The sequence below is a fragment of the Pempheris klunzingeri genome, chromosome 7 (genome assembly GCF_042242105.1).
Source record: "Pempheris klunzingeri isolate RE-2024b chromosome 7, fPemKlu1.hap1, whole genome shotgun sequence".
Lineage (NCBI taxonomy): Eukaryota > Metazoa > Chordata > Actinopteri > Acropomatiformes > Pempheridae > Pempheris > Pempheris klunzingeri.
In genome coordinates, this window is record NC_092018.1 from 17,884,248 (window position 1) to 18,028,426 (window position 144,179).

Consider the following 144,179-nt stretch of genomic DNA (forward strand, 5'->3'; position numbering starts at 1 on the left):
GTGGATTATTGCTTGAAGTGAAATGGTCGCCACTCCTCTCCAACTCTGTAACTTTTACTAGAAATAAAAACACGGCGGCCGTTTTTAGTGGCTGAAATAAAAACAGCAGTAAATGAGTCAAATGTGAGAAGGTCACTGTGTTTTCCAGCCCGTTGCTCATCCTAAATGGGTCCCCGTGGCCTAAATGAGGATGGATGTGAGCTGAAGAGGATTCGCTGGTCTGAGCTCAGCCTCTCGACAAGCCGAGGGAAGAACAAGGGCAAAGGAGACGAGAAGAGTTGAGTTCGAAGACGGAGTGGCTGTGGCGAGATTTAGATATACTAGTGTGGAGGATTTACAGAATAGAGTTGTAGGAGCTGTATTGAGTGCGTTAGCTGGCAGCAGAGACTGGGAGGAGGTCAAGGGGCCTGTACTCAGTATACAGATTTACCAGCAAGCCTCTGTGCCAGTGACCAATCCTCTCTGATCATCCCTCTGTTATTTCAGTTCTCTCTCTCTCTCTCTCTCTCTCTCTCTGCCACAGATAAAACTGAAGCCTATTGAGCAGTTTCATGACTGTAAATGCTCACTAGCAAGTCAAATGAAAAAAAAAAAGGTATTATTTTCATCTACTTTGAAATGTGAATTTTTAATCCAACTCCAAACAAAAGGTAATACCAGCATCATTTTAATTGATGTCTGATACGCAGGATTAGCGTGAAATATCCTCTGTGGATTCATATGTTGCGACCAATGCTTGCAGCCAGTTGTTTTCTTCTCATTAATAATCCTCCTTAGTGATTGTACATTTTGAAGAGATCACATATTTGCATTAAGAATGGCCTGCTATGGAGCCTTTAAAGCCCTAAAACAATGGGAGGTGCTGTGGTCGTAGGAATAGAGGGTGGCGTCTCATTAAGATGATAGCAGACTTTACTGTGGGTGCGGTGGATGATTTATAGGTCTTGGCCATGTGCACACAGTTATAGGTCTCCAACTTAAGGCTGAAGACACTTGATATCTTTCATGATTCATGATGAGGTGCTCGGAAACACCTCAAGGTCAGACTGATAACTGTGGGATTGTTGGATGATGACATCAGCCTAACGTCTGGGCCTTCTTCAGTTGTGGAACATTCTCACCAAAATAGAAGTTGCATTTCAAGTGTGGCATTAAACAGGATGCACGACGTCCCTTTCGAGATGATGCATTCTCCCTAATGACCGACTCCCGACCCACTAAATGTCACCTGAGGAGAGCAAAATTGCACGTCCTTGCAAGAGGAGATCATTGTTGCTACCAACATCTTTACATTTTGAATGGGGAAAAAAAAAAGCACACGATTTGACTTGTAATTAAATAGACCCCAGCATGTATTAGTCTGTGTAAATTTGAAATCGCCAAAGTGCAATCGTCAGATTCATTTAACCCCACGTTTCATCAAAACCCAATCGCCGGTGGCTGAAATATCACACATGACACATGAACAATCAGTGTGGAGCCACCCTGGTATGAAATAATCTCATTTTGAAAATGCCACTGCTCAGTGAGTTACCTACAGCAGTTTACCTTCTAGTTTCATCAGTGCCTTGTCAGTGGTGTCCGAATGGATGGACGGCTGAAATCCCAAGCGGGTCATTTCATTCAACCATGTTTCATTTCAATTTTTCTACACTTAGAATCTTGACTCAACTGGAAAAGCACGGCCTAGGCCATGAAATTGTGCAAATTGGCGCTACTGTCATTCGTGAGTCTTATGCATGTTGCAGTATGAGCTCACACTTCGCTATCCGTGGGAATCAGAGTTACCTGCACGTTGTAACGCTACGACTCAGTGACCATCTCGTAGCACCGCTCTTACGCCTGTCTTTCCTCTGATCAACAGACAATATCATGATATAAAGATAAGGGACATTAAATGCTATATTGAGTGTCCACAGAGAACGTGAAGCTCACAGAGGAATACAACACAAAAATGAATGTTGTTCATGAGTAACTATCAACAAACACCTCCTAATTCAATATCTTGGGAGGGAATGCTGGTTCAAGATCTGCACTTAAAAACTCAACAAGGCTTTCCAGAGAAAAGATACTTGAAACAGCTACCAAACTTCCCCGGGCTTGAAAAGAAAGCCATGGGTCAAGGCTTAGCCGGGATGTGGAGTGATTGTGCCTTCAAAAGAAAAAAGTTTTCTTTTTGCAGAGCAAAAAATACGGGCAATCGATTATAGAGTGCGTACTGTATATTTTTATGAATGTCATTAAATCAAGCATAGATAGTAAAAAATAAGTACTATGGGGAGGCTATGGAGTGATGATTTGGACCTATGGAGTGATGCTTTGGACCCATGGAGTGCCTTTCAGCACTGTAAATAATTTTAGAAAAGTAGTATAGGGGAAGGGAGTAAAGTAACCGACCAGTAAAGCATCTTATATTAATCCTTTTGCATTACAAGAAATAGAATTCATTAACAGCCGGGCTTTATTTTGGAAGTCTAAACCGGAAGTACTGATTTTCCTCACCCAGGGCGGCTTAACGGAAGTTGTCGGGCAGCGTTGAGCGCACACGTCGCTCTCTCCAGCACATCGCACCACTGCGGTAGGAGCGGGGAAGGCAGCAGCCGAGGGGGACCCGGCGGGCACAAGTCACTTACTCCTGCACGAAAAACCAAGTCCAGGTGACGAGCGCGTCTCTCTGCCGACTTTATCACAGAGGAGGACTTTACCCGAGGGGACCTATAACAGCAGCTCCCAGGGCAAACCCCACAGCCCGGCGAGAGCGAAGGAGGGAGAACTTTTGGCTTTTTGGCTCCGTGATTTTTCTCCGTCACCTTGGAAGTCAGAAGTGTTTATTCTGACGAGAGGATGGGACCGCTACTCCTTTCCATCGCCCTGTGTTTGGGCGCCGCTGTCCCGCAGCATGTGAGAGGTGAGTGGAAAAGTGACTGGCTGTCAATGTGGTGGTCAAAACAATCGACCCAAGCCTTTGGCGTGGGAGCAAGCGCACACTGATCAACAGCGTGTGACTGTGTGAAATGGTGATTTTTATTTATTATTATATTTTTTTGAAGGGGATGGGGTAAGCGCTCGTGAATAGGTGAGGAAAATGTAATGTGCGTCTGTGGAGAGCCTGTATTGTTTGCGGAATACCAGCAGCCTGTCAGCGATGTTTGGCAACACAAAACTACCGCTTGCAATCTGTGCACGACTCGTTAGTTGATTGGTTTGCTTGTGTTTAAAAGACACTTGTTTGAGTCGATGAAACCGACGATTTATTATTATTGTTATTATTATTATTATTATTTGTATCCGTGCGTAATCTCTCTGTGATACGGGGCCAGATCAGCCCGTGCAGGCGCGCACATTTCAGGCAGAATTGTGCACTCCTCCGGTGTTTTGTGCGCCTTCACAATGATAATCTTCAGCTGTTTGCTTCGCTCCTCTGCGATGCTCTCACTGGGTTAAAAAAAAAAAAAAAATCCAGATATGGCTCCGGTCGATTGAGAAAGGGTCAGTGGACGTCACTTTTCCTTCTCTAACAAACTGAATTAAGGGGAAAAAAAAAAAAGATTAATGGAGAGATTTCGCGCATGTGGGCTTCAGACAGACCCAGATGTTATCACTTGGAGGAGATATGCTAGAGAGCCTCCTTTATTAGTGGCATCGCGGTACAATTATTGACTAGAATGACACCAGGAAAAGGGTTATTATTGTGCATTGCAAGTCTGATGTAGAGTCCTGGCTGAAACTGTCAGACTGCCTAACGTATAGATTCCACTTGACCCACTGGATCAGCATTCACATCATTTCACACACGCCTCCTCTGCCCTCCTAGTTTTCTGGTGATATTTAAGCTTTAGCCCGCTGTATATTCTCCACGAACAGAGCAGACCAATACCTGTGGGATCTGAGTAAAGAAAGCAGTTGGAGCCCTTATGGAAGTGGGTCATGCCATCCTCCCTGTCTCTTTTCATTTAGCAACATGCTCGCCTCAGGAGTCACACATGTCAGGCAGACCTCAGTCCCTTCACCAGGAGAGTGCCTTAAGCAGAGTTTCTAAGGCTACATAAGCCTTGCAGTGTCAACTCCGAGTCAGCCGTTACAAGACGTAATACTCCCCGGTAGGCTGGCATAATGAATGCAGAGGAGAAGCGGGGAGCTGTGGTGCCACGGGTTGACTTGTTTCAAGCCTCAGTGAGTTAAAAATACACCCTGAACTTGTCCCTCAATTAATCATATCCCAGTTAATTTTGTGGTTTATTGTAAAGGGATTTTTGTCCACCTGTTTCCAAAAGGAGTGCAGCTGTTGGAGCTGGAGTGAGGAGGAGATGGAGCATCCTTAAAGCCACAATGGACACAGTGGTATCTATGAAAGTGCTTTGGGATGTTTTATTTTATTTTTTTTTCAGAAATCAGTCTGAAAAGGGCTCCAAAGGTCCAGCAGCATTCAAAGTTCTTGTCGTAAAGACAGAGACGGAAAGAATACATTGTGTTGATTAGAAATCATTTTGTACGTACATTATGCTTAGATTTTCTCATTGCTTAAAGGTAGCAGGTGTCTACAGAGGCAGCCGCTAACAAACACTCTATTGAGAATGTCACAGTGTGCCTTTGTCCACTGCAACAAATTGATGGGGTAGAAACATTCGCCTTCAGGTAAAACAGACTGCATTGTTCCAAGTCAGTGTGCAATACATCACTTCCTCTGGTTGGTTACTGGTGCTGACTCTCACACATTGTTTGGGACTCTGCCTGTCCGCCTGGACAAAGCACATGACTGCACCAGTGGGCCCTCTGTATGGAAATGTAAGATGCTTTTGTGCTTGTTGAGAGAGTCAGTTTTAATGAATTTTATGCATCTTAATTTTAGTCTCAGTCTTGTTATAATGACTGCGCAATTAGAGCCTTTTAGGCAAATGGACAGCCATCTGGAGAGGCAATGTGATTGTCTGCTATTGGTGAATCATGATTAGTGTTCATATTGTTGGTCACTGCTGATGATCGCGTTTGTGAAGTTTGTCGAACACAACGCAGCGATGTAGAAACATGATTTTTTTTTTTTTTTCTTTTTGAGCGATTGTGGGTTTAGATTGGCTCGATCAATTCCACATCTGGCTACTTCCATGCAATAGTTCAGGGAGGAAATGAGAAGGAATGTTGGCTGGACGTAACTTCGTATGTGTTTGAAAGCTGATGGAGCAATGGAATGCGCAGGGCACGACACAGACTAATTCACTTACATTTTCCTTGGACATATCCTTTTACTACTGTATCTGCACGGTGGCCTAAAACTCTCAGGAGTTAGTTGATGCATTGATCACTGCAATATGTGACCTCAGATTTGTAAACAAGTTACTGCAGCAGCACAGTAGGTGCAGTGCAAAGCCATAGTCGATAAATATTTGCAGGTTAAATGTGATGATTTGCTGCTTTTCTTTGACATATCTGATTGTAAACTGATTATTTTGGGGGTTTTGGACTGTTGGTCAAATAAAACAAACATCTGAATATATTATCTTGTCCTTTTTTATAGATGGAAGGGGACCTTTCACTGTTTTCTGACATTTTATAGACAAAACAGCTCATAGAGAAAATAATCAGCAGGTTAATCAATAATGAAAGTAATCATTAGTTGCAGCCCTAGCATTGACCTTCCTTATAAAAGTCTTCAAAACCCCATTTTAATTTGCTTTCTTACCCTTGGGGAAAATATACATGACTAAGTTAATTGTTGAATTGTCCTTGGTTTACTTTAAATTGAGTCATCTGGTATGCAGAATAGAAAAGAATCTAGAGCTTGTGTGTGCCAACAGTTGGGGATGCTAATGGAAGACGTTCTCTTTAAAGGCATGCAGATGATGGCGACCTATCTTAAAGCTCATTACATTTACTGGCCAGTGAAGGTTATGGCTGACGTGCACATGGCTTTTAATAACAATGACATGCGACCTACCTCCACAGTGCCCTTCCCTCTGGTTTTAAATGGCACAGTCCTCAATCAGTTGAGAGGTCAGGCCTGTCAGATCGGCAGCCATGATAACCAGAGGAATCAAAGCAACTCATTGGGCGTCAACCCACACATAAGGAAATGCAACATGGGATATCAGAGCATTGGATCAGTCTTTTCACCGAGCCTTCTCCTCCCGCTGTAGTGACTCTGGCTACAGTGTTTATTTTTCTCGTGTTTGCCAAACTTGATTGGGCTATTCAGTGTCACTGCAGATGTTCCTTAATCCCATTAATAATTGAAGGAGAGTTCATTTGTCTCCAAAGCTGACAAGTTAATGGATACAGTGCTATTTGTCTTGGCTGTAGCCTGGCCTCTGTTGTCCTGCCTACATTTCATGCTTGACTTATTGGGCGGGCGCTGGAGGGACAGTTATAAAGGTTGCAAGGACACTCGTTGAGGAAGTGCTTAGCAAAGAAGTTGAGGCCCTGAGAGGAGGATGGGCAGCACAGTGGTGAAATAAGCTGTCAGAGCCAACACACACCATGTGATTGTGTCACTGTTGTTTTTATTACGTCTCTGTGTCCGATTTTCTCCCTTGTAATTGAGTTATTGCTTGTCCCGCTCATAAGCGTCTCGCTCAGCTAAAACATTGGTGCTTCAGGCCCAGCTCTAGATTTTCAAGGTGACTTCAGGCCTATCAACTCTGTACAACCAAAAGAGAAAAGAACCGGCGTTTAAACACATCACACAGACAAACACAAAAGACTGATCAGCTGAAAAAATAGCCTCTTTTTACACAAGACTTTGCCTGTTTTTCCTAATCCTTAAATCAGCGTCTGATGTTTCTATTCTATTCACACAACTCTGGAAACATTGATTCTGAATGTTCCCAGACATGTTGAAGTTTGCTAAAATTTTGCATGTAACATTATGACTGCTGGCTTAAGCAGCGATCCTCTTAGCATCCTATTAATTCCTGTGTGAAAATTCAGACCGTGTCAGTGCGAGAAAAAAAGAGGCACAACGACGCCTCTGAAACAGAAAAAAAAAAGATTATATGAATATTTTGTTTGTAGTGTCATTTCGTGTTTAGTGTACTTCACTTTTCTGGCTAAGAAGCCCTGCAGACCTACTCTTTCATAGTTTGAGCATTCAGAAGACCACATGCTGGTTTTAAGTAATCCCACTGGGTCACGATTAATGACTCAACTTTTGGAGGCACAAGCAAGCCCACACTGCAGGCCCACAGTGTGGGTGGGGGAGAAATACAGGAGATAATGTCTTGTTTGAAATAGATTTACTTGAACATATAATTTAGGATTGCTCATAAGTTTGTTGAGGCTCACTTCTTCCTTGAATTAGGTTTTATAAAAAAGAGTTGGCCTTAAAGTGTTAGTTAGACAAATCATTGTTAACATGCAGCAGGTAAATTTTATCTTTTATCTTTTTTATCTTTTGTCTTTATCGTCAATACAGTGGAGAAGATGAGCAGCAGACAGTATTTTTATTTACTCTCGCACATTTGCTTCTAGCTGCACCTGGGGAATGTGGCTTAAATTAGTCTCCAATGATTATAACTTTTCCTCCATATTGCTATATAATGTAATTATGTATATTTATCACTGTGTGTGGTGTGGCTTAATACAGAGGCCAGGGTAAATACTCATTAGACTCAATAAGTTCACACACAAACACAAATGGGTTTATGTTCAATTAAAGTGTTGACACTGCAATGCCTTCATAATGCTAATTGCATTAGGTTACACTGTACGTTATGTAGGTTTCTGAAGTGCTCCTGGTGTATTGTGCTAATTGCATTAGAAAACATCACTTTAGATTTCTCAGCCATCCACACAGTAGCGTGGCATCATTAAACATGTACGTTTTTTTAAATCACATATCAAATAATCTGAGAATTGCAGACTGAAGAATTTTAGATTGGCCTAATTTCTAAAGATGCACTCCTTATCCTCACTCTGCTTCTACAGCACTTCTAGTCTCATGCTTATTAATCCGGTATTGTAATGGTACTCTTATTTGGTATTTTTTAAGGGGAAAAAACAACACAATGCTCTATGTCGGCTCTAGGCTGCTATCATGCATAGCATACCTGAGGTGGATGGGACAAAGGGAGTTGAACTACGAGCTAGGCAGTTGAAAAAAACATGCATTTCTCCTTCTGTATGTGATACATCTTTGCGAGATGTTTCAAAAGATTGCTTGTGTTTCTGCCCTTGAAAACACTTGTGGCAACGAGCATAGACAGCATCACCTCTAGCGAAGTGGAGTCAGACTTTTTGAGCATTTAGTTCTCTCTTCCATTGTCACTAAGGGCAGAGTGTGTGTGCATGTAAGAGACAGGCAGAGGGAACTGGTCCACGCCCCTCGCATATGAGAGAGACCTCTCTTCTGTATTGGGAATAGCGAAAATGCATCGATGTCCTAATCTTATTGCTAATAAAAAACAGAGCTAGTGAGATAAAAGGTTCAAGATAATGTTCATGTTGCTGGTCTCTTTTTCCTCAATTTTTCCAATACTGAGAGCAGGACCAGTAATGTTGGAGCTCGTCAATACTACAGTCTTTGATAATTTAGCCACAGGGTCCGTTTAACACCAGGTTTCCATCCCTACTGACAACCATCAGGGTGGATTTTCATCGCATTCCCGAGGCAAGCCCAAGTACAATTTTTGAATTGTAGTAGGAGTGGAAAGTCAGTGCTATGGACCCACCCTCTTTTGTCAGGGAGGTGTCAGAACAGCATCTGCCATTCATTATCAGTGCTGGCCATGAGTGAAAGAGTCCACCGTTCCACAGCAGATCAATAAGCAGAATAAATTATTTTGGATTGAGTGCGGAACTGCAGCAGCCTGTAAATCTGAGAGTGTATGAGCAGTTTCAGCCCGTTAAAGCCTTATTGTGAGACCAAAGCTTTAAGACAGTGAGACTAAAATTAAAATGTCATTTTTCAGACTCTAAAGCTCGTGCACGGACGCAGTGATGCATAGCTGTTTGAACGTTTTAATGCTTTATCTTTACACAAAAAGCCAGCTCCTAACACATGTCTGCAATGTAATATCTGCTGTAAGTGAGGAGCGCTCTCTATCTGCTGCAAAGCTTTTTCTAAACACTATGATTCTCCCTCCATCTGTCTTACTGCATAACATCCTGGTCACAGGCAGGTGTGTGTGACTACACTCAAGCTTGTGGACCCACTCTACAAACAAATCCTGTAAATGCTAGATAAAAAAAGCCAAGGGATCGTCATCACTGTAGTATCCTAAAAAAAAATATAATTTACTCAATCTTGATCTTTTTATACTCTGATGTATGCCAGATGTTTGAAATGAGTCATAATTTCGCATCCCCTCCCTATAGAGGATGCCTAGCCCATCCCAGTGGTGGCATTGCCAGTAGGACTAGATCAGCCACCAGGGGGGACAGGGTACTGTAGTTCAGAAAGACGGCCTTCTGCATCGGCTTTCTCACTTCAAGTAGCGGGGAAGTGGAGTTCCACGCCCACAAACGCTAGAGCTTTTCTTTGAGGGGTTCTGTAGTGTTTAAAAGCAGCCTTAAGCTTTGGCTCAAGTCAGCACAGACGTGTCACTGCCAATGATTGCATTGTATTTATTACATTCATCATATTGACTCCATGTATCAACTCATACTGACTTTTATGTATTGTGCTGTTTCATGTAGCGCGTTTGCTGTTCTGTGGTTGTTTCTTGTCTGATGAAAATTAGCTGCGAGCTAACTACGGTGCACTGTCACTATGAAAATAAACAATAAGATAAAGTGAAATAAAAGTCTATTTCGCTGTATATTAAGTGTTTAAGCATGCTTTTTTAAATTTGTAGAGTTTTTCCATCTCTGAAAGACTCTTTCCTAATAATCTGGGAGCCATGTTTCCAGTTTTATAGCATTGTCAAGTTTGTGTTGCCCATCCAGTCTCTTAATAAGTTTTTAATAGGATTATGTGGGTAATTTTTTTGAAATAAACCCAAAGCTTGCAAAATGTATGCTTGTGTTTCCTGGACAAGCATGCTTTAGCTGATGCAGACTGAATCCAAGCCTGCTTTAGTCAAAATAAGATTGAGGAGTTAAAGCAATGAGCTTTACTTTGGTCTGATAAAGTCTCTCCGTTGGGTTCTGGAGCGCGACTGCGTTTTCAATAAACCCAATCTACTTATTTGAGATCAGATGGGTGCAGGTGGCTTAAGTTCTTACTTCCAACAAGCCCTAAGGAGATGCGAGCTACTTATTCCTATTCAAGAGGCATACTTAAGTCAAGAGCACCCATGTAACAGTCTGCACACCCGGGTTAAAAAGGTAACTTGAGTCATTAACCCTTTTCTTGTTTTGCATGTACAATCAATGATGCCACAGAAGAGAAAAAAACAGAGATACATGTGCATCTATATTGATTACAAAGTCTTTGTCATTGATCATTGTTTGACATTAATGCTCAATTATCAAACTTTATTGTGCTGGGTGGCATCCGTATTTTGGTATTCTCTTACCATTTATCTGTCGTTCAGATTATCTCTTTCTCCTTTCTCTCATACACTGATAATGAAGTAGTGCAGTAGATACATACCTCGTTTGAGAATTGGATTGCACATTTCATCTCATTTCCAGACTCATCAGCTCTGTGGTTAACAGCATTTTTACTTATATTTGATTGCGCTGATGATGCCGTCGTCTTTTCTGCGTGTGTGCGTGTCTGTGTGTGCGTGCGCAATTGTGTGGGTTTGTGCACAAACCTTGGAGAGGTAACCCAGAAATGTCATCACGCAAAGTCTAGGCAGCAATTCTGGCCCTTTTGCAGAGTATGGATGTGCATCCGCACTTCACTCGTGAGCCAAAAAACAAAAACAACATCCCTTTATTTCTCGTGTCAGCTTGCCTTTATTCTAAATTGTGCTGAGTGCCAACAAGGGGGTGTTTGGTGAGTGATTGAGAACATGAAGGAGTGTATCTGTTAAAAAGAAACGGTATGAAATGTTCTTTGATATTAACAATCTGTATATGCCCAAATGCAACTGAAGCCCTGTTCTTCAACTGAAATATGAACAAACTGCCCTGGACTGGTGCCAAATACTTTTCAGATGGGTTATTTGAGGTAATGGCATAAAGTGTGTACTATCTATTGAAAAGTGCAATTTTTTAAAGTGCAATATCTCCAGTCCAGATGTTTTAGATTACCCTCGGGGTGTGTAATATCAGACATGGGGAGAGATAGTGAGGCGGAGAACGAGAGAGTTGAGAGTCAGGATGAATACCGTCTTTAATGTGAAGTTCAATGAATAGCAACCACTCACCTTCAAACTTCAAAGTAAAGCCCATTAGAAAACTGAAAAAGATCATCCTCTCCGCTGTGTAATCGTAGTCCATTGTCACCTATGAAAAGGGCAAGGGTTGCCACAAGTTGCACCATTTTTGTACTTGTTAGGTACAGGTGTGAAACTGATGATTAGAATCCTTTTTTTCCCTGCAAATTCTACTATTTAAGGCCGTATGAGGCAATCATAGCCCCACCGAAGCCCTCATAAATTGAAACATGCAGTCAGGTTCCTCTGAATCAAAGGCAGTGACAACAAGTGACACGGTGTTTGTCACTAGTACAGATGAGAACTGAAAGACAGGGATTGACAAAGAGTAGCCTGATTGCTCGTCTCCCTGACTTGGTGAGAGGAAGAAGTTGAATTCAACTTAATGCCAAAGGGCAGTGAGTGATGAGGTTTCGCAATGGACAGTGTTCATCTTGTGTTTTTCTGCTACAGAGCGTCTTTTGATGTGTTCAATGATAAAACCGTTGACAAGCTGATTGTTGCTGCAGCAACTTGTAGCCAGTATGTTATTTCACTGTCTATTTACATGTTGTTGTTAAATGAATAGGATGGAGGGGATGGTTTTATTATGAAAAAGCAAATAAGATATTATACTATATTAAATGTATATACAACTCTCAGCAAGTTATTACTATTACAATAGATTTGGTTTGTGTACTTCCTGAAAGATTCCTCTCTGTGGACAGAAAATCCCTCAAGGAAATAAGACACTGCTGATAAGATACAGCTACTCCGGATGTGTGGCAGACACGCTAGAAGGTTTGGTGCAGGCGTCGTGGCATTATATACCCCCATAGACTCACCTAGTATTTGTTTGTGTCCCTAAAGCTGTCACTTGGGAGCCTGAAGCCCAACCCAGCATGCACTGGGAGTGACTCATGGCACACCCTGCAAATACCGTCTGTCACAAGGCTCAACATGGATAGACACAGTATCACCCTGTGGCAATTAGGTGTAAATATAAATTATCACATAATTCATCACTTACTTATGTGTGATTTTGCTTTTAATATAATGTGTGAAATTCTAATACAGGATGTATAAATGAAGGCAGTGTACAGTATGTGTCATTCACCATATTTTACTGGTTTTGTCACTCAGCAGTGACATGGAGGGAGGCAATTTTCAACTACTGCAATGTCTTACCTTCACCATTTAATGACATTTACTGTAAGGAAAAAAAAAAAAAAGGACCACCTACGTTTGCCTTCTAAACCAGGTAGTTCGGCAGTTTGGCCTCTGTATTATTCACCACTGTTTGACGTATGAAATATTTACCAGTGTGATCTTTCCAACCTGCCTCGGCTGGCTTTATGTAGGTGTGCTCCACTAAAGATGCAGGCAAAATCACATTGACGTACATGTAAATCTCATCCTGTATCCAGTGTTGAAGCTGAGCAGTCCTTACAGCCAGGGAAGTCTGACAAGTTAAATTAGCAGCTGAAGAGGTTCAAAAGTTTAAATCGCGGAGCGTATTTTTAACCAGGATCAGTACCTTTCTTTCTCTTTCTGTCTCCCTCTCTCACTCAGACACGAAACAGACACACACTCTAGAAGTTATAATTATAACACATCAAACCACGGCTCTCAGGTGGCTGCTGCAGCTGGGTGAGGATTTTGATTTGATGTTATGAATAAAACTATTGGGTAGGTTTTGCCTGCACTGTGTGTTTTATGCTGTCATTCTGTTTTACATCAATTATTCATTCAAAATATGCATGTAAAGTGATAGTATATCTGCATTCTCCTGCACAATTTTGCTTGCATAACTGAAATAAACTGTTCTTTCAAAGAGACACCAAATAAGCCCTGATAAACAGCCACAGTAATGATATTTTGATGTTCAGTAATCACACGTGACTCATGAAACTACAATACACTGAGCCTTGTCTTGCACAACAATGAGGCTCTTTGAGTAAATAGTGCCTGCTACATGAAATTTACTGACCAAGCAGGACGAAAAAATTCAATTTGTCAAAGCCTGCCCTTTTCAGTACACACAATGCACAGCTAAGGCCACTGGGTGTGAAGTATGAGTGGAAAAAGGATCAGAAGATATTTTCTAACTACTTCTTCACGTGCCTCTAACGTGCATTTGGTGTCATAGAGCAACGTCAAATGCAGCTTCTCTGTAATATGTGTCGCTGTTTAAAAGTAATGCATTAAAGACCTGCTCTTCAGTGAGACAGGGAGAAGTAGGGCAGTGCTGTGAGTCATATAGGTGACTATAAGATCCATATGGCTCTCCTTTAAAAACAGCGTGCCTTAAACTAACTGGAATGGTAGCGTTGCAAGGTGCGAGATAACATTCAGAAGTCTTTTAAAGAAAAAGTTTGACATTTCAGAGAATTTGTTTTACTTTAAGCATTAGAGACCCATGTGAGGAGCCAGCAAACCTCTCTCTTAGTCTGTTCATTTGTGCAATACATCTAGCGAGTATGAAAGCATTTTGCCATTTTACAGGGGATCATGTGCCAGACTATTTCATCATTTCTGTTATATCACCACGAATATGCCAGCAGAGATTCCAGAAAGTCTCAACTCCTAGCCAAGAAATGGTCTGTTTTTTTTTTTTTGTATGCTTACAGTGATAATTGAGCTGTAGACCTGCTTGTAGGCATATTATTGTTTCTTCTGACAGAGCCGGGCTACTTCTTTTCTCTTATTTCCAGTCTGTACGCTTAGCTAAGCTAAGTGGATATTGACCCCAGCCACATATTGACCAGACAGACACGAGTCTCTCGTCATGAGCTTATTATTTTCCTAAGTAACATATGCAATAATAATGAAATAATAGTATTCAATTAGATGCATTTCCTGGATTTCTCTAATTTACTGTATCATTGGTTCTCTGAAGCTATCTGTGTCTCCCTGTTTCTTACACACACATACAACAACACAGTAAAAAGACTAAACATTTTAATTTGCCATACTAGTGCATCCTTTGTGAATTTGGAATCAGAGGGTTGCTCAGTCAGTGTATTTGCATGGCATAATTTTCCTTTCATCCAAAATGCCACATGGAAAACATGACAACAAGAGAGCTAATGAAGTAAACATTTAATGAACAGGGTCACAGAAATGCCTTCATGTGCTGTTGAATATGCATTGATCTTGTGAATTAGTGACACAGTGTTCAAGTGAAATGCATTTTCCCCTTGCCCCTTTTCTTTTCTCGCCTCGCCTGTTAATCTGCACAGGCGCTTTCCATCACAGACACCTTCCTCTTCAGCGGTTACTGTGAAGATTCAGATGAGATGTGAGCTCCACTTCTTTATACATGTTTGATGAATCTTTTTATGCTACTTCTGTGATACAAGCATGAATGTGGGAGAAGTTATCTGGGAAAAAAAAGGTGCAAAAGATGGGAGGTTTCCAAGTTTGTAATGAGGCTAGCAAGGCTCTCCTGGCTCACGAGCAAACTAGGGCATCTGTAATGAGCGTGCAGAGAAACGAGGTGGTGGGGGCAGAGAGGAGGGACGGGGGCATGTTGCAAAACTGAAATGAGCCGCAAGCTGTAACATCAGCTGTCCGCTGGATGTTAGGAGGAAGGAGGGGTTAACACGAGATACTTAATGAATTTGATAATTACCACACCCCTCAGACAAAACAAATGTGTCTTCGCAGAAACTTGTTGCTTGATTTTTACAAGAGCATATAAGATGTCACAAGAATATTTAGATTTATTTTCCAAATTGAAAAAAAATCTTTTGTTCAACACAGTTCCGCTTTTTCATGAATGTATGGCATGTCAAGCCTCTGCTATACTGCTAAATGGGTATATAAAGAATAATGATACACAAGCTTGCATACATCACAGCCACGATCTGATAACTACTCTGATAAAGTGTTTCAAATTGACTGTCAGTACATTTCCAAGGTGACATTAGTCTCTCTATGTAATGGTGTTGTTGGAAATAACATTGTGAATACGGTGAAATGTTTGCTGAATATGAATATGAATGTAGCTGACTCTTAATTATCAAGGCCCTGAAAGGATAGATTTGAATTATTATGTTAATTACCACAATCGATCATAGGACCTTGATGTTTTGCTTCTCTGCCGGTCTTTGATTTAAAACGGAAAACAACAATTTGTGTCTGTGATTTTTTTTTTTTTAAGACTGACATGAGTGTCCAGTGATCATATGTTTACTAAAGGCCTTAAAGGTGATTTCAATGTCTAAGATGGCTATACTTTATTTTCTAAACTCTCTGCTCCTGCCAAACCTCGTAATGCATAAATAACCATTAGCAGTGCTGTATCATCTTTCAGTATCCCTAAAGGGATAGTAAACCTAAAAGAGAAACTGTCCCAGTGGACAACTTACATCTCAGCAGTTTTCATCAGTTACGTTCTAGGGCCACGGCATAAATTGCTTTATAATGTAAGACCAGCTGAGAGCGTCCCGAGCTAGCTAGCAAATGGTTCAACTTGGTGTTGCAGTCCAAGTATTTAGATTTCATTGAGCTTGCAGTATCATCAACCGACCCTTTAATAATGGGAGCCTGGCATAATTGTTTTTTTGGATCACCTTTTTGAGTTAACATAATCCTTGATGTATATTCGAATATCTAAAATATCATGTAGTGGTAGAAGCAATGCATATTTTTATTCCACAGTGACTTCATGGTTCATAATGTACATGGGAAGGAGTTTCACCTCAGGAAAGCTGGAGTCCTTAGTCCCAGGTGGCTGCAAAATCCTGTGAACCCTCCAGACCCTGGGCTGAGTGCATTATTGCTGCCCCTGGCCCATGATGAGGACAAGTATCGATCTTTATCCTGAGACAAAAGCCCTCTGTGCACCTCTGCAGGGCTTAGAGTTGGCTGAGGCAGGATACACTGTAATGAGAGAAATAGAGGGCAGAATGGGGTACCAGCTCATTCCTAACTAGGATGGAGACCTTTACACAAAGAAAAGAAAGGAGCTTGGTGGGCAGTTTTTTTTGTAGTTTTTGTTTTACTTAACCCCTCCCTTCAAGCCGCCCTTCTTTCATTCTCTGAGCACATTTTAGGTCTTAACCACACCATGCACTATAGCCTTGATGGTCTTATCAGGAATTTAGGACTGCTGTGGGAATATATCTCAGCACAGACTATCTGAAAAGTAAATTTGGTTTACTGCCAGTGTGAAGTCGGAGGAGCGGTGCAGGTGGTCTTAAACGATTAAAAGCAGTTTACCCAGACCTAAGAGGGAAGGATACCTCTGGCTGGGAAGAATGATCCCCAGTCCTCTGAGTGCTACGGTTGGAGGCTTTTGTGGTAACAGAAGTTGTTTTTATGACGAGGACTCCAAAGAGATGACTTTGTGTGTTCAAGTCTTTGAGGTGATGAGCACGTTGGGGGAAGCCTCTAACCTCACAGTGACCAAAGCTCAACCACACCATACTTATTACGGGTGCTGATTCGGGGCTATGGCTGCTGTAGGTTTTGCTTTGGCTTGCCCAGAGATTACATCATAGTGCATGGTGGTCGGAGGGGTAATTTCACTGAAACAAAAGTTTGTTTGATGGCCAACAACAGATGCATGAGATTAACTTTAAAAAAACGTGCATCCTGGCAAAATAAATGCCGCTGGAAGTTCTACAGAGAGCAGTGCAGTCATGGTTGCTAACTAGACATAAGTTGAGTTGATAGTTTGACATTTTGGTACATACGCCTCACTGTTATATTGCTGGGAGTTAACTGAGAAGATCAATACCTCTCCCATGTCTGTCCCAAGATACATATGAAGGTGCCGCCAGCAGCCTCTTAGCTTAGCTTAGCATAAAGACTGGAAACAGATGCCTGGACGGTTGACGGCACATTAGTCGACGGCTCAAATTCACATGTCAAAGTTGAACCCTCGACAAAAGCTCCACACAGATGGATTTTCCAGCCATGACCAAAATGGCAATTTCATTGCGGTGAAGCTTAAATTTCCCAGTTATAAATGGTCTTACTGAGCCCTTAGATTTTGACCAGTTTGAAAGGAGGAAATCAGCGGCCAGACCCCTCTAAAAACTGATACCCGTCCATTCTGCGCCAGTTCCACTCACTGTACGAATCAGCTGAACTCAATGAGGGGAAAGTTTAAAGGACTGCCCTCAGCAATAGTCTGACTTCACAGGAGCACCTGAGGTTTCTCTCATCTTTAAAATATCCCTGCAAAGAAGACCCAGATCGCTTTTACAGACTTAGTAGCTAGCATGCTTTCTGTTATCAAGTGTCTAGTGTCTTTCTCTTGTGTCTCTCTCCTCTCTGGCACCTTTTAATTCCAGTTCACATTTCTGCATGTTCCATTTTTTTTGTCCTTTGTACGCTCTCTTCATAGGCTTCAACCTTACTAGGACCATACTCTCTGTCTTTCTACTCTTCCTCGGATGTTAAGCATTTTCAGTCCTCTCTAAACATTTTCTCTCTCTTCTTGCTTTCCCCTCCCCTGAAGGCCAAAGTGAGCTTATTCCCTCTAGCTATTACATCCAATTAGGAGGAGTGAGAGTTTCACCCCTCCTCCCTTTCTACACTAACAATGTGGAATACAGTGGAATGAGTCAGGGTTTTCTCTTCTCCTCTTTGATGTGAACAAATTACACTTCAGATACACACTTGGCAAAGAAACAGAGACCAAGTTTACTCTTTCAAGTTTGGATTCTTTGTCATTTGGTGAAAGACAAGATACACAATGGAAGAAGAGATCACTTGGTCTGAATTGATGGCTCCTTTCATCTCAGCTGTTCTCTTTCAAATCGGAAAAAAAAAAGTTGCTTAAATTTGGATTTGAATCATAACAGTATATACATCTATATATAGATAGATAGATAGATATAGAATAGGCTCACTAATTATGATCATCACATTGCTAAACCCTATCCCTCAAGTACAAGCTTTTGCTGGCTTACAGTGATGTGGTCCGTGTGTGATCTGTTGCTTTTTCTTCTTTCCACAGAATGTGTGTCATGGTGCTCACTTGTGCCCCATAGAGTAGATTTCACACTGGCTAAGCAAATTCAGGTTTTACAGGCTATTATTTATTTCATCCCTCTGGCACAGTTGATCTGTACTCCTGGATGTGTTGCTAAGCTGTATAGCTTAGGCCTCTGTGGCTGAGTTATTGAAGCACACGAGGATATAACATGCTAACCTGTAATTTCTGGTCATTTCAATACTATTAGCATTTGCATTTTTAATGAAATAACCACTCCATTCATTAATTCATTTATTATTGTGACCTGTTCACCAGGGACCCAAACTCAAGACTTTCAAATGTTATGCGACCAAATGGATCAAAGTCTCATAGTGAAACAAGTCATTTTGCAGACGTTGTGATGCTCAAAATGTTAAAATGTTAAAATGTTTCCACTGTTTAACAGACATCTTTCACAATGTAAGCCTCTGGCAAAAAGTATTTTTTGCCCCATGACATTACGTGATGGACACCATCCTTCCTGGGAGCTTGCTTCCAATGTGGTTCATAGTAGAGAGAACTCAGACTCTACCATGTTGAGTCTTGTACAGAGGGAGGTTTTCATTGTTGTTGTGAATAATCATTTTAAAGTACCTTAAAATAATTATTTTATTGGTATTTCTGTGTTTGAACCATCGTTTTTATACTGAAATATTGATTACGTACCAAAATTCGAAGAGCTTCCTGTTTAAAAGCAAGGAGCGGTTCATTGATTAAGACTTAGACTTAGACTTAGACTTTATTGATTCCCCATAGGGGGAAATTCACATGTTACAGCAGCAAAAATAGAAAAGAAAGAGTGAAGAAAGCTGAGGTTGCTTGAGGTCAGGTGGCAGCTTGTTGCTAGTAGCAACCTTTTTTTTTATTTATGTATGTATTTTTGTCATGATCTCATTAAAACCAGACTGAATTGTGTTATGTACACTACAAATAAACCATATACTGGGTGGAGACTACTCAGGAGTCTATCTATCTTTAGATTATATTTTGAATATAAAGCAGGGCTGCGTATGGGAAGAATATTCTGATGACCTTTAAACACCTTTTTCCAAAATTCATATCCATGGCCTCTAAAATTTAATGAGCACTTAAGAGATAAAATACATAAAAGCTATGTGACCCATATCAACACTATGTCTTTACAGCCAGTATTTATAAAAAATGGAATGAAAACAGTTTTCCTAAATCTTTTTACCCCTACTACTGTGAATCATACTGTAGGTGTCAGGTGCTTAGTGAGACCTAAATCCTCTAAAACAGATGGCTGCTCTGGTAGGTGTTTGCGTTAAGTGCATCCAAAGCCCATGACAGTAGCTCTTCGTGCCACAAATGATAAAGCTGGAGCATGTCTGAAAAGCAGTTATAGTACCGATATGTTTACAGGTGATAAAATGTTCCTGTTTTACATTCTTAAAAGAACAGCCCTACAAAAACTGTAAAAAAATACAACCCTGTCCATATCAGTGAAAACTAAACATAAACATACTGTAGTTTTTTTTCAACGACAATACAAATGAACCTTTTCGGTTCCATCCTGGATAATTGAAGTAAACAGTGGTTTGTGATCCAAAAGGGGAAAATTACTGTAACAGTTTTTAAGGAAACAGCTTGTGCAACACAATGGGGTCAGCGTGCCGTACTCAGGGAGCTTATTTGCGTTTGTTTATTGGTCTACACGAATTTGACTTCCATACAAAAGGGTGAAGGCAATAACGGCAGTATTTAAATTTTGTCTTCAAGATGGAGGCTTTTCCTCCTTGGTTTGTGATGCTGGAGTCTGCTGGTTCCTTCCCTTTGTTATTCTCGACCTCCCTTCTCCAGTTTTCTTCTTCTTGGCACCGTTGCAGTTATAATCCCTACTCGTGTTACTCATTTGAATACACAGGTTTAATGAACATACATTCATCCTGGTGGTGGGGTGGATTCTCTTTATGTTCTATTTGATGTTTTAAAAACCACAAAATGTGAAAGCAGAGAAGCTGAGGGTTTGACCACATGTTTATATTTGTATATTTTAACAGCATTTGCAATAGCAGCGATAATGGTCTTCATACTGTAATCCATTTCTTTTTTCTTCCAAGAACAAGGGATAACACAATACATTTAAATGCATGTAGTTGTAGCGAGGTCTCAGCCCCCTCAAAATCTTTTGCTTGACAGCTTCAACCACGCCATCCATCAGAGTTAAGTGTTCGGTTTAACACATTTATATGACATCTACCATATATGGTCACAAGAGGATTTTCTCCGCACAGCGGGACACACAAGATGCAAAAACCTGCCTTGGGAACAATACCTCCGCTGAAAAGGAACACTTGATGCACTGCCATGCGCGTCAGCCTTCATGCCAAGGCATCTGGTTGTTGCTCATTAGATAATGCAACAACCGTTATTCAGTTTTGAATTATTTCTGGAAGAGTAGCGATAATTAATCTGTAAATGAATAGTTTGGTTATCGGAGTGGATGGAATGCAACATGTTTTTCTTTTTTTCTATGTGTTGCCTGGGGAATCTATTAAATCTCAGAGTTTACACAACTTCAATTACCAGCATCAGGAATTGTATTTATTGACAACTGTCCAAAAAACAGAAAAACAAAATAATAATTTTCTGTATTTTTGAGGAAGCTTCCTATTGGGTATAGACAATCAATACTGAATATAGCACTATTGAGAATATATATTATTTGCTGACATTTGGTTCTGCACACTGACACTTAAGAGGAGACTTTGAAAAACATATTGATTGTGTGTCAAAAACACAGTATGAATCAGACCGTGGATATGTCTGCACTCAGTATTGACCACATTACAAAAACACTTCTCTGTAGACAGTTTGAGCCAATGGGTTTTTTCTTTATGTTATGCTTGGCATAGCAATTTGATGCTCTCTTTGACTGAACATCCCAAGCAATCACGTACAGTATACAGTCTGTGATATTATAGATTTTAAACAGTTTGTGGTTTCTTTCATTTAAATCAGGCACACTTGTCAAAAGAAAAATGACTCTTAAGATCGCTGCTTGTTTTTTATCCACGGTCAATATGTTACATTTCCATTGATATCACGACTCAACAACATAATATGTACATCCTGAGGCTATATTATGGATTATTGTGAATGTGTTACCATTTATTTAAATGCCAGCAAAGTTTCAAATTGAATTCACTGATTGAGTCTCTAAATCTCAAAATCTATTCAACGTTATTTTAGATTTACCGGCCAGTAATACTCGCACATGTTATGAAACACAACTAAAAAAGACATGTTAATACCAGAGATAATCATTGTAGTGTCACATATTGCATTTCAAATGTTTCAATTGGTTTAATTAACGCATTTCACTGAAAAGAGAGGATGCATTTGTGATGTTTGTTTTATTTACTGCGTGGTATAAAATGGTATGGGATTTATTTTTTATCACTTCCTCCAGTACAGAGCGCACTTCATTAGGCTGACTCTACCTCAGCCAATTTTAAGATGTAATAAACTAATTGTAGGATTTTGAAACACATATCACTAGTCACTGCTTTACTGAACAAGAGTGCGTGTGTTGTTATTTGTCGGTCCTTTCACCGCTACATTAGGAAATACAGCTCTAAAGCAAAAATGCTGGACACTGTAAACTAGACTTAGACATTTTTTCACATTGTGCGGGATTTTTTTTCACAATGCTCCTACTTTCATGTATTATTACTTACTCAGAGGAGGTTGCAATGGCATGTAAAGCATCCTTAGAAGTCAGATGAGTTGGAGGAAAAAAGGATCCCTGATCTCATCCTGGAGTGTGGTGTTGTTTCTTCCTTTTTCTTTTTCCTTCCTAAACCACATGTCAAAGAGCCACTCGTTAATGGAGGACTTTATCCTGCACTCCTGCTCCGCTGACAAAAACAGTAAAATGAGGATGGATGGGTTATTTACTTACAGAGAGATAGTGTTTACCATTAGACTTGATATAAAGGGGGATGCTACTGCACTTCCTTGTCATTAGTTGGAAGAGCATCAACAATGCCTCCCTAATTATTGTTGGTATTGTGTCTGTGAGTCATTTCACAGTTAGCCACCCACACCATAGCAAGATGATTTAATGTTAATAAGCACCGCTATGATGGAACAAACACTTTTAAGGTTGATGCTATGTGGGAGATGGATGTGCAATGAGCATCTGCTGGGGGTTGGAGAGTGAGTGTGTGTGTGTGTGTGGGAAGGGGGTGCAAGGAAAGGTGATATCTGTAGTGCTAATGTAGCACACATACACAGATTGCCATATGTGCCACAGTGCAGCTAACTAAATCCTCATTTGCAACAAACCACTTTAGACAATGTGTTCTTTGTATTTTCTGTCAGAGAAAGCAAAAATGAGATGATATGAAGTCTGACAGTGTTTTTTGCCAGCTGGACTGATTTGTGTACCTTTTTTTCAAACAAACAAAAAAAACCAGTCCACTTTACTTTTCGTAATATTTTTGCCATGTAATATGAGCGGCATTAAATTTCGAGTGCAAATGCTGATTTGCTGATTGTCTCACTTACATTGATGATAAATCTTACCTAGCATCAACTCTATGATAACATATCTTTAACAACTTATGTCGTTCTTATTCTGCAGCTGTCTGGCAAGTTGATTGTGATAGTTAATACTGCTTGTTTATGGCTCAAAACACACGGAGCATTTTAAACTGTGACTTGAGTCATGCAGTAATTAAATGCAGTACCGTGGCAAATTAAACTGGTTCGTGTGATAATTTTACGGATTCCGTCTTTTACTGTATCGCGATTAAAACTGCTCATACTGTATCTCACACTCGCTGCCAAATGCTGGCAAGAAACACAAAAACTCCAACAAAAGTTTTACTGCTTGGGATTCATAACATAAGACACTTGACAGACGCAAACAGGATTTGTCAGCCCCAGCCAGTGGTGTCTGGGCTGCCAACATTAGCAGTGACAGCTGACTGTCACTCTTGATGCTACACTGCTAAATGGGAATATGATCCATTACCCGGATTGTTTTTGACTTCACTCTTAGGGCTGACTGGCCGTGATGGTAAGACTGATAAGCTTTACAGAGCCATCATGTCAGATGGAGCTCAATTTTACTGCTGTCTAGCCATCATTGTTGGGGTTTTACAGTTTTTTGCATCCCAGCTAATGTTTGGCAATATAATCACTTATGTTACCTGAAATAACCATTGTAGTCACCAAAAGCCTTAAGCGCAGTAACACCAGCAGTCACAGTGTAACCCGCTGTCTTTGACCAGCCTTTCTCTGCACAACTTTTCCACAGAACAAAACATCCACCTGGTTTAATGCAATCAAACATAACACTGAGGAACAGTTGGCATAATAGATTGCTATCATAATTATAATATTTGCAATCGTTGTGTCGACCTCACCCAGACAGATGTGGATACATCAAAACAATACTTTCGTCATTCATTTATTTGTTATGAAAGCCTTACAGGGTTAATGCTAATGCTACGGACACAACACTGAAAAAGTACAGAAAAATAATCAATGCAACGTCTTCCCATTAAAAACAAGCTGAATTACACTGAATGGACAATTATTTCTTGAAATTATAAACATCTTTATTTTTTGATAGAAATTGACAATCAGGCACAATTTCAATCCCACATCCACATATATATCTTATGAAACTAGCTTTGCTTTAATCAATGCTCACACTATGCATTGTATCTCATCACCCAGCCCACCACTCAATATTGGTATTTTAAGCAGGCAACTGAGTAACCTGTCGAAACCTTAGTACTCCAAACCTGTTGTCATCTCCACAAGTGATGCTGAGAGAAAAATAGTAATTTTGTTGTCTATTCACCGAATCACTTACACATCCATTATTTGCTAGGACGCTCACATCTGTCGAGCATTTAAGGAGAGCTTAGCATTCACTTGTTTAAATTTGAAGTGGCCACATTAAAGAGAAAAAAACTGAACACGACCACAGACCAGATTAAACGCTTTATTGAAAGAGTCTCACACAGTATTTCTCTTGTGTAAGATGAAAAAATAGTGGTCTTTTATATTCCCTATGTTGTGCATTACTTACTGATTATTTTTTCTACCAGAGTGACCCATGTGTCGCACATGGTACGGTACAGTCCATCATTTTATCAGTGTGAGTGGTTAGTTCGTAGGATGACAGTTGTGTTAGGGTGTTTGCTCTTTTCTCTTCTTCTCACCATCTCTGTTTCCATTTCAAAGTGTCTGTCAGCTTGTGATACTGTGATCACATGGTTTATCAGAGGTGATCCAAATGCATTTCACACTCTCATTCACTTCAGGTGAACCACTTTCCCCTTGGCATCTCATACGAAACACATCACATCGACCATTTACTCTATAAATCTTCAAATCATTTGCGATGCAGCACCAGAAATTTTGCCGTTCGCTTGGTCTTGAGGTGCCACATGAAAGCGTAAGGTGTGACATGTCATTGAGTTTATACCAAGGGCAGGACTCATTATTTTCTAGATGTTCTGAAGTTCTAGCTCAATTTTGTGCTAAATTGGTACCGGAAACTTGGCTGAGCAAATCTGTCCTTCATCACTGGCTGTGATTTGTCCCCTGCTGATCAGCTTTAACTCAGTGGAGGTGTTTGTGCTAAGCCAGATTTCACTGCTAACCCTGCACTCTTTAGTTCAGCATCTTGATCACCTTGCCTTTACTACAGGCTACTGGTAAAATTAACTATATATGAAAAGTATACATAACATGGTGGCTTGATTTTGAGGTCAATCCTCTGATATCTATGAATTGTTTGCTTCCTCAGCATACCTCCTGATCTTCACAGTGAAATGGTTGCTGTTGACATAAATTGGAACAAGATGACTCCTGTGTTTGATGCAGGCCTGTGCCACATTATGGCTCAGAAACACCTGACAACCACTGAAGACACAGTCTTATCAAAAGGAGAAACGGATGCCCTTTTGTCATCACTTCTGATATCCAACCGATTCTACCTAATTTGAGCTCTTTCAGTTGCAGCGTTCAGTGATTGACGAGCCACTTAATGCATTTTCACTTTATTGCACACCAGAACTGTGATCAGCAAACAGTGGAGCCTCTGTGGCCGCAACCTCAGTAACAAAGACCTACTCTGCTCTGTAAAAATGAGTAAATGGGTTCCATACATATTGTCATTAATCCGTTAATTTACCATTTATCGTTACCAGAATGGTGCTGCATGCCATCACATTTTCCATGTGGCTGATAAGAGCAGTCTACGCAGGGTTAAATCCCTCCGATTTTTACACATTTGTTTTGTGAAATTGGTTTTATGAATTACGCCCCAGATCAGTGTGAGGGAAGAAATGAACACTATTAAATGCTATTTGTTGTTAAATGTACTATTGATTCATATTGTGTTATGGATTTTATTTAATTTGTGCTGAGTGATGTGAGCGTGTGCATGTGGAACAGGTTGTTGATGATAAAGGACATGCCCAGTCGCCCCCGCTGTATAAACAAAATGACATTTCGTTACCTTTTATATTGACATCGGTTTTCCAAAGAAAGTGACCAGGTCAAAACTGCTGCTAATGGTAAATTAAAGGAACATTTACACATTTCCCTCAACCCAAAATAGTCATGCTACATCGATACATGTCAACAACTTAACATGTATTTTCTTATATGGCATATGTACCGTCCTCCTTATATATAGGCATGTGTGTGTGTGTGTGTGTGTTTTGTAGGGGTTTTGCACTTGTTCACCATGTGCACGGGGCTGTCTATCTCCTCTGAACACCTTGAGGTCATATCGGCCCTATGCTGGACAGGCTGGCTGGTTCCCATTTAGATTATGGATGGTTATTACTGCCTCCCGGCTGTCAGTCAGATTAAACCAATATGTCCCAGGATGGAGGCTCATCGTGCAACAGAGAGGACCTTCTCCTGGCAAGGAGGAGGGGTGATTTAAATAAGTCATCTCCAGAACCTTCCATGTTTTACAAATTTATTAGTGCAATCGAAAAAGATTTAACCATGTGTCAAGTATTTGCTGTACATAGTGGAACACTTTGTTAGGCAAAGTCCTTGTCTATCTGTGTCGCCCTGTCTCCTGTATCTGTCTATTCATCTTCATAACATCTCGACTACGACCACAGCTTTCACATTGTCATACTCTGGGCACGTGGGGTTAACTATTGTGAGAAAAACATATGAAAAACATGTAACATGTTCAGTTTATTATATAAACCAATTTGTTGGCTGTTAGTCAGCAGAATAGTTTTGTTCCTAAATAGTGGAGATAATTACGACTCAAATGTGTGAATGGGCTTTGGTTTTCAGTGTGAAGTGTGCACACTTGAGTGGTAAATCATGATTTTTTCAAGATTCATGATAGATCTGTTTATAGCGCCACTGCCAAGGGAAACACGCTGGTTTGGCTTTGATGACTTCTTTTGCAGGGAGAAAAACTGAAAGATGTTCCATTTGCAGAATTTTATAACAGAAACATTTCACTGCTCAAAAGAAAAGCACATGTTGTCGGTCATGTTGCCAGGGTATGCAAAAAAACTAACTTACTAACTTATATATTTATTTATTTATGGTGGGGTGGAAGCATTTCCACCAGAATATTTATAGCAGAGGCTTTAACAGAATTGCTCAGAAACCATTCCGTAAAGTAATTTATTGATTCACTGAATAGTATCATATTTGTGTCCTTTCTGAAAAGGCATGGTACAATATTTACATGACTATGTAGAATAATTAGAATGCTCACTTTTAAACTCAGCTTTGACTGCAACAACACTTCAAAATAAAGTCTCCCAAACAAACCAATGTAGCTGCTCCAAAAACAACACATGCCTCTTAAAGGTCTGGAAAAGAATTGGCTACTGGAACACACTTGTTAGAAAAACAACACCGTCATGGTTCAGAAAAACAAGTATTGACTGCAGAGTCACACATCTTGTTAACCCAACCACCACCTTAACTTCCTCCTGAGGAGGTATGTCTGCAGCATATAACCTAATCTTGCCTTTGCCACTTAAGGAGGACAGTAAATACACTCACAGCTATGAAAATTAGCTTGAAAATATTTGTAAGTGTCTCATTGAGGCATGCTAACATCCTTGTTTTGCCTTCTACACATCACATGCATGTGCATCAGATTAAGCCAGTTTTGTTTGCAACTGTGCACCAAAAAGGCATTTATCCTATTCGCATGGCCAACAACCCTCCTCTCACTATCTAATCTATTTAATAATACATAGGGAGTCCATATTCTCTAGTCAGACAGTAATAGCTAAATAGTGATTGCTTGATTATTGATTGTCATAGGAAATAAGCCATGTGATGCACCTCTCATGAGTTGTTTTGACTCATCTATAGGCAACGCCAACAACTGTAGGTCCCAGCCAAAAGCATTCTACAACTAACACTCAGTATTTTATGTACTGTTATGATTCACCACAAAACAATCTTCATTTTATGCATCTCTGTCTTTACCATCTTTCCAGTATGTGTATCTATGTGTAGGTGTGAAAAGTTGTCTGCACTCTGAGGCGTAGGTTGTTTTTTTATTTTTTTATTTTCTTTGTGGGTGTGTAATTGTGTGCATACTCTCTGTGCAGCACAATATGTGTCTCTGGGGTTGCTTGACCCCTATGGTAAGAGAGGAGAGGAAATGGCAGAAGGAAAACCACTCTATAGTAAGTGAAGCGTGGAATGTACTTGGTTTGGGGATTACATTGGCCCATGTGCATCGGAAAACACAAAGGGGAGCTTCTACTGCCAGAAACACTATGGGTTGGGAAAGTGCTTGGCTTTGCTTGTGACTTCAATTTCAGCTTTCTCTCACATTTAAAGCAGCCGTTCACTCTTTAAATCTGCCTGTTTACCACAATGGTGTCTAAGTGAATCATTTTCCCCTTGAGTTTGCAGCCGCTGAGAAAAGATTCATAGCTGCTGTCGGAGTTTAAATCATTAGTTCCATGGGTGTCCAGAGTTTGTCAAAACATTCAGCTCAGCTTGTCTTGCTTGACATTCAGTAGAAACGCTGAATATAGACCCCCCAGAAATAAAGTACCACATTAAATTAGATTGGCAATATAAAAGTTTTTAAAACCCTCTGAGAGCACTTTGCGATGTGATTTTGTTTTCACATCCAAAAACACCACAGGGAATGCACATTGACAGAGCAATGGAGTTTGGTTTATGAGGAGTAGAAAAATCTCCTCTTTGCATGTTCCTCTGCGCTGTGATTGGAAATGAAGCTTGATTAGTTTTCTAAAATGGATTTGGATGCATTCATAGCTGCATGAAATGCTGGCATCCATAATTGTCTACCTCATGCCTCATGATCTATGTAGCCCAAACCCTCACCGTATGCTAATACCTAATTAGTATTCAACACTGTGGACGAAAACATGTACATGATATTAAATCATATGTTAATTAAGCTAGCTCACTGGTAGGCAGTATCATTAGCTATTGAGAAGTAACAGACATGCATATTTAATGTGCTTTTACTAGCACTAAATCACAGAACATTCACATCCGTCCATCCATCCATCCATCCATCAAACCCTTTCACGGGAAGTGTTTCATCTTGTAACACATTTCTGATCATCCCCCCCAAAAAATTGCGCTTTTATTTGTCATCCCGTGCATCTTGTGCCCTTGTTCTTTTGCCTCTGTAGCTGTGTCCAGCTTTCAGGCACATTTTCAGAGTAATTTTATGAGTGATGATGGAGATAGAGGGCTGTGGTAATGATGGTAGACAGGCCAAATCCCAGCCATGAAACTGGACTGGGGCTTCGAAGACTAGGAGGCAGCAAATGACTATGTATGCCACAGGGGCTAATCCTACACTGGTCCAGAATGATGAACACATATTAGTCAAAGGCCACCGACCAGGACAAAGCATAGAGGCAGTGTGTAAAGGGGGGAGGATGGGCTGTGACACAGTGCCAGGTTACACTTCATGGCAGCATTTGTGTGTGGGGTATTTGAGCTGGCAGGATTTTGTACCCTACAGGTAGCAGGTGTGTCTGACTTAACATAATGCACGCTCCCTTGGATTACATGTCCAATGTTACTGCACATATGGCAGTGCACGGTGCAATTAATAATAAAGCTAAATCAGCAGCGTTGCATGTCGCTGCTGCACTGAATACTGTGACATAGTTGTGATGAAGCTAATATAATTTTTCTATCTTACCCTCCTCCCTCTTTTCCTCCTCTGTGTCTCAACAGCAGCAGATGGTGAGGAACCAACTTCAGCAGGTGGGAAATTTTTATGCTTGGTAACGTGATTTCCCTTCATTTGTGTATGTCTGTGTGCGCCTGCATGATTGTGTGTGTGTGTGTGTGTGTGTGAGACAGGGAGAGGGAGAGAGCTGTCTCGGTTTCTAAATCTCTGCCCAGCCCTTTCCCTCCTTCATTACTACAGGCTATAATTCCTGTATCGACTCACTGATCATGCCTGGTCAGCAGCACTCATGATTATATCATTTGGTAGTTCACTTCATAAAGCCGTCCTATGTGAACCACTTCTAATAGCATGATTCAAGAGAAATATCCTGTCTTTGTCTGGTGCAGAGTTTTGAGATTATTTTCAGAACCTTGCAGTCTAATTGAGTCCAGTGATTGCTTTAGCTTGATTGCTTTTCATTGCGAGTGGAATTTCCTGAATTCCTGAGTGTTGAGCATAATTTCTACGGCTGTTTTTTATAGTCAGTCAGTGTGCGTGTGAGCGTGAGCGTTGACTTTATAATCCATTAACTTAAGTGTAGCATAAATATACAGCAATTTTAATATCTCAAAACTGTACTGTCCTTTATCCAAAGTACAATGCATTGCATCCCTAAATGCATTCCATTAGCATCAGTCCCTAAGGAGTGCATCAAGCATGTTGAGCTGCTCTTAGTGTTTGCATGTAATAGGTAGTAAAGTAAAGATCTGTGAATTATCATACAGAAATTTCATTTTAAAATCATCTCCCTTTGAGACTATACTTGGTATTCAGAAGTACCTCTTCTTATTATTGAAAGAACTAATGTAACGAGAGTTTCATTACAAAAGCAAGACCACAGAGGACAACAGTAAACAAGAACTTGATTTATCTTCATCAGTGTTATAATTAAAATGTCACTTCACATCCTGGTGAGATACTGCAACTGCATACAAACCTCCTAGTTCTAAGTGCATCCTCAGCATCTAATTGTCTTTGTCTGTGTTCCTTTCATTAATATTAATCTCTGCTGGTTTATTTGAGATCACATGGGTTAAAACAAGAGTGATTTATTTAAATAAGACATAATGCCCCAGAAATCAAACAAGTTTGTTGCTGTAATGATAAGGTTAGTGTCATATTATTTTCGTATTTAGTCTCTTATTAGTTCGTCGACAAATAGAAACACAAGCACACACACACACGCACACAAAATCTGGATATGAATTTGCTGAAGAAGATTAAATGAACCTGTACAGTTAAACAAGATTTAAAAAGTTTAACTTCACCCGAACAAATTACTGAATAATTTAAATAATTTAAAATGCTTTTTCACCAAACTCCAAACACACAATTCAAATTGAGTCGCCTGGTGCCATAAATGTCACACAACAGACAGACTATATAACAAACAGACCATATAGACACATGGAAGTGGAGTTATAGACATACAATATGTTACTATTATCACATTTTTAGAATAATATGAATTCCAACAGTGAACATGCTACAAATGATTCATGGTTACTTATAATGTATAATAATTCTGTCTTAATCAATAAACTATCGTTTGCTGCTTGAAATAACTGCAATAAATCCTGCAGCCAAAGTACTGTACACATTTCAGATAACAGAGAGAATGCAGCAAACAGCGCAAGAAATAATTATCGGGTCTGAAAATGACCCGAATTAGGTGTGACTTGCGACCACTGACCTGGAACTTTGTGATGTGGAGGGCCAAATTGCTCATGACAGGTTTGAAGAATTCAGCGTATCAGCTGCTATTTCACAGTCTTCATATCTATAATCTACATATTCACACCCTTTGTCTGCACACATATGAAAGGGTCTATTCCTCAGCACGCTTGGCCTGTATTTCTTTTGGTGCTGTGTGTGTCTCTGTCTCGGTGTCCACGCTGGTTTGAATGTATTATAGTTTAGTCTATGAACATTGGCCCATCATCTAAATGGCATATGAAGCTACTATTAAAAGTTTTTATTAAAAGAGAGAAAATCTGCTTAGTGTGCTAAACCATATAATATTGGATTTCATTTTATCCTTTGCCCCAATGGAATGATAAAATGAGGAAATTGGCTACATTTTATCTGCAGAAGGTGGAATTCTTTACATCTAGGAAAGCCTGTTCACACTGTAAGAAATGTAAAAATACAAAGGACATGTCTTACTGTACTCTTCCTCGTTTGCTGCAAAGAAATCTTACAGAGAAATACCAATGGCTAAACTGATTACATTGAATAACAGTAAAAATAAATGTAGTGAGTAGGCCTCATCTCCTTTATTGTGTTTAGTGGTGCAGTGGGAGACCTTAATTTTAATGAGTTACATTATTACAACTTTGATTATTTTAATTAATTCCTTAATTTGATATTGAATGTTAATGTATTGAATGAGCATTTAAATCTTGTTTCTTTTTCTTGATTTTAATGGGCATTATTTTTTCACGAATGCTCACATATAAACAAACCTTTAAACCTCTTCACTGGCTTTTAGCACAAGTATATGAGCTCATCATGTACATAAGGCAGCGTCTTAAGTAGAAAATGCATTCCTCTGTGTTCTCTCTCAGCATAATGATTATAGACAAAGAGACATAGAGAAAGTGTGATAGGTGCTGTTCTCTCTTCTACTTGCTTATTCATCTGAGAGATGAGAGCTGTGTCTTCTTAAGTCCATCGTCCATTATAGAGATTCCTCAGTATATGCTTCATGTGTTTAGATGCATCGTTATAAAACATAATATTTCATGCTTCCTGCATCATATATTATCATATATTAGATTTGATGTGGGATAACTCAGCTGTCTAAATGTCTGCTTGACGCAGCATCAAATTCAGGGGAACTGAATTTACGTGTTTTGGTTTTTCTTTCCATGTGAAATCTGTTTCACAGGCTGGAAAAATGAACTTTTTATTAAAAGTCTGGCCTAACATCATTCCTTTTGAGCCACAGTGTTATTAATTGATCAGTATTGATAAAACAAAGTTCATGTAATGCTTAAAGTGGCCTCTGTGGTATGCAGGGTGCAGTTATTCACATCCATGAGTGGTAGGCCTTGGCTTCCATGCATCAAGCACAAATTGAGATTTTGCAAAGCCCATTTGCCAGGGCAGCTCAAATCACATATGTGCAGTGTAATGTCGCTGCAAAAGGTCATGGATGATGCAACCTGAAATTAAATTCACCATAATGCTGCAGATGCCACAACAAACGTTAGAAATGCTAAAGCCCCGTAGTTGCAGCCTGTGAGCCTCAAAATACCACAAATGCCACTGAGACCTCGAGAGGCGTAATTGAGCCCTAAGGTTAAGTGGATAAATAACCGTCTTTACGCAGAACACGGAACAATAGTCCTCCATTGAATAGGTTGGAGCCGTTATCTTAAATTTTATTGGTTTAAAGCTAATTCTTCTATTTTGGCATCGCTCAGAAACTTTAGAAGCAGGTAAATACCTTTGTTAGAGAAGACCTTTGGGAGGCAAGGACACTGCTCTGACATTTTCATGGCATTTAGTCTCTGACAAGACAACCTCCATTTTTGCCTTTCTCTGGATCCTTCAAGAATGATTCCGAATCTTCAGCGTGACCTCTCCATTTGGATATTTAGTAAACCATTTTTGTTTCTGCGTGATTCTTACTACTTTCAATTCTAAGTGCATTTGTCTGCCATTGTCAAATGCTGATGGAACAAAAAGGCAGAGTGGCAAGGGCACAGGAGAATAGGAGGCCAAAGACTCACTAAAAGCATGAACGTACAGAGGCTCACGCTGAGAGCACTGATGTAATATTGGTCGTACGGTGCCAACTTTCATCAGTCGAGGTGAAGGATGGGTGCAGTGACCATGAGCCTGTGAACCAGTGAAGCCATCATAGAAAAAGAGGCTGGGTTAAAATAGATTTGACACAATTAGGCCATGTCAGATTTCTCTGTGATGTGGCTGGTTGCACACTGAGAGCTGAGGGAAGTTTGGTGTAAATTCCACCCTCTAGAGGCAGGCAAGCTGCGTCTTTTTTTTCTTTTGATTTGAAGATTTTATAAAAGGTAAATCTTACAGTGTACAATGAAGAAAACTAAAATTCAAAGTCCACAGTTTCATTTTCAGGGACGGTTTGTATAGACAGTCACTTCAACTATGTCACTTTGTACTGAATTTCCTTGGAATAAAGGTTTTTCATTGAAGGTACTGAATGTAATTTGGGGTGTTGCTCAGTGCATGGTTGTATGTTAAGTGTTAGATTAAAGGCATTTACTCTCCTGCTGCTGTAAATCGTCATTTGGCCCCACAACAGGATCTGCTTCACCTTTCTGCTGCATTTAAATGCCAGTGAAATAACTGTGATACTGTATATTGCTCACATTTCATACAGAGGAATATTTTCTTTGTGTCTCTGTAATACAAAAAAAAAGAGTGAACTACAAGCTCAGACATTAATTATATCCCTCTTATGACAAGTTAGTCTTATTAAATCAAGCCTCTCAGCTTCAATGGTGCATTTTAAAAGCGATGATAACTATAAAATTTATAAAGAGTCTAAGTTATAAGGTGCAGCTGAAATGGGTTGTACATTTGGAACAAGGTGATGCGTGTGACAGCTGTCAGCTAAGATGTACAGCGAGAGCACATATGTTGCCTTAACCCTGAAAATGTCAGGCCTTTGTGATTGATCTGCAAGGAAACAAAGGATGCTTTCCTGTGTTTAACCATTGGTCAGGTTTTCACAGTTGATTGATTGGACTTTGTTTGCAGGCAGAAAAGAAATCACAACGCTCATACTGGACACAGCACAGGCTCACATCAATCACTGAGCGAGCGTTGGCTTGTACAGCAGAGCAGCAGCTGACATTCACACAAGAAAGCTGCCAATGTTTCCTCCAGACACGCATCACACAACTTACGAAGAGAGCATCGGCTGACAGCCTGATGAAATCTCCTCCGATGACACACAATGCCCATTTCCCTGCCTTTTCTGGAAAAGTTTCTGGAGACGTGCCGTGTACTTTCATCCCTGCTGCTTCATTCATGCATGCCTGCCATTCCTTTATGCACTCATGCTTTAGTAAAAATGTTCAGTTATTGCAGTAAATTAGTGAATTTATTTCTTCAAAGCATAAAAGAACACTTTATTTCCCAAAAATTTTGTCGCTGCTAGTTCAAAGCAGTGCATCTAGGAAGGTATCTTGATTTGTAAATGTAAAAGTCAGAAACAGACTTTAGAGTTCAGCAGGCACAGATTTATGTGTATGTGTATTATGTGTTTATTTTTCCAGAAGGTTTTATCACAAACATGATTGTGGCAATTGCAATTGGTGTCGATAGGATGTTCTCCTATTGACGACGTTAGTTTTTCTGTCAGCGTAATAATGTTGGATATGATATGCAAAGTGGTTGACTATTTGTCTATTTTTGTGTCTGATCCTGACTCACAACAGAGACTTTTCTGTGTGAAAAAATATCACATTTCGGACTCAAACCTAGCTGTCATAATGGCCGGACAAATGGCAAAAAAAAAACATGATCCCAATCATTTGTTTTCCATATTGATTAATAATGATACCTATCATGATATATAACTTAATAATACTGTTTGAAGAGTGTCTTAATAATGATTGAAGCCTGAAGAAAGCAGAGGATTCATTAATTAAACTAGTTTTATTAAGGTAAAACATGGCTTGATTTAAAATGTATACTGTGTGATAACATAAAATATTCAGTAACATCTAAATGTAAACATTTCACTTTGAGAACATTCACAACAATATGCATATTTTGCAGACCATTTTAATCAGCGCTTTGTCGTCTTCAAAATAACCAAACCACTGCCATGTGATTGATGTTTTATTACCTTTTTGTCAACCGTCTCCTCTGCTTTGGAGAATCAGGAGAGTACACTCTTATGGTCGCTTTCATATCCCTTAGTTCCACCAATTTTTTTCCTCTTTTCCAGGCGCACGTCCACTTTCACATCCACTTTCTTTATTAGTGGCTCAAACAAAGCTTTGCACAGTGAGGAATTGGCCGTATTCTTTTACATGCAACCCAAAAACTGCAGACTTGACTTGCTGCTGTTGCTGTTAGTTTGTTTCCATATCCAGTAAAAGAAATTCCCAAATTTATCGTAACATGAATTTTATCACGATCCAGTATCGAGATGGGCTTATTTCCCAGCTCTAGCTGCCAACAGAACACTCTCTCCCTGTATCTCTCTCAGACACTCACATTGACACTCCCTCCCTCTCTCTCTCCTCCTCTCTGCCTCCTTCCCTCCGTACTTTTTTCTGCTTTATGCGCTCTCCATTAGGGAGGCTGTCAGTACGCCTTGGTGCGACTATAGATCGTCACGTCAAAACAGCACTGAAATATGTCACCCCTTCTCCCTCAGAGAGCAGGGCCTCTGCGAAAGCTATTATACGTTCTTCTGTTCAACTGATTAGCCCCCAGTCTCATTATTACTGATACAGGTCTTGGCTTTGAAATGGCATGACTTCGATAGAATGAACTGGTTTGTAATTCATATCCAGAGGCCTACTAATTCCAGCCAGAGAACAATAATAAGCTTGCTTGTAGTATTTATTTATTTATTTCCTATACTGAGTTCATTTTCAGCCGGTACATTTTCTGGGCGGGGGCTACTCTTACGTGGGTGAGCACATGGTGCAGTATACAATCCAAGGCCATACCCGCTGACGACTTGACACCGTCGAATTTTGCTCATGGCTGTTCATTTGTCAAATTGACTTAAGAGGGCGGGATAGTCTCACCCTTGAGACTTCTTCTTGTTGCTTATCACTTAAAATGAAATAAGAGACCTGTCAAAGCACAGTTTACCTGTCAGCTCTAAGATATGACTGTAAAAAGACTAGAATAGAAATTGCATCAAGAGACAGGAGGGTTAAAAATGGCTCAAGGAAACAAATCTGTTTTGTGTCTTCTGTCCACGACTTTTACAGGCTGTGGAGTGACCATAAGTTATCACATAAACCATCAGACTTTCTTTTCACGTTGGTCACTTGATGTTCAACATGTGATGAACTTTAGCCAAGTTTGTTTTAATATCCAGTCAAAGACTTCTAAAGTTTTCCCCATCCACTCTTGATCCATAAAGTTTTGACAGCCCTGGTGCACTTGGAACTCAATGTTTAAAAGATGAGACAGCTATTGGCAGGCCCTTGAGTTATGAAACCAATACCTCTGCGTCAAAGCCTCATCATTTACATTTGCTGCAGGTTAGCCCCCGAAAGATTTTAGATGGAAGTAATATGGCACCATGTTGTAAATATTTTTTGTGTCATGTGCATTTAGTTGTAATAACTTTGATTCAAAGCTGCGGATATCAACATTGGCCTTAAAGAGATAAAAGAATAATAAAAAAAAAAAGACTTACAGAAGAAAAAGTGCTCCAACTGAGTTATTAATCATTACCAATGTTTTTGGTTGAAATTCTTTTCTTTGCTATATCACCAGTGCACAAATCTACTAGCAGCTGCAAAATTTCCCAATGTTCACCACACCCAAATAATAAAAAGACAACAATAGTAATGATGAATGGGGTGCTGCACACACAGCAAGAATTCGTGTGCTTAGCAGCTATGAGTATGAATTCCCTTGCAGATTAGTGTTTGGCGTATGAGGGCCTTCTCTTAGAGCCGTACTGACCCAGGTACAGGGTACAGCATAAGCACCCTTTGATTTTCAGCAGGAATGCTGATCTAATATAATCTTTATGGTGCAGAACTGCAACACTGAGAAAGGCCACAGAGCCCTTTGTTAAAGATATATGTCTTGCAAGGAGCAATGATCATGTATACCTCTTAATCTTACATTTACATAGAGTTCAGTCACATAAACACCAGTTGGCTGCCATAAAACGACACACAACTCAAAATATGTCCTGTACACAGTGGGACCTTGGGAGCTAGAATGAATGCCACTGTAACCAAGCTTATACAGATTTTTTTTTTTCTATATTTTTCATCTGAAACAAGCATTTTTTTTTTTTATATTTATTAGTTTAGAATGATGTAATGTTTGCCACTAAAAAACATTGGTGTGATGGCTCTCTGCAGTGCCCGGGACTGGCCACAATCCTGCACCTTCTGTTATTGAAAGAATAAATAGCAGCACCAATGGCAAAAGGTCACTTATTAATTATCCAGTGAGCCTGTGCATCATACCCAACGGAGCAGCAAACATCAGTGCAGTCACTCAAGCCAACTCTGTTTTGCACAATGGAATAAAAATACAGAACACTATTGATAACTGGCCATATAAACTGGTGGGCACAGGGATCACAAATGAGCTTTAGCCTGTTTGACTTTTCAATTGTGCATGTTTATGTCTACTTATCATGAAGTTACATGTATTTCAAAGCAAACATGTATCTCTATTATGACAAATAACCTAATTGCTTATTCTGTGTTTTGGCATTGTTGGTCATTTTTAACCCTTTAACCTTCTGCTCAACCATATGGTAGAGCACATTTTGACTCACTATATCTTATTGAAAACATGTTTTACTTACGACATCTCAACCGTTTGGTAGAGGCCAATATTTTAAAAAATGTGGGGTCTGTTCACAAAAAAACATAGATTTTTGTAATTAGTGCCCCAAGGAAATAAAATATATAAAGAATACATTTTTTCATTGCTTTTTTCTTGGTGAGGAGGTTAAAGGGTTAAAGTCTTAAATTCAAAGACTCAATATTCATCCAACCAAAATCTGGTCAAGCAATTCACTTGCACCCGCACTCTTAATGTGCGGTTGCTATGCATGCTTTTCTTTGCATACAGGTGATAGTTCTTGTCCTCGCAGCTAGTCTGTGCTCTCTAGTTAGCGCTGTGAGCATGAAGTGTTGCCTTCCTGGAGGGGACATATTCAGTGATTTTCAGACGATGCCTTGGGCTGCCCTCCAGACCACAGAGACCAGCCGCAGTCACCGAAAGCCAGCCTCTCCCCGCTCTACTGTCATCCTCAGTTTCCCCTGTCAAACTGCTCTACTCATACACTGTCTCACAAGGACCAACTCGGTGTTATTTATTAATTTAAACTTTTTCACTGCAAGTGTGCTCAAATGCACAGGCAGTGGGCACTTTTGATTTGTTTAGTTTTTCTTAAATCACTGGGTGGGTAAGGTTGTGTAAGAATGTTTTATGTCACTGTTAATTTTATCCACGCGCACAGTGTGCTACACACATTGTCTAAAACATATTTGCATACACAGTAAAGGAGAAAGTAAATTGATGTAGCTCATTATCAGTGTCACAGTGTCTTAACACACTGTTTAAAAGGTGGCACGAAACAGATTTCTTAACAGTGTTTTCCTCTTTTTCCTCACAGGGCCTTGCCATCCAAACCCCTGCCACAACAGAGGAACATGTGAGATCAGCGAGACCTACAGGGGCGACACCTTCATTGGTTACGTCTGCAAGTGTCCACTGGGCTTCAGTGGAGTTCACTGCCAGCACAGTAAGTTGGACCATTCTCTTCCTAGTTTGTCTGTGGAGCCTTGAAACACTTCAGTTAGCAGAAAATGAAATATTAAATCAAAGAGTTTTTTTTTTTTGTGAATATGATTTCTCTGTCTGATCTGAAAGAACACAAATAATGACCTTGAGCGGTGAATAAATGTTGAACAGCTGACAGAAAGTAAGTCGCTGTCGAAAGGACAAGTTCAGCAAAATGATAGTGGGCTTGCTAGAGAAAAGAAATGCTGAACTTGCATTCTTTTGTTGAGCGTGCTCTTAATAAAGGTTAGTGTCAGAAGGTTTTTGCTGCCTATGAGATAATGCCTCACGTTAGACCCGGAGCATTGGTCTCTACAGAGCAGTACTCTATCTTTAAACTGACTTTCTGAACTCTTCAGCCTCTAACGGCCCAAAACTGGGCACAAGGGTAATCACTAATGCGAAAACGTGAGGTACAAGGACACGTGGGTGTAACCGGCACCAGCAGTTGTAAAAACATGGATATGTACACAGCAAGAGTGTCATTGCAGCTGCACCGGTACACTGCTGGCTTTGCACCATGATGTAGTGAGAGGTTTTACTAGTGTATTCTGATGATAGCGCAGACATGTAACAAAGACCGAAAGCTAAGTAATCGGATATCAGCAACATTGCTTTTCTTAAAACAGCGAAACCTTCTATTGATTGCCGTTGCAAAGCTTTCTGCAGCCTGTCCGCCAAAATTCCACAACACACGACTGAGCTGTTTGATTTGATAAGTGTTCGTGGCAACACCAAGCGGCAGCCTCAGTGAGCTGTTTTGATATTTCAAGTTACTTTTTTTTTTTTTTTGTTCTGAAGCAGTCTGTTTCACTTTTAAGTATTCTCAGCAGTAGTCACTGTTCTCAGCAGATTCAAAGTCAATTTCACAACAAGTATTGGATGGTGTCATGGCTTGCTTCTGTCAATATCGTTTGCAGAAAAGTCTGCTTTTTACCGTGCAACCTAGTTAATGTGTCGTAAAATGAAAATATGCAATATGACAGGTGGAGCCAACATCAGCTAGCCAGCAGTAGAAATGCACAAACAGCATTAAATATATACATTGATACTTTGCCTTAAAAGCCTTCTGCATTTTAGATAAATCCCAGGATTTGTAAATGGCACGTAGTTTTGCTGTTAGTGCTAAATGTAGCAGAATCCTGCAGTATGATATATAGGCCAAGTCCTGTGGTTGCCCTGCCGGTGTGTGTGTGCTTGACTGAGCATTGCATTAGCCCGCACCACACAGTTGTCCTTCATCACAGGTGTGCTTGTAAGTAATAGATTTAATGTATCATGGTGCAAACTGTGTGGTGAGATGGATCGTTATCGGTTTTGAAGAGAAAAAGGGCTAGGCGGAGAGAGAGGGAGGGAGAGAGAGAGAGAGAGATGTCAACCACTAATAACAAACTATTTATTTGTCTCACAATTTTGATCTCAACAAGGCTAAAGAAGAAGAAATTCAGTGGCAAACTGTAAAAAGAAAGGTGCTTTTATTTTGGGGCACTTGGTGTCAGTCATTATTTAGTTGTTTCAATTCAATTCAATTCAATTTTATTTGTATAGCCCAATATCACAACAGAGTGTCTCACAGTGCTTTACAAAGTTCACTGAAATAAACTAGTGTAAGCGAACAAACAATCTAATAAAGAGTCCAGCAGTCGATGAGGCCAATGGATCAGTCCGGTGGATCAGTCCGAGGCATCACCTGCCCTTTATGACCCTCCTTCTTCGGGAAGGAAAAACTCAAAAAACCCAGTGGGAAAAGAGAAATCTCTGGGAGCACCACAGTGAAGGAGAGATCCAGCTCCCAAGGACGGACAGGCTGTAGCCTTGGACAGACGCACATCCATTGGCTGGTGGAGAACCACATCAGCGGGACCAGGATCCATAGGAACCAGGGAACCACATCAGCAGAACCAGGACCAGGATCCACAGGAACCAGGGAACCACATCAGCAGAACCAGGACCAGGATCCACAGGAACCAGAGAACCACATCAGCGGGACCGGGACCAGGATCCACAGGAACCAGAGAACCACATCAGCAGGGCCAGGACCAGGATCCACAGGATCCACAGGAACCTGAGAGATGAGAAAGTACAGAAAGGCTCCGGGGAAGATAGCAAGTTAGAGGCAGACATTTGACTGACATGAGACATAACGATGGAGAGGAAGAGGAGGAGAGAGAATAGAGGAGCTCAGTGCACCATAGGAGTCCCCCGGCAGTCTGAGCCTATAGCAGCATAACTAGGGGCTGGTCTAAGGCCTGAGCCAGCCCTTAAATATATGCTTTGTCAAAAAGGAAGGTTTTTAGTCTGTTTCCACATCTTTTTTTTTTTCCACAAACCATAAAAGGAAATGGAACCAGTCACTATATCAACAGTATGTCGTTGTCTTTGTCTCCAGCCAGAATTGTGAGAAATTGGCTAGCATTCATGTCATAATTCAGTTATTGTCTCCTATTAAGCCCTTAGGGTGGTGAGAAAGTGATTCGATATGGGCTGAATACACATTAATGTCTGCCAATTTTCCTCACGGTCATTACAGATGAATGGAAGAGAGTGGGTGACAGAGAGAGAGAGAGAGAGAGAGAGAGAGAGAGAGAGAGAGAGAGAGAGAGATGGAGAGAGGGAAAGTAAGGAACAATTTTGTAATTGAAGATATTTATAATCAAATCTAGTGTATGGATAATTCCTGCAATTAAATGATAAAAGCATATAAATAATTGTTCCTGTAGAATGACAGATTAGCTGGCTTTGTTATGGTATGGTGTTGGCTTTTGATAAGTGACAAGCTCATTGAAAAGGATAAAAATGAGGGGGAAAAAATGGCTGGGAACTCTGTGGGACGCAGGGAACAACACAAAACAGGGGACAAACTGAACAATCTGTCTTTGTGACTGAGTGATTTTAATGAATATCACCCAACAGGTTATGATGTACCGCTTTTCACTGCTGACGACATTCCAAACTTGTACATAGCTCTTTGATACTGCATCTGTCGATACTATAAACTCATCAATACATTCATTAATCTTCTGGTTAACAGTGTGTTCACAGCTGTGCAACAGAATGGACGTATGCTGCTGGGCGAAAAATACGAGTCACTGTAAAATATTAAACCAAATCCTTGAAGAAACGAACAGTTCACTTAGCACACAGTATTTATAGAAGGTTTGATTGAATCATGTTGTAGGATTGTCTTCGATCTTATATCTAATCCAGTGTTTTCAATTAGTATTGACTCAGATGGATGTTTGGCTTTGTACTGTAAATATACTGTGTACTATACGGATGTAACACAGTATATATGTACGCCAGCATAGCTTCTTACTGTTCAGCTCTGCTCTTACTGTCTCCTTGCTTCGTCAGAGCCAAATCCAATTTCACACCTTTGAACGTTGTCCTAAATACATGCACTACATATTCTGCTTGTTAGACCAGTTTTATGAAGTACTGCCAGGAATGATGTTGCCCATGGACAGCTAGAATAAGTACAAGCTATTTCAGACTTCTTTGATGGGCAGATACTGTATGTATGGGCTTAATGTTGTTGACTTTGTTTTTTTTTTTTTTTTTCTTTAGAATACAGTTTTAAGTCCAAGTTTCAGCACCACCAAGGAAAATCCGGGTTAACGTGGGGTTAGTGTCGCTGCTATTATTGTGATCAGAAAGTCATTCATCTTTCAAATAGTGTGGCGTCACGTCTCAGTGGTGACAAGAGAACAAGCGCCGTGTTATTGGGCAAGTAGCCAAACATTGTAATGAACTGTCACAGTGTGAAGATTGGGACTGATTGCCTCAGTTGTCATAAGGCTGTAGATCATTTTTAGGGCATGCGCTCTCAGCTCATCAAGGACAAATGAAGTATAAACTCTTGGGATTTTTATTGGAAGTTTTTTTCAGCACAGAAATCTGCCGCAAAGTCTCACCACAAACAGTCTCGTGTAACTTTTGAGGTTGAACAACATAATTTAATTTGATGCGATGTTACTAAATCATATCTTGAAAAGTTGGCAGATGAGACGAAGATCTGTCGCCCTCTTTTCTCTTTGAGTAGCTCCGTCTTCTTTACTCTTTTTCAAAGATGTTGGTTTGTTTTACTCCTTTAAGCTTTCTCTCAGTGATGCTTGTATGTGGAGCTCACTGCAAAGCATTGAGAAAGCTAAAAGCTAATGCAGACCAGTATGGGCCAGTGCATCCAGGCTGGTGGCTGTTTATGCAGAAACGTATACAGGCAATGTAAAAAAAAAAAAAAATCAGCTTCTTCACTTGGCTGAACTGCCTCTCAGCTGACTGGTGCTCAGTTCTAACTTGGCCTCTTACTATCCCTCTATGGCCTGCAAGTCCTTTAAGCAGATTCCATCTTGCTCTGTGATCAATACGTGTCTTTGCCATTCTCTCTGAAGCACACCAGCAGGGCGGGATTGATTGAGGTTAAATGTAGGATCTGTGAGATTTTTTTAAAGTGTAGCCCTGTATTTGATCATGTATTGACAGTTGCTATCATGCTGTATTAGTCCTGCTGCCTCCACAGCTTCTTGCCACAGGATAATCAGCTGGTGTTTATAGCTGTGGCCTGAAGTGAAGCCACAAGGAGCCATAACTTTTGGACAATTCACCTGGGACAGATCACAGACTGCCTTTCATCAGCACAAGAGAAAGAAAGACACTTCTCTGTGTTTACTCTTTGGTACCACATTTAGGACCACATTAGTGACCTGTTTTATGTGTTTTGCAGAAGGTAAGGAGGTGGCACTTATACTTCTTTTTTTATTTCTGTCTCCTCTCTAATGTTTCACCAGGCCCTCTGACTCCTTGCTTTCACATGTATTTTTATACAGTGTGAGGAAGAGAAATAGAGATCTGACTTATTCTCCGCCGTCATCTGTTTGTTGTGCTCGATTGCCTGCTTAAGAGCAAAACGATAGCACAGACAATAGCACTACAGCCTGAGGCAGCATGAATGAGTATCAAAAGCACATTGTTTATGTGCATCTTACCCCTTAAACATTTGCTTACAACAATAGACTATTTGTCAGGCGCAAGACAGAGGCAGAGGTCCGACAGTCTCCCAGCACCCCTTTCCGCCCCCGTGAACACCCACCACTTCACTTTGCACACCTCTGAGTGGTTACCTGCACCTTTTCAAGCAAAAAATGACTTACCCTTCTCAAACCTGCCACTGCCTCACAGGAGGTGACTTTGTAGCGGTGGTATGTTGTGATGGCAGGGGGAGGGAAGGAGAGAGGGAGGGAGGGAGGGAGGGAGCTCTTGTTAACCAGCATACAGTATATTCCACTCCTACCATGAAGGCCACCGAGAAAGGACAGTGGGTGGCGTGGAGAGAGATTGGCGGGCATGTGGTTTTCTGCTCCCTCTTACCGTGATTGAGGCAGTTGTTATCTCTGTCTAACTGTGAGGCTGCACTGTTAAAGTCACTCCTGCAAAGATCACAATGAAGCATGGAAATTTCCTTCTCCTTTTCTTAAATGTTAATGGCTCACCAGGCCTTACACATCCCACATCCTTTCCGTTAGTAATAGAAATTTCCCTTTCTAACAGTGAATATATTGTTTTTTTGAAATATCGGCATGCTTGTATGCTTTGAATATTGAATATTGATCTCAAATCAGGAAACATGCAAGTTATTAAATGGTTAGATTGATATCTATGGGCAAAAATCTGATTTTTTTGCCAGACCTATAAATATGCAGAGACTTTCCACCTCATTGATAATGCTCCATCACTCCTGGAGCTGCTCCTCTGGCAGTGCACAAAGTGCCAAACATGTGGACTGAACAAGTGTTTGTTTGCTCCTTCTGTCCAGAGTTATTTTGTGGAAATGATAACAGTTCTGATCCAGAAAACGAAGCCATATTTCCAACAAATGATCTCACAATTTGCCACTGTGTCCACAAAAATCGGCTCCCCATTCATCTCGATGGCGAAGCTCCACAAAGTGATGGTGCTATTTAGTTTATAGCTCTGGGGGAAAGTTGTTCATGTGCAGAAATCCACTAACTGTCTTAGATCATATAAGTGGTATAGCTGAATTTTGTTTCAGGGCGGATTTTCACTTCGAGTTTGAGAAAAATTACATTTTCGGGGCAGGCTTAGCTAACTGGATTAAGATTGATTTAAGTACAGCTAAAAATTAGTGGGAAAGTTTGTGGAAGACAAACTTTTCCATGGAAAACAGGCGGAAGGAATACTTTGTCCAAAGAAAGTTAACCTATTTTCAAAATAAACAGAGGCATCAGTTTAGTCATGGTGCCTGAGGTCTGTTCTTGTAGGTATCTGTTTTGTCTTAACAGCCTCTGGGTTACAAGAGTTGGGGAGTATTACTGAAATTATGCTAATCTGCTCACCAGTTTTATTTTTATATCCATAAATTAGCATGAATAACTTTTAACGCCAGCTTGTTTTTTCCGATTAACTTATACCTATGCCCTTCCTCTGCTCTTCTACTCTTCTTTGGGTCACAAACTTTCACAGATAACCGATGCCACTTCAGACTAACAGTCTGTAGTAGCAGCATAGCAGTACAGTATTGTTCACTATTTCTCCATTTACATTATTCACTCAATAGTCTGCAGTGTATTCAACTTCACAGTGTCATATTTCTTTAAAAGCCTCACGTTGTTTATGTTGTGAGTATGGATTCACTCCCACAACAGTTTCCCAAGGTCATCTCTGTATCATAGATCTAAAAAAATGTGCCCCCACTTCCTGAAGTAGCTTCAAAACTATTGTGAACAGTGTTAGCCTCAAGGCTCTCCTCACTGCTCCATTACTGTGATGTAGAGCTATGTGGAGGACACGACCATTTCCAGACACCCTCTCAACATTACATTCACAATCCCACAGCCCACCCACTGCTCTCACTCTGTGGTTAGAAAGCTGCATTTACAGGAAGAGATGAGTGTGGAGAATCCTGAGGGAAGGGTCCATAGTCCACCAAACATCCAAAGAAACGACCACAATCACACAGCCAAACCGTCAGACGCCAATGATCAACAGCCGTGGAGAGACTGAGTGTGTCTGCGCGCTCTTTCTGTCTCGCAGGAGTCTCTGCAGATCAAAATGGAAAGATAGATATGCCTGTGGGCCAGCAGTCCTGTTGTTTTAGCTCTCTGCACATTTAGTCTATCTTTGTTCAAAGCACCGCACATTTGTGTCAAAGGAAACCGCGGATCACCTTTTATGTGGCGGTTCAATCATATTCTGATCCGTAAATGTGGCCTCTAGATGACTTTTATGTTTTCACTTTTTTATTCGTGTGAAGAAATAGAGGTCAGCGTCACTACTACTCGTGTGTACTACGCACACATTGTTCATCAGTATACATAAGGCAGGAAAAGAATAAATAAAGGAATGAAGGAATAGTTGTTAACATTACATGATGAAAAGTTGCCAAAAAGTTCAATCTAGAAAGGATTTCACTTTTTTCTTAACTGTGGCATGGTTGCATTTTAGGCATTGGGATTTGGTGAGATATATTTTACTGCTACTTTGCTTGTCCTATTTACATTTTCACTTATTTCTGATGTCTTAATGTGGCTCCAGTCCAGGCTTGGTGTTTCCACCAGTAGAAATCACAGACAAGGGATGATCGCCCGCCTTTTCCAGTCAGTTGCATCTGTCGGGTCGTGCAGCCTCTCTACTTTGATTTAATCTTTGCATCTTGCATAGCTGGCACGATTGTGGTAGCATCTGGCACATTGGCTTAATGGTAGCAGCACTTATGTCTGGCAGTTCACACTATCCTATCCTAAGTATATAACCAATACATATATATGTGAGTAAAATATTTGGCATTTTCTTCTTCTTCTTCTTTCTTTTTTCTTCTTTTTCTGTCTTTTATTTTTAGTCTTAACATGAGGCAGCAATAGTTTAGGAAAATCCTATCGTTCAATGGACTCAGTCTGCCATGACCATTTGTCTTGTTTAAAACAGAATAAACAAAAAAGCAATTATCGGAACGTAGCTGTTGAAATAATAGACTTACTTAGAAAAAGGCCCACCATTCAGTGTGTATTTTATGAATCGTAATATTTGGCAGCTTTCATTGGTTTTTGTTTGCTTTCAGTATTTGTGGGCTTCTTTGTGCTTGTGCACGTATGTGTGTACATGCACCTACAAAGTGAAAGAGACCCGGTCAAAGATCAGTGTTGTGCTTCAAACCTCTATTTTCTTGGGTATCCTGCTGCCCTTGTCTCCATCCCAGGAGGAGCTGACCCTATCTCGCCTCTGTCAGAGGGCATTTTGGATAACAAGCTGGGGAAACAAGCTGGAATCAAGGTGTTTATGACTACTTTCTCCGTGCCACTGACATAGATATTTTATTTAGCCTTCCACAAGGAACCTTTTGCTAGACAGGTCACAATTCACCATTTTTTGTAAAGTTTTTTTTTTTTCGGGTTTTATAGTTTGTTGAATAAAAAAATGGCACCAGGCATTACAGACCAGGATTCATCTGTGCTTGACCCGGATCTTTTCAGTGTTGGCCTTATGCATGCTCTCACAGCCTCATCTGTAAGTGGTCTGACCCATCATTGGCACCATTAAAGTGACATGTCACCTTTTCTGTATTCCTTCAGTAAGCAGTTCTGCATATCCTACCAAGTGAAAAATGCTGTAGAAACATACTTTGAGTAAGTTGACCTTTCTGCTGTGGCAAGGTGATGTTTTTCTAGCAAAATTACAGACAAGAAGTTTTTTTTTTCTACAATGCTGCACTTTAGGAAGTTGCAACTAAATGAAAATGGTCAGCCCGGTGGCGCAAAGTGCAGTCTTGCAAGCAAAACATCGTCTTCTAGAGAAAGGCCAGCACTTTTGCAAGAATTTTTGAAGGGATTTATTCTTTTTTTTAATATCTTCAGCTAGGTCCTTGAGATTAAAACAGAAAATGGCCAAAAAAGCCTTTGGAACGTGCACTTTGGATGATGTGAAGAAAAATGTCAACCAAATAATGAGACGAGAATTGCCAAAAAGAAACCTGGACGTACTTGTTCAATTTAGTGTTTTTTCTCCTTCCTTGTTCCCAGTCCCTGAGCACCCATTCACCTGGTTTATCCTTCCTGTGGAGGACTTGTAGGGAACAAGCTGTTACCAGGGCCTAATTGTGTAAGGCCCCCTTGGACACTTGAGCTGCGCTGTCACCTCCTAGCCTCTGCAGTAAGGACGGACCTGTTGGCAGATGGCCAAAGCATGAATAGAGATGCATTTCCAAATCCCAGGTGGTGGAAAAGAGTTAGACTCAGTCCTGCCCAGGGCTTTTGGCTGGCATTGCAAGCCAAAACAGAACTCTGACAAATGTTCAGCTTGACTACACAGAGCTGCATGAAGACATGATGGTCAGTGGGGCCAAATTAGTACCAGTGTTGTTTTAATATAAACTGAGTTCACTCAATGTGACTGAAAAAGAAATAAAGGGGGTTGGTCATGAAAATATGCAGTTTGTGAACTTTAACATAGATTTTGGCTGGTTCCTAGCAAGGATGTAGTATTTTTCCACCTCTGATTTAATCATAAATATGACTCAGTGTGAACGAAATTGAATAGATGTGTGAATGGCTGATGTTGGGTATGATAGTACCTTTTTAAGTGTTCATAAAATCTCTGCTTGTGCTCATTAGACACAGAAAAGGGTAGTTCAGCAAAAGGGTCATTGAGGAAATGAATTAATAAAATCAATGTGAAATTACTATCTTGAAACCACTGAACTATCCTAATTTGGCAGCACTGTCAATATTAAACTCTGCATAAGTCACTCTGAATCCGACCCTTATCAAAACTCTTTTCTCTACATCTCTTTTGAAGGATGTGATTTACTAGATTTTGAATATTTGGTCATGGTGCAACCTTTTCTTCAGATATTTTAAACTAAACTTATTAAATTTGTTGTGTCTACTTGTCATGTTCTTGTTTTTAATATAATGCAGTTTATTTTTATCTGAATGTGAAGAACTTTGTTAGCAGCATGACTTTAGTGATGGCACTGCTGGTTGGTTGGTAGGTCAGTCAGTCTACCACCTTGGTTCAGACAAATCTTGACCAACTTTTGATGGATTGCGATTTTTTACAGACTTTATCATTGTCCACAGATGATGAACCCAACTGACTTTGAGCATCTGAGCTTTCCTCCAGCACCACCATGAGGTTGACATCTGTGTTTCACACTGAAATATCTTGTTAACTATCGGATGGATTGCCATGGAATTTGCTTAAGATGTTCAAGGTCCCTAAACTATAAATTCTAAACGGTCTGATGATCCTCTGACTTTTCCTTTGCTGGCATCAACAGGTCAAGCTGTTCACTTATTCAGTGAACATCTACTCCATGTATTGGCACAAAATTTGGTACCTGTCATGGTTCCCAGACAATGTACTCTAATGACTTTGGTCATGCTGTGACTTTTTTTCTAGGGCCACATGAGGTTGACATTTTTTATTCTTCTTGAAATACCTTGACAACTATTCGTTGCATTGTCGTGAAATTTGGTACAAACATTCACGGTCCCCAGACATTGAATTATAATAACTTTAATGATATGACTTTTTATCCAGCACCATCATCTGGTCAAATGATCTTTTTGTCCAATGTTCTATGGTTTAATTTCTGCAAAACTAATGGGATGCATATCACACTCAGCTGTACTTTACTTATTAGCTCATTTTAGCTTGCTAATATGCTGCACTATATTGATCAGCATAGATTCAATGCATGTCTAGGTGCCAGTGCTGCATTTATATCATACTTCAGTGTTTCTATAACTCTGTTGCCATTTGTCATTTAAATATAACGCAAGGTTGTAAGGTTGTCAGTAAAATACAATATTGTATATGCCCCACATCAAGCCTGTGCTTGCTCTTTGTCCACCATCACTTTCTATCTGCCTCTCATACTATGTCGAGTAGTGACTCTTAAACATTCTAGTAAATGCACCTTGGTGATGTTAGGTGAGCCTTTGGATCACACTGTTGTTTCAAGGTACATCAGTATTCCCCTCACACACCTGCTGTGGAGGCTCTATCCGTAAGCTTAAAATGACACTTAAGGCTTTCCTCATAGTGTCATTCTGTCTCCGAGCTGAGGGCTCTTCACGTTCTGTACATTCCAGCTTCGGAGCTGCCCCCCGGTCTTCATGTCTTCGAAATGATGAGTGTTTGCTTCTCAGAACCTCTCTGCAATGCATCCTAAGATAACTTTCCAAGGGCTTCTGGAGTACCGCTGTGAATAACTTCTCAGTGGGCTAATCCCACTTCAAAAAGCAAGTCCTTGGAATACAGTAGTCTTAATCCTGAATTCACAGCTTCATGCATCGTCATATCCCTTGAAACATACAGCATGTACCACTGTGCGAACCAACCTGCATATAAGAAGAGATTTTAGAAATGTGTGTAAGGGAGATCAATAAAATCCATACTCATGCTGAGCCTAGATGCGTATGACCAAGGCTGGGATATATTACTGTGAAAACACATTTCAAGGATACAGTGGGTAATTTGAAATGACTCCTTCCACTGGTTGTGTGACTTTATCAGGCCCTGGATAGGAATCCTGTCTTATGTGGTGATAGTCACTTCAGTGGCATGGGTAAGGAAAGGATAGATTGACAGGATAGATTGACAGTGGAGACAGGCACTTCCATGTTCCATCTTCTATCTCTGACTCAACTTGGAGAGACGGGGCTTGTCTTGGCCTTGTGTGGTGTGGACTAGACACATTTCACTGTGCTAGGACCCGTCAAACACAACATCTAAGGCTGATCGTCCATATAGGATGATGCAGCTCTGAGGCCATGTCAGCACTTCTTGAAGTACAGTAGCATTACAGAATAGATAATCTATTTAACGTAGATACTGTAAAGTATGTACAATATGTGCGTATGCATGTCTCTTGCATCTATAGTATATGCTGAAGCTTTAACGTGTGTTCAGTCATGAAAAAATGAATGAATCTCATGCACACAAAGCAGTTAATTCTATGTGCCCACAAACTGCAATCTTTTTTTTTCAGAATGAAATCCAACATCTGCAGCATCACCACAAATCACAAGGTATTGTCAGCAGCATGTCCCAGGGGAAAGCCTAACCACTATAAAAAAACATAGGATGATTACTTCCAAGGAAGTACGAGTGTTCAAGGTCAGGGGTTAATTATGTGGCAGGCATAAACAACCGGTTGTCCACTTCATTTCTGTCGATCACTGACTGTAGAGGTCAAACCTCTGCTTCTTCTCTAGATAGAGAGGTCAAGAGGATCGGCTTACCAAACATGTGGATCCACTGGCTCTGTGACATAAAAACAGATAAGATGAATCTTCCCCAGGCTAAACCAAGTCCAGATGCAGAGATGTAACACTATGAGACATATCCACATGAAAGGAAAATCTTAAACTAACCTCCAGTTGTGTGTCTTGGCAGATTAAAAACAAGGCTTCATTCAATTTTACCCAACATCTGACTATAATTTAATGAAGTAAGTGGGTGAGAGGTAGGGGTAATACTGCTGGGACATCACCTTCCATTCTGCTAATTAAGTCTGGGGGCTTTACAAGTGTGAGAGGATTACAAGCTATTAGCAGGCATTTATTTCAATCATTTGTGTGATTTATGTTGTTGTTTGGGTCAGTTTCAGACATTCTAACGCTACTGCATATAAATTGAAGCTGAACTTGACTGCTTATTTTAAAAGTATTATTTAAAAAAAGATGTACGTTTGCTGTTTCTTAGCAGTATTTAGTGTGAGTTCTTTAACCTTTTATTTGAAGTGTCTCCAAACACCAATTACTGTGAAATTACTCACACTCAGTCAAACACAAAAGGCTGAATACACCTGATGGACTGATGGACCCTGGAATTTTTTTTTGACTCCTCATTGTGGCACATTTACATCTTCAATAGCTCTTCTTTGTGCAAGATTTAACACAATACCTTTACTGTTGACTGAACTGGAAAGCAGGTTCATCAGGCTGTGTGGCCGTAACAGGTGCAGGCACTACAGACGTCAGTGCGGCCCAGTGGAGACGGCTCAGGTGACCCCTCCCAGTGCAGGCCTGTTCCTGCCCTCTGGACACACCATAGCCAATTTAGCACTCACAGCCAGTTGTTAGTTCCTGACACACAGCACTGCTCATTGCTCTCATTATTGGTCAACCGAGACACGTTTTAGAGAGCAGTAGAGGAGAAAAGCCATGGAGCGAGACGTTCTAGTGGACCAGTGAGATCATGGTGAGTCTGACCATGAGTTAAGAAATATAATTTGGGGTTCATAGCCTCAGTTTTAGGAGACTCTGTGTGTGTGCAAGGGTTAGGGTTGATGATGTTAATGATCACATAGCGTCTGTGGTATTAATTATTTCATTAATCTTAATTTTGAAATGCCTCTCAAAGACAACCAATGCATTTATAAAAAAAATCACAGTGAAGTTCAATATTTTCAGCAATGAAGAAAGAAGAAGTGACTGCATTTAGTCCACCACTGTACATGCAGTGGGTGAACAAAATAACACCTTCAAAGAATTATACTCCCATGTAATGCCACTAAATACAGTCTTAGTAGTCATCCTGACACAATTACAACTAAAATTGAACATTATAAGGCTCACTAAATTAGCATTATTGGAGAGCCAGTGTGTTGTATGGCATTAAATTGTACGCCTGGTAGTTTTATTGTTTCTATCCACCGTAGAAATCTTTACACAAACTGGCTTGTTAAATCGTTATAACCACCATTCTCATTAAACTGAGAGTATCACTTGCAAAATGTTGTTTTACCATGGTTAAGATTTTAATGACGTACACAATGCAGGATAGATAGACTTTGACTGTTATTAATAAGGTGAAACACCGTGGATGCATGCGTGTGACCGTGCTAAAGAAGTTGTGTAAACAATGTTCATCCAATGGGCTCGTGTCTTTCTTTCAATTTCTGTCTTTCCCATTCCCTCCATGCTTCTCTTCACCTCTCTTCTCTTGTGTTTATCGGGTGGATTAACTGCATTCCCTGAAGTAATCCCTTTTTCTCCCACCTGATTTACTGGCAATACACCACTTTTAAGTCTCACTTTCCTCGCGCTGATCTCCCAGGGGCTGATGGTCTCTCATAAAATGGAAGCAAATTGTAAGATGGGCTAGCTGTGTTTTCCTCTCTTTCTGGTCTGTTGTGCTCCAGGCTATTTGAGTGCCATTTGGCTTGCCTTTGTATTTGAACCAACAGTATTGGTGGCAACAAAGCAGGATATGACCTTAAGGGGTGAAAACGACATCATTCATTTAAGTGGAGTGATTACGGTGGTGAAATAGCAGTGGATTATGCTGTGTGCAGAATGAGACAATGATTTTTTTTTAAAGGTTTTTTTGTGCTACTGAACATTTCTGCCCTGGTGGCGACCTGTCCTGGGTGTATGCCACTTTTCACTGAATGTCAGCTGGGATTGCCTCCAGGATGGATGGACAGATATACTCTGAAAAATCAGTAGCAACGTTTGTGTCATTTATATAAACATAATTAGATGAAGGCTACTGTGTTTATTCACAGATGGATCTGCATTCAGTTAATGCATTGAATTCATTATATCTCAGTGGTCGCAAGTGGCTATAAAATCACATTTCCATTTGAGTGTTCCGCTAAGACAATTAGTAAAGACCAAATATTCCCTGTGCAAATTAAATTGAAATGCATGGATGATGTTTCATATGGCCAGGCTGTACCCTTGATTAATGATTGTATTAGTGTTTTTATTGTTGTTGTCAAGTTGCTAACAATTAGTGGTTCTTGAGTACCGCCATTTGATAAACCGAAAAGCTCAATTGGTTAATAATGATTGGCCATTTTTGTTCCCTACAAGGCAGGCTCTAGTTGGCATTTTTCAGGGTTACAGTTCTAAACAGGATCGTAGGGCTCCTCTAGCTGCAATTAATGAAAACACAGTCCCCCTTGATTGCAGTAACCTCCCGTAATCAAGATATTTCCGTTTGACAAGTGCTTGTTTGTTCATCTTTATGCTAATAATGTGTTGTCAGTAGGAGGCTAGTTTCTTCTATTAGTCATGCTGGCTGTTTCTGGATTTGTAATTATATCAGATTGTCCTGTACTTAGCTCATCAAAGCACAGTCACAGCCGAGGCTGTGGCAGAAGAAAGATCACAGGTAAACATGAGGAAACTGGCCTAAAGCATGATAGCACAATAACTGCTGATTACTGTATAGTTTGCATCTGATTATAACAAGTTGTTAGAATGTTGAACACATCCAAAAACACTCAAATCCAGACCATTAATGATGGAGCTTGAGTGATTGGCCCCTCCTACATGCACCATTTATGTAGTATTATTAACAACAATAATTTAGATCCTGACAAATACCAAATATTAAACTTTTTCAACCAAAATTCATGAAATTACATGAGTCAGACAAATGAGATCCATTTTTTTTTCTGTTCAAAGTTGCTTTCCCTCCACACATATTAAGGTTTTTATAATGATTACGCAAATGTCACGGGATTGTTACTGTTTGAGTAAGATCGTGAAATCATTTTTCTCTGTCTCTTAGCTTCAGGTTCAAGCCTCTGTCCATATTATGTACACAGTGCATCTCTCTAGTCGAGTCTCCATGATGCAAACCACGTAGAATCAACTACATGGTCTCCAGCGAACTGTAGACCGTGTACATTCAACCATGATGTAATTTTAGGGAGATGAAGACCGTGCACCAACTGCGCAGTGGGCCTTTAATGGCTTTATTAAATGGCTTTTAAAATGTCTTGGGAAAACTGGGAAGCTGCTGCACATAGACATGCACAAACAGACAATCACAAACCATCTGTGCAACAGCGAAATGTATGAATATGTCAGCACCCTTCATACTGAATGTCATATGTACGAATCTTCACAGCTTGACAGCAGAAGAATTGGGTGAATATGTTTTACTTCTATCTGTTGTCATTTATATGTTCATTCTTGGTGTAAGATGAGTGGAACCCTGAAGTCTTTGATCTACCTACTTTGTGTCCAGCATAGTTGTATGTTGATACAGTCTGTCTTCCAAGAGTAGTGTTTTTAGTGCCAACTGTGAAAAATAAATCTTTTGTTGTGCTCTGTAAGGCACAAGATGACATGCCGGCTAGTATGACTACTTTCTTCAGTCTTCTCAAGACTGATGGGCTCGAATATACAAGTTGAGTCGCAACATATTTGGAGGATCTGTGTTTTGCTGTTCACTTCATTTGCAGTACATTTGATTTATCACCTACTGTATCTCATTGCGGAATGGCTTTACAGCAGAGGACTGACAAACAGAGGTTTTTCTCTATCATCAACCACATCTGAAGCATGCGGCCTTGTCTGCGTGCTCACAAAGAAAAAAACTTAATGAAATAAAACACGTAGTGGTTGATGGTATTCAAGTTCATACGCAATCCTACACATCCAGACAGACCAAGCAAAATGTCCACTCACGTTTACCAGATGAATGAAAACAAAAATAGATGTATGTTTTAGGTTCGGCCTGCACAATGTTTCTTACCTTCTTCTGGGACATGTTTTACAGCTCAATTTCATAAAACATCTTTTCACCCAAAGCATAGATGTTTCACAGGTCCCCCATGGATTTTTTTCGGGCGAATCACAAAACATTTCTCACATCTTTCTCCCTCTGCCTCTATCCTTCTCATTTATTTCTCTTTATTTATTTATTTTGGAGTATTCAGCCCTGCTGTAGATTTAAGATTCCGCTGCTTCCAGTCACAGTGCCTCAGTAGCCATTATGTGTGAGGACCATGACTGCAGCATAGACATTTGCAGAAAAAAAGATACATTCTGAGATATTACAAATGTGCCCAAATGACTATTAAAGATTTTATAGATAAAAACTCAGAGAGATGAAGCACCGTGACAGACTTTCTTTAATCATGTTTCACTTTCTTAAGCTTTCCAAATCTCAAGCTTGGTTACATATTCATGAAGCCAAAATGTACCTATGAGTCATAGACAACTCACAGTATGTTTTAGAGGATTAAAAGTCTTGTAGCAGCCATAGGCAAGTTTGGAAATCATTAGAAATCTGTTCAAAATTGTTGAAAAGTTTACCCTTTTTCCCCTCCCTCTGCTCACAAGCTATTCCTCTAAGCCCTTTTCCTGGTACTAAACTTATAATAAAACAGTGTGTAAGTGGATGTCATGGGTGGGGTTTTAGGTCTGTCACCTTCTGTAATTAGTGAGATGAATCAATCATTAATTAATTAATTCATTCATTCATTATCTATACTGCTTATCCGTAGAGGGTCACAGGATGAATCACTCAGAGAAGAGCTGTTTCAGAGAACAATTCCAAGGCAAAGGTGGCCGTACAGTAGATGATAATTCTGTGGTACATTGATAAGGTGTCCTGCTCGTCTGTGTTTCTCTTTCCGTCATACTTAAATGAAGAGACTGAAGATAAAGACTGAGGCAAAATTACTGTAGGTGGTGCCAAACCTTGTGTCATTGCTATTCTGCAGATGTGAATGAGTCCAGCAGCAGTTCTTCCAATTTGCGCCACTAAAAAATAATTAAATTAAATAATTCTGATGCTGGCTTGTTATTTTTAGATTTGCTATGTGCAGAGTTCAAAAAACCATGAAGTGGCCTTTTGTTTAACAGTCAAATTGCATTGCATCGGCAAATGCAATTTGACCGAAAAGAGGGCTACAACTCCACTGCAGTTTTCATTCTCTCAAATTCTTGTCATTAAGTCATCATCTGGTCGATGTGACTATTGGCAGACTTGTAACAGACTGTTGTTATCATTATAATACTGATGTTTGGCTTTCAGCATGGTTTTCAGAACAAAACGGTGGTTTTTCAGCAATGCATAATGAAAAATATACCGAAGAGTATGATAATAATTAAACTATTAAACTACAAATAAAAGTACACTAGTTAATTGTTCTTAACATTTCAAAACTTGGGCCTGTGTTCTAGCATTAATGGCCTCCTGAGGAACTATTTGATTTATTAGTTTCACGAAACCAGTGTCTTTGTGAGAGCTTCTGTGGGACAGAATCAAGTAACACACAGAGAAAATTCAATATATGCTCTCTACCAATGCATTTTAATGAGGATGAGGTCTTTCTAATTGCCTACATGTCTGCTTCAAATAAATGAATCCACTTTTTTTTTTTTTTCGTGCGTGTGTCTCGACTCTTTCAGATATCAACGAATGCGAAAGGGACCCATGCAAGAATGGGGGCATTTGCACGGATCTGGTTGCCAACTATTCCTGCGAGTGCCCAGGGGAGTACATGGGGAGGAACTGTCAATACAGTAAGTGCTCATGTTTCTTTTTTTCTTGTTTGTCTTTTAACTATTTTACAACAATCCATTCTTTTTTAACAACACACCTGATGCTGCAGGTAATTGCACAATTGGCGTTAATATTATCCAACTAGCCAGGCAGTACAATAAATTAGCCAAGCAAACTGATCGATTTACAGTCAGACAGTTTGCTGGTAATTGCCAGAAAGAATATATAACCATGCTTGAGTGGATTGCGCTCTGACCTTCGATGAAAACTTGAACAAGTTTGTTAGTCTTGAGGACATTTCTTTGGATGTTGGCTTTGGTCAAGATTGAGCCCACAACTGGAATAAATACGTGGTGTGAGTGTGAGTAATACTGTGACAGAACATATTCCAGAGAAAGTAAACTGAATGTATATTTTGAAAATGGGTAGTAGATATCCAAGTTTTAAAGAAATAATTATCACACTCTCAGGTCTTCACATTCCACACAACGTTCATCTTCTAGGATATCCCAAAATCCATCCATTGAGATTCGTTATCAGCTCAAAAGACAGATTTCCTATTATTCTTTTCAACTGAAGTTCCAAACAATGTGAGTATGAGATCTGAGCAACATAATATATGTTAAAGTATGCACAGCCTATTTATTCAAACTTAATGAACATCCTAAAAAACAAATCCAAATATCTCCCTGCATCAGTTTGCACAAAACATGAATAACAAGAAAAAATGCTGAAATGCTGCATGTTCAAACACAATAACCCCTAAAGCATAACAATGAAAAAAAAAATCCAAACATTGCGATGCTGAGAAGTCATGACCACTTTGTGCTAGCGAGCCCTCATTCCATTTTTTTTGCCCAGTGGCTGTGTAGAAAGAGAGAAAGTGTCTTCTTATCAGAAGTAGCTTTCTTTTTGCGAGAGGCTCAAAGGGGTCTCATGTGTTTATTATGCTATTGTGGGGATTTTGTCTGCTCAGTCCAGGAACATGTTAGGATTAACGTATCAGTGGACTCGAGCCCTGGGCCACCCCTGTAGCGCTGTTCACAAATTAATTAATCAGATTTTGTGTGCAGTGCAGCACAGTTATTCAGCAGCAGACGAGACTTTTGCAACCAGAAGTTTTTAGGAAGTCTGCATTACAAATGGAGAATTTTTGCGGGTATCTGTCGTTCTTATAAACGGAATGACACAGAAAAAGAGCCACAGCCTAACTGATCTGGAGGGTGTAGTGAGTGAAAAACTCAAAGAGAAAGATTTAGTCTTGCTGATTAAACATATGCTAAGCTCCATTATTTGTTTAATGGTGCTCATTTCCATTTTCCCATATAAATTAAATATTTGCCCAGCATATTATACAACCATTTATTCGGCTTCAGTTATTTTCAAAGTTGCAATGCACTCTGTAAGTATTAGGATGGTGTGTTTTGGCTTTGTACACACGCGAGATTTGAAATTAAACAATGACCATACGGTGAAAGTGCAGACTCTCAGCTTTCATTTGATTGTGTTAACACCCACAGCAGATGAACCGTGTAGAAACAGTAGCTGTTTTTATACATATTCCCCAAGGATGAAAAGGCCAATAAGCCCCACACTGTTAACCCCATATAGATGTAAACAACCCCAAACATGCCTTAAGCTAAGAGTCAGCACTATAACCTTGTTTTTTTTTTTGTTTTTTTTTCCAGTGTACTGGAACTGGAGTACAGCGAAACATACCGTCCTAATACTTATAGACTGAACTGTAGTTTCTCTGACAAGGCTGCCTTGTGTCAAGAAAATCAGCCTGAATTAAGATTGGATTACAAGGAATATGAACGGGAAGGTCATCTGTTACATAATTTGTAAAGAAATCATTACAAGGACAAACATGTCTTTACAAAATAAATGTGTCCCTGGACTTTCCTCTCTTGTGTGTGAAAACACGTTATTTAGATTATGCTCACTTTATGATCATCATAATGGGATCTGGTGATCATGTGACCTCCCCCAGCCAGTCAGCACACTGACACTTCCCACCCGCTAAAAACCTTCTGAATCCAGCTTGCTGTCCGGCAATGTTTTTACCTCACCTCCCTCAGCTCCCACCCCATGACAAGGGCGCAAGCAAAGCACGCAGATTGTTTTATTCTTCTAAAACGGAGCCTGCAGATAGACGCGAAAAATGTGAAAAATGTGTTTTTGAACATTAAAACTTGTAAACCAGACCTGCCAATCCGAGTATGAACTTGAAAATGAGCAGAGTATGAGACCTTTAAGTGGTTTTTAAGTAATGTCGATAACTAGCAAGGTATTTTGACGTTTATGTGATAGTAAACCTAACTAATCCCTCACTGATCTCCGTGTCAATTTACAGAAAACATAGATCTTGAGGTTCAATGCTTAGAAATGCAGTCCCACAATGCTGGGAGACTTTTCAATGACAGCTGGTAAAAATTTAAGCATCTAAGGCTGAAATATCCTCATTTTTTAAGTCCCTCATGTGGTTAAAATTCCAAAAATATTTCCCATAATGGAAGTGGTTAGCGTCTTTCATTATGTCCTCCCTGCCCGGTGAATGCCCACATCTTGCAAATTTAATCTTCCTTCCTTAATCTTGATAACACAGACTTTCAGCTAAGAATGTGTAGACTTAAAACCCAAGGAGAGATAACCCTGATACCATCACCGTGACATCATTTGATTTATTTTCACAATTCTGACAAAGCTCGTCCAGAGGCCTAGAGGACAACTGATCTTAAAGTGCCCAAAATCAACATCCAGATTTTCTCACTGCTAATTAAAAGCATCATTTGTTGAGAATGTTACAGCCTTATCGTTAGGAGTGCAGTCGACGGGGACCTCAATGAATATAGCATAAACAGAAATGTGGAATGTGTGAAATGTACTTTTTTCTGTATGCAAGGACTCGCCATCTACTCTGGCTTATTCTTTCAACCCACGTTGTGTGTGTGGGCAACTGCTGCACACGCATGGGACATTGGCTGATTAAGCAGTTGTACATTTCTTGGCTCTACCAGAAATCAGCATGAGAATATTATGCGAAGGCACCAATGAGCTTTTGGCAATTGCGAAAATGTCAGTATTCGGTATTTTACTGAAATAATCGCAGTGGCTTCAATATTGATTCCCATGATGCAATGGAAAGAGAGAAGTCAGAAGAAGAATCATATCTATCACTTGCCAGAGTCTCAGTAAAATGTACAAGCAGGAATAAAATGCAGAGAGATAGCACTCGGTACAAGATGCCTCGTCCTCTCTGCTGAAACTAATTTGGGATTGTTAGTGCTGTAATTGTCCAGAGACATTCACACTAAGACACTAATATGGGTTAAATGGTCGGTTAAAGATCCAATACTGAGGGAAGGTGACTGTTTGCTTTTCCAGAAGCTTCTTAAAGCTAAAATGATTGTAGAACCATCTGCCTTGAACAGAAGCTAAATCAATTCAAGTACAGTATGTTTATCATAAACTTACTTCCACCCTGTAACATTGCATAAAACCTGGTGGCCCTGTATCAAATAACCAGCACTAACCTGCTGTGGCTGTTTACTGCAAATAAGCCTACGTTTCCATGGTGCTGATAATTCAGAGTAAATACTTTAATTGTCTAGTCTCTTTCATTTGTCTTTGTGTTTGACCATGTTGAGGGCTGAGTTGTGTGCGTTTCTTGAAGCTCTATACACAACGGCCAATGTCTCCATTACTTGTTCTGACATTTGGTTGAATATTTATCTATGACTACTCATGCCAGAAAGTGCATTGCATTACTATGACAACCAGCAACCATTGGTCACCAGCCTTAGCTGTAGCATGCATAACTCCATAACAAACAGATGATTTTGATGTGGGGATTTTGAAGAATGTTTTTTTTTTATCACATTAATAAATTTGAAATGTTACTTAAACATCTTGTTAAATTGCTGAATATGTTTTTATTTATGTTGTGGGCTGTGTACCCAACATTAATATCAACCACCAGAGTATGGCCTCAAAAACCCTCCATCTGAAAAGATGTGTGTGTTTTTTCCCTCTCTCTTTAGTTGTAGTATAGTTACACCCACATATAACACATGCAGCTGCATTTCATTCAGTCTCATTTGTCACCTGTGGAACATCTACTATATGGCTGATTTGTGTTTTGTGTGTTTATTATTCTTTTCCTCATCCCCTCTTCCCACAGCATGCTCATTAGTATTGGTGCGATGGCATTAATTTCAGTGGGACTCTAATTTGTTTAGGCTGTAGGTAGGGCTTGTGGGAGATGGATTCAGCTGTCACATCACGGTAGTGGTGGTGTTAGTGATGTTTGCTGTCGGAGGGCTGATGTATGCTAAGGGGCCAGCAGGCCAAGGCCCGGGGGCTGGCTTGCTCTGCTGCTCTGACGGACGAGTGGCAGGCAGCTCGTTAAGAGTGGCCCATCATAGCCGCAAGGTGAGACGGACCGCGACTTTGCAACAGTGTCTTGCCACAACATCCACATAGAATACCTTACAAGAGAGCTGCCCAAGAGGTGCAACATCAAGCCAAATATGATACTGTGTTGATGCAACATTGCACCTCGGCCACCTAACGTCTGGTCGTAATGAGGAAAAATAGATTCCATTTCAATTTCAGGGGTTCAGTCAGGGTGACATGCCATTCGGTGCTTGTGCCAGAATAGCATATGTAAATCCACGGGGGCCCTAACAAATTGAAAGTCAGGATTCATGAAGAATGTTGTATTGCACTTAGTGTTCATTTTCATCCTCTACATTCTTTATATTTAATCACCCTCAACTCAATTAAGACCCCTTAAACTGCAATTTTACGATAATTCTGTTATTCTGATTCTTCATATTCATCATTTTGCCATCTAAGGGTCAGTTTGAAACCTGTTTTCATCCATGCAAGCAGAATCACTTAAGTCCAGACTGAAGCATCGCTATGAAATGTTGGCACTGACAGCCACCAGAGGATGAATCCTAACGACTGTGATGACTTTTTATCCAGCGCCACCTGCAGGTCCAAGTTTTCACATATGTTGTGAAATAACTCAATGTCTATAAGATGGATTGGCACAAAACGTTATACAGATGTGATGGTTTCTTAGCGTACTTGTCTGGCTTAACATTAGATATTTTTGTGTTTAGGTGTGTGTGTTTGCACGATTAACACAAGTAAACACAAACGATCCCTGCAGTCAAACTTGTGCATATGATTCGATTTTGGTGTGAACACAGTTTTAGAGCTGTTGGCATGGCTGTAGGTAATTAGTCTTGTTGTTCCGTACGGTTAGAAAAAGAGAAGAAAGTTCAATGCACTGTGCCATTTCAGAAAGGAACTTGTTCAACTTACTGCAGCACCCGAAGACATGTTCCATTACTTCACATTTGAGTGGAATTGATTGCAAACATACCCTTAGGATTTGAAATATGTATTGCTTCTTTATTTTCATAGTTATGGCTAAAAATGATATAATGGGAGACATCAATTGTGTAGTCAATCGCTCCCCGCCCCAAAGAGTGTATGTCCGAAGTGGATAACCATCTGAAAATTGAATTTCAAAACTTGTAAACTATCGGGTGAAGTGCATCTGTCAGATACTGAAAAATCAGAAGCTTCTCTCAGCTTCAGCAGAAGGCTACCACCACTAGGCATCCACCTACACCACCCTCTCATCAGTCTGGAAGCTATGAGTCACACACAAGGAAGAACTAGTGAAGCAAGAGCAATTTACCATAGTCAAATATATAAACACATCTCTAGCAGCACACACACACACACACAGATGTACTCTTTGCTCTCTGCCAGCCTTCAGACGATCCCCCTGGACCGTCCTTAGACATTACTCACTGTCTCCCCAGCTCCCTGTTGCCTAGATCCCCACTGTTTTAGCAGCTGGATAAGTCGTGCAAGGGTTGTTTTCATTGTTCCATTCTTCTCTGACTCTTGGCTTTTCTTCTGTGGTAAAAGTCTTCTCACAACTCTTAGTGCTGCCATTTTTATTGTGTGCTGGTATGTGTGGGTGCCTTGTCTGTCTGTGTGTGTGTGTGTGTGTGTGTGTCAGTGCTGCTCAGGTGTTTGCTTAAACGATGAAGACGGCATCATAGCCTTCTGGTGACCATTGCTCCAGGCTTCCCCCGAAGGCTAGCTTACACGGACACTTGCATTACGGTTCAGTCCATATGAGCAAGCAGTGCCTCTGGCTGAACTCTGGTGCTTCTGATATGTCCTTATTCTTTTGGGACACTTCCAAGTTCCCTCAGCTTTCCCAGCACTTGTGGGTTTTAAGCTCTTAAACACAGCTATTTAATCAGCTGTGACCAGACATACGCTAACAGGAGAAATCAAATGAGTTGTGTAAATTTTAATCAGATCCACCACTGTTCACAGAGGAAGAACGGCGCGTTTTCTACGTCCTCTGTTTTATTACTCAAATCACTTTAATCCCTGTTGTCATTAGAAATAAACACCAGGAACAGAGTAGAAGGAATCTCTCCCACATCATTTCCATCGTAAACTGGATGCAATCTTGTATCCATATTACACTCAGCGTCGGTAATAATCTTTTCTCTTCTGTAATACTAAACCATTGTTCTACTCAGAAAATAAATTTGCACTCACTACTACATTTGCCATGTTTCTTTGTTTACTGCTGGTACGCAACAAGAAAGCCAGTGGGGAATACATTTAACAGAGCGTCTGTGTGCACCTGGGTGTGTATAACCAGACGGCAGCTATTCTGCTAATTATACTGAGCCAAGTAACGTAGTATAAAGAGCAACAAAGTCCGCATAGAGGCGAGGATGTGGTGGATGACCAAACATAGGACTTCCCCCATTCGCCCAGGGTCTGAGAAACCTCTTGTGAAACCAAATGTCAGCACTGCTTTTAGACTTAATTGACTTGCCTGAATAATGTAAAAAAAAACCCTCTAAATATTAAAAACCTTTTTTCTTTGAACTCTGATAGAGAATTAAATGTCTCAAGTAGCAATTTCAGTTATTTTCTCTGTAGCACACACTGCCTTGTCATTACACATGATGTCAAAAAGTAAACTTCAAGTCATGTTTTTTAGACTTAGTATACTATTCAGCCAATGTTAGCTGCTCCTCAGTAGGACATGTCTTTACCATATTTTGCAAGGATGTTTGTGCGTTTTTGGGTCAGACCATGAATTAATGAAATGCTGTCAAGCCACCTCTCCTTATACAGTGAAAAAGTTACTAGCTGAGAAGATGGTAGCTGCAGAATTATGCAACCTCGGTGTAATTGCAAATCATGTTCAATTAGGAGGTATTTTAAGACAAAAAATGCTCACCCATAAATCCTTGCATTAATGTCAACTATTTGCTTGACTTAAAGAGTAATTAAACTTGAGCATCCGTCACAACAAACGCAGCACATCTTCAGTACAGCTGTGATGGGACACTGTGGGCTAGAAGCAATGCAATGATGCAGGGGACTTTGTATCTGTACTGTTAAGCAGAATTCCAAATGAAAATAGCATTTCTAAGCTATTCTTAAGTGAATAAGTTGCATATTGCGGCTTACTAACAACTTTAGGCTGAAGCATTCTCTTTTGATGGCAAGACACCGCAGCTGTTTGGAGCAACAATATCCCCACTTGAACTGTTTGGGTTGTTTTCTTGGCAGTCCTTGATTAGGATGCCTTTTCCACAGACTCAATTATCTTGTAATTAAAGGCAAACTATACAATTTGCATGCATATCCCATGTAATTGAAATCATCCTGAGCTGGTAGAATCTCACAAAATCAGATGTGCTTTCAGAGAAAAGCAGATGTGTTTTGTGTAAAAGGGTTACATTCAAAGCTCCCTTCCCAATTCCCACCCTTCTGAGGTCAGTTTACATACACACATACATACATGCACACATATACATATAGCAAATACTAAGAGGTAGCAGCATTTTTAAACTTTCAATTTTATGCAATTAAATTGTATACTGTTGTATATTTATCTAACATGCCATATGGGTACATGCCCCCTTTCCATCTGTTTGTTCATTGTGTTTCATTCCTCATGTGTTTTCTATTGTTATTTGATTTCCCAATAGTCCTTTATAAAAAATGAAAAGACAAAGAAGTACTTGTTTTGCAGTACAATAAATTCTCTATTGGATAAACATTGCCAGAATCCCTTTCACCACAGGTATGTCTATTAAAATGCTCTGATGTGCCTGGACATACCAATTAGGATTAAGAGAGGAAACAAGCTGCTTAAAGAAGAAAGGACGGTGCTTTTGTCTGAAGATATTGCTGTCATGCCTCCCCCTTTTCATACTGCAGCCTGTAGCATGTTTAAAGCTGTTACAAAGCTTGTTGACTTTGGGGATGATGCTGTCCAGAAGTGGTTGCAGCTCCTTGGGTAGAAGCCTGAGGGCTCTGTTACTGATGGAAGAGATGAAGGAGCAACCTGTTAGTCCCTTCAGTGTGGACAGCATGAAGGCAGAGGAGTCTTCTCTGTGTGACTCAAAAGGATTTTACCGTAATGGAACTATGAGGAATCTTGATATGTCTGATACTGTACAATATGAGAGGTTTATGTCTCTAAGACTAAGACGAGCAAGGATATCGACTATGATGTGGGGAAATTAGGGAGAAAAATGAAAAAAGATATGGAGAAGAAAGTCATGTTTTTGACGTTTTTCACATAGATTTGAGTTTCACATATTTTTGAGTGCTGAATTTACATGAAACCTCATCTGTCTCTCTCTCCCTCTCTTCACTCAGAATGCTCTGGACCACTGGGCATGGAGGGTGGTATAATATCCAACCAACAGATAACAGCCTCGTCCACCCACCGCGCTCTCTTTGGCTTACAGAAGTGGTACCCGTACTTTGCACGCCTCAACAAGAAGGGCCTGGTCAATGCCTGGACTGCTGCCGAAAACGACAGATGGCCGTGGATCCAGGTAAATCGCAGTCACAGGACAGGGGACATGGAAAGCCAGGCCAAGGCCGTACACAAATGAGTCCAGACGCAGTCTTAAAGACAATTTATTCTCCTGTTTGTTGTGTCTTTAATTTGCTCTATTTCATTTATACTTATTAGTCTCCTTCCACATCACTTAGTAGCTGATGGTTAGTATAAATTGTTGAATGTGAAAGTGCAACTGTTTTAACTGTAGCCTTAATTACTGATACTGTAAAATTGATGGCTCACTTGCCGGTAATAAAGAACAATAAAACGGGTTAGCTGGGGGTAGAACAGATGCAGGTGTAATCAAGTGTGAGGAACAATGTGAAAGGGCATAAATGTTTTCAGCCTAGTGGCTGTTGTCGCACTTTGCTAACAGTTACTCAACTGTGCCGTGTCTTGTTTTGACATTACGTTGTAACGTACTCATAAACGGAACTGAATTGGCACTTGCTTTATTTTATCGTCATAAATTGAGTCTGGCAATAGAGGTTCCCTTGCAACAAATGTGCACTGCTCAGTATTGGAACTATTAAATGCACTGAGGCTTTGTCAAGTCTTATGTAAAGCTTAATAGCAATATTCATCGTAATTTTCCTGTTATCCAAAACAAAAGATTGAATTCAACTTAACAATTGAGTGCCTCTTTTCGTCCTTTTGTAATAGTTGCTACAACCACCCAGGGGCCTTCATCTCAAACAGCTCTGAATGAATTGTGAAATGAAAAGTAATTGGATGTTTACAGCAGCAAGGCATTGATACACGCAAGCCTCCTCTTACTTAGGCTTTGTTAAAGTCAACCTTCATGCTGTGTGATTAGTTTGGTGCTTATTGTCAAAGAGCTACATAGGCAGATCGATGTGATAGATTACCTGGTGGTCCTGAATTACTTCTGCACATCACATCTCGGACCAAACAAACAACTCCCAAGAACTCCTCACCAAGCCTGGCTTTTCTTTCAATTTTTTGGGCCTGTTTTAATGCAAAAAAGTCAATCCCAACATGCAGAATTATACATTTTAACCCTTTGAGCATATATGTTGTTGATGTCATTATGATTAAAGTGACAATGCTGTAGTTGCTGCAGCTCCCTCTGATCTGGCTCCAGATTTATGTTGACCAAATACTCATACATCACAAACTGGTGCTGAAACAGCTGTGGCACATAAAACAAGATGATGTATAACTATGATAAATAAATATCCCCCAACTCCAGTCTGAACGCTTGGTTCATCCCACAGGTTGCATCCTGATAGATAGTTAAGTAAAGTTATTATTTCTTTATTATTATTTTACCAGTTAATTAATAATATATGAATAATGGTTTTTTTTTCAGCTTTCTCTTCTTTTTTTTTTCTCACTCGAGTCACTTTCTTGATGACAGAAGTGCTGACAGTGGGCTGTTATCAGATACACAACACAATGTCAGTGAACCGTGAACAAAATATAATAGAAAAACATACCACAGCATGACAGCATGATGGAGAAAGTGAAGCTGTACCTCACAACAAGAGAAGAGTAAGACGGGGCAAAAATGGATTTGTAAAGGAGAGAGAGAGAGTCAAAGAAACAGCAGACGTGAGTGAGAAAAAAGGAGCCTGGCACATGGAGAGGCTGAGGAGAAGGGGACATAAAACATTCAGGCGGTTTGTTTGACTTTAATGATGCCACGTGGGATGTTGCGCAGGATGCTGTAGGCATTGTGTGTTTCTACAGAGGGCCTGGATAATTGGGACGTGAGTACAGAGGTGTACCGTCATGTCAGTGTTTTGGGATTATGCTAAGGAGTCTGCAGTGTGCTTTTGTAGTGGAGAGTGATGTGGTGTGACTGAGCTCTCTGGTCTGTCATGTGAAACAGGTTATACTGACAGATGACAACCCTATCAGGCTAGGGATCACATTCGTCTGGCTATTTGTAAGGTTTTCTCTGGTGCAGGCTGTATGTCAGGTTTTTTTCCCCTAAAGCCTCAGCAAATGAATCAAACATAGAGCAACATACTTTGAATAATACATCATACAAGTGCAGACAAATCATGCATTCACTGTATATGTTGTTTGTTTTTGTTTATGTCGGTTCGTGTGTTTGTCAATTGTGTGTGTGTGTGTGTGATTGTTCACACACACACACACACACACAATTCACAATATCAGTTTTCCACAGCCTTGCTACGACTAGCTCGCACATAAAATTGCATTTGAGCACTCATGGGAAATATGCTGCCGGTCTGACCAATATCAGCAAAATATAGCTCCAGTCGGCTGCGTTGGAGGAATGAAACAATCCAAATCACGTGTGAAAGCCAAGAGGGTCTACACATATTTTAATGGAAGCTAAACAGTCACCAACATAATGTGCAAAAGCACCAGCTCCATCAGTGTGTTCACACTTCCTGGCACGTGCTGACATGTATATATAAAACCTGCTTAGAATCTAATTCTGTGTCTGTCTGGTGAGCTTTTCCCTTCTTTTTATAAGTGCGTTGTTTTCCTCAGCTTTCTTACTTTTTTCTCACTCTTGAGTTACTTAAGTGATGACAGAAATGCTGACAGTGTTATCAAGTACACAACCACAGTCAGTAAACTGTGAACAAAATATAATAGAAAAATACACTACAGCTTGACGCTCAAAACTTAATGGGCAGATGCAGATCTCCATCATTATGTTCACATTTGCTGGCATGTGCTGATATGTATATATATATATATATATATATATAAACTGCTTAGACTCTAATCTTGTGTCTGTCTGGGGAGCTTTTCCCCTTTCATCCCAGAGCAACCTTAGTTAATAAAACATTCAACTCCATAGTCTATGTGGAGAGATGTGACCCTGACAAAAACTTTTCCATCACTATTAATTATATATTGACAGCAGCAACTGCAATCATTAGTAACTGAACACTTTGGAAACAGAAACCGTAGTCAGGGTCCTTTAACCTTGACTTCATGCAATACCTTCAGCACTGAGAGCTATTACTGCGAGGACACTGCCCTCCTGGAAGATTATTGGTTGAGTGGTCACTAGTTCAAAGAGTCACTTGTATCTTAAACTTTCTCTGACTTTTGGTCGGGTACAATATACAGACCATAAGGTTTAAGTAGCTTGCGTGTCTGATTATCATACACACCAAACATAAATCGTATAAATATTCTACAAATCAACCAAAAAGCAAAAATGTAATTTGGGCGTGTACCTAACATCTGCACACGTGACACAATGAGAGAGATAAAGCTGCTTAAAGGTGTGTATGCTCTTTGGTAGTTTCAAGGACACAGGGCAGTGTAATTGCTACAATACTGCTGCAATTCCCTCAACGGTTTTCATCTCAGTGTGTAATCAACAGAGGATATTTTTTTCACTTTATATGCTCCTGACCTTTGTATGTGTTTGAGTGTGTGTGTGTGTGTGTGTGGTCTTGCTTGTTAGTATGATTATAGTTGGTAATAGTTACTGGTCTTGGCAATAATAAGGACTGGAAGCTAGCCACTGTGTCAGTTCCATTTTTACCCGAAGGCTGTAGCTGTAAATAAATGTGTTTTTGCCTCTTTAAATAAGGCTTAATGAGCTCTGGAGAGCATTCAGTGGAAAGTATAAAAAAGTTATCATCGTGCTGTTCTTCATTGCTTTGCAGAGGGCTTTTAGGTTCTGATATAATATGCTATAAGTTAGAGAACCAGTCCCTTATAGCAGCACTACAAAACAATAGGCTTTTGAAGAATTAATGTTTTAGTCACGCTTTGGGCTGCAGTAAATGATTTATTTCTTGATTGATTATGCTATTGATCTTTCTCTGCATTAATCAATTAACTGTTCTCAAGCCAGCTTCTCCAGAGCCCAAGGTGACCTATTCAAATTTCTTGTTCTATCATATCAACAATCCCAAAACCCAAAAATATTCAGTTAACCATCACATTGTGTGTGATAAAGCAAAACAATGAATCTTCATATCTGGCACAACAGAATTTTTGGTATTTCAGCTTGAAATATTACTGAAATTAGTGATCAGTTAATAATTTGACCATTCCTTTTCTGATGGTCAATTGGTAATTTATTAATCCAATAGCGTCAGCTCCATGGATTTCTTATGGTACTTACTCTTATGGCTGTTGTAAAAAATGCAAAGAATAATGACAAAAGCAGAATTCTCTGCACATTGAAACACAGCCTGTTTTTTTGATCATTGTAACTGAAGACCTGCCTTGTTTTAAGCATAATAAATGTCACTTTTTGCTGTTTATAACACAAGCATACCTGTAATACCAAACGCCCACTAGCAAAAGTTTGTCAGTAGGACCTTAAGTAATTGATTATTTCTTAAAAATGATCAGGGATGCTTCAAAATTGTTTCCTGAAAGTAGCGTGAGAATTTCAGCTACAGGACATACCCAGTTGCCAGTGGTTACATTCTTAACATTTTCTCACAGTGGTGAATGTTTTTCAGAGAGAAAACCACACCGTGCAAACAAGTGGTATTTTCTTTGGGCTTTCAAAATAAAGTTGGAGAACAGAAATGATTTAATGTAGAAGTTCTCTCCCTCGGAGGCTCATGCATTTTACCCAGAGCACTTCATACACAAGATACTGTGTGTCTCAGGAAAAAAAAAGAGGGTGAAATGGTCAAAGAGTAAGAGTTCATTCTGAACATGGTCTTCTACAGTGTTCCTTCTAGCTCTCTTTTACAGTCTGAAAAGCAAACTTAAAGAGCTCATATATCTGTTAAGGACACATACTTTTTTTGATAAAGATGTGTATCAAATATACATAGTGGCAAACAATCATGCTGATTTTCAATCATGGTAATTTTCTGTCTTTGTATGATTAAGGTTTCTTGAATAATTCAGTATTATGACCACTCAAAGTGAAATGCCATCAAATTTTGGTTGGAGTTCATTTCATGTTTATGTCATCTATATTTGGGTTCAGTTGCACAACGCATTCAAGAGCTATGTCAGTTTTGTGCAATAGTTACTTACTTAATTAGTAGACTTACAGGAAAGTGGTACATCGAGAGCAATACTGCTTTTTGGGGTCATACTACTATTTTATGGACTGGCTTTGTTGTGCACTAGATTTGTCTGCCAAATTAAGCATTTTGGGTTAACTGTCTCTCACACAGAGATTTTCCTTCTAACTGGCATATATAAGTCTGTAAACATAGGTCTGCTCATCGAGCATGTTTCCAATAATGCCTCAGTAAAACAAATAAATGCATCACTATTAGCTCTGAGGTGACAGACGTATGTTTCTGAGTGGTCATTAAAAATCTGAAGGATCACCCCAATTACCTCAGCAGTGGCCTTTTAGTGACAGGGCTTCTAATTAGTGTGAGAAGTATCTATCTCTATAGAGAAAACTGAGAAGAGAAGAAATGAGGAAGAGTGGGTCACTACAGCTCTGAGGCTCTAAGAGGGGTTCTTATGTATAATTAACTTGATACATTGGTTTAAGTATGTAGAAACATATATGTAATTCAGTCTTGTCTCTACAAATGAAAATTATAATGTAAATCAACCCTGCAATAGAGTTATTGTACATTACTTCATTAGTTCTGACAGTTCAGACAAGATTAATGGACATAAACAGTTTGTAGTGTTGAGTCCATAAGAGCAAATACTCTAATCTGTAATGTCCTGAGGAGACACAGCTTAGAGTTTTTTCATTAACAGAAGAGTATAACTTACTGGGTTCAGACTTAATGTCTGAGCTGAAACTCTCAAATATTTTACTTGTAAATTGCCTTATTTCATAGTAATGCTAACAGTACTGCACCGGAAAATGAGCTCAAGCCCCCAGAATACCATCCTGAATGTGGTCACATTGTCAGTGAAGTTAGGTTTCCATTTCTCATGGATCAGCTTTAAAATGGTTCATGTTCTTCAATAGAAACTGACTTCAGCTTCACAAATATAAGCCGAAATTTGGTCCTGTTTGTTTGCAATATCACATTAAGTTATGGATTTTGTTGAGAGTGTTGAAACGAAATGATGAGAAATAAGTGCAACCTTCAACCATATTTGTCCAATTCATAGGAGTAATTCAAATTCTTTTTTAGCCTGCCTTTATTTTTTAGGTTTGGCCACTCCAGGTTAATGCTCCTTTGCTTAAAAGTCACTTAATACTGTATGACTACTGCTCTTCTGTTCTGCAGCTATGGAAAGCTACACAGCTGTGCTTTTATATTCTGTCAGAGAGTGAGCTAGATGAGCCAAGTGTCTTTTTTTCCTGAAAATGAAGCAGCTTGGTGTGAATGGAGTGCCAAAAGATTAATGAATAATTGCCATCACAGTTTATTTACTTTATCTTATTTGTCACAGGCTATCACAAGTGTGTTACAGTATTATGATACGGAAACAGCCTCGTGTTATCCTGCCCCACTTATTTTTTATCAATATTAATATTCACTATAAAAATTAGGCAGTGTGTATGTGCAAGTGTCTGCCTATGTGTACAGTGTGTGACTAACCCAACAAAGCATCACTTCTTAGTCAACACAGGCTTCTTCACACTGCTGCAGTGAAATTGAGCTGTTGTCAGCCGTTAAGAAAAATAACAAAATAACTTCACCAGAGTTCACCAGAATTACAGGGCGATTGAGGCACTTTTGTAGTCAACCAACAATGGCAGTTATAAGCGATGGGTGTTTGAAATCACAAACTACAGATTTAATCAGTGTGGACTGCATACTACTAAATGAATGACTAAGTATGCTATTAACAGAAGACTGTTCACACTGTTCACACACAACTATGCTCAAGTCTTCTTTGCATCACATGACTGTATCAATGATGACATCACTGGTCCGAGGAAAATGATAATTACCTGCAGAAACATCAAGTGCATCTCCTCATTAAGAGCGGTGATGTGCGCATTTACATGCGAGGCACATCAGCATAACTTAATTTATTTTCCAAATCTCCAGACACACCAATAGAATCTTCAGGTTTTAGTTTTGCTGTTTGAATGTCCCATTATCTTAACGGAAACGTTGACTGAAAATAGCCTCTCTAATTCTTTAAAATGTTAAAGAAAACACTCATCAATACAAAACTCAATAAAGAAATCACCTGGAAAGCTTGCGCTGTTTGACATAATTTTAAAGGCAATATAACCTACAGGGGCTGATTGATGTAGAAATGTTTCTAAATCAGAGAAAATAATTCATTCCAGTGGATGATTTATGCATGTATGGAGATTCAGATATTGTCAGAGCCAATCAGGGCACACTCAGAAATTCATGCTGACATAGTATACATCTGGGCATTTCTTGCATCCACAAAATCCACACACAACACAGCTAATAGAGAATACATACTCTGTCTGATGTCATACTGTGTATGAATAGTACGTTAGAATGTGAGTCTGAACACAGCCACAGACTGTAGAGAAAGATGGATGTGGCATGTGAAATATCACTCGTAGCTCAGAGATCACTCATACTGTAGGTGTCAGAGGCTTGCTGTAATTGTAGGCAGGCTATTTAAGGACATGGGAGCATGGGCAGAGATGAGAAGCACCAGCCAGTTTATAGAACGTCATGATGTAGAGGCCATTAGTGATAAGCGTCTTCATCCTTGGTTTCGGTTTCAATAGCACTTCATTTGAATGCATAAAGAAAGAAACAAAAGCAAAATGCTATATTAAATCTGTCTATGTGTCAAGTCAAGCCAAATGTACAAACTGCACAGCGTATGACACCCTCTATCCCTAGACCCTCAATTTGAATGAGGAAAAACTCCCTGGCCAAAAAAACTTTCAACAGGGAATAAAATGTGTGAACCTGTGCACCTTTTTAAAAATGCATCTGCATTATGATTGTAAACTATGTACTATGCTGGCATGTAAACACAAAAACATAATGGTGAAAACCCTGCCAAACATTCTGTTGCTTATTTGTGAGAGGAAATATTTTGAATAAATACAATGTTGCTGAAATGCACTCAATCAATGAGTGCACTGTAAATGCCAAATGACGCTAAATGCCAAAATAAACCTTAAACTGGTGTGTAGGACGTCCATCATGCTTAGATAATAATGTTCCTGCTTTGTGCGCATTGCACTGGATCTATGGAAACGTTCATCACTCCCTTCTTTCTTAGCTTTCTCTTTTCCCCTTGGCTCTCCAAGCAGCTTTACATTGGCACCATATTGACAGTCTGCAGAGGGTTGACAGACTGGATCTCGAGCGTGAGGATTGATTAAATGTTCCATTTGATCACAGACTTTCTGAATAAGATGGATGGCCCAGACAGAAGAGATACAAGAGAGCAAATTGACGATGGCTTTTCGCGGATACGCTGCTCATGCACATGCAGAGACACAAATGCACACATTCAAATGGTATGGAAATGAAACTATAATTTCTTGTTTTTGCCATTTTTTGATTCCACAGATAAACCTTCAGAGGAGAATGAGGGTCACAGGCCTAATTACCCAGGGTGCTAAGCGTATCGGAAGCCCAGAGTATGTCAAGTCTTACAAAGTAGCCTACAGTGATGACGGAAAGACCTGGAGAACATACAAAGTCAAGGGCAAAGATGAAGATATGGTGAGACACACAGACACGGGCATGCACACCCATCGTCATGTCCCCACTCTTTCCCTTCAGCTTCTCATTCTGTTATACACATCCAACGATACACACATGCCGACACTCACACATGTGCACACACAGCGACTAGAGACTGTGCACTCAGTCAAGGGCAGGGTGGAGGACATGATGAGATGGCTTTTTAATTAGCTAGCACACACCGGGCCCATCTTGCTGCCCCTTACCCCCCTCCACTTTTATGACTTCTAGATTGAATTTTTATACTATTTGGGGGTGAACAGCCACCAAATAGGCCACACAGCATTCTATCATTCCTGACAGCAAACCATGGCTGTCCTCCATTTGGCCACGATCCGAATGACCCCAACCTCCAAACTTCTTCCCAAATTTAATACACGGAACAATGAGCTTAGAGATGAATATTTGTGATTTCAGTTCCGTTTGTTGTCTGTTTGTTTTTCTTTATAAGAGTGTTAAGTGTGTCACTCAAATTGGGCATAGAAAGATGCACAGGATAAGGTATTACGTTGTATATGATATTTTTGTTGTAACCATATGAACAGTCTGGGATAAATACCTGTCCAACAGGACCTGTCACTGTGTTTGAAGCAGTTACACGCCCTGATCCTTGATCTAATATAAGTAGGGGATTTTTTTCACATTGACCTGTTGCCACCAGTGACAGCTCTTATTTCCTGTATCGCATGAAAACACACCATCCTATCTCTCTCTTGCTTTCTCTTTCACTGTCACGCTCTCTGCGCCTCACACATACAGTACATCAGTCAGTCAAATCAGAGAGCGTCTGTCAAACTATCTCAGGTCATTTCGATAAAACACTCCAGAAGGTATAGCCATATAATTGCCGCGCTAATTTAAAACACGCCACTGTTCTTATGAATTACTGGCTCAAATGGTGCGAGAAATTGTCTATTTTTCCCTGTAATTCTAGCTCATTGACCTTGAATGACAGCAATTTGTTGAGCGTGGAGTAGACACTAGAGACAGCACCAGATAGACTGCTACATTACAGCAAAACTGATCTACCTCACCGTCCTCCCCGCCCCCATCTGCTGTTATTTCATCCCCTGCAACAGATTTTCAGAGGAAATGTCGATAACAACGCTCCATCAGCCAACTCCTTCACCCCTCCCATTGAGGCCCAGTATGTGCGCATTTACCCCCAAGTCTGCAGGAGGCACTGTACCTTACGCATGGAGCTTCTTGGTTGTGAGCTAACAGGTAAGTGAGCTGAGCTTATTTCATTAACTTTACATACTAATTAATCATAAAATGATTAAAGTCCACCACACAATGCTGCCTGCACAGTTGTTTCATGCTGCATTTTCATGTGGATTATACAGTCATAGGTTAGAAAAAATGTTTGTTTTGTTCTTGCCAGGGTGCTCTGAACCACTGGGAATGAAATCAGGCCATATCCAGGACTACCAAGTCACGGCCTCCAGCATCTTCAGGACTCTCAACATGGACATGTTCACCTGGGAGCCTGGAAAGGCCCGTTTGGACAAGCAGGGCAAGGTCAATGCTTGGACAGCTGGACACAGTGACCAGTCGCAGTGGCTACAGGTAAGATGCTCTCTGAGATAAATCTGTTATCTGTTGTAGCTGCTGTAGATAACTGTTCAATATATTAGCCGGGAATGAACAACAGACAGCCAGGTTCTTGCAGATAGCTGGGTTTCACTTTGCTGAAGGATAGCTCTTACCTCCCCGGCATAGTAATTGATGGTGTGTACATGGCAATGCATGCCAATAGATTTAGTTATATTTCATAGGGAAAGACTTCATTGATGTGTACTCTGTCAGTTGTGAGGGAAATTATATCTTGAGAATCCTACCTCTATTAGCTAGCTCACAGCATTATTCTTAGAAACAGTCAGTAATGGGTAGTCATTTCTTCTTTTTCTCCATGCCAGTCTTTTTGAATCCAACACCCACACTGCCTCTATTGGACGAGTTCAGCCCTGTTATCTTTGGCTGCAGCCCAGGCTTTCTATCTCTGTGAAAACAGCCAATCCATTTGTTTTCATTACTGTAACTGATGGCTGAAAATGTCTCCTGAAAGGGACAAGGCACGTCTCTAAGTGAACGCTTACATCCCAGTCTTTCTGCTTAACAATATGTGAGATTGATGGAGACCCAGGCCTTAAGATACATATCAATCAGACGCAATCATGCCCAGTATGCCCTCACGTATGGCCTCATATATTGGATTTTCTTTCTTTTAAGATAAAAGCCAATAAATGCTCTTTGCTTTTAGAGTGAGAAACCACATTTTACTTCAAGCTGTAAAACTGATAGCACAGAAGAAATTGTGATGTGGATCATCTTCTCAGGGAATTGAAGATCAGAGTGATTTCTTTGATTTCTTGGCCCTTCTGCTGCACTCGCTCCGTGCATACCACCTCCCTGGCGGTGACACAGTTAGCGCTCTGTAGTCGCACTGACTTGTCTGACCGTTATTAGATTGCTTGGGTCTTGAGTCAGATGTGTTTTTTATTATGCTGAAAGCTTTTTGCCGAGGGTGAGGATATGCAGGGGCCACGTGTTGGAGGAGACAGGTACTTAGGCAGGTCCCATCCAGGACAGGGAGATCGGCTACGCAAAATTGATTGCAGTGGGTAGGGGAAAACTTGCGGTCTCATATTACATGCTGTGCCGGCAGGAAAGGGGAGATGCTATATAGACGCAATGAGAAAATCAATGACGTCCACTGCCAAGGACCATTTCTGCAGCATATACAATATCAGGCTTTTGAAAAGTAGACATTAAGATTTATATACTGTCAAGTGCTGTTTCACATTTATACTGATGCAGCTGTTGGACCTGACCTGTCCTTTTTTTCCCCTTTTTTTAAAATATATATATTTAGTGATCATCTTCTATGCATTTCTTAAACTCCCACAGTCAGTGTCGTCTTTATACTGGTTGTCATGGCAAATAAGTGATTCTCAGTGACATTACTGAATGACTTAAAATGTTACAGAGTAATGGAATTAATCAGCCTTAATGACAAATTAAGTATTCCTATTAATCAAGACAACTGCTCTGGTGTGCTGTGGAAACAGAGGGAAAGTCTTCACAGACACCAAATGCCAAACTGGAATTCTTGATGCATAGGACCAAGAGCTCACGTTGAACATTACATAAATGTGTGTTTCCAAGCGGAAACTAATCTGTTTTGTCTTGTTTTACCTTAATATGTATCAAACATGTATTGAATCGTTGGAATAACATAGTTCAGAATATAGTTTTCAGCACTCAAAATAATTTTGAGTGCAAATTTTGTGCCACAGAACACTGTAAAATCTAAACAAAAACACCAAGAACTGGACCTGTTTGGGGACTGTCCAAGCAAAAGTTCTCCCGGCCAGACAGAAGATAAAATTACACAGAGGGAGGCCGAACCAGAATCTTTCAAGATGTTTTCAAGAGAGGAGCTGAAGCTGTCAGACTGAGCTGCCAAGTGTTCCAGCTGGCATAAGCTGATTAGTTAATTATGCACATTAACATGTCCTCATAGCAAAGAGAAATTGCCAGAGAGACAGTAGCTACTTTTCAATTTCACAGTGTCCCTGTTAGAACAACACGTGCGTGCAAATCTTCTGGCAAGTACTGTTTCAAGACCATTTTTTATCGCCTGGTGGATTATGGTAAACATTCTGCAGACAAATAAAAAACACAAGGTTGGAAGAGAGTGATTGTGTCTCAGTATCTAACACCTCTTAATGTGATCGTAATGCAGTCATCAAACCACTTAGCAAAGATTCACTCTCCTGAATCATGTTTTCTGAATCACACCTAATGTCGTGTGGAGCTGAAGAGGTTGCTGGTGCTATCTCCACTGACAGGAGGTGAAGGATTATTTCCTAAATTGTGTAGAGCAAGCACTCTGTTCAGACATACCTGGAATCCAACCAACATCTTTTGTCTTTCTCATCCCTTTTTGCCATGCTTTGATGTACATAATAGCACCACTAATGGGTCAGGTTGTTACATTGATACATCATTTTATTTAAATGTCTGAAATATACTTGGTATTTCAAAGTGGAATACATTTAACAAGGGTCCACTTTGGAATGACAGGCTCACATGGAGAACATCACCTTATCAGCAGAAGCTCTGATTTAAAAAAAAAAAAATACAATAATAAACTATTTTAATAAATAACTATTTTAGAATACTTAAATTAATATTGTGATGTATACAGTTTGTCCTTCTACAAGTGCACACTTCTCACTTCAGTTTGTTATATATTGAAATAAAGAGAACGTTTCTTCAATAATCTAGGCTTGCATCTAATATTTGAGTTATACAATAGGTGGTGTTACAATCTCACTGATCCGCTCAACACTGAAAGACCTGCAATCCTTCGACATCTAACAATATTAGATTGGTAGTTGGCAATGAACTGGACTTTTATCTTTACTCAAAGTAGTTTGGAAAGATCACAGGTCTCAAATTGCATTCACTTGAGGAACCCTAAGCATGTTTTTTCACACCCTCATAAGCTCACAAGTCCCTGTGGCAAATCAGAAGAAATGAGAAATTGTCCTGGTGTTTGCTTCGGTCCGGTGCCATCTTTAAGCTTTGTACACAAGATTAAAGAAAATACTAACCCTTTAGTTTAGCTACAGTAGAGTGGCAGGATCCAGTAGCCCTAAGCTAGTGCTGTGCAGACACATCACCACAAAAAAGATTTAGCAGTAAAAACAATTCACATTACTTTGCTGTTATTCTCCTTTTCTTTCAACAAGAAAGTTAAGTGCTGCTTACGACCACCACCGCACTGTGTAGGTAAGTTACAGTGCAGGACATTTGTGTGTGTACATTCTTTATAAAGCAAACCATGCTCCTCTGTACAGTAAATAATGACAACATGTAATGTACAGATGTCGTGTGTAGACATTGATAGTGCAAAATGCATTGCTTCACTTGCACCTTGTTAAATTTATTTGTAGCCCACAAAGGTTACGAAACAAGCATTGAAAGTAATTCTGTTCTGTTGGTTCATTTGTTATCCCCTGTCTCCGAGGTTTTCACACCCAATTATCTCCTTAAAGTGATAAATATGTGTGGTGTTCGGCTGTGGCATCCTTATAATCACCTCTGCCTCTGATGATGCAGAGTGAGCTAAAACTTGTCTGCAAAAACTTTGTAGCCCCATTTGGAAATGACAAATTGGTGTCAATGTGAAATTCAGCATACAGTCACTGTCATGCATCAGCGTGCACCTTGACCAATGTGGTACTGTAGCTTGAGTTGTAACATGACATCCTTAGTTTTTATGTTGGATAACACTATTGATCCTGCAGTAATTAAATAAATACACATTTTATTGTTCCTCTAAACTGAACAAAGATGGATATTTACATTGTATTAGACAGAATTAACCAAAGATTGTTGCTACTGTTTGGTTCAAAGCACAGTCGGACCCAAAAGAAAACAATCAGCTGCAGACAGGGTTACAATTTGGTAATTTTATTTTTCCAAAGGCAGAGCCGTAAAATCACAGGATGTAGACTAACATATACATAGCAGAGACAATTAAGCAAATCACCACTGTGAGAGTGGAGGTTTGCATAGGCAGATTAAGTAAATAGTGGCAGCTTAGCAACTAAAGCACTGCATGCGCATGGGGAAAAATGCCTCTCTGCTGGAACGCACAGGACCAAGGAGAAACCACAGTGGGGGACTATAAACCCAGACAGGGGAGGCAAAGACAACTGGAGAGACATTAGTAAAGTGACTGATCACAGTCACAGCTGTATCGAGCCTGTTGAGTGCCCCTGCCAGTTTTATTGTCTTTGCAGCAGTTTGCCCCCATACATTTGCTAATTGCAGTTGGTTGGAGATTTATGTAAATAAATGGAGTTTGATTTTTGAGGGAATGGAGGTATGCTCTTACTGAATGACTACCATGGTGGTCATGGTGGCTCAATATACAATAGGTGCTATGATGAAACTTTGCATGAGCGCCACAGACACACTGCTTTTGCCCCCAGGAGTCCATGTGAATAATGTGAATAGAGTGTAAGAATGATAAATGACACTGCCAAAAAAGTGTATTCTTTGGTGTTAAAAGTTACTAGTTCTCGGAAAATATTGCAGCTGGATGACAGAACTGGGTTGCGGCTATTTGTTTCCTGTCTTTTATAAAATCCATCTGTGCAGTACATGGTTGCCAGAGATGATGAAGCCCAGCAAAGGGGTGGTCAAGACAATCAATTTGGACTTTTTGAATTTGACAAAAATCTGAACCCCCCCCTCCCACCGAGGGACCTTGGAAACATGTCGAGTTAAGTGAAATGATGAGTCATCCAGACACACAAACACGAAGCATTTGAACATGTCATGAAAAACACTGTCCTTTGAACAGGTGGGGGGGGGGGGGGGGGGGGGGGGGGGGGGGGGGTTATAGTGATGGTTGATGGTTATAGTTTTAACTCTATTATGAGTATGTGAAAGAGTCACCTGTACTGTGGAGAAGAATCCAGAGCCATGAGGCAGAGTGGAGGAATGGATGCACTTTCAGTGTATTTCTCTGTGGATATCAGCTTTGGCTTGGTAAGAGACATTGTTTCCCCTTTATGCGTTTAACAGTGCAACTCCTATATAAAAATGTCTCCCAATGCAATAAACTAGCTATCTCTACTTTAAGCAGCCAGAGTTGGGGATGAGAGAGGATTAGCCATATTGCCAGTGGTTAACAGTCTATTATTGGTTATTGGTCATTCAAAAGCACAGTTAGCTGCAATGAAGACACCACTGCCAGTCTTACTACCTACCTATTATTACAAACACAGACTAATGAAAAAGCTTTTACATGCTGTGCAGCTCATACGGTGCAGCACTGTAGATAAACAGAGTTCAAAATTGTTCAGTGTTTAAATTCAACTACTTGGGGTCATTTCATTCTTTTTTTATTTTCTTTTGTTTATCCTAATGTAATATTTAGGTTGGTCAGTGTTAGAGGAGGAAGACAAATTCACTGTGTTGAAAGTCTCTCCATATACAACCCTCAACATTTCAGGGCAATACAATTCTTTGCATCTTAAATTGAACTTTTTCAATTTAAGGTGCAAGATGCATTTTATTTGAGGTGAGGTCATCTGCAACTGTGTACAAATAGTGACTGTCACAATGGAATAGTGTGTCATGTGGTCATTTGGACATTTTACACACTAGTACAGGCTTTTAACCAAGAAAAGTCAAGTTAACAAAGTAAAAGTAACGTAATAAAAAAAAAAAAAAAGGGCAAACTCAAGTAGATATGCTTAATTCATGGTCCAAAGCTCAAAGCACCAAATGACATTGCCAGCCGGGCACAATACCAGCAGCACTTCAGATGGATGCAACCCAACACTTGATCTGGGATGATCAATCTTGTGCTGCCCAGCTGCATGGGTTCACCTTCTCCTTCTCACCTTCTCCTTGTCTTGTGAGTGACAGAGTCTTCTCTGTATCATTAATCTCCTTAATAGTAAATCACAGCAACCTGTAATTGGCCAACTTTGCTTAACTGGGTGAAGCAGATATGTGTCCTCTGGATTAGTGGCTGGCAAGATGTATACGAAACATGTTAATGTGTTAAATAAGTTTTGCAAACAAAAAAAACAGTTGCAAACAGTCACAGACTAAAATAAGTAAGAGGTGAGGCACTGAATGCATGTAAGGATACAATACTTTCACACCTGCCTTGTTTTGGTCCGGACTTTCAGGCTTTTCCTTTTGATCCAAACCAAAATTACAGGTGTGAAAACTCCCCCTGACTTCGGTCCTGACAAAACAGCCAAACCTTGGTCCAATGACAAGAGTTGGGCTAAGATCAAAGTGAACCATGGTTCAGTTCATTTCTAGTGTGACAATCATTTAGATGGTTTAGACTTTTGAACCAATTACAGGAAGTTCTGGCAGGCTATCACCAGAACTGGAAAAACAATGCAGCAGAACACAATGTGCGCTGCAGTAGCACATGGAAAGGAGGGAGAAGACATTTGGTCTAATGAATTTATAAAGAGTCTGGGAAAAAACTAAAATTAGTAAATTTTTCAATTATCTTATTATATTTAGAGAGATGCAGCTCACGTAGGTGATGATGACAGCATGTAGGTGTGTCGTGTGTAGTACTTTAGAGCACTTGCATGATTGCAATGTGAAACCCAAACTAACCAGATCAAATGTTTATAGTGTAACACTACCTAAACCTTGGTTTGGACATGTAGGTGAGGCGTTGTGATTCCCTCTGTTGGTCAAATGGGGGCACACAGGGCCGAAAAGAAGAGAGACTTAGACAGGTGGAGATGAAAATGTAGATGGGGACACACTCAGAAGTGCGTGCAAAAAGCAGAATTTAATCGATTTTTAATCGATGCTTACAGTTTAACACAAGCTTGATCAAATGAATGTCACATTTCTCTAGTAAATTACTCCTTCTCTTTGACAGTGGTTCCTAAAGCATTGATGCATGTTGACGCTTCTCATAGAGCATTGTTTAATGTAGAGGAGGAGTAGAGGCTAGAAGGAACAAAAAGTAGACGTAATGCAAGATTGATTCCTGCTCAGCGCCTGTGAGCGTGCATTTGTTGTAATCAAACCGGGTATTATCATTGCACCAATTTTGCTGAGCACAGCTTCCTAATCACATCGCTACCTCAAATACAGCGCCGCTGACACCAAACTCTGCTTCTTTTAATCAATAGAATTGGCTGGGTGTGTATTTCATCCATCCACACAGGAGAGTGGCTTTAATTTGTCCCATTGAAACTCGTCTCTTCTTGAATGTTTATGCAGCAAAGATGAAGCGTGTCCTTTCGGAAAACAGAGAGGCTGTCTCGGAGAGTGTAAAGGCATTGCAGCATGGGAGGATTTAAAAGGGATTTTGATCATCTGGAATGGCAATGATCATGTCTTTATTTCAAGAACAAGAGAGAAGTGCTTTGCTGACATTACTAGCGAGGGAAAATGGACAGTCAGAATTTATTGCAAACTTTCAAGGATGAGTCGTCTTCTGCGTCCTTCAAGCTTGATCCCCCCCAGTGGAAAACACAGCAATGAGTGTATAAAGGGTATCCTGTTAAATCCAGCATTTTTATTATTGTCTTACTGCGTTGATCTGGCTGAAACTAGATAAAGGCACTTGTCCCTGTAGAACTGACTATTCAAAGTTCTAATCACATTAGATATATCCTTTATTCTACCAGCTGCTTAGCTTTTTATCATTATTTGTCTTACTATTCTACACAGAAAACTGAATCAATAGGAACAGCACCGGCAGCCAAGTTTTCTTGCCGAAACAGAATGTTAGCGGGGCAACGTCTCCAGGTGGTTTCTGTTGCAATCAGTGAGAAGCACACAACCATTTAGCCACAGCTGCGATGGTGAAAAGAGTATGAAATGTATGAACACCGGCTTGAAGAGACCTTCTAATCTGTCAGGCCGCACCTACACTTCTGTTCATGTAAATTTCACCTTGATTCAACTTTCACAGGAGCTAACATGACAGTATTCATTATCTAACACAACTTTGGTAGGATTTACATAATTCCAACTGACCCAACAATTTTTAGTGAATAACAATTGTTTTCATTCATACATCTATTATTAGATATATAGTCATGTCTGATATAATAACTGCATCGCATATTTATTTAGATTTGTTTTGTTTTTTTCCATAATTTGTTGACAAGATCTTAGCTGTGTCACCAGCCACTGATACTAAGATATTGGATGCCAGGACAACAGATGTAACCATGACTGAAGTTGGTCGGCCAGCGCTCGCCTTGGCAGATGTGCCAATTTTACAAAGGCAAGATTGAGTTTGCACCATGTAACCATATACAGTGTGTGGGTGCTTACAAGACTTGGCAAGTTTTTTTTGAATATGGAAGATCATATTAAGTGGGGATTGTTGTGGGCAGACTCTTATGGAGAAGCATGTCAGATTGGGCTCGTCTCATACTGGATATCTAACTGCTGGCTGCCGTGTCAGAGACTCCTTGTTATTATAAGATTTAATCTCATTTTAGTAGACATGAATACAGTGTGTTGGTTCAAAAATGTTGCCTTCTGCTATTGATAATTCGTATTAAGAACATTATCCAAGAATTCAAGAAGATTCTTAGAAGGAATCCACACTAATTTGAAAAAATGTCTGATGTAAATTTCATTAAGGCATTATCGTCAGAGTCTCATTTTAATCCTGTCCAATATGGCTCTTTCTTTGGTCTTTTTATTCACTTTCCCTGCAGCTAGTATGCTGATTCAATTAGCTTCCAAATGAAGTTACGGAAGGGATGGTAAATCCATCTGCTTCCCTGATTCAATTGGGTGGGTTTTAGTGTCCCCACCTTCCAACTATTCCCTTAAATTTACAGGTCTGCTTGGAACCTGTATAATGTTACTCTTTTGTTTTCATTATCCGAGGAAGCCATGTTATCCTTCAACACTACAGCCTGATCCTCATCTATGGACAGAATCGTGTGTCACAAGGAACTGAATTTGAATCATTTATAACCATACTGTCAGTGATTAATCATGTTTAAAACATTAAACTGGAACACCATGGGCCCGATGGCTGCAGCCTACAGCACACCTTGAGTTTCCACCATGTGATTGATTGACATTGTGTATGCAACAAATCAGCCGTATGAAACCAAGCTACTATCCCATAGACTTATGGTTAATATGGCTTATAGGCTACTCACATAACAGTATTTTGACACCTACTCACTGTCAAAATAATTCTGCTACAGACTCCATGCTTGGATATTTGCAGAGCAACATGGCAGTTATACAATATACCTTCAAGCCAAATTTGCATCTACAGACATAGTGACATAATCATTAAGGTAGCCGGGTATAGCCAGGGAACAGCTGCAAGCTAATGTTGTATTTGTTTTGACAGATACATCTGACCACCCTCCCGTCCAGATAGATTTTCAGCCGACTTGGCCTGGACTTGGCTGGGGCCAATCACAACTCTTTATTTTTATGGGGCAGTTCTTCTACAATGACTCACAGAGGAGCACTTTTGAGGCCTTTTTTATAAGCAACTAAAATGGCCATCGCTACTGTGGAACATTATTTTGCATCATAGAAAATAGACAGAGAAATTGACATTAGTTTAAATGTATGCTATATTTAGATAATTTTTACCGCTTTACTTTGATATCATAAAGTCAAAGGTGGTAGACTGTAATGACAACATTAATTTACCAGGAAAACTGGAGTTGCTGGTCTACTGGTGCCTTGATCAATAAACTACTACCCCTGAAATAACCATTTAAAACACCAAAGTCACACAATAACACAAACAAACCAAACCAATCAAGACACCAGTAGACCATCGACTCCCGTTTTCTGCAAGGTAAAATAAATGTTTTTGTCAATGTAGTCAGGTGGCGTTGAATGACGGTACAAGAGTGTCAGTTTCCTTTCAGACAGGGCTGCCTGATGGCAATGTGAAAAAGTGGTGAAAATATTCAAAGTAATAGGTAGCCATTATTTTTAGGTGGTTAAAATACATTTTACTACTGCATAGCATTGCCGAGACTCTTGTCTGCTTCTCCAAACTGGGAACCTACCAACCACCATCGACAGTAGGTAATAAGCAGCCTCCGGATAAATACTTCATACATCACCACTTCAGAAAATCAAAACTATTCCTGTTTTTGTTGATACAAAAAATATATTTGCTGCATATTTGACAGAAATTGGTAAGTTTCGTTTTAGTTACCCTTTTGTTGGTGAAAGGCCTATCCAGTTGCAGAGGCATTTTGCTCTGCACCTGCAAATGCCACTTGAAAATCAAACATGAAGGTAAAGGCTCCAGACAAATTTACATTTGTGAATCGGTATTGAAGTGCCAGTACTAAACCTTGTAAGCTATGTTAACAAATTCTTGCATTGTGGATCAGACTGGCCTTGACCCACAATGATGACAGGGAGGGTTCGCAACTTTATTCAATTTATCATTCAGTTTTCTCACTTTCTAAAGAAAAGTGTTGCAATATGAAAGTCTAACCCAATGAGAGGCTCTGACTCTCACACACCACAGACAATACAGTTCTCACTTTTATAGAATTGCGCCAGAGTTGCCAAAGTTAGTGCTATGTGTTAATATATGCAAAACATATGTATGGAAATGAGATTGACTGGATTATATTCACAGCCAGCATAAGATGTGTCATGTATTGTTACAATATTATTTGATATTCGATTGCAGGAAAATAGATTTCCAACAGTGACTACTAAACTGAATGTGTGTTAAGAATAACTATAACTCAAAATCTAGCTTTTTACAATATCGATTTAGAAGTCTTGCATTGTCATGTTGAAATGACTTAGGATGTAAAAACCCATTGCTCCATAAGTTCTGACAGTGACTAATATATTCGAGTACAGAATAACCTACATACTAATCCAAAACCAAGCATTCTTTATCAAGTTAAGTAAAGTGTCACATTTTTACATTGAATTTGTAAATTCTCAAAATTGGCCAAAAATGAGTTTTGTGAATCTGCTCTCGGTTGTTCTTTCTAAACAACCGGATGTGTGTCTCAGTTAAATGAATTTTAATTGTGAGAGTGGAAGTGTATAGAAAGCTGAATCTGTAGAGCAACTGAATTCAAATGCATTAAATTACATCCAGTTTCAAGATGTATGGAATTCAGATCCAAAATAATAAATCATGCTATTAAGATTCAGTTTTTATTCGAGTGAAACTATACAAATTCAAATTATGTGATTAAAATTCAATTATTAATAGAATTTTGTTAAGTATAGCAATTCAAATTCACACATAAATTATTTAAATTGAGTATCTATTGACATGTTTCTGCCCATACTCGTGTCTCTCCCTCTCTCTCTCTCTCCCCTCTGTACCTCTCTCTCTCACTCCCTCTCAGATAACGTAGGATGCATTTATCTGTTTTATCTCATGTTGAGTGATTCATGAGTCTGCAGCAGCGCCTGCTATAATCGTGGGATCTGCCGGAAATGTCAGAAGCTTAAATCAGTGCAGCAGAGATTGGGTCCAGTGTGTTCTGCATGTGTATCCTATGGTGTCTATAAGGCATCTCTTGACAAGCAGGCTATCCCCCACTCACTTCCCCATGTTTATATCTTCAAGTTATGCACCCAGGAGAGTGTGGACTGCACTTTAGGAGTGCTGTTAAATTCTGTATGCTACAGTATTGATTGATTCAGAATAATCCAAAATTAAGCTAGGACTCTGTAGAACTGACATGACATCTCATGATTTCTTTTTCTTTTTTATTGCGTTTGAAGCATACCATGTTTTATGTGCAAAGAGTGTTTGTATGTGTGTGTGTGTGCACACATGTAAGAATACAGTATGAATTTTTTATATGCCATGTGAGAAGCAGAAGAGGGGAGAGAGGAGCAAGGTATGATGAGCTGTAAGTGCAGCGGTCAGAGTCATAAACAATTTTATTTTTAACTCTCATTTTGTAGAACCTTTAAAAACCAGTATCATCATTGTTAGAATGGGAACACCATGCAAAAGATCATTAAATTATTTCACAATTTACACTTGCTTGATATTCCAACAGAAAGCAGTTTTTCCCCTCCAGCTTGAATTACAGATTTGATTCCAGACAAGATCACACAGGGAGACAGACTACATTAGATTGTATCAGTGTCTATCACATGTCTAGTAAGAGTGAGCATTAAACAGAGTGTGAAATCCTCCAAGTCCCTTACTGAAGCAGAATCAAGGCCATTTTTACGCATATGGATCTGATTCCATCACTTCACTCCTGCTGACACGGTTTGCAACTCGCTGGTTCTACAGATGCTGTTCTCCTTGCTGTAATAGCTCTAAATGATCCAGACCATCATGGCTGATTTCCTTCCTGTTCCTTTTGCCACGGCCAATTCCCTTCATCAGTTCATGCAACCATTTAGACTTCACTTGACATGCTAACTGAGGTTGCATCTGTTTCATGGCTGTGTGCTCTGAGTGGCCTATTAGAAGTTCAGGTAGTAAAGTCTGTGCTCTAATGCACTGACTTTGATGAAAGGCTGCCTATGTTTTGGAAGAATGAAGAGGAATTCCTATTCTTTCCTCCAGAACATACATACATAACACAGCCTCACCAAAACTTGTGGGTTAGAGAAACTTCCTGCATGTTGATGTTTAGAAGGCATCATGTTTACCATGTTCGCTGTCCTAATGCTAGCATGTTAGCATGCTAACATTTTGCTAATTAATGCTAAACACAAAGTAAAGCTGAAGTTGATGGTAATGACATCAGTATTGGACAATCAAACGTTTTTAATTGAAATGATTACAATTAATTCTGAGGGGAAAATGATTGTAGCAAATTTCACTAGATTTTAATGCAATAGTCAACCTCATAGTGGCACAAAAGGAATAGTCAGGAGATCACCAATATCATTACATCCTCTGGAGACCATGAATGTCACTACAAAATTTTGTGCCAATCCATTTGGTAGATGTCACTGGATAAATGAAAATTAGTGGTTGTGCTTGATAAGAAATCAGGGGTTTTCCAAAACCAGTAGGATTGATCCTCTGGGCCCCATTAATATCTTGGCCAAAGTACCGGACCAACCGCTAGAGTCCTAATCCCACCACGGCTAGAAATGTTTGACTGCACAGTTAGCACCCTGTTTTTCATAATGAGGTAAATTTTGCTCTTTTCAGAACGCTCAGGGTTATATATAAACAGGTGTCATTTATTATGTGTTCAAGTAAATTAGGCATACTGTGAGGATACATGTGTACTGGCATGAAAACGAGAGTGAAGACGAGGAAGTGGGGGAGGGATTTTCAATGCATAGCAATGTCAATGCCATGTAAAACCGTTTGGCTTATAGATTTGTGCGCTTGCCACCATTTTGCAATTCACGGTGAGTCACTGCATAGTGCTTTTCCTGTATTTATATCCCCGGCATTCTGGCTGTGAGATGTGCTTTGACCAGCCAACCAGCGGACTCCGTTAATGTACAGCCAAAAGAAGTCATCTCGCTGTGCAACAAAGACATCTATCCTCATATATGGACAGCTCATTCCACATGGAGATCTTGTTTTCAGCACTTTCCATGTGATTCACGTTCCACATTTAGCACTTTCAAAAACACTGTGTACAAGTCAAATTTCAAAAAAGAGAAAATGTGTCATGCTGGAATGTGGTCCATGCCACACTGACCAACCAGAGACAATATGATGGGGAAGAGAAGGGGACTGCTACACAGTAACTGACTCATACCTCATACTGTTGGCACACCTTCTCTTTTCTGTGTGAGCGCTCAGCAGGCATTTATACCTTCTGACATCCCATCACCATGTGTGGAAACACTGGTCATAAAAGGTGTCAGAGAGGAGATTCACTGTGTGTTTGTGAGTGCATGTGTATATGTATGTGTGTGTAGTGCATGTGTAGCATATAAGGGACAGAGTGTAATTTAAAAGAGGACTTAACATCAATTTCAATCAGATCTTTGAGTGTGTGTTACTGCATGGAGCGCGTAGACCTTGATTTAGCGTCCTACACAACATGACAAACCACTGAGTGAGACAAAAAATGATAAATCACACAATACTGTAGAAGACAAAAGAAGAGAATGAAAAAATGAAGCTGATAGAGAGTTTGTTTGTGTGTGTGTGTGCGTGTGTGTGTGTGAACATAAACACAAGAGTAACATTGACCATGTTCCACATTCTGTGGCTGTGCATTTTAAAATACTGCATATGTCCTGCTGTTTAGTCAGGTGTACGTTGTGTTTAGTTAAAATTTATGATAAAGTAATACAAATCAAGGTGACAACTACAATATGTGACAGTGATATTTAGACAAACTGTCAGGCGACCCTGAAAGTAAGTTATACATTTCCAAGCACAGCATCTACTCATTTCATATAATTACCTTGTAACCTGAGGCACACAAACATTTTATGTGGTGATAAGTTATACTGTTGTGTTTTTAATTTGCTGTTTGCTTTTTCCTCATTTTGAAGAAATAGATTTTGTCAGGTGGGACATGTGGGTTAATTTGTGGTATTTCTTCTGAAAACAGTTTCTGACTGTATGTGGGCGCTACCAAACATGCTCAGTACTGCCTTATGCTACGAGCTGCCTGGAGCTGTAAAGGTGTACCTTCTCAAAATATTCAAATTTGGCCACCAGCAAGCTGTGAGCTCTTATGAAACATTTTTTTTTCATTTTGACCTGCAGCTATTTATAATCAGCACTCTGGATTTTACATTTTAATAAGTCATTAGGGCTTCTTTGTCCAACAGGCTAAGTCTGTGAAGGGCTAGAAGCTGTTTATTTTTACAAAACAAAACAAACAGCATTAATGAAAATGACTTTCAGTGTAATTCGTTCGGGCTGATGTTATTGCTGAGTAAGCTATGCTACACCCTATTTCATATCTCTTCATTTTCCCTTTCATGGTACAGGGACAATGTGCTTTCACACAGAAGCCATACATGTCACATAGCAACCCCTCAAGCTCAGTTGGGCTCATAGAATTGGCTTAGCCAGCTCACCTTCATTTGGAGTGGAGCATTTTCTAAAGGTGTCGTGACACAAACAAGCTTTTCTTTGCACTCAGTGGAGAAGAGCTCTACTCAGTCAGCCACCTGTCAGGAAATTGTCTGCCTTCAGCCTCATCCCTCGTCTTTTAGTCATTTTAGGTTTGCTTTTTCAGGTGAAGGGGCTTCTCTGGAAATAGTAAGGTTGCAGCAGCATAGAATCGTCTTCTATAGCATGTGGCATTTAGTACCACGTTCAAATATCAACTAGATCTGACATAGCATATGCTACCCGCCAGGTCACTTCCCCTGTGGTCCAAACACAGCGAGGGGCTGTTGTGGCTCTCACCTTTCCCTCCATGTCACCCAACGACAGGGATAGCATGTGAGCAGTCACTGGGGTGTTGGTGTCTGGTTTATTTGTATGCTATTCCATCTGTATGCTATGAATGACACCCATAAAAACACACTGTGACTGGAGATGACGCTTTTTTGAATCCTATCATTTTCTGAGGATCAGGATATAAAAAAAAACAAAAAACAACTTTGAAATGTCTTACATACGTACATCTACAAATGTGCAAGTGTCTTTAACCTTATATATAACATGTGAAATATTTTGGTCATTCTTCTTTAATAGAATTAGGTTGATTTAATAATGTAACTTTTAATTTCCTCTGGATGAACATTGCATGAAATGAAAGGGGTACTGCAACGAAAAATCGAAGCAGCAGAGGCCAAAATATCTAGACTTTCTAGTATGAGACAAGCATCAGAAATGCTGGATCCTACATTTCTCATAAGGTAACTCATTGGCATCAAGACCCCCTCCCCCCACCTCCTAACCTTTCTCAGAAATTTCTGAACATGGTCTTTTGTTAGGAGCCTTATCCTAACCATTATCATGCTAGCGTGTGGTTAGGTTACGACCCCTATTTTTAGCATATTGTGGTGTTGCAAGAAAATGACCTACCATTGGTTTTTCAAGCCTTCCTTTAGCGAGAGGAGCAGTGAAACCGGGTGTTTTTCAAGCTGTCATCACTGCTTTAAGCTTTAATGATAGCTGCTCTGTTGGGGGTTGATGGGCCATAGCACTGCCCTCCTCACGGCTCTGAGTGGCGTGCACGCAATTCTAAATTGTGCACTGTGACATGGAATAATATACAGAAAGTATGCATTACACACACATGCACATACACACACACACACACACACACACACACAAATTTCCCGCTGGCTTTGAAGATTAAATGAGTCTTCAACACATACAGTTAAATTAGCACAGCTGGAAAGAGAATGTCAGCAGGGTGGTATGTTTGCATGTACTGTATTCATAAAAAAGTTCGTCTCCTTATGAAGCTGCTTCTCACTGCATTAATCTCTTTATCCTGCATTGGCAAAGCCACTTCAAATAGGGACACGAGATTTACACACCAACTCTCGTCTTAATGAGCAGCAGAGATGAGTGTTTGTCTGGCAGAAGTGCACACACACACACACACACATACGTTGGCCTTTTGCATGTTGCCATCAAAAAGAAGTACAAATAAGTTGGTGACCCTGTCTCACTTTTCGATGTGCAGCTGCATTGTTGGAAAATTGGAGGTTTCGAGTACAGCTACAGGAATCATATTTTTTTTTTAATCTCAGGTAGAGCAAACAAGAACCTAAAATCGATTCTCATGTTTTATTTCTTTGGAACATCTATGCTAAGAGCATCCAGAGATTGCCACAAAGACTTCACACGCACCCACTTTGTCTGGGTTAACAGCTCATTGAGGAAGGAATGGGGTTGAGAGTGTGATAGAGGAAAAGAACAGAAGGTGGAAGCTGGAGGAGAGGCCTTGCTTTAACAAGCTTATCTCGCTCCTTAATTCAGTTTGGGCCATCAAAGTGTTCAGAGCCGCCGTCGCTAGGGGCGGTTGTATTTTTTGACCGCTACCTGTGACAGCAATTACAGGTTCCCCTTCAAGCCTGCCTTTGTTTTGGTGGCAGACCTGACTGCTTGGGTAGAACGAGATTACGTTCAACATTCTGCAACTGGAACCATAATCAAAGCGTCACAATGTAAGGTGTCATGCCCCTCTAAATCAACCAAGCAGCCCCTGCTATTGTTTCTTTCTGGCACCCTTTATCCAATGGGTTGTTGTGACATTTTTGCCATAATAGCAGAGCTGTTATGTAAAGATATTAATATACGTTACAGGAATAGATTTCACACGTCTGCCACTTTCACACTTCGGCCACATTCAGAAAAAAGTTACCACTCCTGTGCTTAACACAAAAATTAAGGCAGAGGCTGCTTCCTTTTAAAGGAGAAACTTCATGAATAGTGTATTCACAACAAATGAAGCATGCGCAGCATCTGCATAATTGCATACCTGTAGCCACAGTATTGTTGATAGCTAAATTATGTCTGCATGCGAACCTCAATGCCTTTTGTCCTACATTCATTAGCTTAACATCTCTGGAAGATTATTCACTTCGATGCCTTTTAGGAAGACAAGAGTTTGCTTTGTAGTCACTGAGGCATGGCTTCATCTACATGTGTCAGGATCCAGGTCTATGCCCGTTTATATACACAGCAGTGGGGGATTGCATTTTGGAAGGTCCCTCCAATACCCAGGGAACAGTCCTCAATCTTAAAGTAGCTGGGAGGAAAGAGAAGCTGTTGAAACCTTGTGAGAGATGAAAACTCACTGCTCAAAAAAATGCAATGTGATATGCTGAGATGCAAACGCGGGTGTTCTGAAATGTGTCAAGCCCAGGAGTTGGAATGAAACTGAGCCACAACTCATACATTACTTGAGTTTGTTTGCTTATTTGCTTAATGTACACAGGGCCCTATTTTCTTTTGTCAGAACGGTGTGACACAGTATATGTTGGCCTATGACCAGGCCAATTAGCGTGATGTATGGCTGTTCAAATGTGTATCGTCAGCAGAAGAAATAAATCTGCATGCTTGTGTTTCTTTCTCTTGCCCTCCTTATGGTTCTAAATTTTGCCACTGTCTTCCCACGTGACAGCAAAATGCCAAGGCTTACTCTGCATTTCATCCTGTATTGACTGCGACGTAGATGTATGCCATAAGTGAGACAGTTTTACAGTGACATTTAGGCTGTTTGCGTTTTAAGACTTGAAAATGCACAAGGAAGTGCTTCCAGTTATTGACATCTTTTGACATTAATAAACAAGCAACATACTCTTTTAAAGAAAGTGAATCGAGATATTTCAAACCCTTAATTTGTCTTGTTTTTGATGTTTAGAAGTGTTAAAGGTTTTTTGTTGTACACAAAACAACAATAAATGTTTGGCTGAATGAGCTACAGAGTTCTGAAAGGTTTTTCCGCACATTTTCCATTACGTAGAATGAACTCTAACATTACACAACCCCCGCTGCTCTATGCTTATGAAAGATCTGTGGGAGTGACTTATTTTATAATACCACCCTTGATGTTCTATTTGGACTGAGCTGTATTGTTTTAGTCTGCTTAACTAGTTTAGATTGAACATGCATTATTCATCTGACATAATCAACATAATGGATTAAATCTTACTATTAAAACATATTCTAAAAAAACTTGACCTGTTCTAATTGCATGATATTTTCTCTGAAGCAAGTGTAGCAGTTGAAAGTGATGGAGCTGTAGCACATATATTTGTTGCCCCACATTTTGGGTTTCAGCTTGAATCTCAACCCAACAATGTTGTGTACTTCTCTAAATAATGAAGCATAATTGAACCCTAAAATGTCAATAACAGTAACAGTTAGTGTATGCTGCCAAGCACCCTTACACTGTAAATTGTTTGCAACAAATGAGAACCTATTAAAAATTAACCCAAATGGAGCAGTCTGGGTCTCAGAAGCTGCTGCGGCGTGCGATTTCTGTTTTGCTGAGGCGAGGTTGTGGACTTAGCCTTGTTGTTCAATATTCTGTGAATAATTGAAACTGACTTTTTGCACCCACTGTTTTTATACAGTAAATCCTCTGATGCCATCAGTAAGAAAAAAAGATGCTGACTAGATTGTAAAAAAAATTAGCATCTCTGACACTTTTTCAAAGGCTAAGTTTCTTGAGGAATAAAATAAACAATCTTTCTCTCCCTTTCTCTGTGTTTTTTTTTTTTCTCTTTTAGGCCGACTTGCTTGTGCCCACCAAGATCACAGGTATCATCACCCAGGGAGCCAAAGACTTTGGCCATGTCCAGTTTGTTGGCTCATACAAACTGGCGTACAGTAATGATGGAGAGCGGTGGAGTGTATATCAAGATGAGAAACAGGGGAAGGACAAGGTAAGGAGCATTCACAGTCCATAATAACCATGATCAAACACAAGTTACACAGGTTTAATCCAAGACTACTAATATATTAACTGACAAAACTGTTCATCAAACCAAACAAATAAAACACATCTTGTCTCTCATGTAAACAAACCAAACATACTGAAAAAAAACAAAACACAGTGAAATCATAAATGCATGTCTGTGGGCAGTGTGAGCTCTGGAGTTTTGAATTATATATCACACCATGAAGGAATCAAGCATTCTGGGCAGAAAGAAACAGAGTTAACAGAAAAATGCACAGAAAAGACAGAAATCTGAAGCAGACAACACACAAAGCAGCAATTGTCACAAAGTTTTATGTATCAAATGTGAGAATGTCCTTTTTGGGAGCTGTCTCTCTCTCCACTTCCCCTTACCATCATATTATCTGTCGTTCAAACTGAGCTTGCCTGGTCTGTCCTGCTGCCTCCCTCTGGTTTGGAATCAGATAAGGCCATGCTGTCAACCTGGCCTGGCCAGTGCTATGCTGAAAATCTTGTTTACGGCCCTTCAACAGCGTACACGTCCATTCCAATCGCCCACGACAACAGAGACAGCACAGGGCTGCAGCAGCCTCTCTACTGATATCAGGAGAGCTGCAGGCACAGGGTTACTGCTAAGGCTGAAACTCCTTGTCTTTCAAATACTTGTGGCAAGAGAGGGAGTGTTTACTTTTCTGTCGGGCTGTGTTATTGAAAGATAAGCTCTACTTCATCTGCTTATTCATGTACTGGTGATGTGTTGACTTTGGGAAACAAGAAACTGAGATCCAGTAGAATCCAAACACACATACTGATCATGTAAAGAATGTAGTGGAGTCACTGTTTTGCATTGTCATAAATACGTAACAGTGAATATGTACAAAAACTTTAATTAAGCACAATTGAATGTGTAAAAGTCGTTCCATTTAATTGAAAGATTTGTCGCTGTGCAGTGGGGATGTTGCACAGATAATTCACATCTGAGGGCCTCTAAGATATTCACGGATCGAGGATACGCTTGTGTACAGCCTCATTATGTGGCTGAGCAGATGAGATTCAAACAGTCACAAAACTAATATATAGTAAAAGTTTTGTTCATAATTGAAGATAGTTTAAGACTTTGCTTGATTAAATATTTAATGCATATTAGCACACATTAATTTATTAATGCAAATTTATCACACCCATTTAAACACATTAGCCTAATAAGAACGCATCTATGTATACTTTTCTAATGGCTTAGAATCATTCAGTCTTAAGTAACTATCATACTTGATTTCATGGTTCAATTGCAGCTCTTGCCCTGCAGTCAGTGTACATAAAAGTATCAACTATGATGTCTGGCCTTCTCATAAAAACTGATTCTGAGCAGATTCTGGAGGTCATGTGTTAACTTCAACTGCCATTTCAAAATTAGATTTTCTTAAGGGTTTTTATTTTGTTTGGCTCTGTGTGGTACGCCTAATGGTGAAATATGACAGCACCTTGGGAAGGCAAATAACATCACTCAGTGGCCAGATATCAATTTATGCTCTTATCCTTGTTGCGGGGCCAGTGCAGCAGCAAATGATAGGAAAAAATGTTTCCAATCGTCCAGCCCGGATTCCTTGCTTGGGGAGTTTATAATTTCAACACCCGTGATGATCTTTGGATACGGGCCACTGCATGCTGAGCGTGGTTTCCACTCAAGCAATCTCAGTACTGAGCATTGGATGACTTCCGAAAGGTCTGGCAAGCATCATCTGAGATAGCAAAGAGAAGGAGAGAAAAGCACTAGTGACATCTCAGGAACCAATTTTTTGTATTTTATTTTTAAACATCATTTTCAGAAATAACTCAGTGGAGAGCAGCGCTTTCATCAAGCTACACATGGATCCAGAAATCTCTTTAAACCAGATACGAGACACTTCAGTTATCATCTGTGTCGTCCCCTGTGTTGTTATTGCTGTAAAATTCAGAGCAAAACCATGGATAGGCAGTCAGCCTGAGTGCGTGTGCTTTTGTATTAGAGGGCAGGCGTGTTTAGCAAGGCTTCTGAGAATGTCAATCAGTATGTCCCTAGACGAGCCAAGGGGCTGTTCAGATGTATGATTCTTCAAGGTGTTTTCCCCCTTCAGTCAGCTGAAGCAGCCATTAATGCTAGAGGACACATTTGGCTGTTGGACTCCCGAGGCTCCTCCTGCCACACCACGATGCTCGACTTGGCAGGGTTATACTGTGAATGTGTATGTGTGTGTGTGTGTGTGTGTATGTGTGTGTCTGGTTCGGGCGCAGTGGTAGAGGCTTGTAAGTATTCTTCTCAGCTCCCCCCTCCAGCTCCTGTGTGGCAGAGGCTGCAGGCAGTTAGATCTAGATTGAGAGAGGAGGCTCCGTCAGAATACAGATGTTGTCAAAGCGGGGCACAGTGGCATACACACAACAGTATCCCACTACAAAATCCATAGAGGGCCTTGTTTGCCTTTTCTTTACTCTCAAATCCCAAATACCAGTGTGCTGCACTTGTAAGTGAGACAAGTAAGAACACAGTCCATTGTTTAAACATAATGAAACTGGATACATTCCATAATTATACAGGCTCGGCTGCATTCCCACACGCACAAACCCTCCACACCTGAGTCACTGCTCTGCCTAGTGCTGCTTAGTCCACTCCTGCCTTTTTCCTGGATATCAATATTTACACAGTCAGTCAGTTGATGGGTGCAATCAAGCACAAAAGTAATTGATTTATGTTTAATAGTGTTTCACTCAGGTGACACTAGGTTAATTAGCCATTAGAGCCTTCAATTCCCTCCAGGTTAGAGGGTAACTGAATGTTGGATAACTGTGAATACAATCATGTTAAGATGAACAACTAATTGTCATATTTTCTTTTTCGACACTCTTGGAGAATATCAATCATGAGGTTTAAAGGATTAGAAAGAACACATAACTAGCTATTCCTCTTAGAGGTAGTTGAGCATAAGTTTAATTGAGTGCAAATGCCTCTTCTAGGCTGGCAGGTCGCTGTTGACCTTTCATGGCCGAGTTCTCCCGGTATCACCATAGCCACCTAAGGCACTACGAGGACATAGAACAAAGAGATCTGAGCCATCTGCTCCCTTTGCCTGTGTGGCTGTTTTAAATAACGGAGAATGGGCAGTGTTGTATCTCTAGAGTCACACAAGGCCTCCATTGGTAATGTGTACCCAAAACTCTACCAGCCTGGAAAAACAATTGTTGGGAGCAGAGTTGGACTTGGGACTCCTGGGTCAGTGTGAAGACACACACAGAGAAATGTGCCATATACGCCAGGGTCTCAATTGTTGGATAAAATAATTGTACTTGGGGGCGATGAAGTGAGACGTGCTATTTCATTTGCCAGTAGTTAGCAAAGTTATCACAGACACCACCAGCCGGCTCCACCCGTCAGCAGCTGGTAGCTCTTCCTCCATTTTCTTGACTTGCTTTTCTTTGCATGCAAATACATCATTTTGACGTAATCTAAGCTACACCAAAAAATGGAAACAATCAAACTTGGATCCACAGAAAGAGTTCTGACTCTGTTTTGGCTTGTATATGTGTTTGTAAATGGATGGTCACAATGTAATCCAAAATTCATGTAACCCTTGTGACATCCACTAACCTGGTCATGGTAGGAAATAGAAGAAGATGGCAAAGCTTCCCACAAGTGTTATAAACTTTCATCGATCCTTGACAGAAGAGTGCCTCTGGTTGAGATATGTGTAAATGCCTATATTAAACAAATCGAAATTTCAGTAAGTATTTCGTACCCACTCTCTTTCTGCTCCTGTATTATGTTATACATTTAACATTGGTTGACACAACGTTGTAGCTGAGGATTTCCTCACCTTGGTCTCCTCCTTTTTCTTTTTTTTGTTCCTAACATTACAGGATTTGTCCTTTTATTTGGATTCTTCACATGTCCTGTTCCAGACTGTTTATTTTGGAGACATTGCCTCTGACGCTGTACAGTTCCCCAGACAGTCTATGACTGGATTCTTGTCACATTTCAGTCAGATGCTACTTCCATGGCCTATCTGTCCTGCCCTTTATATTGTGCTATCATGTGCCCGAGTTGTCATATTACAGTTGTGGCAACACTGTTGGAAGTGACACATTCCTCACTTCCCAATGTGAAATGTCGCAGTTCTAAAATACAATAAAAAGTGAAAAGAAGAGGCCAACAGAAACAATGGTTTGAAACTTGTAGAATTCTGTGCCCTGTGCTGGGTCTGAAAACTGACGACCAGTGCTTGAAGTGGAAAAAAACAAGTGCCAGTACTCCCCTTTTGTTGGCTTGTTAATTGGCTGGTATCAGTAATCATTAAGTATTGTCTTCTGAATTTCTACGATAGAAATAAATACCACAAGATATTGCTAATGTTCACAACCTGCATTTATTTAACCAAAGGGACAACATTTCAAGTATGAGAGTAAAAAATAACGCTATAATATCTAATATCATATTATTCTATAATAGTAAATAATATATAGCGTTAACATTAGTTTCCCCCCGCCTGTGTTTCTTACTGGTTGGGTAGGATTTGACTTTTGAAGTGTAGCTGTGTCATCATCTGACTAAACATTAACATTACTGTAAGGTTAATGTAATGTTACTTAGACAAGCCACCTACAGTGAAAATCAGGGAGTCAAGGATAGGAAGAGGTGAGCATCACGTAAATGCCGCCTTCTTAATGCTATTTATTTAAGGCCAGAGAAGCTGATATGCAGAGGGCAGACAGAGCACTGACAGCTTGTATTGTCATGCAATAAACACTCACAGTACACTAAAGAGTAAAAATGTAGAAGTGCTGGTACTGTGTACGGAGAGCAGCGGCCCACCTCAAGCACTCGTCACTTCAGCTATTATTCACCTACTATATTATTAATATATGTAAGCAGTATGTATTTGGGGCACTATAAGCATGTACTGAAACAGATGTGGGCCAGCACACAATCCTGCTGCTCTATCAACAGTCAGTGCCACTTTACCGCAGTGAAAAAGTCATACTGCTCTAATAAATACAGATTCGGTTTTTAGACATGATTTGTAATTTAGAGATGGGTTAAGGTTTGTTAACTCTGAGTAAAGATGAGCATGTTTTGAGCAGTCTGGTACTCAGCTGGAGAAACCTGAGACTAGATCATACCATAAATCTAACATTGACTTTGATAATACAATAAATGTGAGAGTAAATATGTTTCGAGGCTTTGAGAGAGGCAGGTTTATATATGAATACATACACAAAATGGAAAGCATAATCGCATGAGTCAAATGAAATAGAAAATAAGACAACAAAAGTAAAAAAGAACAAGTAAAATACAGCAGATTTTATCATTTAAGAGATGCAATAGAAGATTTGGCTTCCTAAATGACTTCGGGCAGTTGTAAACAGAATAGTTTTAAGAACACAAGGTTGGAGGACACGTTAACTGTTCATGAAGTTTATTCCAGATCTGTAGCACATAGAAACTGAAAGCTACTTCTGCATGGTTGGTTCTGACCCTGTGGATAGTTAGCAAACCCTCACAGATGATCTACGGAAGTTTAGAGAAAGTTTGACAGATACAAAATCACCTTGGTTGTTACACAGTCAGTAATAATTCATTGTCTGCCATTCAAGGTTTCCTGTCCACAGTTTCATAAAGGTTTCTTTTATAATGGCCCAAGAGGACAATGCTTTCTGAGCCTTAGGACATTTATTTCTTGTAATACTGTGGTTGGCCACTGGGTTAAGACTGGTAGCATTGCAGATGCTGCAGCTGAGTATACAGCTCTATTAAAACGTCCATGCAGCAGCCAGGGTTGGGGATGAACACACAGTCAAACATTCTTGTCAATAGATGCTGTTTTATGTTTATTTTCTTCCTATGAAACAGTCTTGTAGAAAACATTCATTTTGTATTGAGGTTATTAATTATTTCTGGGGCCTGTTGCAAGAGGAAATTAGATAATTTCCTGCAGTTAATATGAATGTACATGAATGGGAGAGCCCAAAAGATCTCACAAAAGCATCTACTGTCCATAGCAAACACCATGTTAGATCATAACATAGTTTATAAGTGTAACTGCTACAGGAAGACCTTGTGCCACAGGTTAGTAGAAAAACACAAGTAGTCCCGGTGGAAACAAAGAACTCAGGAAAAGTCAACATAAACTACAGTTATTTTCACAGTAATCAGTGATAGTCATCTGAAAGCCATTCTATACCCACTGCAGATTTTTCTGGTCTCCACTAACAAGTTGCAATTGGAGGTTTTCTGAAATAGCATTTTCTTACTTTTCTAACAGCACATGTTAAAATGTCCTCTTCACGTTGCAAAAAAAGTGTTAATATTCATATTGCTAAGTGAAAAACAGTGTTCGAGTACATATATGTTCAAATATAGAATAATCGAAAAAGGAAACCTGGAATATTAAGCTTCATATGTCCTGTCAGTTTCTTAAGCACGACAATGTGGGATTGAAGTTTATAGAAAGAAGCAGACGACATATAGAGAGAGAGGGAGAAATGACAGAGAGGGCAAAGTGCCATGTGATGTAGTGTTGTTTGCTTGGGTGCAGATGCAAAACTTGTCAGACTTCAGCCTTAACTCTGTGCTACAGAACAGATGAGAAGGACAGGAGAGAGAACGGGTTTCAGTGCAGGAGGAAAATGATGAAAAAGAATGTAGGATGAAAAGGTGGCCCGCACTCGTTTGTGTCAGACATGTGAAATAAGGAAAGTAATGCAAGTGTACAGCTGTCACATGATTTCAGCTTTAGTCTGCATTAAGAATAACTCACAAAAACAGAGACAACAGCAGAATAAGGAATTAAACAAAAGCATTCATATTAATAGAAACACACACACGGTAGGAACAGGAAGCAGAGGTTTGATATCTTGCCACACCATCACGTAAGATCTACTTCTTAGACGTTCACCTGCATAGCCAAGTGGTCCATGAGTGTCTATTACATCTGTAAACCTTATGTTTCATATTACAGCTTCTATTGAATCGGAGCAATACTGTATCCCTATTGAGACCCATACAAGAATGTGCTTTACTGAGATGGATTTTATAGAAGTTTTAGAATGATGAAAGTACCATTAAGCTCAAAGTGAAATGGAAATTCGAGTCAAAATGTTTTAGGTTTTCACAAACGCCAACAAGAGTTAAGAAGTTTAAAAGGTACTCCATGTTAACACATTTCAGTTATGTTGATTTTCCGACACTTCTTGGCAGATATGGATTCAAAGTGGCAGGTTCTTTCTTGGATATCGTTAATCTGAAGTGTGGGGGAGTGTCTGCATTGAAAATGAAGCTTATAGAGGGGCAGTACGATGGTGTGGTGTTTAGGACTGTTGCCTCTTAGCAAGAAGTTTCTAGGTTCTGGGGCCTTCCTGTGTGGAGTTTGCATGTCCTCCCTGTGCTTGTGTGAGTTCACTCTAGGTACTCCATCTTCCTCCCACAGTCCAAAGACATGCAGGTTAATTGGTGACTCTAAATTGCCCGTAGGTGTGAGTGTGAGTGTGAATGCTTGTCTCTATGTGTTGGCTCTGTGATTGACTGGTGACCAATCCGGGGTGTACCCTGCCTCTCAACCAACGTCAGCTGGGGTTGGCTTCAGCCCCTCAGGCGACCCTTAAGCATAAGAAGTATAGATAATTAATGGATGGATGGATTAAACTGATGGATGAAACTTCCAAACTCTGCTCGATTGGGCAGTTACTTTCTCATGGTGCCAATGTACTGTCTGCAAAGTACTTCATTTTCCATGTGATGTGTTTATCTTATATTTTTCTTATTTGAAGTCACATGATTGAGTGGAGTACAAATTATTCTGTGAGCACAGAAATTAGGATGTCAACACATTGCACCTTTTGACTCATGAGTCATGAGTGGGTGATGTGAGCATGTTTTTTTTCGAGGTCAAAGTCCATGCAGTATATGTTAATGGACCATTAAGTCCAATTCTGGCCATTATCCTATTTGTAGTTACCTCGGTGGTTTATGTGAATTGTTTCTTCCAGTTGGCTGTGCGCTTAACACTGACACTTCAACTGAAATCCCTTTTTTAGTATCAAATGTGGCTGAAAGTGTTTCTCTCCTTTACCAAACACAGAGCCTGTGATCCTTGAAAACGTACATCTTCAAGTGTCCTCCTTGACTTTGTTGTGTGTAAAACCACACAAAGTATAATCTATTTTACCGCAAAACTCCTCATGTGATTTTTTTGTGCATAATAATAGTAATGATTATTTGAAAGAGAATTAGTTGAAGCTTTACTCGACTCTAAAAAGGTCAACCCTCGTCTCCTCTACCTGCTTGGATTTTGCCCACTGACTTTCCATTCCACACAAGAGTGAATCCCATCACATCCCAATTACACAGGCATAATCATGTCTATTTAATTGAAATGATCGTGATTCTTCAATGAAGCAGTCCCTGTAGATACATTTCCTCTTAATATACTTCATTCTACTGTCTATTAAGCGCACATCAACTCAAAGCTTCTCGTAATCAACAATGGAGCACACATCATTGAATGACAATTGGCTTGTTTGCTTTTGATAGTTAGTTATCCCTTGAACTTTTGTCAATGCTTATCTAAAGGCTCTTACATGTCATTGGTGTTGAAGTGGTGTGCATACACTGAGGTCTCTCTGAAATGTTTTGTGAGCACTGAAAATACAGCTGGATTTTCATTACTAAGAGTGAAGGATATGCCAGTGGCTACGAAATGAGTGTAGGTGTGTTGATCCAGAATGCATATTAGTCTGTTGCACAATATGTTATGAGTTTTACAGAGCCAGTACTGGAGAAACAGGCCTTTTCTTTCATTGCAACATTTCTAGCAGCCGCCAAAGCCCAAGCCCCTGAAGGAAAACAAGACCAACAAGCATAAGGTGCATGTTAATAGCACCACTCAGTAAGTAGGAGAAATAACAGTAGATGTGTGTGACTATTTGTAAAGGTGGGACTTCCAGCTGTGCTGCTCTAATAATGTACAATTTTCCTCAGGGGGAAACTGTTGATGTGCTCGCATGTGTGGTGCATCAAAGAGAAGAACAAAGAATAGGGCCAAGTTGTGTGTGCCGGAACTGAAGCTCTGAGTGGCTGCACTTAAATCAGTAACTGGTCAGGCATGAGGCCTTCAAACTCTTGTATAAAGTCCACACTGGACTATGTTAAATTGAGATCCTGTCCTTAAAAATGAAAATGTAATCTAACAATAGCATTATAGTTTTCCACATACATTATGTCTTATTTGAGTAAAAATCGAACTGAAAATGTAAGAATCAAATTGGAATTTTCATTTTCACATACATAGGGGTATTTTATGACCATATTGAAATTAAAATGGACATGGAAACATTTGACACCTCAAAGTCATACTCGAAGTCATACAACACTGTACAGTGGACAATATTCAAATGCTAATTAAAACCCGAAAATTCAAATGCAATAAAAACTTCCACTTATGCAAGCAATATTCAAGTCACAATTAAAATATAAAAGCAATTTTCTAACAATTTGGAAGAGAAAATAAAAAAACCATATAATTCACCCAATTATCCCCCCGTGATAAAATGTCAAAATTTGCCCAACCACTATATTTATTAGGAATAGTATCACTGCTCTTTGTAATAGTGCTTTTTAAGTCATTTGATAGAAAAGAGCAAAGGAGAGAATGATTGGCATCCTAACTGAAGAGTGACAGATTGCATTTTCATATTCATTTTGACACCACAGGAGTGTCGTGCACTGTTTTGCTCATGGGAATTAAATATTGTTCACTGTTGACCAGATTTAGTCTTGGAAAATAAAATGTCAAATGCAGTAAAAAGAAAATTGCATTCTCATTTTAATTTTAAAATCAAATTAGTTTAGTTATACTGCATTTTAATTTTCCAATTAGTATCGGAATAGTTGAATAATGTCCACTTTTACAATGGAGTACATTTAGAGTCAAACAACATGTCCTTTTTAATTTTAATACACCCATACAAGTTTGTAAAAATGAAAATGCAAATTGGATTATTACATTTTCATTTTGGCTCAAAGAACACAAACACGTGTCAAAAATTAGAATGCCACTGCAGAATTACATTTTCAAGTTTATATCATCATTTTGATATGGTCCCCTATGAGCTTCCACTGTCTAAAGAAATTTGGCTAAAAATGCAACAGGCATCTTCTGAACCTACCTCCTAGTAAAAAGCCAAGCCAATTTGGTTTCTGTGGTTTCCTGCAAAGCCGTAAAGGCTCTCAAATATGGATTCATCATTAAAACATGAGTTTTCAGATCAATGTGTTTTGTTGGACTGGAAAATCATAATAAGTTGCCAACATAATAATTCCTCCTTGCTGTTGTTTTTACAGGTATTCCAAGGGAACTTTGACAACGACACACACAGAAAGAACGTGATAGATCCACCCATCTACGCTCGGCTCATCCGGATCCTGCCCTGGTCATGGTACGGCAGGATCACTTTGCGTGTAGAGATACTCGGATGCACAGAGGAAGAGTGAAGTCCTTTCCTCCACCTTTCTTGCCATTATCCCCTGTCCCTTGGCGTACTGGAGTGTTTCACCCAGTATTTCAAAAATAAACTGTGCAACGTGTAAAAAGAAATCAATTTCCAATGGATTTTTCAAGAATATGTGTTTGGTTGTGGTGGGTTACTGTTTGTTCTTTTGTACAATGATTTAAAACTTGCCCCTGATCCACCTTTGTCTTTTTGTTTTCTCCTTAAAGCGTGATCTTTGTCTTTTTATTCTTCTCAAGATTTACCATCCTGTTTGGAATGAACTTCTGTAATATATAAGGGGTGGGGTTTGGGGTGGAGTCGGACAGGGGGTCTCGCTGTGGTTTTAACTTGTTGCCATGGGAGCTATTGTACAGTGTCACTTTTTAACGAAGATGTGAAATCTGTCTGCCATACTTCATCGAACATGATTAACCGACTTAACATAACATAACTAAACTTTCTAAAATTCCATGTAGAGATCACACGTTACCACAATTTCAAATATGTTTTTACTTTGATTACTACACTTCCTCCAGCCATGCCTTTACCTTAACGGACACTGGCATTACTACATCAATCAAAACACTATTAATGCTCTTGTATTATATGTAAAAGACTTAAGAAATTGCATGGTGCGTGAATTATGTAAATGTATATTATGACAAATCATTTAAAACCTCCAGCCCTGAGAGCAATGGCTTTGATTTAGGGACCTATTTTTATGTGCATTTTTAAATAGTTCTGAAACATTACAACACACTGCAAAAGCTTACTGAAGATGACTGATATGTGAGACAATAATCAAGCACTGCAGTTAGGCGCAGTTCTGCACCACTGACACTGAGGCTTATAGTGCTTATAACGCTCTCATAAGGAGTTTCCATTTTTTATTTGTATCTTTTTGATTATCGCTACACTTTTTCTAAGACATTTGGAATTTTTGTTTGTGCTTGTTCTTTTTTGTATTTATTTAGATTTGTTTGTCTCAGCTGTCAGATGCATAAAATATGTGTTTAATGTCTTCGTGTTGTCTTGGAAATCTAAGTTGAATCAATTAAAAAGCTCAGGATAGTTGTCATTCATTATAACCCACAAATGTATCATTTTTGGCCACCTATTTAAATCCTTCTGTGTATTATTATTTAAAAGAAATGACATATAAGAGTAGATATTTAAACCACGTCCATATATGCATAATTCAAATATTGAAAGTACTCTTCTATTTTCTTTAATCCCTTTGATATGATAAATCATAATTGTTAATTAACTTTTTCTTTTAAAAAGAGAGCAAATGTCCAATATTATAATATATTAATATATGTCATTATATCAAACTTACAAGGATGATGAACCATGGTAACAGTACAGAGCTCTAAATTAAACATGGGCGCTGTCTTTATTTCATGGGATCTGATCTTTATTATCAAACTGGATGGAAGATGATATTATAATGAAATGTTAAACAACTCATGGGTATTTCCACATGAAAGGACAGCAGCTCTCTGCATGTTCAAATGGATGCAGGGTGCTAAAAATGTTTAGACGCATTAAGGTTGTAGGGGATAAAGATGCTGTGATGTCAGTCATGTTAAAACATTTTGTTTATGTGATTTTCACTGCATGGGTTCTGCTGTTGGTTGCATCCTGCAGTAAATGAACAGCAATGCTTGGCTGGTTAAATAAACGAAGGAATACAAGTACCCAAGGTATTGCAGCAGCGTCAAACCTTACAACCCATTCTACATGGCTTAAAAATAGACCTGGATTATTCCAATGGTTTCCACTTGTGAATAGTTTTCCCAAAGCTCTCAAGCGCCAGCTGAGGGGAGCCATGTCGACTTTAATGCTTCATATTTCACTTATGACCTGTCAGCTTTCAGTCACTTAACTAACCAATCATTTCATCCTGTAGGAATGCAATGTATTTGTTCTAAGACTGCAGCCCAGCCTAAAGTAGAAAGGAAGACACTTACAGGAAAACCTTATTAATTTTATGAATCTTTCCAAAAACCTTTCCAACTAATTGGAAATATAAAGTACCACTATTATTTTCATCACTTCACATGTATATGGAATAAAAATGTGTTGGAACATTTTTTGACTTAATTCAACATCCAAAATGATGTGAGAAGCACAGCAAGAAAAAAAACAAAAAAACAACAAGAAATGTGTCTCTGTCCAAATATTTTGGAGCTTACTTTACATTGTTGTGTGCCACGGCATTTTCATCTGTCATGCCATCAACATGGATGTCGTAGTAGTTGACAAGTATCCGTACGAAGTCTGAAAATAAAACAAAAACATTTCCGATTGATAATTGGAACTGACTGCAGCCAATTGTATTGGCAAATTACTATATGATATACAGTACATGATATGGTATACTATAATGGCCCTGATGTGTTTAAAGATAGGAATATCTTTTATTCGTGTTTTGTTGCCAAACTCAATCTGTACTTCAATGTAAGTTACACTGAAAGACTTTGCTGTAGATTACCAATATGTGAACATTGTTATTGATGTGAATCAGTGACTGTCATTCCTTAAATTCATGGACACAAGATTAGCATAAACAGATTATTTGTCTTGAGCATTTTCCATTTTGACTCTTCAATTGTTTGTTGCCAAATAACTAGGCCTATATCTTGGCCAGCATCTGCTCTGATTAGCAGATGCTGGCCATCATTGGAGTCAGCGTCCTGTCAGCAGGCCTGCTTCAAAGCTTTGAGGAAGTTTGCATGATGTACGAGTTTGAAAAGTACACTATAACAAAGATGTCCACAGGCACATTGTGTTATTGCATATCATTAAGATCTAATAGCCTTTACTTTGTACTCACCATCAATTGTCTTGTGCATTTGTAGAAATTCATCTCACAGATTCAAAAGGGGAGCAAAGTGGGAAGTCATCCTGTCTTTCCGGTCTTTCTGTGTCCACTGTTCACATATTATTTCTTACCTCCTCAGTCTGAGTGTCAATCACTATCTAGAAATCGTACCTATTATGATGCTGGTTAGGTTCAAGCAGAGGAGAGTGAGATACTGTGTACAGTCAAAAAAAGATGTTGCTTCAAACAAAAGCTCTTTCAGTTTGACAAATAAAAACATATCTGTGAAAATGATGGAGTTGCTTTCTTTGAATGTCTTATTTATGACTTATCAATTATTCTGTTTATTCCGTCAGTGTAGAACATGATATCTTTATTCTGTTTAACTTATTCCTCAATGAGCCAAAAGGTCCCCATACAGTGGCCTGAGGCTCAAGTGTCAGGGATTCATACAGCTCAGTATGACATTTTGGCTGCACATTTATTACTAGAAGAAATAACTAAATGGCAAAGGGTACAAAAACTGGTCTGGAAATTTCTCCCCAACTGAGTATGTCTTGTAGTGATGTGTCGGTCGCGAACGATCCGGTTCTTAGAGCCGGCTCTTTGAAGTGAACGACGGGAGCCGGCTCTTGATTGGGAGCCGATATGTTTTTTTTCATCTTTTTTCTGTTAAAGCCACACGTGATTGGTCAAGATGTGTGGTGGTGTCTGTGTGTCCACACTGAGCGGGGGGGGCGCCTACAGACACAGTGCAGTGAGCACACGAACTGGAGTGAGGGAGAGATAAGAGAGCGAGAGAGAGCACTGCTATAAGTCAGACTGCAGGCAGGACAGGTGAGAAACAGAAAATGTAGTAAAATTTGGACAAATTTTAATACAATTGATAGTTCGAGGGCAGAGTGCAGACTTTGCAAAATTAAAATTTCATATCGGGCAGGCTCCACAAACAACCTGCACAGGCATGTGTGTACTGTTCACCCATCAATTCAGTTAGAGGAGGAAAGACAAGCAAGGGAACATGCTGTTAATGAAGGTACCAGTGTGTCTACTGCTCTTACAATGTCTACAGCATCATCCAGGACAACACCACAGCCACCAAGACCTACAGCCCAGAGCTCTATGACCCCAGTAAAACTAAATAATTTAAAATTAATAAAGCAATATAAACAATAACTGTTCTATATAATGTGTTTTTTACATTAGTAATTCATTTTAGACATAATTTGGTAATACATTTATTGAAGCAACAAAAAATCTGAGGAGCCACTTGGGAGCCGAAAGAGCCGGCTCTTTTTAGGGAGCCGAGCCAAAAGAGTCGGCTCCCTAAAAAGAGCAGGAATTCCCATCACTAATGTCTTGGTTTGTCCAAACAACGTGACTCAAGTCGATGTTTTTTCAGTTTCTCTTAGAGAAAACTGAGCTCACTACATGCATTCAGGCTTTACGAGGTCACAATAACTTTTTTCTGTCGGCTGGACACTATTAAAAATTAATTACTCATCAAAGTAATAGTTTGACATTTTGGGAAAAGCGCCTATTTCTTTCCCGCTGGCCCCCACCCTCCGGCCCGCCCCAGATGTCAAAAACACAATGCAATCCGGCCCGTGAAATATTTTTTAATTCAATTATTTTTTTGGTGATGCTTAAACCATTGTACACTACTCGTTCATATCGAATTTAAGAAAATAAACCATTCTACAAAAGTCAAAAGTCAAAAGTCAAAGGGCAAAGGTGGCGAGCAGGTCCTCACAGGTTCGCCATGACGGAGAGCAGGTGGCGCCGATGAGTCATTGTTTAGCTGACAGCGGTAAAAGTGTCACTTTCCTAGGCAAAAAGAAAAGTGGCTGAAGAACACAGACAGTTTCAGGAAAGACGGACATTTCAGTGTTTATTTGTGGAGTTCAATGGACACGCAGTCTGCCTGATATGCAAAGAAAAAGTCGCAGTTTTAAAGGAATATAAGCTCAAGGTGCATCACTGGACTAGGAGGGAGAGGAGAGGACACAGCGGGCCACAGCTGCAGAGAGGACTCCTGTCTCTGCAGAGCCGAAGAGGATGCGGACGCTGCCTTGGAAGTTCAGTGACATGGTGAGTGAGTGAATTGCCAAAATGCAGGGAAACCCTCCACCGAAGGACGGTTTCTGAAGGATTGCATGTCTGCAAGTTGCCGATATCTTGTGTCCAGTGTTTTCCTCTTTCAGCAAACACTGGCCGTGGCTGTGTTCACTTTGTTGCTGGAGAGTGAAGCTTTGTTAGATTATTTTAATTAAGTTATTTTAGTTTAAAAAAAAAAAAAAAAAAAAAAAAGCAAGAACAAAAGACCTGTACTAGAAGTTGAAAACAACTGTTTGGAAAATGTTTCTAAACTGCAGTTTACATGACAAATTATATATTGAACTTGAATTTTGTAGTGGCCCTCTTGTAAGATAACCGTGCTGTCAGTGGCCCCGAGCCAGTTTGAGACCCCTGAAGCTGGTGATAGCAGCAGGTAAGCTTGCAGTGGCTTCGCATAAAGAGTGGAAGCAGGGGAAACAGCAGGCCTGGCTTTGTCCAGAGGTAACAGATTCTACTTACAAACACCTCTAATGCTCATTAATCAACACATTATCTCAACCTAGTGTAAAAGTGACAAATTGCAGTCTTTGTCTTTCCTTCCGGAAGTTATTGGTCCCCAAGCTGATCTAACTGGTTGCTTCTGGTAGTTGATATTTACTGTAGAGACTTTTCAAAATGTCCAAACAAGTGGCACGTTTGTGTGTAGCGCAGAGGTGGAAGTAAAGATGGGAAATGGCAAAATATAACTGGGTCTTTTTTTTAAGTATCAATGATACTGTATGTGTCAATGCAAGAATAATCAATTCACAAGTAGATGCATGAAATTTGAGTTCTGATTATATTTTAAGTTTCCAAGTATAATTATATATTAATATAATCGCATTATGACCGTGACCACAGTATTTATTTTGCATCGTGCCCAAACAGCTCTATGGTTATTACAGTACTGTATCTAACAGGTTGCAAATGACTGACTTTACATGTTCCAGCCATTACCACAACCTTGCTATAAATTTGTTAACATGATTGGAAAGTGACAGTTTAACTGTTCTGCAAACAAATTAGTAAGAACATTGTTTACCTTTGTAAATAAAGGTTTAATTACTCAGGTAAGAATCTTGTAAAAGAGTCCTCTAATTGGCCCTCTACTCCATCAAGCTTGGCTCAATGTCAATATGGTTTTACCACATTAAGCTGCTTTCATTGATTTTCTTTGACCCGCCGTTGCCAGTTTCTCTGTCTCTCAAGTGACTTTGTACTATTGTGGCAGGGGATCAAAGTGTGAGTCGCCATGGCCGACACAGCAGTGAAAGCTGAAATGTCCAGTAGTGATTCTGTTATCAAAGTGTCAGTGCAGGCGGAGGTAATTGCCTCATAACTCAGGTGAGTGGATCAACTTAGCAATTAAATGCTCATTAGAAAACAATCAGTTTAGTCTCATTGTCCTTTTACATTAAAGCTTGATCAGTAAAGATTCTGCAGTCAAAGTGAGTGACTACTTTTTGGTGGTCTTTGAGGAGGATTGTTCCCTCTTTAAATGGATGTTTCCCGTAATAGGTATTTTATCTGTATCAAATCAATAGGCCAACAGAATACAAGGCGCTTCCACATAGATTTTCTGTCTAGAACTCAGCACTGTGAATGCAAGCGATATCCGCCTTTAGTCTGATTAAATAATCAGTCTTTGTCTGATTGAATAATCAGACAAAATGTCCTCTATACATTTTGGAATCTATTATCTATGTTTGCTGAAATTTCTGTGTTGTGTTTCATCCCTTTCTAACAGTCATATCCTGACTGTTTCTTCTTGTTTTCTGTCGTACTCAGAACATCCGACGACTGTATCTACCTACCTCAGTATCTACAACAACTCCAGGTTTCTTTATCTTGTTTCAATTAGCTGCTGTTAATCTATACAATAAGCTTTCAGTGTAATAGAGTAGCCACGCATTGTTTCCCATCTTAATTTCAACATTTGTGTAGCAGTTTTCTGTGTTTCTTGACCTTTTTAATTTCCTCTCCAATTTTACTTATTTTGTCTTTTCTCACACATAAAGCATAATGCTTTTACTTCGATCGCTGTAAACTGATTAAATTAGTCAGCATCATCAACATTAAACATCACTGTGTAAACCTGAGGTGGTCAGGACACAATATTTTACAGAAGGCCTTCTGGTGGTGGTTTGATACTGCTACTTTTTCTTTTGAGTGTAATATAATTACTACATTGCTGCTGACACAGATGAAATGTGTTGAACTGTCAGACACACAAACACTGGCTAATTAAGTTACATAATTAGCCAATGTAGTACTGAAAAAAAAAATAGAAAGCCTTGATGCGATAATGACACTACATACTCAGAGAGGAGATCACTGGCATCAGCTATAATCTGTGTTAATAGTGTAATGGTACTTCACCACAAACTCCAGAGAGGAAATTGTAATATCACAAACAGTATGTACAGCGTCTTGCAAGAATCCATTTCAAACACTTTTTTCCTCTCTGAATTTTTCAAAAATTTCAGGCATGATGTTGCGTGAGAGATATTAAGAGGAGCATATAATGATTCAGAGGGGTTATTTTTAAAAGGCCAAATTGAAAGGGCAAATAAACCTTTCACAGAGATACCAATGTAATCTGAAGTCTCCCTGACTGTCTGTCTAGAGTATGTGCAAAAAGCTATTTAGAGAAATGTGTAGAAATCACAGGTCTTGTTCCCATCAGGAGCATGTCCACCCCAGCACTGTAAAATGTTACATTATCAAGTGAGCAGAAATGACAGGGCTTGGATTACATTAAATGCTCTCCTGCTGTTCCCATGTGTAACTGACTGACAGGGATGTAACACGATTGGCAGAGTCTGAAGAAAAGAGAAATGTAACAGGAGCTGCCTCCTACAGTCCAGAAAAAGCTCAGATGTACTAGTTCACAGTCATGAAACAATGTCTACATATCTGTCTTTTATTAATTCGGTTCAGTGTATCACACAATCCTCATCCTCAGTGTGATGTAACTTTGCATTCTTCATGACAAAATAATAGAAATAATAACAATAGACGGGTGGAAAGTTTCAACAAGTGAGGAAACTCCATCAGGGTTAAACTTTGTGATACGGTTTAAGGCTCTAGCTCTCATTTGCATCGTATTAACCCAGAATTACTGTACGGGGCATGATTTGCAAAGAAAATGGCCAGACTAGATCTACAAAATCCTGTATTTGTTGTGTTATCCATTTTATCCAGTCAATGCCACAAAGACAAAATCCAGCAAATCCAGAGCACTAAATGTATTGTCAAGGATGAATAACCCAATTCTGATGATAATGACATTATGCTGATCATATAATAGGTTGCACTCATTTGTAAATGCAGCATTGGATGTTTCTAAGCTTGAGTTCATTGGTCCTCTCGTGTCTGGGGATGTACAGGAATATACAGCAGGGAGGAATGGGGTCATTTTATTATCTCACTGACTCAGTGAGAGGAGTGTAAGGAGGGGAACTACAACACTGTAACTTAATGAATTAAAATGTAACCAATATCTCATTTTGCTCAATTAATCGCACGTCTGATTCGTGGTAACACTTTTTGAATCCAATATCCATTTATGAAAGGCTCGGCAGTTTGCAGTATAGTTGTCAGGTTGTCAGGATTCTGGTCCAGATTCCCTGCAGCTTTTTCCAGAAGGTAACTCAAGTGGTGCTTGGGAGGGGGGGCTTCCTGATTAATGGAAAAGGTGGCTGAAAACCCAAAACAAGTGTCAGACTGGAGGAGAATGTAAAACAGCCAGAGGGATTTTTCACAACCTGAATGTTGCTCTTATGTATGGCTTATGATTCTTTCGCTAGTCATTAGTAAATAATTCACCAACCGTTAATAAAGCCAGCCATCACGGTGATTTATGAGTGTGGTAACATCCTGATAACAACTTATGATATGAACAATGTGACCAACTGAATCAATACAATAAAGGCAATCCCTACTGTCACTGAGTATTATTTGTTTATTGTGGGATTATTAAACCATTATCCACCAGCTATTATAGAATAAATATACAACACATATTCACTGATTTCATGTAACATTTTCACAGCCATAAACTAACAACATTAACCCTTTAGGCGCCGGAGTTTTTTCAAGAAAATATACAATTTTGATATCAAGATTTCAAAAGGCTATAACTTGAAAGTAGTTTGAGATAAAGGTACACTGTCAATGAGAAAATTGTTCAGTATGACTCAAAGTCTGTGATGGGAGTGAAATTATTCATCTAATTTGCATATTATGACGTCACAATGTGGCGGCCATATTGGAAAATGTTCAATTTTGATATCAAGGTTTCAAAAGGCTATAACTTTAAAGTGGTTTGAGATAAAGGCATACTGTAAATGTGAAATATCTTTAGTATGAAACAAAATTTGGGATAGAAATAAATTCACTGATCCAATTTGTATAATCTTTTAGCACTGGTCGGCGGCCATATGAAATTGTATTATTTTCAAAGACCTTCAATGATCAAGATGGCACTGCTTGTAGTTTTTCAGTGTGTGGTATCTTTCATTGCAAGGCACAGCACAAAGACCTACTCCACACTGACGGCACCTGAACTGTGTCTGTCGACGGCCTTTCGGGCGGGTACGATCTGAACAGACAACACAATCTGGACGTTCGTTTGTGTTGCAGAGCCAGTGTCGTTCAGTGAGCCTCTGTGGCATTTCTCCCCGCTGCATTGAAGGCCGTCCTCCTTTTTTGCTTTCCTTTTTGGAGAAGCCCTCAAGCCAAGATGTTATAATGTCCTGAATAAAGGCCTTCAGTGGTTTGTGTGGACCAGGACTACAACGTGTGTAAATGATGTGCGCATTGACCACACTGATGCTCAGAACCGCATCAAAAATGCGGTTGTACCATTTCCTGGATCTGTGTGGAAACAGGTATGTTTTCATCCGTTGATCAGATGTATCAACTCCTCCCATAAAGGAGTTGTAACTGTCCACACACACTGGTTTCATAATTTGACGGAACCCAGTCACATTTTCCTTTGTCCGGATCCGTTTTTGGGTGACTGTGTTGCCATGAATGGTGGACAGCAGAGTGAGACGCTTTGTGTCATGCCAAGCACAAGCCAGCAGTTTATCATGCCGCATGAACACTGGGTCATCTCCCCTTCTCAGAGGCAACTGGGCTGGTTTCAGCCCCTTTGGCATCCCTCTCCTGTTGCAGTTCACTGTCCCGCACATTCCGGTGTCTTTAGCAGCTAACTCACTAGCTAAGGCTGGTGATGTGTAGTAGCTGTCCATGTACACCTCATGCCCTTTCCCAGTGTGCTGGGCAAGCAGCTGACGGACAATATGGTGTGTTGCCCCTAAATTGTCCTCATCGCTTGTATTTTTTCCATTGTAGATGCACCACTCTAATACATAACCTGAGCTGGCCTCACTCAAGACAAATGCTTTATAGCTATATTTTTCAGGTTTTTTGGGGTTGTACAGTTTCAATGTTGACCTTCCCTTGAATGCAATGGTCATTTCATCCAAGGAAAGTTCCTTGAGTGGACCACACACAGCAGCAAAACGAGGAATGATCAAATCAATTATGGGACGCACTTTGAAGAGTCTATCATGACCTGGCTGGCCCCTCTCAATGCGGTCATCATTATTTACAAAGTGAAGGAAAGAAAGAATGTTTTCAAATCTGTTTCTCGCCATCACTTTGCCAAAGCCAGGTGTGTAAGTTGGCCAAAAACCTGCCCAGTAGTCCTCAATTTCAGACTTTTCCACAAGCCCCATGCACAAGTGAAGTGACATGAAAGCTTTCATTTCAGGGACAGTCACATCATACCAGTCATGAAATCTGGAGTTTGGTTTCAAAATTTCCCTTTCAAAGAACTGGTGGGCATATCTATTTGTTTCATTGGTGATGAGGCTCCAGAATTCATCATTCAGGAAAAGAGAGATGAAATCAATGGGCTCAGAATTTGTCAGATCATCTCCACAATAACCAACAGGCTCTGATCCACTTTTGATACTCTTCCTCTTCCCTCAAGAACTGCCAGCCATCATCATCATTATCATCGCCGCCGTGATTTACGGTGCAGCGATGAACGCCACCACCATTAGCGGTGTGTTTTTTCCCGCGGCTTCTCCCGTGTCTGCCATGACAACCGCGGTTGTTTTCATCCCCGCTACATTCACCTATATTTGCGGTGTTATGAGCCCCCCTGCCACCTCGACCACGTCCCCTGCTTGACGATCGCAGAATGCTTCTACCCCGGCCACGCTGAGGTGAAGCATCCGCTATATCATGTGCTGATTGTGGACTATGGCGCGCGGACTCGCCGTCATTACTAATGTCAGTTTCTGCTTCACTGGACAATCGGAGTCAGCCAGTACCTGACGAAGTACTTCGTTGATGGTAAACCGACCTCTCGGCATCATGAGTAAATGAAAACACACTCTTTCGCTCTCGCTACGCTCTACACTACTACCACTGCTTCGCCGCCGCGACTCTGCGCCGGAGGGTGTTTTACAAACTCTTTTTACTCTAAAACTTTGTATAGAACCACGGCCACAAATGTTGCTCAGATTACAGGCACACATGTCCGCTATGTCCTGGTGAAAAGTAGTAACAAGATTCGGCACCACATTTATAGATACAGCCTGTTTTATTCAGCAATGTTGCTTGTCGCAATTTTGCGACTTTGGCGCTTAAAGGGTTAACATATGTTTCACAAAATAAAGAACCTCAATCTGCTACTAAACTAAGTTGCGTACCCCGTCTTTAAGCAATCACAGGTCCATGTTGTCGTCACTAAACGTGATGTCTAATTACAGCACAATTTGGAGGCTAGAAAGGATGAATACATGTGGGTTGTTTCAGGACATTTGAAAAAAAAAAAAAAAAAAGACCATTGCCATTTTCCCAGTAAGGTCAGACTCCTGTGTAAAGTTATGAAAATTCAGTTTGTTTAATCTGGATTCCCTTTTCTGACATTTACAATGAGCACTCTTGTTGCAGCTGGTAAAGCGATGCATTCTACTCCATTGGACAAAAATACCCACAAAATCCATTAAATGATCCTACATGGTTTTGACTTTTTATCCCATTTGTAAAAATTTCATCACGCATCAGCCAGACAGTTTTATATCTGGAACATCGCAGCACCACCCAATGCTTGAGCTATATATAGTGACACTTATCATATGGACTAAATTTATCTGCATGATGCTGTGTTTGTCACAATGAGTATTGAGGGCAAATGAGTTTCATGTGCCCTGTGATATCTCTCTTGTTATCTTGTTTGTGTAGTCTTTGGGGAGTTTTTGGCAGAACTGGGCCAGTCTTGTGTGCACTGTTCACATCTCTAATGAAACTGATGCAAATGTTATTTTGGGTTGAGTTATTGTACCTGTAGAATATTTCAAGTGGGACAGAAATTACCACCAAAAAGCTTCTAACAGCATCAAACTAACTCTGGTCATTTATTGTTAAGGTCAGCTTGGATACCATTGTGCACCAGAAGCCTTTTGGGGCAAGTCTCAGTGAGGTGATAAAACAACTCCGGTTTCTGTGAGGGGAGAACACTTGAACAAAAGCCTGGTTCAGTCAAAACAGATATCACAAGGATATCTTAGAGGCATCATGGGTAGAATCTGTGCTCTCAGAGAGTTTACACATTATTTTATATAACCTCTGCATGGAGGAGCATGTCTGCAAGCCAATTTAGATGTCATACTTTCCTTGATGTACCCTAGATAAGTCATTATCTTATAGTGTGACAATAAAGTATGTGCATCTGAAACATAAAAAAGAATGGGCTAGGACTCACTAGCCAAGCTTGTGAACATTGCTTATCATTATTTTTTAACAACTCAGGTGTAATGATTTTATATTTGAAAAAACAGAACATGCCTGGGTGTAAAACAGATGCTTTGCAAACTAAAAACATTATTTTTATATGTTAATGCACATCGAAGTAGATTGGTTTTTAAATCATCTGTCTGATCAATATTAAAGCTACTTTAATCTTCATTTCTATATTAACAATTGAGAAGTGACTATGTGAATTGTGAAAGGGGTTGTTGTAGTGATGAAGCAACAGAAAACAAGCTGTTTTCTGGCCATTATTAAATACCAACTCAGGAACAGAAGGAGAGAATGTGACTGTATTTCACATTTGGTCAGATACCGAATCTTGGGTAATCACCTTGAAACTGTGGTGCTTGTATAGATCTTCTGTGCTGCTGGGTTAAGGATGTGTGTGATGAATATGAATCTGGACAAGCATGGATGTAAACTGCAACTTGACTGGTTGGTGGAGGCATACAATTCTACTTTTTAGTAGTAGTAGTAGTAGTAGTTTAAATAAGGTCCGTAGTTGAACATTTTAAATGAATAGATAACATGAATAGATAAGACAAATAAATGGACACATCATGACATTTTAGCGTTTCAGCAGGCAAAGTGGGGCAGTGAATGAAAGTCACATCGATTAAAGAGTATAACAGAACTGTCCCCACATTGACACATACAGACTTTTGGTTTGTGTTTCTGTAACAAACATACTGTAGCACTATACTTATTTTGACTTGATTATCTTTATCATTGATATCTGTGTCATGATCTAAATATAATGTCATTCCCCTATGTGTGTGGCAAAGGGCGGATCATTATGACTGACTTCATAAGCTTTTCTCCATAATGAAAAACTTTTACTCTGGGTAATGTTTTTCAACTCTTAAGCTACTTTTCACATTTGAACTTGAGTCGGAATACAACCCCCAAGTCTGGTTCGCTAAATGCATTATAGAAATTATAATATAATGCAAATGTAACAATATAATAAGGGAGAGAAGATAGATAGATGAGACATCTGGAGAAGAGGTCCTTGTCCCTCAGTGGTGTGACTTTTTGATGAAGGTGACAAGAAACTTTGCAGCAGAGTCTATGAAAGATACATGAGCAGGGCGCCAACGGGCCTCCAGTCCATGTCAAAAAGGAACGTCAGAGTTTAGGGCCTGTGAGAGCCACTTTTTTAACAACCTGCACAAAGCCTGAGCATAAATATGGTCTAAACTACTCAGGACTGCAGCTGATACTTAGGCTTTGAGAACACAGTGAAAGCTTCAGTGTCAGGGCCAATAGTCCTTGGAGACCTGAGCAAGGTGCACTTCTTTAGGTCAGCATTTCACACTGCACTGTCAACTAACATTTCGCCTCTTTTGCAGTCAGAGCTTTTTATTTTGCTCCTTCTCCAGACAAAAATGTTATAATAGCGATGTAGGAGCTGTCAAAATACATTTAGCCGAGTTGAAAATGCGTTTAAATATTACCTTTTGCTGCATGAGCTACCTTCGCGTTGGCTTCTTCAAGGTCAGAGTTTACATTTTCTGAATATATTTTGGAACAGTGAATGGGAAATTACTGAACATTTTATCAAGGAAAGTCAGTGCCAAAGAAGTCTGTGTTTGTTGGATAAAGTTAACCCGATTAAACAACAAATGATGACTTTTTGCTCATGTCTGCGAGGTCTGCTTTTGAAAAAGTTAATTTCATCTGAGCGAATATTGAGGCCATGATATTGGAACAAGATGTCTCAAAAATGTGATTATTTTCCTGCACCTCGCTATATTTCTGTCACCATGAGGAGAAAAGTGCTTTCAAGGCCACACGCTCTGATCCATTGCTTTGCCATCACTAACTTTTGAATGGAGCTTTGGACTTTTGAATAAATGTAACTCGTTTTAGAATAAATTACAGCAGCTCTTATGTTTTGTTGATCCTGTAGGCTTATGAAACTCAGCCAACATGTTTAAATTACTTCTTTGTCTGGTAGTTCAACTATGCATGCTTTGTAGACCCTCTGTGGACCCAATTAGAATCAAATAATACAAACAAAATCCCTCAAGGTACTAATAGTGTGGTTTGGATATTTGTATCTGCAGTGATATCATGTACTTTGTAGCCTAAAGTATTTTCACTACATATATTCTGCAAAAATATTTTGGCCTTGCATCATTTATATTTTGGATTGTCCTATATTGTGTTTTAAATCATGTTTTGGGTTCTGAAACACAATCAACAACATTAGATTTGGAAAAATGTAACCGCTATCTAACAATCCAGCTTTTATTGGACAAATACCTCTTTGCTATTTGCCTGTTGGAGGTTAGATTGACTTGCTAATACCCCTCTTGCCTTCCATCAAACTTCCATAACACTGGAGGTTAAAAAGTCATGTAAAATCGAATCATAATTTCATAGAAATTAAAATTAATTGATTAAATGATGAACATCTGAGTATACACATTCCACAAAATATATTGTATGCACCAAATTAACTATTACTTACAATTACTATTGTTTTTAACCCTCATAGTTACCACTATAATATAATAATATAATATATATAATATAATATAATCTGGCTCTTTCATTTTCATATTGTTTAACGCACCGTAGCACTCACACACTTCTGTCCACTAGCTTGAATATTCTCATCATCATTTCACCCCATGTATTGCTCCACTTTGCCAATGGACTGAGCCCAGCCAGATGTAATTAAACTGTTTTAATGGGACGATTCCCTCACAAAACATTTTGCAGTGCCCACTGATCCTTGTATCAGACCATCAGTAGGATCCAAAGTGTGCAGATGCGTATTCGTATGTGTATGCGAACATGCGCTTTTATGCATGTGTGTGTCCACGTTTGCGTGCTGCTGCCAGTTGCAACGCTTAGCACCAGTTTGTTACAATCGCTGAGCGGCTTTGTAAACTGCCTGAGCTGCATGAGGTGAGCACACAGTCACATCTAACTGAGGAAGCTCTTTGTTGTAAATGCGCCACATTGAGCCTGTCCTCTAACATCTGAGATGAATGCATGCCCTTTGGTCGGATGTTTAAAGGGTGATGTTGTTATCTAGAGGGTAAACATTCTATCTCATTCATGATCAGAACCTCAAGGACGTTTTAACGAGACAGAGACTGAATCTCTGGGTCACTGTGATGGATGCTGTGGCTCCTTTACTGATAACACTCAGTTGTACAACGGCAGTGCATTTACACAATGTAATTCAATGTGGCATTTTGGTGACAGGTAATTTTCTGGTTTGGATTAATATTTATGCTTTTGAAATGCTGAGTATATCCAAAGAAAGGACAGATAACTGATAAGCAAAAATTCTCATGTTTTGATTTTAAAGACAGATCTCCAGAAATAATACAATACACAGTAAAGTCATAATGGAGTCGATAATCTGATTTACCGGTGAAAACAACATTGTCTGACATCTGTCCTCTAAGTCAGACTGTTCTGTTCCATTAATATTTTCATATGTATGTATACTGTTGTGGTGGCCTACATTTTATTATTCACTCACAATCAAGACTGCATTATGTTTTAAAAAGAATAGAACATTTTTATGGATTAGCATATCTGTTTCTGTTTTCGTTTTTTTGTTTGTTTTTTTTACACACACATTATGTCCCAAAACATAATCGAAACCTGTCATCAAATGCTGAAATAAGCCTGCATATTCACGCAGTATGTTTTCCTAACAGCTTCATATAAAAAACACACATATCCTCCCTGGGAGTCATATGAGTAAACAAACATTTAAATCCTTGCAGAAATATAAAATCCTTGCCATTTGCATAAGCTTTTTTATTTACATTTTGAGATGGCAGAGATCACACCAAATTGGCATGAAAGCCCAATGAGCCATTTGGGTGCTGCGTTACACTTCAGAGAGCCTTTCAAACCAACCGCCCTCTCATCTCTGCCAATGAATGCTGCATGTCATTAAAACTTAATGCCAAAACACAGGAAGCGACTCAGTAGTTTTATCAAGAGTGAAAAATTGTGACTCTAAATCCACATCAGGAGGATGTAAGAAGACACGAAGAGGAAATGAAAAGGAATAACCACTGAGCTCATCACCGCAGTTATACATGTTTCATTGCATGGGATATATTCAGTGCTGAAATTGAGTTCAGAGAGACCAAATGGAGCTACAATATGAATTATCCTCATCTTGTGAAAGAAAGGTAAAGCTGATTGCTGGTTAATGGTTGTAAACAGAAGGTAGATTGTAATATTCACAAGGTTTTCATTTTTAACATTGTCGTGGGGCCAAAAGCCAAAAAGAAACTACTATCTTTTAATCTTCAGTAAAATGTTATTTTGTGAGTAGTCTGGGGGATATAATACAAATATAATCCTCTAATAATCCTCTAATAATAATAATGATAATCTTATCAGTCTAGTGTGTACTGTGCTGTATGTCTGTGTTAACTTTTCTTGCAATCATAAATTGGTTTGAAGAAGAGTCTGGCTTTTTGGCTGTTTCAGGGTTTAATTCGGTATTTAACTATTGTTCAAAGTTCCCAAAAAAATGAGAAGAAACTTCTGAGCTTGACGAGGAAAAAGCATACCTGAATAAAGAGCACTCAGGTCTGACCCTAACCAAATCCTATGAAACCTCTAAAGCTTGAGAGACCAGAGAGGATAAAGGGGGGAATGTGGGGCAGGATGTGACTGGGAAGAGGAAATAGCTTTGATGCCTGCAATCTCAGTCTGGTCAATCAGCAATCAGAGTGCACTGAAACACTAATGAGGGGTTTCAACACAGGATCCATGCAGATGTGATATGACAGTTAAATCAACTACAGGAGGAACATTGGCTCAGCCTGTATAGTGCTCTGCTGGAGTGAGCTGCCGAATCACTCAGATTTGAAGGGTTATTTGAGAATAAGAAAATATTGTATTCCTACAGGTATGATACCAGAATCAGAGGAAAGCAGCAGTCAAACAGCCCAGGAGAAATGATAATAATATACATCACTGATGTTTCACTCATTCTGATGTGAAAGACCCAGTTTTATAACATCCTCACTCTGCCTAACAGTGATACTGCAGTATATGTAGCTCATTAAACAGTACAGACCTTTTATTTCATTGTATTCATTCAGCCGTTATATATTGTAACGTACGACCGACTCATTATGCTATCATTTGGATTGGTATGGGGATTTTTGTTACACAACTCCTTATTTCGCACTGTGCCATAAGCATGCCAGATGAGCACACCAGTAACTGGCCTGCTGGCTACAATGATATGCTCCTTTGTGTAATATAAGCATGGTGGCATCTGTTTGTGTATGCTTTTCTGATTGTTTGGGGCAAAGAGATCTCTTGAATAAGCACAAGAAAGGGAAAAACATTGAGAGGAACAGCACAACACTTGTCTCCTTCCTCCACACAGAAAATAGAGTAGATAGTGTTTTAATAAAGAAGCCTGTTGGGGCAAAACGAGCGAGTCTGCATTGTCTGAGCTTGAAAACAATGCACGGTAGCTGCCTGAGCAGCAACTCCACTCAGAGGGCTGCCTTGACAACCCAGCCTAATAACACGGACGGTTGAAACCCGCTATTGCTCTCCAAATGGCAGCATCTGTCCCCGGCAGCTGTCCTCATTTGTGTTCTCGAGTGCTCAGGTCAGGCCACCCACCGCAACCTCTTTTGGCTGGCTTGAGGCTCAAACATCTCCAGGACTGATGCTGCCAGTTGTTCAGCTACCAGGACAGGTGAACTGCCTTGGCTGTATCTGGTCATCGCTTAGCCTTTTTGATCTGTACATCATGAGCCCCGTGTGTAACACGACACATTCAGCCAGCTTTGCTCAGCAGCAGGCCTTAGATCAAGCACGAGCAGCTAAACTCTTACTGGGGTCAAACAGATGGGAACAATGGATTGAGGAAATTCATCAGATTAAGCTGACAAGCAAACAACATTGGTTATCTGATTGTTTTTGCATCACTTGGAAGTCTGTCCACAATTCTCTTTGGATTGTCTGATTGTATATCTAACTTTATGTCAAACTGACTACGGGCTATATGCAGCTGTATCACCTTTTATCAGAATTAAAGCCAATATGCTCCACTGTTGTTTCTTTCCTATTCGAAGTTGGTTCTCATCTCTCTCTAATATTAGGCAGTCAACTTCTCTTAGTAAAACTAACATCCCACCAGTCTGTTCTCCGTCATCATAATGTCGTTTAAACATAAAAGATGAGTATCATTGTGTTGTCATGCCATCAATAATGTATGCATTAAAATGGTGAAGGATTTCATACCCCAATAGTATTCAGTGTATATCTCTCAAACATACTGCAGCAAAGAAGCTTGAAATTGGACAATTCTATAAAATGTTTTCCTACAATATGTGGACATGGGAACGATGGAATGGTACAGGTCAGGGTTAGGGTTAAAACATAAACCGTTAGATTGTGACTGGACACAAACGCCTTCCTGTACTGGCGTTAGTGATATCATGGGTTGCACAGAGTTGCAGCCAGACTCCCCTCCAGAGGTATTTTCATTTCACACAAGGCCGGAAGACGGAAGTGAGAGTATGTCATCACCTGGAGTTTAAATGGATAAAAGCAGAGTGAAACACTGACATGGATCTTTGGAGAGTTCATTGATCAAACAAGTATGATGTTAAGTTTGATGAAATAGCCCTTTCCTTGCTCAGTGTCATGTTCAATCCCATTGTTCAACATCACTGTGTTATGGTTTCTATTGTAATTTTACATGGAATATTCCTTTACTGCATGTTCTGGAATTTGAACCTGAGAAAAATCAGAGAAAATAACAGAACATATCAGGCTGTGCCTCCATTTATGACACTGAAATGAAATTGTCTGACTGAAAATTAGCGTGCTGGCCTGTCCTACTTAATATGCATCTGATAGGGGGTATATGTATATGTGCACGACCATGTGTTTGTGTTCACAAGCACAGTCGCATCCCGGTGTTCATGTGTGAACGCGTGCTAGTGATAGTCAGGTGGAGAGGTTATGAATCGTCAAAGCTAGTGATCATGAAACCTAATTTACTTTTTTTAATGAGATATTTTCACAAGGCCAATATTTCTGCAAACCAATCCCGGTATTACACAGATGAAATGTAATTAGCTAATTGTCAAAATGTCGTGCAGTCTGTTGCAGCCACATATATCCCTGTATTGAGATAGCCGATGTGAGAGTGGTAGCAGCATGTGCTGCTGTCCAGGAACACGCAAGCTGTATCTTCCTCGCAGGCCTGCATTAAGAGCTGTCTGTGAGTCTCTGATAAGAGACCACAAATTAATGACATTTTAATTACTGAGCCATTTGGATTCTCTGTCTTTGTTTTATAACAAGGACAATAAAATAACCTTTAGGATGCTTACAGCGGCTCACCCTATCTTCACAGCCCCTCTGTCCCATAAAAGACAACAATGTAGAGTGCGATGTTAACATATCATGTTAATATCAATCAATAGGAAGGCTGTTAAAACTGAAAACAAGAGTGACAACAGGATACTTATTTGTCATCCTATCAGTATCTTTTCTGTATTTCACAACCTCATTGTCAGCTCATGGTCTCTGCGTCTCTAACTTAAAAATTGTTTCACGCGGTTTCACATGTAATGCAACTTTACACTATCACACTCGTCATTTCAGCTTGCAAGTCCACCTTTAAAACTTTCACTGTTAATTAGTTTTATATCGCTGTCACTGATCACAAGTACGAACAGCAGTATTTTAATCGAAATATGTGTGGGGAAGTGATGTTCCAAATAATCTAATTTGTCCCATGATTTCTTTAGACAGCGTTGGTGTTTTTATGTGATTGCAATGCAAAAGGATTTTAAATGCCTTTTTCAATTCCAATCTCTCTTCTGCCATTCACAGTAATTTTGCCAGCACAAAATGGACTCTTTGGATGGTGTATGAGATGTAAAGTGGTTCCTTGTTGTTTTTCATGCTCTCCTCATGGCTTGAGCCTGAGCTGAGTCTTTTTTGTTGTTGTTATACAATATTTTAGTGAACTTTGAAAGACAGTATAAACAAGTAGATCAGTAAGTTAATACTGATATTTTCCTGTGGACTCCTTGCAGAGATTTTACTTATGAGCAATAAACTAATTCACTGTAAGGGATTAATATTTACAGGATGTTTTTGTTCTTGTGGCCTTGTTTTTATTACATGTGCACTGATGTGATGATTGGTGCTGGATGAAAACTCCGAAGATTATCTGAGTGATAACAATTCATCGTGAGGAGGGCATGAATGTGCGCATCAGATTTCATAGCAAGCGAGGAGGCTTCATCCTTTGGGAACCATGAATGTCTGTTCAAGATGTTGTGCCAAGTAGACGTTGAGATATTTCTTGTGTTAAGTGAAGATTCTGATCTGCTGTAGGTGCTAAAGGAAAAGGCAGGTGATTGCCAAAGTCACTCTGATTAATCGTCTTGGCAAGATGAACATGTATGGACCAGTTTCCATGGCAATTTGGGTAATAGTTGTGGAGGTGTTTCAGTCTGGGCCAAACTGGTCTTCTAAACAAACCAAAAGCCGTATTGCACACAGGTGGGCTCTGGTTTTTGTGTCTGTTGGTGTTTAAATGCAGTAAACCCTTTCAGTGAGTCACTGAACCAGGAGTCAAGCCATTTTATGATAGCAAGATATTGCTACTTGTAGGAGTTTACTATAATTTCCTTGTTGTGATGTTTACATTGTAAATAATGTATAAGCCATCTGATGTGGGAATAGCATCACCTCTTTTCCGTGTCTGCTGCTTTCCTCTACAGTATAATGGAAGAGAAGACAACGCTTAGAAGTGTCGAGACGTGTATCTGGTGATTTTCCTCCGTGTAGCGGAAGAGGGCAACGCTGCCAGCAGAGCAGACGTTTCATTAGGACATGAAAAAGAATATGAGGAGAAAACCACATTTGCATAAAAATAGCATTAGTGAAATAGCAATCAGATGGTGCAGGGCCATGCTGAAAGTGTCATCCTCCCGAGACAGGACCAGCGCTATATCTTTAATTGAAAAGAGAAAGGAGGATAAAACCTTTCATAGATAAGATGCACAAGCGTTTTCATCTTCTTTTTTTTTTTTTTTGCTCAGTGTTCTCATATTGTCTTCCATTCTTGCTGTTGTTTTTCTCTCCACTCACTTCTTCATTACTTATTTATCTCTTGTTTTTGGCATAGCCTGTTCTGGGATTACTGTGCTGTGAATGGAATGGCTATGAGCTGCTATGTAACTATTTGAGAGAGACTCTCCCAAAATCCTATAGGCTCACTTCAATATGTGCATCGTGACAGGCTGGAGCTGGTTCTCAGTGGAAGATAAATATATCATTGTGTGCATGGCCTATGTATTAATTAGCTTTATTTAGATGGTTATGGAGACTGCTGCAAATGATACGTTACAAATGATGATTTCTTTTTAAGCCGTGCCAACGTAAACCCAGATGATGCTATTGGGAAAACAAGCTCGAGGAATTTCAAATGCACACCTTGCTTTAGGGTATTCAGGAGTGTGTTTAAGAATGAGAAAGTGAACATCCCTTTTTGTGTGAATCAGAGTGAGTGAGTGTGTGTGTTTATCTCACCATGTGAATGCAGGAATACACACGCTCATGTGCACTTGAGGAGCACAATGAGCACTCTATTATAATTCCAACATGATGAAAGAACCTTTCGATTTGCAAAATCAATGTCGCTGAGACACCAATGCCACAGAGGGCACATATCATTCATCAGGCAAAATGAGAATGGGGCTAACGAGCTAGCCGTGGTGTGCCGCGGTATCGCGTTGGGCCACATGGTCCTGTAATGCCGTAATGAGGAGAAATGGCTGAGGCGTGAAGAGAAGCCAAGTGGCGGGGGTGAAGGCCACTAATTCCCCTCGTCTGGAACCAGAGATAAGAGACAGATTAAGATTAACAACGTCCAGCCTGTTGAAAGACTAATTATGAGGCACTCTGGGCAGTTGCTAACTTCTGTAGGTAGCACCTCACAGAGAAAGCCTGGAGTTTGTCCACTTGTGGTTTGGATGTGTGCAAGTGTGTATGTGTGTTGCCCCCCTCCCCTCTGTTTTCTCTTTAGTCCTCTGCTCTTGTGATTCGCAGCTAAGCCTCTTTCTTCATAGGTTTCACATGTCAGCTATTTCCACCCCGCCCGGCTCACACGGTAACTCAGCTCCTCTCTTCCTCTACCAGAGTGTGTCACTATCAAACAGCTCAAATCTACCCATATCCAACAAAGTTTTAATTTAGTTAAATTAATGTTGTTGTTGTTGTATAAATGCAAACAAATCTTATTTTGGAAAAGCGAAATCAGGAAGCTGGAATATGTTTCTTTTTACTTTAAACTTGCATTTATTGAATAAGCTGTATCGACAATTATCACCTTATAAAGCTGATATGGGGAGTCGGGTTTCAGGTCACATTGTGTCCAAAATTCACTCATCTTTTTGCTGTTTGTTAATCTCATCATCAACTCTTGAAGCTACCATCCAGGCCTTTAGCTGCTAAATGCTTTGCAGTGCTCATCAACTAGTTACTAACTGTCTGCCATTTGGTGCTGGACAGGTAGTTTGTCAGAGCTTTTTCAGTAAAAACAGCTGCCTGCTGCAGATGGAAATTAGTTTGTGAAACCAGCTAGAATAAACTGCAACAGTAAAACAGCAACAATGTGCTGAAAGATGCTAAAATGCCCTGTAGAACTTAGCTGGGTGACAATTATCTGTTGGTTCATTACAACAAGTGATACCTTTAACATAATTAGTAGTGTCACTGCTGAGTGTTGATTAGCAGCTTTAAGAAAGTCCTCACCATCAGGTTTGAAGGTTTTCAGCACTCATATAGTTAAATGGTGTGACCGCTTTAGAACTTTGAATAAACATTAAGTTTCGTGACAGAAAGAGTGACCAAATCACCCTAATTTCCATAAAATTAACTTGGCTCTGAGGAGTACAAACAAATTCCTACTCTGCCGATTAATCTGCATCATTAATCTTCTGCAGCTAATTAGAGACATCATCAACACCTGTACCGACTGAGGACGGCTAACACTCTCTACCTGCAGAATCAATCACAAAAACAAAAGGAGGACAAACGTGAACCTGCAAGGAGTTCTCTGTGGGATTCAAGGAGACGTACGCTGCTGACTGCTGGATATACTGTGCTGCTGCTGACATCAGGTTTGTAATTTTTGATCACTGAAGCGATTTTACTGTTGCTCTTGTTGCCTGGCCCAGAACAGAACAACAGATGGAGAGACCTGAGAGTTTCCTTTTAAAGCTGTTCTCTGCCGTTAGGCACTAAAGTGCAGCCTCAGACTGCCTTCAGAGCCTGAGGGAGAAGGAGCACGACGTTGGCTGTGGCAGGGAGTAGGTTGAGGGCTGTTTATACATGCACCGAAACTCACACGAATATGTGCGTGTCCTATATTCTGTATACTTACCTGTGTATTCTCTTATGTTAATGTGTTTGAAATGGTATTCTCTGCAGTGTGTGACTGTCTAGGTCTATTTAATAAAGCTGCACAGCCAACGGTACAGTATGGCTCCGTTGAACTGTATGTGTAACTGTGAATATCTTAGTGTTCTTTTTATATTCAGCCTTTCCTTCCTCTCCCATGCATAATGCATATCTGTCACCTGTGCTCTGTCTGAGTGACTAACTCTCTCTGTATCAAAGAATTTCATGACCTGTAGAGGACTTCTCTCCAAAACTGGTTGCACAGACACACAAATAAACAAACACAAACATATGGATGCTGCACAGAGATGGTTTGATGACTTCAGTTTTAATCTCTCTCTTTTTTTTCTTTTGAGAAATTTCTATTTTTATTTCAGCTGCAGTTGATTTTCACTCTGCTTGACTGGCTGTGCTAGCCGTATTTCTTATTACACTTAGAAATGTTTTGGTTGAGTTGTTATCTCGCTGGTTGATAAGCACTACCAAACCCCAGGTTGTGTAACCCCTGGGGGAATCCTAATGTGTGTACCACCTGAAACTTTTGACTGCAAGAAGACTGCAAATGCATGTGCACTCATTTCCACAATTAGGTGAGACACGTATCACGGCTTTACAGAAACATGATCGATTACAATACAATTTCTGGTCAGAAAGTTATTGTGTTTTATGGATTTTCCTGCATTAAGTTTAATAAAACGTTGCAGTTGTCTTATTATTAAAAGAAATAAACTATTTTGCGTTGAAGGAAAATACCATGCAGTCTTTTGTGAAAAGACAAAAAAAGACGTTTACAAGAAGAAGTTAATTAGAAAATTCAAGAGCAGTGCTATACAGCTGGAATTAGTGTGAGCATTTGAATGAACTGATCAAGCTTTCTTTTTAGGGCTAAAACACAATTACATTTTGCTCTTGAGACTGTTATTAGTATGCAGATGCCAGATGCTAGAGATCTCCACTGCTCTATTCAGAGAGATTTCTCCCTTCAGTAGAGACACTGGCTCATTCAGCATATTATATTCTTATGAGACAGCTTCTTTTCTGTCATTTTATTATCATAGACAACCTCTTGTTATAATGACATACATACCTATACATTATATGCACATGCTGCACACCAATTTAAATTTGGTAACAGCTCCACATGAACATCCCCATAGGAAATAGTGGAGTTTTTATTAGTTTTTTCCAGTTAGCTTTTTGGTAATAGAATTCCTTGTCTGTTTATAAGTTTCTAAAATAAATCTAATTGCTGCTAGCGTCACTAGCCAGACCAGAAAGAAAACAATGTCACTGTTGCTGTCGCTGTTAAGACAGAAACAATCCATGAACAAATGTCCACGGTATCCATATCTTTGAATGATTTCCACTGTCTGGTTACAGCATGAGTTGAACATCATTGATATTCTATTTAGTGTAAATGGATGGTAACACCAGTTAATTGTACACACACAGCTTTAAATTGTTGGTTGCCTGCTAGCCACAGTGCTGACTGCACTGTCTGAGTTCCTTATTTAGTTTGTGTGATGGTGCCAAACATACGCATTGCATCCAAGTCAAACAGTGCTGCTCCACGACACATACGGATAATTGGTAAATTCTCACAGCCTCCAGCAATGAATTCGGTATGTCAACAAATGAGGCTCTGAAGACACTGCCTTATCAGGGCTCTCAACATATGTGACTGTAAAAGCTACAGCCTGATTGTCAAACATCAAACCCTGCTATTTTATGGTTTGGAGGGCTGCACTGGGGTTTTTCCATGAAGCCAAACCTAATGTGCAAGGCTTTAACACATTATTTCATTCTTCACGGTTCCATTTGCCAACATCCTAACTTTGCTGTGAAACATTGGTAAAGCTCTCATAAAGACTAAAGACCTGGCATTAATCAACAATGAGAAAATCTGTCCTTGAGTCATGGTCGCGTCATTTTCTGCATCCAGCCAGTTACTCAGTGTGTCTCAGTCACAAGAACAAAATGTGTGTACGATTTTGTTTTTGTTTTTTTTTAAAATGACTGCTTGGTTTCTTCGTCTTTCCTCATCAATTTTATCAGGAGACAGTAAACCAGGCTGTGGGGCAGCATGGCTGTCAAAAAATAAGTCAAAGTGTGCGAGTGGATGCTATTAAAACACCTGAAGTCAAAAAAAAAAGAGGAGAAACCAAACATTCAATCTTAACTCCAAGTCCTCCAGCTGGTCTTCCAGTCATACAGAACAGTCACTGCTGCTGGTATCATCGCACACACACACAACCAGAGAGAAATACACTCGCACACTTATCTCACCCACTTTCCAGCTCAGTGTCTTCCAGTACACCGCACTAAACCTCTCATCATCTAGTGCATTGGCGTGTGGCAGTGATTGGATAATGACTCATACATAAATACTTCAAAATTTAGGCTGGAGTTTTTCCTCTCTTTTTACTGTAGAAGGTTCTGCAGAAGTTAGCACACTGCCTTCTCACATTGAGACTTTCCAGGACCGTGTAACACAATGCGACCCATTTTGGTGTCTGCATTTGAATAGAAGCCAGTGATCCAAGCTCAGCAGATGGCACGTTTATATTTATTTCACAAACGGTACACAACTCTAAAGGAGCTATTGTGAGAAGGGAGGTTTTCATTGAAATCAATTTGAATCCAAAATTTAATTAAACCAAAATATTTGCCAGAAGTTGCACAAAATATTTCAAAAGAGTGAGAAATTAGACTCAAGACAGTAAGTGAATGGCAACAACTGTAAAGATTAAAGTCCCTTCATAGTTTTCTCTTAGAGTTTGGGCCCATTTTCCTTTGAAGAGATGAAATTCTGCCCATGTACGCCTCCCTGTGACCTAGAGCAGATCATGGGTTTAATTGCCTTGGCATTCCTGGTGATCCCTTCCTTTCCCTTCCACCTTAAGGTTCTTTAAGTATGGGCACCACACACTCAACTGGAAAAGCATGGTCTGGAAACACTGAGACCCCCAGAATTTCTACCAGCTGAAACAAAGAACTGAAAGAAATTAGACATCAGGAAAGCTACAGTATGACATTAGCTGACCTGTGCAGTGCAGATACTTCAGGATTGTGCCCCATGCAGGATATTGGATGGTTTACTTACTCATGTGTGAAAGTATAGGAGAGCTCTGGGGGCTTTAGGGGAAAATGCTTGATGATCCACGTCTTGTAGGCCTATAGTTTAGCCGGGCAGCTGCACTGATAAAACAGGTATTTCTACTTGGGGTTGAATGTCCCTGACTCAAAATACAAGACTAAAAAAATCAATAGAATCATTAGAATCATGTTTCTTCCTGGGAAAGAAATCAAACTCAAGACTTTTTGTTCAGACTTTCTTTTTCAACATCAGTGTCCATGTTTATGATTTAAGAGAGAAAAAACAAGTTGCATTGGTTCTTTAATCTAGGTGTGTTGCTTTGCAATTTGTTTTCCCATTAACTCTTGTTGATAGGGATTAGGGCCCCTGAACTCAGCATCAATGATGTTAAAAGGCCTACTGGAACCATTCAAAGAATATTAACGAATGGTAATGTGCTGCATGCTTGTCTCAGAACAGCCCCGACCCTAATTTAAATATATCTTGTCCACTACCACTGATCCTGGTTCTGTGACTCTGACCTGGTGTCTTGCCTTCTGGCTCTGCTGCAGCATGTTCAATAATGCAGGGCCAGAAGCCAACAGCAGTGAAGGTGGTGGTGGGGATGAGTTAACAGCATTCCTCAATACCACTTTGCTCCTTCCTCAGCAAACAAAGCAGGAGGTGAAGGGATCAGACAGAATAAAAGAATCCTAACAAACTCAAGACAAAGACAACACGAGACAACATGAGATGAGACAGCAACCCCCCCCTAGGTCCAAATAGGGGGGGAGGAAGTTGAGGGTTGTCAAGAACCTGATAAGATGTTGACTTAAATCACCAAAAATGTATTTTCTCCCGTGTGTTGTTACTCCACAGTCCACTGGAGAAAGTCTGAAAGGATGCCTTCAAAATGAAACCAACCGTGTACATTTAATATCATGGTAAAAAAAAAAAAAAAGAAAAAGTAATTTCCTCTTACCAGACCATCTGAGGTTTAGCTGGAGCTCACTGACCTCGCAGCTGGACTGAGCAGCGGGGGCACTTTGGGGGGAAGAGTGCTAACACAGAGCATAGCCTGATGCTTTCCAAACTGACCAGAGACCCACTGGGCATAATCACTACCATTAGGTAGGATTTTAACAGCGGAAAATCCCCTAATGGAATTTATAATCACCTGGTTTAAAAGCCGTAGCAGGAGACAACCGTTGTTTTGGATACATTTTAATCAGATTGGTGTGGTGCTGTGCTCCAAATAAGGCATCATCATCAAGTTTGTTTTGATGCAGTTGTTTTGTTTCTGTGTCCCACCAATAGAGTGACACCTCGGGTCCCACCTCAACAAATCCCTGCATCCACTGGACCCATCATCATGAGAGGAAAATTTCCATATAGTAAATGTTTAGAACCAGTCTGTTCATCAGTCCAGTTTTTTTTTACATTAAAACACCTTTGACTTGTGCCAAAAGCCACTATTCATGCTTCATCCATTTAATATTATTAAGTCCATTTCCATTCAGCATACTTTTTTTCCTTTTCAAATAGAATCATTAACAGTATCTTTTGTCGTGTGGTCTCTCAAAAGAGAGGGGATATAAAAGCAGGGATATGGTTTAAGACAGCACCGTGACACTTTTAGGACTGCAGACTGAACAACACAATATTTCACTCCCAAGTGTGTCGGCACTGCTCCCCAATGAATATCCCAAATTATCAAACGGAGAAAATAAAGAAAGAGCTCCAGACGCCCACTCCACAGCCGCACTCATCTCAGAAGACAAAAATTCACTCAGAGCATATAAAAAGTTGGGGTCACCCGCTCTTTTCATGGTGGTTATGGAGTGAATTCAGGAAAAAGCTATTATCCCTCAATCATTTTATTTATCAAGTCTTTGGCATTAAAAAATGGAAAGATGAAGGCAAAACGTGACCAAGTGTTAGATATGATTTTTTAAGGGCTTGAAAGAGCTGATTTGTGGACTGTGGTAACAAAAATTTATCACCAAAAAAAATGTTTCCAGTCAGTATTTTTCAATGTCAGTCTTATGACACAGCAATAGAGGAAATGCTCAGATCATTTACTTAAAGTCTGAAATCAAACAGGCTTGTTTTGTCTTCTGAAAATCACATTTGTGTTCTCAAAGGAGACAAGACGAGATAAATCAGAAAAACCAAATATTTCTTGGTGTGATGATGGCGCCTCCCATCCTTCCATTAGCTTGTCACAGTTAGTTGTTACTGTTAGTTCTCTGTCTATGCAGATTGAGAATCATATTTGCATAGAACGGTACCATCAGCATTCAAAATTTTACTAAAAGTACAGAAGCATTTGCAACTAAAGTGTCAAATGTAATTGCACAGAATGGCTCCTGGCAATGTTGTATTGGATTATTATTTTTTACGCATAATATAGCAACTTTGATACTGTTGATGATCGAGGGGAAGCTGATTTTGAGTTTAGATTTTTGCTATTTTAGTCAATACATCATGTTTCGTAAATTCATCATATGTTTTGTTTTTAAAAATCTTAATATGCAAAGTAAATGGCAGATAAATGTAATGGATTATGGACTATAATAGGGCCTATTTCCAGTACTTGAGAGTACTGAATACAGTTAGCTACTTTTCATCACTGTCTGCATATGGCATTTTCTGGAAAAGAAATGTATGTTGAACAGAAAAGCAAAAATCCGCATTTCTGAGTTGCATAATTCAGAAGACGTTGAACCTGACTGCAAAAAACACAATCTGAGGATTTGTTGGAGTGCATCTTCAGTATGCCATCATACTTTGACCCTCTTGCAGCACTGTTACAGCACACGTGTGTTTATGTAATGAGGTACCCCAGTGTAACATTATGCAATGCACTGCATAGTGGTTGTTTTTCGGTACACTGCCTAAGACAACTATACGTGCCCCTTTCCACCCAGCCCTCTCTTGTTTTCATCCTTCTCTGATGTACTGTAAATCGCATTCCTGTGAGAACAGGCATGAACTGTAGCTATCAAAGGAACTGTTCAGAATATACAAATTGCTTTTAGTATTATTTAAAAAGTGGGAATTTTAAACAGAAAATGTTCAGGTATAAAAGGTGAGGAGAGCGACTTGTGCATACACATTAAGAGCATGCAGAGAGTAGTGATCGCATCCGCCAACCCTTTTCAACCCACCCTCTAACTCAGGGTCATATGAATAAGTGGGTAGAGGGGGGGGGCACAAAGTACAGGTGGAGCATGATGTGTCCAATGGTGCTATCTGCTGTTCACTGGGTCACACTGCATCTAATTGCACACTGCACTTGGATGTTCAAATGCCTGCAGGAGAAAAAGGAAACAAAAACCATCCCCATAGAATGCATCCACATCCTCACTTCGGTATCAGATACATATTATCCAATGATTTTCATCTCAGCTGTTAATCTCAGATCTCATTAATTCAAACTGCACATGATACTCGTCTTATTGTCGTCAGAGAGGCAGAGGTGCAACTGCCACTTTAAAAAAAAGACTCCTCATTGTTGCTGCCCTGTTATTTTGCAAGTTTCTTTTTTTTAGGATTGCACATAACATGATCCAATGCTGAAATATCTGTTTTTACTTTTTTAAATTCAATGTTATTCTATTTGAAAGTGCCCATGTATGATAATAGAAATACATGTATTGTGCCAGAATAAGCCAAAGGCTAGTAACACTATCATATCAATGGCCCAATTCTTATCTTATCTATCTATAAGATCAACTCGTAGAAATGCTGCCATGATGTGCTATAGAAGCTGTTATTTTAAAGATACAGTAAGTTCAGACGAGGGCAATCTATTTCAGCACGCACTGTTATCTACTTCATTTTGAAGAAAAAAGTCATGTTTGGGGTCCATTAACTGTACAGACAGCTCCACCTGCTGTTTAGACTTTTTATTTATCATCTACAGCGGCTCTGTTAAGGTGCATGTTGAATGACAAATGAGGCAGAGTGGATATGTTGTCATGGATGAATCTATTGCATCTATCTTTCTCCCAAAGCCTTTTAATGCGATATCATTCTGGTGGGCGATAGAGGAGCTGGATGCAATAATCTTCAGTGTAGAATAGCGCCTTCCTCGCACTGTAGGCTGACAAATATCTTACTCAGTGGAGAGCATCAGTCCCTGATGTATTATAACACACACGGCCCTAAATGGTCTGTTGTTTAACCCCTCTACCTCCCTTTCTTGTTCTCTGTATGTTCTTTATGTTATCGTATGTCTCAGCTGCTGAATGTGGGGGTGGTCCCACCCCATTACCAGCCCCAGAAGAGATGAACGATATCCCTAAGGTGATATCCATCACGCCATTGGCCCTTGAGAGACTAATAAGAGGAGAAAAAACTGGGGCACCTGGAGGCGGCAGTGATTGATGATGTGCTGAGGTCAATGTGACCAGCCAATCATAGCTCAATAAGGCCAACACGAAGCAGGCCTGATCCCGCGTGGGTGAAAAAGAGAAATTGTCAGGGTGTAACGACTTAATTTATATTTTTTTATGTGGTTATTCCCATGTTTGGAAGTCAAAATGCTGTCACCATCATGCATGGAGACTCGTATCTGCAGGAGTCCACATTGGATCAGCGGAGGAAGGGATGAATCGTGTTTACCCGCATTCACACAGCTGTCTGCTTCCTGCTGTTGTGTGACATGTAACTCACAGGATGTCTGTGATTTCCTTGTGCTGTCATTTGGCTGTTCAAATACACCTATCACAGCCAGCAGGTAGAGGACCTAATGTTTGCTATGTGGAACAAGTGTCTGTGTCTACACCGTGACAACCTTTTCCTCAAAGTAATTCTTTTTGTATGTGACAAGGATTCCTTTTACTTCAGAAAAAAAAAAAAAAAAATATATATATATATATATATATATATATATATATATATACACACATATATATATATATATATATATATATATAGCTGATAAAGGCAGTTTACTCATTCTTCCTTTTTAAAAACCTTTCATGTAGTTTGGCTGAAGTTTTCTTCACTTCAAAAGTTGCCTTAGTAGAGTCCTTGCTCCTTTCATCAATACTCTTGGTATTGTATGAGGAGATGAAAGGTCCAAAAAATCAGCTGTCCGTGTGTTCTCTGGCTATGGTCTCCCAGTAGGAAGAATGTAGACACACAGAGAGAGTCAATATTGACCCGAGTTTCCTCCTTTGTCGCCTTCACTGAATGATGCAGATTGTCTTTGTCCTTTGACCTGCATTACACTTTGTTGAATGATCGCAAACTCAGATTACTGTGGAATTTAACTTTCTCAGCTGTTGTGCGTGACTGGTCTGCAGATGCCATGAATGGACTGCAAAAGTAGAAGGTGATAGAAGAGGGTGCATTGTGTTTTATATGCAGATTATATAACCAATAAGAACTTTTCTCAAATAAAACCTGTAATACAGACAGTACAGCAAAAGTTGATGCGTTGCCTCTGTGTGTGCTATGCAGTTCTATTAGTGTGCTGGAATAATATTGTGTATTTCTGTCAAACACATTAGAAGAAACCTGCTGGCTGACAGAACTGTAAGCACACCAAGTTTTCGATATTCAGCAAGCGTCAAAAGAAACCAGCTCAAAAGATCACCGCAGTCGTGAATTATCTCGTTCTCTGTTGCTAGATTTATTGGAGTGTTATACTCATATTCTTCATCTTTTGTAATGTGTTGTACAAAGGTTTTATGGAGAGAGATCCTTGATTCTTATTAAAAGCTTATTATAAACAAAGAGAACTAATGCCAACATTGTTATTACCTGAGTTGCCCGAGTAACACAGCCACAGTACTACCATCAAATACCCCTTTCGTGATGGAGGAACGTATTCAGTATTAGAGGCCCTAGAGATGCCTATTGTTCTGTCACTTTGAGACGCTTTATGCAAAAATATGCAAATTGATTATTTCACAGTAGTTTGCTTGCATCAAGATTCCTATAATGACCTGTTTATTAAGAGTAATTGAGGACATTTCCCCCCCTCTCATTATGATTAGTTGTGATTGTAGCACACCACTTTGTTTGCATGCAAGATGCAAGTTCAAAATGTTTGTATTGACTTTTGACCCTGAGCAAATATGAATAGAACGGGCTCATTCATTGAACCTGTCCCACACCATACCCCTGGTATTTCTCCTCTGCTCTATTACCTCGCACAGCGACAGATATAAATTAGTGTGGGAGCAAACACTCCAAGCCAAAACCTTAGCGGTAGTTAAAATGAGCTTTAAAGGATTCTAACACCAGCTCATTTTCAGCTGCTTCTCTGCCCTGGGCATTTCTCCATATGATGAGGGTGGTATGTCCAAAGAGGCTCTGGAGGGCTACTTTATAGTCTGCAAACTAAAATTTCCTTTGGTAAGCAGAAATCATCTTCTTACATTATATATATTAGTGGTTAGGGGAAGCTATTCTAAGACATATGTGGTAAAACTATGTGAAAATAATCAGAACATTCAGGATAAGCTCATGTGTTGTCATATAGTTAACCTCGTCTACATAGTATTAAAACCACTTCTTTTCTGCTGCTGTATGTTCTTGCATTCGGCTCATGTCCACTTGCTTTTTCTCGGCTTTCTTTGCGACAGTAGTTATATATATTTCAGCTCAGGGGATTATTGTGGCCTTTGATGATAGCAGACAAAGTATTTTCCATTGCTCTGGGTGCTATCTTAGGAGAGAAAACAAGCTAGTGCTGTTCAATCGACCTGTCAAAAAACAGAAGCATAACCATAGATAATCCTTATGAGAATTCACCCCGAAAAGAAATAGGGTTGGTGTTGTCCCTGTATGAGACTTCTGTCGTGTATTCTGTCGTCCCACACCATCTGAGGAGAGAGAAGAGGAAAACAAAAGGGCAAAAACAAAGAACAAGTGCTTTTTGAGTTTCATTTTTAAACTAACATACCAGATGTGCTCTTCGTCTGCTTTTTGTCTTGTGAGCGTTCATTTCGCCCTGTGAAGCCGTTTTCAGAAAACTCCAAAGCTCTATAATCCATGAAACTTCACAAAACTGGACCTATCATCATGTGCACACATGGGAAATCAAATGCTACCATCCATTCCAGCCGCTTCCTCCCTCTGTTTGAAAAATGTGTGCAGGAGCCTCTCAACAGTGTGAAATTACTCCCCTGGGTGGGCATAGAAAAGGCAGTCAGCCAAAGAATGTCACCTGGATTCCACTCAGTGTCCCCTCATTTGTCATGACTCTACTGCACAGTACAGGCACAGCTTACAGAAATGTCCTCTTTTTTTTTTTTTCGCGGCACACTATAAACTGTTGTTGCTGATGCTGTTTTTAGTTGTCAAGTTGAGAAACAACCTTGTAGCCTTTGCTATTGTTTGCCTTGTCCAACAATTTAGCATCTGTGTCTGGAAATAGCTCTCCCTGTACATCCACCTTTATAGTGACTTAACCCTTTCTTTAAATAGAAAGGGAAAAGGAAGGAAAAAAATAAGAACAACATGAATTGAAGAACACTTCAATTCATGTTGTTCTTATTTCTTTTTTGTGAGGACTGAAATTGTTTCCGTTTACTTGCACATTAACTAAAGATCTGGAAATAATACAAAATACAATTACAAAGGAGCACATGAGGGAAAGAAAGCAAGACAGTGTTTTCAATAGCAGACTGGGTCTGATTCGTATGAATGTCACATTGTGCCCGGGGAGTGCGAAGGAGAGTCATTACATTCATAGAGGAAGTAGGGGAGGGTCTCTTTCTGGACCCTGTGCATTTGTTTTGAAGTTTGCTTCCAATTATCATGATTAAGTCACTTCCTCGGGGTAACATTTGGTATTTAATGTGAACATGTCCCACACACTTTCAAAGCTGGTGTTCATTTGTTCTGAAACTGTATTCTGGTACTTTTTTTTAATCTGTTTTTTATCCGTGAATAGCTGCTTCAAATATTGACCGTACTTACATTAAAAGTATTCAAACAAGGACATTCTTTGATGTTGATCATGTTGGAAAAATAGTTGGACAGATTTCAAGAAGAGTGTATCAGAGCACAGTGACTGAGTTCACACATGCCATTTCTTCGTGATGGGCGTTAACCGTGAAGTCAAATTCTCTCATTGCTAGTAAAACTGCTGCACTGCATGTCCTCTGCCTTGAGTTGGTGCACAGCTGAATCCACACAGTCTTTATAGGCTGCGCTGGTGTCACCGTTAAACACCACTCACGTGTCTTCTGTGCATGTATCTAAGTTAAAATGAATACGCTTTATTTTTACTGTTGATAAACACTGTACATAAACATATGTTGTATGTTCACAGCTATGAAAATCTTGTTGATTTTCTTCTTCTTTCTCTCAATGTTGTGCTGTATTGTGCTTGCCATATTAGCACATGGCAAAACAGAGGGTTAAATAGTTTCAGAGAAATGTGTGTGTGTGTGTGTGTGTGTGTGTGTGTGTTTGTTTTAGAAGCAATTTCTTCAACAGGATGATTGAGAGAAAAGAATGTAGTGTTAGAGTTAAAGTTCAATTTAAATTCAGGTAAGGAAACGTGGACATGCATTGCATCAATGAGCACCCTCACTGTGAACATCTCACAACACACAGGCAGACATGAACAAATGTGTCACTGGCTTTGTGTGCGAGTGTGTAACCATCTCCTAGAAATTATGTGTAACAATGACGACCTAATTACATTTTTAATTAACATAATAAGGAAATGTTGTTAGATTAACGTAACCGGGCAAGTCAGCAACATTTTGAAACTCATCATTGACTGACTATTTCATTTGCTTTCTGTCTTTCATTTTATATGCATTTTATTTGTTGTCATTTGTTTTTTACCAAAGTAAACAAAATAGCAATCTTTCCCTAATCTTGACCAAAGTAGTTTTGTTGCTTAAACCTAACCGCAGACAGGGGTCTGGACATATTTCATTTGTTTTAATTTGTTTTCCAGCAGTAGAACCATAATGACAATCTTTTTCCCTAACTTTAACTAAAGTGCTTTTGTTGCATTTTCTACGCCCGCCATCCAACCCAAACACCTCTCTGCGACGCTGGCTGGCTGTCAATCCAGCGATCCATCTATGCTCCTCACCCAGATGCTGATTTGCCACAAGCTATGCGGGGAATTTTCTCAAGGAGTTATGCTGAGGTTTGAGCCAGAATCAGACATAAAAATGCCATATTTAATTTGAGCGACACAGTGACCACCATCTTTGTCATTTGAGTAAGCTTTCGGGAAGAGTACTGCATGTTTTTGCAGAGAAGAAATCTACAATAGTATGTCTAATCAACTGAAAATAAAAAAATGCTGTATGTTAAAGTCAACATCAGAACTGCATGGGAATTCTGAATTTGTGGTCTATGACAAAGAGAAAAAAAAGTTTCCTGAGATCTGCTTACTCACCCTGCATGTTCAGAAAAAAGAATTCAGTTTGGTGAGCTGTGACATAAATGAAAAAATCTTTCCAAAAGAAATATGAAGGGTGACAAAAGGTTTTTAGATAGCTGAAAATATTTGACTCAAACTAAGAAATACAGAAATTCTTATCTGATGCATTTGATTCCAACAGACAGTGACAGAAACAGCACATCACTAAGGAAGACTCTAGCTCTATCACAGTGGTTTCCCCTCCTGTTTGACAAAGAACCCACAGTCAGTGGTAAATATAAAGGGTCAGTGGTCACTGCACTGCCGTACCACATGTTTTCCATGCCTTTCTACTCCCAAACTGCAGCTTCACTCTCACTGGATGATGTTTGAGGCAGGTTTTGCTCCACAGAAACACTAAAAATGTCCGTGTAGCAGTTTTATCACCATGCAAAGGTAATAAAACCATCTACTCTTTATGCCCCAGGTTTGCGTTTACTATCTCTTTATGGATCCTCACTTATTCTGGAGTATATATCAGTCTTTATTCTATTTCATTATACATTCAGAAATATTTTCCAGTAGAAGAAAGCAACTAGTTGTAGGTGCAGACAGCCACTGTGTGAGCTACAGTACTGGCATAATTACATAAGATACAGAACAGAAGAAGACATTGATAGAGAGCACATCTGCATGTGTATAACTGCCAACTATATGATACTCAGGCTCTGCTGGGCTTTGCAATGTTTCTTAGATGACAGCACATGCTGTGGGATCGCTGACCAAGAGCAATGTGTCATAATTTCCTCATCTTATAGAAAGTCAAGATGAACATTACCAAGGATTTATTTTCACATGTGTGTTCTATCAGTACATTGACATATGCTGGTCTCCGAAGACAGCCGGGGATTTACATTACATTGATTACACACGTTACACCATCTATCATATTTACAACATCTTAGGGGATTAAGGGGTTTGCAGAAATCAGTATGTTTCTTTATCAGGATGACACAGTGTTAGTTATGTTCATGCACACTGTTAGTTTAATGACATCAGCCATTACTGTATCTTCCTGTCATTAACCAGAGCTAGAAGCCCTTTAAACAGACAACGGGGCTGAATGGCTGAATGCTTATCATGGTACATTGCTAATACTAATCTAAAGCCACAGTAGTGGCAGTAATGTTTTGGTGAGCGATGTGCTTGGCATGGTGACACTCAAGTTGACCTGGCTGCCAGAGATCATGTGGGCCGTTTGGAGAACCACAGTACACACAGAGGTGACACAACATAAATAATTCACAAAACAATTACCCAACAGGGGCACTGCAATATGTATGAGGAAACCCCTGAGCGAGGCTATTTGAAGGAATTACAACACGTATTTAACAGTCGTTTTGGAGTCCATTTACTGCACTTTCAAGGCAGGTTTACTGCATGAGGTGAGGAACAGTACCATGCTGCGTTGTGGCAACATAAGC

General features: G+C 39.7%; 1 protein-coding gene across 1 annotated transcript; it reads left to right on the forward strand.

The window, feature by feature from the left end:
• The first annotated feature begins 2,844 nt into the window (after window positions 1-2,844).
• Window positions 2,845-106,309, forward strand: edil3a (EGF-like repeats and discoidin I-like domains 3a). The gene is made up of 10 exons (XM_070833440.1): window positions 2,845-2,908; window positions 29,455-29,484; window positions 38,787-38,915; window positions 57,133-57,246; window positions 65,963-66,144; window positions 74,540-74,695; window positions 75,796-75,940; window positions 76,101-76,285; window positions 95,381-95,536; window positions 105,917-106,309. Exons 1-10 carry the CDS (start codon window positions 2,845-2,847, stop codon window positions 106,064-106,066), a joined length of 1,311 nt encoding a protein of 436 aa, XP_070689541.1. The 3' UTR covers window positions 106,067-106,309.
• The last annotated feature ends 37,870 nt before the right edge of the window (window positions 106,310-144,179 follow it).

Excerpts from the sequence above, each read along its gene's own strand:
- edil3a (XM_070833440.1), top strand. The coding sequence starts at position 2,845 with ATGGGACCGCTACTCCTTTCCATCGCCCTGTGTTTGGGCGCCGCTGTC. Across the intron at positions 38,916-57,132 it reads TGGAGTTCACTGCCAGCACA|ATATCAACGAATGCGAAAGG; the intron begins GTAAGTTGGACC and ends CGACTCTTTCAG. Across the intron at positions 76,286-95,380 it reads ACCAGTCGCAGTGGCTACAG|GCCGACTTGCTTGTGCCCAC; the intron begins GTAAGATGCTCT and ends TTTCTCTTTTAG.